Source organism: Anabrus simplex, chromosome 13, assembly GCF_040414725.1.
Source record: "Anabrus simplex isolate iqAnaSimp1 chromosome 13, ASM4041472v1, whole genome shotgun sequence".
Taxonomy (NCBI): Eukaryota; Metazoa; Arthropoda; class Insecta; order Orthoptera; family Tettigoniidae; genus Anabrus; species Anabrus simplex.
In genome coordinates, this window is record NC_090277.1 from 35,882,998 (window position 1) to 36,027,176 (window position 144,179).

Sequence of the window (144,179 nt, forward strand, 5' to 3'; positions counted from 1 at the left end):
GTAATAAATTCTTCAAATAACGCGATACTGTTGTAAATTTTGTTTAAAGAAAGGATTTCAACAGCATAGACAGTATTTCACTGGCGTATTAGTTAACAGGCGTAATTGTTATTGTTTATTGTCGCTCTTCGTATTCAAATATTGGCGTTGTTGGCTACAGTCGTGAACAAAGGGTGCAGTGTATCAAGAAAATATAAATAAAATCAGCTGATTCTTGTATTTCGATGATTTGTAGTTCTGAGTAGGCAGTTAAAGTATTCGTAATTTATACTTCGCACCCTCGACATTTCAGTATTTGAGTGGTTAGATTATAATCAAGTTCCTACCTTCCAATAATTGCAATTCGAGTCCCTTGCGTAGTTTAGACAGAAATACTTTTGAGAAATTATTGTATACAACCTCATATTTTTCAGCATTTAAGGACACTATTATTCTCCGTCCCGCAGAGTAGGGAAAATAATAGTAACCCACCATCTCTAATAATCACATAACCACATTTCAGTTGAGAATTGTAGTGTAGATACGGTATTTTAGATAGTATCTTGCCTATTATATTCGTGTGTATTTTTGTGCAAACGTAGGGTTTAATTTCTATTACAGCTTAGTAGGATAACGTAGTACTAATATTAATCTGTCTACGTGTTTAACTTTGTTGGTAATCTTTGAGTACCCACCGGTAGTTCTTGCGAATATATAATTTAGGCCTAATTTGAATTTTCGTTTCTATTTGTGGTTAGTAATAACCTAGGGTACGTCTGAACGTATTCTAAACATTATTTCAGTGTATTATAGTAACTTATTAGAAATTAGAGTGCCTATTCTATAATATTGAGTAGTTTTGCGAATTTCGAACTTTAAATGGTAATTTTCTTTTCTGTTTGTGCTTGGTAATAACCTGTTGTAATTATAATACGTCTGAACGTAGTTTAAAATTATTGTAGTGTATTGTAGTATCTGTACTTAGTCTGAACGTAGTTTAAAATTATTGTAGTGTATTATAGTATCTTATGTCCGACTCGTTGGCTGAACGGTCAGCGTACTGGCCTTCGGTTCAGAGGGTCCCGGGTTCGATTTCCGGCCGGGTCGGGGATTTTAACCTTAATGGGTTCATCCCTACGGCACGGAGGCTGGGTGTATGTGTTGTCTTCATCATCATTTCATCCTTATCACGACGCGCAGGTCGCCTACGGGAGTCAAATAGAAAGACCTGCACCTGGCGAGCCGAACCCGTCCTTGGATATCCCGGCACTAAAAGCCACACGACATTTCAGTTCATAGTATCTTATTAGAAATTAGTGTGTTTATTCTATTACTGTGAAATACTTGTGTAGTATAGTACCGTTTCTGTGGTATCTGTAGCAACTCTCTTACTAGAATTCTGTTGTTGTAATTAGGGTAGACTTAACTGCAGTTAAGAATTGTGTAATTCTTGTGTATTATTCTCTGTTTCCAGTAATTAATAGCAAATTTTCATCCTGTTAGCGTGTTGTAGGAATAAAAATCATACAATTAAGTAGTAGTGTAGTGTAGTAGTAGCTTATATAAATTAACTTATTGTCGGGTGATCTTTGTGAACTAACCTAGGCAATATTTCTTTCCTTTCATTTTTATTTTGCAGAGAATAAGTTATCTTATTTTTCCTTTTCTTTTCATTATTTAGAATGGCTAAGGAGTGCGAGTGTAGGAACTGTGGGTGTGGCCTGGCATTAAGGAGTATGAGGGAGGAGTTGGAGAGCTTGAAGGAGGTAATTAGGATTCTCCCAGAGGACAGGAAGGAAAGTAGGCCTCCCTTAAACAATGTACAGGAGACAGTAGGTGTAATAGAGGGATGGGAAGGAAAGGGGAATTGTAGAAGACAGGTGGTCTAATGTTTTAAGGGGAAGGAGACTTCAGGCTAAGGGCTCCATTCAGGATCAGAATTCAGGACATGTGTCTGTGAGAATTTGGTACGAGTCACTGCAGGTAGAACAATCAAGGGAAGGTGAGGAACAGGGAACTGCTGCCGAGAAGTGAGGAAGTAGGAAAAAGGGAAGAGGTAGGAAAGGGAAATGTGGGGCAGAGTGTAGGAAAAGACAGGTGGAAAAGGGTCATGGGGTGGAGAAAAGGGAGGAGGAAGTAACTTCTGCAGCTGTCAGGAAAGATAGGACTGACCAGGAGGGGAGGGGATCAAATGAGGTGAGTAAGTTTGAGGCTCTGGTCATGGGAGATTCTATCGTTAGACATGTCGGGAAAGTGTGTGGGACATGTTGGGAAAGTGTGTGGAGAAAGGGTACCAGGGTAGAGTGTTATCCAGGAATTAGGTTAAGGCAGATGTTGAGGAAAGTAGAAGAGAAGGGGGAGGGAAACGAGAAGGTGGTAGTGTTTCACGTTGGTACTAACAACGTAAGACAAGCAGGTATAAGTACCAACATAGTTCGGGATATGTGGGACCTGGTAAATGCAGTATGGGTGAACTTTAAGGAAGCGGAGATTGTTATCAGTGGAATACTGTGTAGGAGGAATACTGACCGGAAGGTGATTGGGGATTTAAAAAAATTTTTTTTTGCTAGTTGCTTAACGTCGCACCGACACAGATAGGTCTCATGGCGACGATGGGACAGGGAAGGGCTAGGAGTGGGAAGGAACCGGCCGTGGCCTTAATTAAGGTACAGCCCTAGCATTTGCCTGGTGTGAAAATGGGAAACCACGGAAAACCATTTTCAGGGCTGCCAACAGTGGGGTTCGAACCTACTATCTCCCGAATACTGGATACTGGCCGCACTTAAGCGACTGCAGCTATCGAGCTCGGTGATTGCGGATTTAAATGAGACTATGGAGTGGGTATGTAAGAAACTGGGAGTGAGATTTCTTGATCCTAATGGGTGAGTAGGAGATAGGGATCTGCTCTCAAATGGCGTTCACTTAAACGGCAGTGGTACATATAAGTTAGGAAATTTGTTTCGAAGTGTTATAGGGAGGTACATCCAGGAAAATGGGGTGGCCTAGGGAGCGGTGATAAGGGAACAGGGAACTGGAAGTCAAGTAGGGATGGCATAAAAATGTTAGTGCTGAACTGTAGAAGTATTGTAAGGAAAGGAATAGAATTAGTACTTTAATAGATATATACTTACCAGATATTGTAATAGGAGTTGAATCATGGCTGAGAAATGATATAATGGATGCAGAAATTTTCTCACGGAACTGGAGGGTGTATCATAGAGATAGGATAGGAACGGTAGGGCTGGGAGTATTCATTCTGGTGAAAGAAGAATTTGTAAGCTACGAAAAAGTTAAAGATGACAAACACGAAATTCTAGGGGTAAGGCTGATCTCTAAAGATAATAGGCAACTTGATAGCTTTGGAGTGTACAGACCAGGAAAGGGTAGCGCAAATGCTGATTCAGAATTATTTGATAAGACTATCAGCTGTGTGGGGAACGATAAGGAAAGGAACGAGATTGTAGAGGATGATCTCAATTTACCGAATATCAATTGGGAAGGTAATGCGAACGACAGAAAACATGACCAACAAATGGCAAATAAGTTAATATGGGAAGGGCACCTGATTCAGAAAGTGATGGAACCAACTAGAGGGAAGAATATTCTGGATGTGGTGCTGGTAAAACCTGATGAGCTCTATAGAGAAACCGAAGTAATAGATGGTCTTAGTGACCACGAAGCTGTTTTTTGTGGCAATTAACAATAAATGTGAAAGAAAGGAAGATATTAAAATTAGGACTATTAGGCAGTACCATATGGCTGATAAAACAGGCATGAGGGAGCTTTTAATAAGTAACTATGATCGGTGGGAAACGGTAAATAAAAATGTAAACAGACTCTGGAATGGGTTTTAAGCAATTATTGAGGAATGTTAAAATGGGTTTGTACCTTTCAAGGTGGTAAGGTATGTTAAAGATCCAGTAAAGAAGAAGTAAAGAGACTACGAAGGAGGTTGCAGGTTGGAGAGAAATAGGGCTGGAAATGGCTGTTGAAGTAAGGAGAAATTGAAGGAACTCCCTAGGAAATTGAATCTAGCAAAGAAGTCAGCTAAGGATAACATGATGGCAAGCATAATTGGCGGCCATACAAATTTTAGTGAAAAATGTAAGAGTAAGTATAGGTACTTTAAGGCAGAAACAGGTTCCAAGAAGAACATTCCAGGAATCATTAATAAACAAGGGGAGTGTGTATGTGAGGATCTTCAAAAGGCAGAAGTATTCAGTCAGCAGTATGTAAAGATTGTTGGTTACAAGGATAATGTCCAGATAGAGGAGGTGACTAATACTAAAGAAGTATTAAAATTTACCTATGACAGCAATGACATTTACAGTAAGATACAAAATTTGAAAACTAGAAAATCTGGTGGAATTGATAAGGTTTTGGGTGATATACTAAAGACAATGGGTTGGGATATAGTACTGTACAATATCTGAAGAACTTGTTTGATTATTGTTTGCATGAAGGAACTTTACCAAATGAATGTAGAGTTGCTATAGTAGCCCTTGTATATAAAGAAAGGGTGGTAGACATAAAGCTGAAAATTACAGGCCAGTCAGTTTGACATGCATTGTATGTAAGCTATGGGAAGGCATTCTTTCTGAATATATAAGACATGTTTGCAAATTAATAACTGGTTTGATAGAAGGCAGTTTGAGTTTAGGAAAGGTTATTCCACTGAAGCCCAACTTGTGGGATTCCAGCAAGATATAGCAGATATCCTGGATTCTGGAGGTCAATTGGACTGCATCGCGATTGACCTGTCTAAGGCATTTGATAGGGTAGATAATAGGAGACTAATGGCAAAAATGAGTGCAACTGGACTTGACAAAAGACTGACTGAATGGGCGGCACTGTTCCTAGAAAATAGAACTCAGAGAATTAGGGTAGGTAAAGCTTTATCTGTCCCTGTATTAAGAGGGGAATTCCTTAAGGCAGTGATATTGGACTTTTATGTTTTCTTATATAGGCTATATCAATGATATGTGTAAAGAAGTGGATTCAGAGATACGGCTTTCTGCAGAAGATGTTATTCTGTACAGGGTAATAAATAAGTTACAAGTTTGTGAGCAACTGCAGAATGACCTTGATAATGTTGTGAGATGGACAGTAGGCAATGGTATGATGGTAAACAGGGATAAAAGTCAGTTTGTCAGTTTCACAAATAGGAAAATTCCTCTGTTTTAATTACTGCGTTGATGGGGGTTAAAGTTCCCTTTGGGGATCATTGTAAATACATATCAAATCAAAAATCAAAATCTCTTTATTTGCAAATGAGGTGTCTACCTCAGTGGCAAATGGTACACTAAAATACATTATTGTCAAGCACTAAATATTAAATTAACAATAGAAGAAAATTTTCCTATAATACAATACAATTTACGCTAACAAATTTTTTCTATTAAACACACAGCTCATCCTTAATAAATTCATATTGCTTACAAAATTCTACTTATATCATCTCCTGTCCTACTTAAAAATATAGTCATCTGATATACAGTATGTGGAATTACTTCAAATGATACTATACAACTGGTATAAGATTAAACTTTACACTGCATTTATTTACTTTTTTCCTTTTTTTAACCCATTCTGGAACCTAAGTAGCATAACGACCTGCTGCGTCTTAACCAGAGCCCCTTTCGCCACCACTTTTCAGAGTTCCTGAAGGGCCTTCACAGCTACCGTAGCGGTCCCAGGGCCCTCGAAGTCCCCACTGTACTTCACCCCTACGGGCAGTTCTCTACTTTGGCTGTCCAACTCCTTAGACCAGGGGATGGAATTAATTTAATCACACACTTTTTTTTACAATAACCTGCACTGGTCGACTGCCCTCTAACACTTCATTTATTTTTTCTGTTGATGTTTATTCTCTTCTTGAATATCTGTACAGATTTTGGAAAAGGATCAAACACTACCCCTGGTAAACTGTTCCACTCCTTCACACCCTTCCCAATGAATGAAAATTTACCCCAATCACTTCTGCTAAAATTCCTTCTAATTTTATATTTGTCCTATAAGTCTAGTTTTCTCCCTTCTCTTACTTAAAGTTTCCCAACCTAGTTCCTTTAACATTTCTGATACACTACTCTTTCTCCTGAAATCACCTGTTACAAATCTTGCTGCTTTCCTCTGCACACTATCTATTTCTTTTATTAGGTATTCTTGGTGAGGATCCCAAACACTGTTTGCATATTCCTATAATGGACGAACCATACTTAAGTAACTTTTTTCTTTTAATTCCTTATTGCATCCTTTAAGTAGTCTCATTATGACATGTAACAATCTGTATGCTTTCCCAACGATGTCATCAACATGACCCTTCCAGTGCAAATGACTTTCAAATCTCACACCTAAGTATTTGCACTTACCATCTTTTGGGATAACTACCTTATCCAAAGTATATTCAAATTAAGTTTTAAAGCTCCTGTTTGTAAAAGTTGTAACAGTTGATTTGCCTCCATTAACCTTCATATTATTTTCTTCAACCCATTGTTGGATACATTCAAGGTCCCTTTGTAATTCTGAACAATCCTCCTCAATGTTATTTATTTCCCTATAAACAATTATGTCATCTGCATACAATCTTATTTTTGATGTTATATTGTTCCCTAAATCATTTACGTATATTAAGAAAAGTAACGGACCAATTATACTATCCTGTGCAACTCCCTTCCAAACTTTCTCTTCCTGTGATACATTATTTCCTACTTTGACTTTCTGATCCCTTGAATTTAGAAATGCTTTTATCCAACGTGTAACCCTTACGTCCAATCCTATTCCCTACAATTTCTTTAATAATATTCCACGTTCCACTCTATCAAAGGCTTTAGAAAGATCTATGGCTATGCAATCTAACTGACCTCCTGAATCCAATTGATCTGATATGTCCTGCTGATATCCCATCAGTTGTACCTCACAAGAAAATTTCTTTCTAAATCCATACTGGCTTCTCATGAACCAATTTTTATCATCACATATCACTCTGATGTACTTTGATATTAAACTCTCCAGTATTTTACAAACTATACTGGTCAGGCTGATTGGTCTGTAGTTCTCTGGTTTCCTTTTATCACCCTTTCCTTTATAAATTGGTATTATTATAGATTCCTTTGGTATTACACTATTATTTATGACATAGTCAAAGAGAAATTTTAAATAAGGCACTATGTACCACCCCATTGTCTTTAATACCTCTCCAGTAATTTGATCACTTCCTGCTGCTTTTCCTTGCTGAAGCAGTTGGATTTCTCTGAAAATATCTTCATTTGTGAATGAGAACCTCCTTGTTTCCCTCTGTGTCTCTCCCTCTCTATCTTCTGTTATGGTTTCCAACTCCTGACAATCATGTACTGAAACTCTGAATTCCATACTAAATAGGTTTGCTTTTTCAGTATCTGTTAAATAGTGTTCACCCCCTTCTCCCACCATTGTAGGAATTTGGATTCCTTTTCCTTTTTGATTCCTGATATACGAATACAGTTTTTTCCATTTCCCTTTGTGATCATTACCTTCTTGAAGTATGCCATCCATATAATTCTCTTTTGCTTCCTTTTTCACTCTATTCAGTTCCCTCATTAGCTGTTTTCTAGTTTCTCTACTCTCCCTACCCTCTTTGATTTTCATGTTTACTATTCTACATTTTCTTTTAAATTTTCTTATTTCCCTTGTATAATAAACAGGGTCTGAGGTCATTTTACCCTTTTTAACAGGCACAAATCTCTTCTCTCCTTCCCAAATGATTCCTTTAAATTTAGCCCAAAGTGTGTCCAAATTACTCCCTTCATCGTATTAATATAAGGAAAGATCTTCATTGGGGTAATCATATAAATATAATTGTAAATAAAGGGTACAGATCTCTGCACATGGTTATGAGGGTATTTAGGGTTTGTAGTAAGGATGTAAAGGAGAGAGCACATTTTCTCTGGTGAGAACCCAACAAGAGTATGGTACCAGTGTATGGGACTCTCACCAGGAATACTTGATTCAGGAACTCTAAAAATCCAAAGAAAGGCAGCTCGATTTGTTCTGGGCGATTTCCGACAAAAGAGTAGCGTTATAAAAACGTTGCAAAGTTTGGGCTGGGAAGACTTGGGAGAAAGGAGACGAGATGCTCGACTAAGTGGTATGTTCCGATCTGTCAGTGGAGAGATCGCATGGGAGGACATCAGTAGACGAATAAGTTTGAGTGGTGTCTTTAAAAGTAGGAAAGATCACAATATGAAGATAAAGTTGGAATTCAAGGGGACAAATTGGGGCAAATATTCGTTTATAGGAAGGGGAGTTACTGTATGGAATAACTTACTAAGGGAGATGTTGAATAAATTTCCAATTTCTTTGCAATCATTTAAGAAAAATGCTAGGAAAACAACAGATAGGGAAACTGCCACCTGGGCGACTGCCCTAAATGCAGATCAGTAATGATTGTTCGTGAAAATGAGAGACTGCTCTAAAAAAGTGCAGCTAGCCTTAAAAAGAGGATTCTGTGAGATTAGGCCCCATCCAAGACCGCGTCGGGAAGGGCATCTGGTTATAAAACTATGCCCTTGGCGTCAGGAAGGGCATCTGGCCACAAATGTGAGGTTAGGCCCCTCCAAGATAGTGTTGGGAACGACATCTAACAAGATGATGCCGGGAAGGGCATCTGCCCGTAAAATGAAGGATAGGCCCGGCGTTGGGAAGTGGTTCTAGCATGATGGTGTCGGGAAGGACTTATGTCCTAAAACAAGGTCGTGTGTAGTTAGGCCCTCCATGATTGAGTCTGTGAGGTTAGCCTTCCACTGTTGCGCGCCTCAGCACGTGCTGGTGTTGACAGCTATCAAGTAAGAGCACGTGGTGTGGAGTTAAGTCCCATCAAGGTGACGTTCGTAAGGTTAGCCTTGTCCAATTATTCATATTCCGCGCCCCACACATGTTTAAACTGAAAAGGCATGTGGTTAGGACCTGTCAAGATGACAGCTGTGAGGTTAGGGTCGTTCTCTTGTTCAAATTCCGCGCCTCTTACCTCTCAAAACAAAAAAGCACGTGATGTAAGGTTAGGACCTGTCATGGTGACAGCTGTGAGATTAGGGTCGTTCTTTTATTGAAATTCTGCGCCTTACACCTTTGAAAATAAGTGCACGAGGTCTTGTTTGTAATCCATAGCACGTGACCGTGACGTCATGAGCACGTGTTCATTACGTCATGTGATCAATTACTTTACCAGAGGTCAATGACCTCGTGGGAAAATGCTGACGAAGCTCCCATTGTGTTAGAACGTACTTTTCTATACTACTGTTCTCCTCTTTTTATACATAGCATGTGTAACCTAGGCCTCCTCATTGACTTAGTAGCGTACAACCTCACCCTCCTCATAGACCTGGCAGCGTATGACCTCCTCCTTATAAATTAAGTACCCATTTCGCTTTAAAAGTTGAGTAAACTCCAATATATCTCTCTTGTCTCTTAACAGACAATCGAATTTACATTTTTTTCAAGTAGACAGAATAGAATCGCTGTTAAATTTTATACATCTTCCATTCAGATTAGATGTAAACGTTGTCTTCCGCACCACCGTCAATAATCTTTCAGTTATGAGATAGAGATTTGAACCCCAAAAACTACTAACTTACTTGCATGAATAAAATTCACGCATTTCCCACGCGATAGCGTTTTATTACTAACATTGCGAGGATTATTATGTTGTATTCAAAGATATATCTCACTCCTCAGCAGAAGTCTAAGTTCACAATTATATCTGTTAATAACCTGTATGGAATAAACATGTTGAGATGAAAATGATTCCTCTTGTCTCGGTGCCTATACGTTTCGGATGTTGGCGAACATGATGGCCATTTTGTCTTGTTTTTGGCAGCGCGGAACAGTTCAGCTGATGACATATTGCAATAGACTCTAAGATTCTCAAGCCAAGATATTCGTTTTCTTCCAGGGCCTCTTTTGCTCTTGATTTTCCCATGAAATATTTTTTGGAGTACCAATAGGTGGTATCTATCTGTGTTACGCATGATATGTCCAGATAGTGCAGCTTTCGGCTATTCTGTACCTTAATCAACTGAGGTGTTGTGTTCATCCTTCTCATTACCTCCACGTTTATCATTCTCTGGGTCCAAGATATTCCCAAGATCCGCCTATAAAGCTATGTTTCAAAGGCCTCCAGCTTCTTCGCTGTGTTTTTGTTTAAGGTCCATCTCTCTACGTCATATAAAAGAACACAAAGTATATAACGGTGAAGAAGTCTGATTTTAGTTACTAAAGTTAGATTGTGGCTTTTGAACTCATTACTCATTTTCTGGAACACACTTCTTGCTTTTCCAGTGTGTACCTTGACTTCTTGTGAGCTAACCCAGTCTTCATTTATTATTGTTCCAATGTATGAATATTGTTTTATCCTTTCTATACACTTCTTATTTATAACTAGTTTAATCCGGCAATATTTTCCTTACTTATAACCATGAGTATTGTTTTTGCAGTGTTTATCTGAAGCCCGTATTGGCTGCTGACTCCTACAATTCTATTCATTAGTGAGTGTAGCGCTTGGCTAGTATCAGCTAAAACAATCGTATCATCAGCATATGGGATGTTGTTTAATCTCACTCCATTTATCAAAATTCCTCCTTCTATATCTCCCATGGCTTCTCTAAATATGTATTCTGAATACAAATTAAATAGTATAGGCGAGAAGATATATCCCTGCCTCACTCCTCTAAGGATTTTGACTGTTTTGGTGAGTTCTCCTTCAACATGCAAGTTCAGCGTCTTGATGATTCGCAGATCTCCTTCCTCCATTCCAATATTTCTCAAAATCTCCATCAATTTTTCATGTTTTACACGGTCAAAGGCTTTCTGGTAGTCTATTAAACAAGAAAATACATTCTTATTTATATCTATACATCTCTGAAACAGTACCTGCACACTGAATAAGGCTTCTCTCGTACCCACTGCCTTAACAAACCCAAATTGATAAGGGGCTATCTGATCTTCACACAGTCTGCATATTCTTCTGTGTATTACCCTCATGAACACGTTCAAGAGATGACTCATCAAGCTGATCGTGCGGTGATCTCCACATTGTTTTGCATTTGGCTCTTTTTGGCAAGGCGATGAACTCTGATTTGAGCCATTCCGATGGAATATTCTCGGATATATAAATTTGGTTGAAAATTTTGGTCAACCATTTTAGATGTTTTTCATCCACCAGTTTTAAGAACTCTGCTTCTACTTTATCTCGTCCCACTACCTTTCCGTCCTTCATTTCATTGATGACTGTTTGAACTATTTCTTCTAATATATCTATAACGTTTATTTCATTTGTATTTTGTGTAAAAGCACATCTAGTGTCATGAAATAAATATTCTATATATTTTTTTCAGGTCTTTTTCTTGTCTCCTAAGTCCACCATCAAGTTCCCGGCTTCATCTATTAACATTCCACCGGTGCCATTCCTCTATTTCCCTGTTACTTTTCATACTTTCCTGTGTATATTGGAGCTGTCATACCTACTTTGATATAACCCAATCTCCCCACATTGTTCCACTCTTTATTTTGCCTCTCTGATCTTTTTTCTGGTGTCCGCATTTATCTTTCTGTATTCTGCAGGTTTTCCTTTATTGACTCTTATTTTCTCCATTAGGTTCAATATTTCATCCTTCATCCATGACATTCTCTTTTTCCCCTCTGGTTTCATGTTTTTCTCTTTTATTTGCTGTACAGCGTTTGTAGTTTAGTCAATTCTAATTTGAAATTATTACTGGTGATGGTTTTCTCTATGATAATCTCCAAGCTAAGTTCTACTTGCATGTTCTGATTCATTACTGAGTCTTTCATTTTCCTCAAATTGCAGTTTTGCCTGTACTTCCTCTTCACTTTCTTCATTTTGGCTTTGAAAATTCCAACAAGTGGTGTGTGATATGAGTTGGCATCTGCACCCAGGTAGGTTTCCACTGCGGTGCAACTGACCCTGAAACGTTTATTTACCTACGTGAAATCAATCTAGTTTCTCACACATTTTCCAGGTTAGTCCATTGGTGACTTCCATGTATATAGTCTTCTAGCGGGAGTGTAAATCAAGTGTTCATAATCTATAAATCATTTGACATAACAAAATTTTCGAAATCATCTCCTCTGGAATTCCTATCACCTAGTCCAAACGGTTCTACCATGTCTGATGACCTACCTTCCCACACTTTTGCATTGAAAACTTCCATCACAATTGTCAGGTCATGTTTGTTAAAGTTTTTCCAAAATTCCATTCATGCTTTCATAGAATCCTTCTACCTCTTCATCTTTCTTGTCCACTGTAGGCGCATACACTTGTATTAAGGTAACTTAGGGAGATCCCGACATGAGGGAGAACTCGACACTTTTAAGCTTAGCGCCTCTGGTAACCACAGTACTGCACAGGTCGAATTTACAACTACATTTACTGTAGCCGTATGGTTTTGTGCTCATTGTCAACCTGTTAGCTGAAGATTATCACTATAAATACAAGGCATGTGAGTAGTTGAAGGTGAGTAAGTAAGTGAAATATGATTTAAAAGTAACTTGCTATAATATGATGAGTATATTGTGTAACGAAAAAGGTAGATATGCGATAATTTTAAGATAATGTTTTAGGTTAGGCGCACAAAGCAAGTTTCGGAGAAGCGGTCATTTCATTTCCAAATCGCCAAACCTTCAGCTTGGTAAGTGTTGCGACCTCTTGCCTGCCAATGAAACTTGGGGAGATCTAGACACGACAAGCTGGGAGATCTCGACAGTGTCGAGATCTCCCTGAATCTCCAAACCGGGATATATTTTTGGAGACAGGGTTTAATAGTGCGTTAATACTACAGTTTAGTAGGAGTAATAAATTATGACAATGTAGTGTATTCGGATATTTATAATATTTTTGCAATGCGATATTTTTATAATAATGTTAGTAGTGTTAAGTTAAACTCAAATTACGAAGGTTGGAGACTGATGAAAAAGCAAAAGTTTCGCATTAATAGGTTTGCATCCAAATGGTTACAGGTGGAGGATGCCACGGAAATATGTGTACAAAAGTCTGCTTGGACGATGGAATGCAGAAGATATGGCTGCTGCTATTCAGGATGTGAAAGAAAATGGAACTACTTTAGCAACAGCTGCGAAGTATTTCAGTATTCCAAGGAATACACTCACATCCAGTATACTATCTGGTATATCTATCCATAGAAAACTTGAAAAAAAGGAACAACAATTGACAAAGCTATGTAAGACCATTTTGTCACCATATTTTTCAACTCGATTCTAAGTGGTTTGGGCGAATAGTGACCGACTTACGAGAACTGGCTTTTAGGTTCACTCAGAGGAATGGTGTTAAGAAGCATATTTAAAGAAAACAAAAGGCAATGGTTGGATATGACTGGGTTTTCCAAGAGCCTGGTAATATTTTCAATACCAATGAAACTGGTGTTCAGTTCATATTTAAAGCAGGGAAGATTATCAGTGAAAAGGAAATAAAAACATGTTTCGCAGCACCACGGCAGAAAAGGGATCTACGGTAACACTAATGGTGTGTGGTAATGCTATTGGATGTGCTATTCCACCCTTTGTTATAATGAAAGGGGTAAGGCAAAGATACTCTCAAAAGGAATGCCCAGTGGATCAGTTGTTAAAATGTCCGAATCAGTGTATACGACCACTGAGGTATTTTCATTATTCCTTGATCACCGAAACCGTTACAAATCTCGGGGCAGGATTCGGTTGATAATCGACGGACATTCAAGGCACTGCAAAGATCCGGATGTGCTTGATAAAGCATCAGCTCTATGAATAGAGATGCGTTGCTTCCCCCCCCCCCTATCCGCTATGGTGACTTCACAGGATAATCGGGAAAATTTAAAGAATAGGAAACGCGAAAATGAAAAGAATCCTTCAAATCGAAGGACAACAACGAGAATTGGGCGTGCTCAACGGGGAAACTAGTTTCTCTAGCAGTCTTCTTTGCTCTGAGAATGACTGCGCAGTATGTGACGACAACCGTAATGAGACATGGGTCCAATGTAGTGGGGAATGCAGGAAATGGTTCCACGAGATATGTGTGGAAAACGGAAACGATGAACAGTTTATATGTACCCACTGTGTACAATAGTTGCGTAACTATTCGGAGGACCTACCTAGTGTCAGGTTCTCCCTAAGTGTGGGAGAAGTGGACATTACTGCATCCTTTATTTATTTGATAATTTAAGATGTTATGAAATGTTATTTCTTGCCGTAAATAACAGAAAATATAAACTAACTGTATACAAAATCACCAGGAAAATAATTGAAATATTTTACAAATAAAGCATGATCAAAATTACATGTTTTTGCTTAGCGTGTCGAGATATCCCTAAATTACTATATATAGTATTTTTCGATGAAAATACAAACGGTATTATGCGAGAATACAATTGGCGACTTCCTCCCAAAAATTGGCATTTGAGCTAGCATGTTTAAAATGCCATTTTGTACCCTTTGGTGCTTTATCCACTTTTGCCCTTTAGTGCAAGATTTGAAATGCTGTTACAGTTTCAACGTCACCTCCGTCTGTCATTCTTAGATCAGCCTTTTAAGCTGATGAACGTGCAATTTTTCAAGACTCAAATGGCTAACGCTGTGCTGCCTGAGATACCCAGACCAAGTTTATATATAGTTTTTATATATATATGTTTCAAAATCACCTCTGTCTGTCATGCTTATATCAACTCTTTGGGCTGATGACCTTGCAGTTTTCAACACCTAAAAGGGTCTGAGTTGCTTCACTCGTTGTAGCCACAACACTATGATTAAGTTTATGAATGGTTTGCAGATATTAGAGGTGAGCAGCTGCCTACCCTAGACTACTTCTTTGGCTTGTCCCCGTAAAGGCCGTCCAGATTTGCTACCAGACTTCGAACTGCAGCCGTAACTACACTCACATGACACTATCACAAGAATAACATGTTACACAACACTATATACTGTACATAAAAACATTTACCAATACAGTACACGCTAAGCGAGACGGGATTATAGGATCGCAACCAAAGAAAGGAAATGTGTATAAAACCGACATAAGAATTAGAGCGCGAAAACGGATGCAGATGTTGCAGCGAAACACTTGTGTCATCGCGTCTTCACACTGTGCACAGTACGGTGGCCAGACAACATGTGACCACCTCCACCACTCCTCCTTGATGACGCCCATCCTCTCTACGCGAGGAAGTGAGATTTGCGTAGGTTTTTTGATCGTTACAGGGTAATAATGAGCCTGCTCGTAGAGTCAATTTGTTCTTTTTCGTGAGAAGTACACACTGTCACGACCGATCTGCTTCATTCTCTCTCCGTAGTGTGTTAACGTGGTTTGAGCTGTTAACATACACTACTCCTGCGTTCAGTGGAACCTACAGACTTGATATACTGCTAAGTTTCAACATCGCCTCTGTCTAGTAACCGTGCAGTTTTCAAGAGGCTTACCCCTCAGATAGATCGCTTCCAAACTCGGAAGAGGATTGTGTTTTAAAAATATGTTTGATCTCCAAATGTGCAGCTCTCCTATACAGCACCAAATAAGATATTTGCTGTCGCAGTGCAAAATATTTTTCGGTTCTGAACACAAATTCCTTATGTCTAAGTGATGTAAACATTCCGGTAGTCAACTAGAAGTCTCTAGATTTGAAGTCTATAAGCTCGAAAAGTTTGTCAGAAAGTGTGTGTTCCAGACACCAAAAACTACAGGGCGTTACGCATCAGCATAGACGCTTGCGCAGTCGACTTCACGGTCACTCAGCTCCGAGTCCCGGTGGTCGATATCCAACTTTGTGCCCATATGAGTAATGCATACATATTAGGCCTTACACCACCTCTCTATTCCCATAAGAAGAATGTACAGTCGCCATTTTGTTCAAAATATAGTGGCTCAGCTGTGATGCTTTGAGGTAGCCCTCAAAAGTTATTCCTATTTAAGCAATGTATACGTATTATCCCTTACTCCACCTCCCTAGTCCCTTAAGAACAGTGTATATTCGCCATCGTATTCAAAATTGGTTGTTCCACTCCAAGGCCTGGGGTACTCCTGTACCATGTCTCGTAGCAAAACTATATAACCTCCATCTTCTTTAGTACTTTAATGTTGTAAGGTTAGTTCGCAATCTTCAGCATTGAACTCGGGTCTGTAAAGTTAGTGCCCTTGTAAGGTTAAGCTTGCGGTCGAACCCGGCCCTGTAAGTTTAAGCCAGCACACGTAGCCAGGATTAGATTAAGCATGAAATATATCAGCAGGGCGCATTTCAAATCGCCCGCGCTGTAACGTCACCCAGCGTAGAATGTCGCCTCTCATGCGGTGGTGGTGTCTTCAGAAACCGTGAAAAACCATTACTGACACGGTAAGTGTATTCTGAAATTGAGGCGACAAGTTTTCAAATGCTGAAGAATTGATTCGTATTTCTTCAGTTATTGCAGACATGATGAAGGATCTGTGCGGTGTGAAAATGATGCCCGAAATCTTACACCCTAATGATGAAACTAGATCCCTGTTTCTGAGTTTCGACTCCAACCACTCACTGAAGAAAGTACGCTCACATTTCCTCCACAGAAATTTCTATCACGTTAAAAAACCTTAGCAGCTTCATAAGACAGTTATACGGAATGCAGAAAGGGAGTACCACTACTCTGAAATTAGTTCGAATGACCCGAAAGGCCAACTTTCCGTCAAAGCTTGAGGAAATGAACGTACAGGAAGCAAAACTTTTCTTTTCGAATAACGTTAAATTTGCTTTCAGGACGTTACCCGTTGTTGCCCAGAGAATGTTTCACATCGTGAATGTGTTTTCACCGTGTAAGACGACGAAAGTCTGGAATGGTTAACAGAATGTGTTCTATCACACATGGAAATTAAACAGAAAGCAAAGTAAAAGTAAATAGAATCAGCAATAAAACATACCAATCTCTAGGTATAACGACGGACTCGACTGTGTAGGTTATAGAGTTTTTCTTTTAAGTTGATTTTCTGTACACCTAAAGTGGGATTCTTGAAGAGTGATGACACTGATATTCTCTCTAGCCACTTGCGAAGGAGGGTTTGTTTCAATGATACGACGGATGTGATATCATAATGCATGCATATGACATTAATGTAAATAAAGGCGTAATAAACCCTTCAGTCTCTACGAACATGGGAAGGCACACTCTATTGTCTGAATTCCCTCAGGCGACATTCAGTAAAAAGGATATCGGAAAAATAACCTGTATTCCACTACCAAATTAAGTTTTATTGAAGCAAGATGAGCCCCTGGAATGTAAGCTTCTTAATATTTAATACGTCGTGTTAATATAATTGTTAGTTGTCTTTGTGGATCACTGGTCGAGTGTCGGCCTCCTGATCTCAGGATAACGGATTCATACCCGGTAGAGTTAGTCGGTTACTTTTTTTGCAGGAAAAAAGTCCATCCCGTACGGCGTCAGCATATGCAAGATCTCTAGTGATATATTTTATTTCACCCCATGAAATTAATTAAAATTCAACTATAGATACCCAAGATATACTCGGCTTTCTCTCTGCCATCTATTTAGCCTAGTCTAAAATGAATCCCAGCCAGTTTGATATGCATTGTATGTAAGCTTTGGGAAAGCTTTCTTTCAGATTATATTAGACATGTTTGCGAAATTAATAACCGGTGTTATAGAAGGCAGTTTGGGTTTAGGAATGGTTATTCCACTGACGATCAAATTGTAGGATTCCAGCAAGATATAGCATGTATTCTGGATTCAGGAGGTCAAATGGGCTGTATCACGATTCATCTATCAAAGGCATTTGATAGGGTAGATCATGGGAGACTACTGGCAAAAATGAGTGCAACTGGACAAGAAAAAAGGGTGACTGAAAGCGTGGCTATATTCTAGAAAATACAACTCAGAGAATTAGAGTAGCGAAGCTTTAACTTTGCCTGTAGTAATTAACAGGGGAATTCCTCAAGGCAGTATTATTGGACCTTTATGTTTTCTTTTATACAGGCTGAACAAAAATGTCGTACGTGGAGGTTGGCATACGGTTCCTCGTCGAAATTCACGACAAAAGTTTATCTTGCAAAACCTAGTCCCACCAATAGGTCTAATAGAAATGCGAGTTAGGAAACGAGGCTCTGGCAACGCTGTAACGGCGTGCAGCGTGGTCAAACACAGGCCGCATGAACTCGACGCTCTGCCGCAGCTGTCTCATTAGCTCAGCAAAACGAGGTAATGCCGTAAATACCGGTTGTACAGACGCGCCGATGTTCGTCGCCAATTTTTTTCAGTTAATGTATCAAATTATATCCAGTGTACACCTCCACTGTGCAATACACTATGTTCTGTCTTACCGTTACAGTTACCTTTATTTAAACATTCAAACATAATATGAACTTCTTGCTGACGTAAACGACCACTTTGTTTCGTCCATGGCACAAATAAAGCCAAGAAGTAGAACATAATAGTGAATACTCTGCCCGTTTAAGCCACGACTAGCATTTGGAGGCACGCGACCCTCTCAGGGGTGCTCAGTAAGGGATTGACATGTTCCATGATAAAATGGTGTGGATCAAGGAGATGGGCAGATATTCGTAAATAATGAACCATCAAATCCAAATAAATGGTGGATGATTTATTCCAAAAGAAAATAATACCTTCCTCAAAAATGATGATTATGTGAAATGATCGCTAAAATTTAATTTTATATCAACTCTTGCTGTACATCCAAAAATTAAAACAAATGAGATGGTACAAGTTAATGAATTCTATTTAATTCTGACAAAATTGTTTCGTCCATGTCACACTGTTTTGTGAATATTGTTTTGAATATTATCTTTGATTTTCTAGAGAATGATGCTTGCACGCATGTCAATTCATGCCGGAAAATCTGGAACAAGATTTTAAATATTGAAGTTATGACTGAGCAAAATAAAAAAATAAAAATACAAAAGAATTTTAACGATTTACTTCTATCGCTTAATTTCACTTTTAATTTAATTACTTTCCAATTTAAATCGACTTTTCAATAATTATCTGCTCGTTGTAACATAACACACGTGATATTACGTGGCAAAGTAGGCAAGCAAATGAGAGAAAGAAAAAAAAAAATAAATTAAATCCTTAACCATGTGTCATAATCCTGACAACGCCGAAATTCGGAACAACGATGGTTACACATAAAAATCGATATTGCACGACAAAATTAAGTCACACAACCTGTGGAATAACAACATAAAATACACGCAATGATCTCCCATTACCATCATCCACCAAAGAAAAACAATTACAACCCACTACAACTAAGAGTAATATTTACAAATATACATCTGCCCGCACGTTGTCCATTCATCTCCTGGGAATAGCAGACTCCTGTAAATAATGATCTGTACCTGTATAAAATCCACCTGGTACAAACAATCTAGGTAATGATGACTGAAAAAAAAATTATTATATCGCCAATCTACGTTACCAACATTTAGCGTATATTGAGGAAGTGAATAATATTATACAACTTCGATTTAATACTATTGGTGATGACGCTCATCCAGTATGACAAATAATTATCTCATACACTCAATTTTATTTGAAAGGAAGACATGTGGTTTACTTCGTGATTCATTATTGAATGAAGACGCTATCGCCTACCGCTCACAAATAACAACTCGCACATGCGTCAAATGACGATAAATTATTCCAAAATCTCAGTTCATCAATGCATTCAACATCGCAAAAATATATTAAATGTGCCTCTATCCATAGAAACGTGAAGATTCGCCTTCAAATAGCACATAAAATCAGCATAATTCATGCCATAATTCACCACATGGCACAAGGTGAGAGGTAAAATAGCGAAAATAACTCGCAACATCCGTTCAAAATATTACAGGAACATTTACATAAATGACTTGAACCACATATAAATATAATAATAAGATACTATCCTTCCTTAAAAAAGTATGAAATAGGATTCAAAGAAAGCTATCCGTATCGTTAGCACAGCGTTAATATGTCAGATGAGCCGGTTGCCTCGTGTGAAATATAGCAAACACTTTAGGGCAAAATATAAGAGAAATATATTTCGAAGAATGAAAATATCACGTTTACACAATCCTCAATATCATAGTAACCGAATAGAAATGCAAAATTCCTTAAAGATTAGTAGATGGCTGATATTTAAATCAGATACATGTCCGATGACATTACTATTTGAAACCCGCATGGCCGATGATGTTGACACCCTGTCATCATCCACCTTAAAATCACGTAGTAAGTGAAACCGCAACTCCAACATCGAATAACGGCAGACACTAACATGGTAAAGATATCAAAAAGCTACTCAAACTACTGTACAATTAATAATCCCTTCAAGAAGAAAGTTAACTACATACTACAGCTACATAGAACAGATAATACCCAGTATAAATGAAATGTCGACTTAACTTGGATGTCTTGATGACCATGGTGTTCTTCTAGGCAGGATTCAAGGCATTAGGACGTCGTTGGCGTCGGTTCTGGGTTATTAGTGCTGCATCATGATCCAAGTGATGTCTCCAAGGCACACGAACTTCACACTGCAGGCTTCCATGTCCTTGGCCGGTATCGAACTCGTATTACTTGTAGTACGCTGAAACTTTCACAGAAATATTAACTCAAATGCATCGAACTCGTGGTTTCACAATTAGCAAAGGATGATACGTGCCTTCTTTCCTAACACTATTGACGTCTGTGAGGATGTTGAAATGAACTGTTAAAGCCGCACTGAAATAACACGGCTCCCCTCGTAGAGCGAACAACAGCTGTCCAGGCTTGTACGAGATCTTCTGTAGTAGCTTCCCGAGCAATCACCCAGCCAGCAGAGAACAGCAGCGAAACAGACTTGAGAGAATGACTGCGAATATTCCAGTACTAGCTTGCCACCGATGTTCCGAGCTCTGACGTCACACCTCGTGGTTCAACTGACATCCTGAATTCCTCGGCGTTGTAATTGAGATGTCCGTTAATTTCTTGTTAAATAATTATATAATTAATTTCCTAATTAACTTAATTTTCAATTATTACTATTCGTGCCTTCCTGAAGTATGGTATCACGGTTTTATGCATACTTGTTGGAGAGTGACTATTAGGATGTCGGATCTGACGTGTTAATCTGACGAAAGATTTTAAATGTAATACTTGTCGTCGGTGAAAGGTTCGGCTGTATTAAAATTTTTCTCGTCTTCTCTCGTGGTAATAACATGGTCTTTCACTCCTCAGCAGGTTACACCATTTATTTGGAAAAAAATCATCCCTTTGTGTTTCTCTGTCGGCACACCGCGCGAGACACCTGGGGTACAGTCCCGTCTTATAAAATTCACGGCCGATCACAGTAGACCAAAATGTCACATCCACCTCTTGGCTAGATTAAAATTTTATTCCCAATAAAATTTTACTTAATGATTCCAAATGTCTGATCATGTGGCATTTTGGTTTCAGATCCAGCAGGTAATTCATAGGCGAAGTTATTGAGTGAGTCCTTGCAATGACTGTGAAAATTGGAGATATGTTGCTAACACGATGACTGTGGTTACTAAGCGTACGGGGTTTGTGTGTCTCTTCTTTCTTCTATTCTCCCATGGCTCGCTCCGTAACGTGGACACGTGCTGGACTTTCGCCTTCGGATGGATAATACCGTTTTAAGTGAGCCGAGTTGAACATAAATTCATGTCTGCCGTCCAAACTTTGCACTTTATAGGCATTGTTGTTATAGGCTTTAATGGTCTTGTAAGGACCGATGTATAAATCTGCAAATTTCCCATATTTGCGTTCAGTAGGCTCAGATAGTATGGGTTTACGGATCAACACATAATCCTGTTCATGTAGTGGTTGGCGGAACTTCTTATTCGCTACCCTCTTCAGTCGCCGTTGTGCCTGTTTATGTAGGTGCTCGGCGGTCTGAATAATACACCTTTCGAGAGTTGGTCTTGGGTCTGGTAAACATGGTACTACATTTTCCCACGGTCTCGCTGGATACTGATTGAGATGAATGACTCTTGGAATTTGTCTCGTGGATTCGTGCACCGTGTTGTTTACACATTCCATGATGATGGGTAAGACACTAACCCATTTCCAATGTGCGTCCTTGCAATAGATGCGACAAAACTTGGCGATTTCCAACATTATACGTTCAGCCGGATTTCCAGATGGGTATCGCACGGAATTTAAAGTGTGCTTAATGTCCAGTCTTCTCATAGCCTCCTGGAACTCGAGCGACGTAAATTGGGAACCGTGGTCTGTCAGTAGGAACTCTGGTTTACCCATTAATGGAATAATATTCTGGGTGATTCGTCTCAGAACGGCATTGGTGTTACCCTTTTGAATGGGAAACAGGGACACAAATTTTGAGAAAACATCCACTGTAACTACCACATGACGGTTGCCTTTGACACCACGGGGCAAAGGTCCGAAGAGGTCTAATGCGAACAGTTCTTTGGGTTTGGTTGGCAGTATCGGGATGGGGTACTGCTTCTGTAGATGAGAGCTGTGCTTGACCCGCTGACACCTATCACATGTCCTAATTGTCATTCTGACACTTTCGCGTAACTTTGCCCATTGGAATGCCTCCTGGATGGTCGCGACTGTTCTATCTACTCCTCCGTGTCCAATCGTTCTGTGCGTAAGCCAGATAATTCCCTTTTGCAGTTTATTCGGTACGACAATTCTCAGTTTCGTGCGGTCTTGATCCACAAACTTGTAAAGTATGTCATTCCTTAAAGAGTATTGAGGAGCCATACGATGTACTTGTTCGTAATTTGCGTCCCCAGGTACCATTCGTTGTTCAAAGTAGTCAATGATCTTCCTGGTGAACTCATCTCTACGTTGCGATTGCCGTAAATACCTCAACTTACGGAGTACTTCTTGATCTTCGTCATTCAATGCCAAATAGTTTACCCTAAAGGTGCTGACGTCAGGGTTCCTGCTTAGGACGTCGGCAATGACATTATCTCTGCCATGGCAATGTTCTAGCTCAATTTGAAACTGTTGGACAAAAAGTGCCCAACGCGACACGCGTTCGCTTGACATTGTGGTTTTAAGCATGAAAATGAGTGCTTTATGATCAGTTCGTAAAATGACTGGGAAACCGAATATTATTTTTTTCCAGTGTTGCAAGGCACAAACAATTGACAACATTTCAAGTTCGGTGGTATTGTAAGAAACCTCGTGACTCCTCAATTTACGGCTGTAGAAGGCAAGATAAACTTTATGTTCTAGGTTAACCGGATCCTCTTGATACAAGACTGCTCCAATCCCTACGGTGGAAGCGTCTGTCTGGATAATAAATTTAGAATTGAAGTCCGGGTATCCTAATTTAATGTTGTCTGTCAGCATCTGTTTGGTTTTCATAAAAGCTTGACTGCACGTGTCATTCCAACACCAGCGATTGTTTTTCTTTAATAAATCCTGCAGAGGAGCGACGGTAGTAGTGTAGTTCGGGCAATGGTCAGAAAAGAACTGACACATTCCTAAAAATTGTCGGACATGTTTAATTTTGGATGGTTGTGGGAAGTTTTGAATAGCCTGGATTTTCACAGGATTAGGTCTTATGCCTGTGCCATCAATGATGTGTCCCAAGAACAATATCTTTTGCTGGCAAAAATTAGATTTTTGGAGATTAATTTTAAATCCGGTGACTCTTAAGTTTTCCAGCAGCTTTTCCAGATTAGTTAAATGTTCATCCATATCTTTCGAGGCCAGCAACACATCGTCTACATAGCGAATTGTAACCTCCTTAACTTCATCAAATTCTTATCTAATGCCCGGATGAGAGCTGATCCAGACGTCTTAATGCCAAAGGGCAAACGTTCAAAAACATAGGTCTGCTGGTCGAATAAGAAACCAGTTAGCAAACGGGATTTTTCCTCTAATAAAATGTGGTGATATGAAGATGTGAAATCTACCCCAGTGAATAAGGACATGCCTCGAAATCGTCTGATCACATCTTTAATAGATGGTACTTGATCGAACTCCGGAATAAGCCACTCATTGAGCTGTCTGGCGTCCAAACACACTCTTAAAGATCCATTAGGTTTTTGCACCACCGTCAGTGGGTTAACGAAAGATGTTACTGCCTTCGAAACAATGCCATTGGCCTCCATTTCATTAATTATTTTCTTGACCTCGGAGTGGTGTTTCTCTGGAATAGGGTACGGTCTCCGTTTGTAAGGTGCCCAACTATTTACTCGTAGAGCGTACCGATAGTTTGGGATTTTTCCTGGTTTATTGTCAAAAACCTCCTCATACCGTTTTAGAAGATGGAATAATTTCCGTCTTTCTTCGTTGGAACAGTCAGTCTCTTGAACCTTCTTTCTTAATTGGTCGTCGAAGTCTTCTTCTCCCCTTTCTTCCATTACTTTCTCTATTGCAGCGAGGATTTCTTCCGTGTCTTGATCGGCATTCTCCCTGTCCCACAGAAGTATTTCGTTTAAGGCCTGGGTATCAACGTATTCCGAATCCTTGCGTTCCATTTCAATGGCCTCCAGTACAAGAGGATTATCTATAGTAAAGGACATTCTTTCAGTACTGCCTGATCCACGGAACTTGATTTCATTATTGGGAACGTCAATAATAGCATTGTGCTCCTTTACAAAATCGAATCCTAAGATAATATTGAAATTAATTCTAGGCATGACCACAAATGGATGAGAGAATATAGTGTTGCCAATCATTAAGTCAAGGAAGGTCTGTTCTTTGCATGTAGCTGATCTATCATTAATTATCCCTTTAATTTTCACGTTGGATACGGGAATAACAGGAAGTGTCTCTCTTCTTTTCAATTCTTCAAACAGTGGTTTTGAAATTACACTAATGGTTGCTCCTGTGTCAACAAGACAATGGATTCTAAGTCCACCAGCTCTGGCTATTATAATAGGCAAACCCTGGGATGGTTTTGCATGAAATTGATGGGCGTCTTCGATTAAATCCTCGGATTTAATAAACCATGCGTCTACTTGGGCGATTGTCCATTCTTCCGGGTGGAAATTACTGTTTTCGGCGCGCTGGAAGTTTAGTGTGATGGGGACTTTTTTTTTTCGGAGCCTTCATCTGGCTCGTATGGAGGTGCAGATGGACTTAAGCTATTCGATCCAGATTGTTTTCTATATTCTTGGAATGCTATACTTTCTGCATTCTCACAATCCGGATTTACAGCCATATTTTGCATTGTCTTTTTCCACTTGTCCTCTTCATGATTTCTTCTCCGTAGCTCATCGATGTATCTCATACTTTCTCTATGTCGTTCTTCCATGGTATCTCGGAAGTTCCGCTGATTTTGACTAGTATTTTGTCGTGAGTGGTCGTAGGGTCGATTTCTTCTGTCCCTTCTAGATCCGTCTCGGTATCGATTGTATCGATACCCTTCCTGTCTCCTATCCTCTCTCCTATAATGCGGAGGTAATCTTCTGCACTCTTCTTCCCTATTCAAGCCCGATCTGCGTTGTGGATTAGGGTAAGAGTACTGTCGATTTGCTCCTCTTCTCCCTGTTACATTTCCCTTCTCTTCTGATCCAGAGATTTCTACGACATTAACTTGTGGATGGTGTGGTTTCGGAGGTCTTTGCGCCAGCTGAGCGTTAGTATTATCCAGCTGTCGCAGAATTGCATCAGCTTGAACTGCATTTTGAACATTGGCAGCTATCAAAATGCGTTGGACTTCTAGTGGAAATTGTTTCTCTAAGGCTCTAATTAAATCCGTTTCTGATAATGGAGCGTCCAACTCTTTCATCCGCCTAAGCTGTAAGGCAAAGTAGTCCGCATAGCGTGTAGGTCCATTAACATTGTATTTCCTGGAGTATAATTCTAATCTAAGATTTTGTTGATGGTCCGAACTCCAATACTTCTGCAGAAATGCCCCTTTGAAACCTTCAAAATTTTCAAAAGTATAGCGGAACGCATGGTACCAGTTTACAGCTCCTCCGTCTAAGAATTTCTCCGCAGTTCTAAGTTGTCGATCAGGTGGAATTTTGTTTTCTTTCATGTACTCCTCCAGCTCACGAATAAAGCCTTTGGGAGACTGTTCCTGAGTGCCGCTAAATTTCCTAGGTTTATCTTCTCCCGTCCGTATAATATTTATAATTTGCGGAGCATTCCCAATTGGTGAACTAGCTATTTCCGGATGGAAAAGATTTAAGTTAACAGGGTTTTGTTGACCCTCTGCGTTATCCCGCTCTGTCCGGATGTTTACATTGGCCTGTTCGTTGACCGTTTCTTCGATCTGGCTCTGGCGATCCAGGATGGAATTGATTAAGACTCTCGTACTTCTGTCTTGGAGTTTGAGAAAGCTGAGGTCCTTTTCCAGGTTTTTCACAACGTCGGCCATTTCCCCGACTCTGAGACAGTTTCCTCGAACATCCTCTGATAGAGTACTGACTTTATCCGTGATGTTAATTTTATCCTCGTCCATGATTTTCTTTAAGTCATCGACTTGGAGATTTAATTCTTCGATCTCAATCCGATTCACCTGGCAATTACTTTTGACCTCAGTGAGATCTTCACTGATATTTTTAAGATCATTCCTGATGTCGCCTATTTCCTTTGCCTGTTTCACCTTCGCATCCGATACCTCCTTTTGTATTGACTCAACTTCGTCCCTAATATTGTCCATACTGGCTTTAACAAGGGCTATATCACTTTGAAGTGAAGTGACCTTGCCAGTGAGAACTTTATTATCCTCTTGTAATTGTTGAGTTAACTGGGTAACCTTTTCTACCGTTTTATTCTGATTCTCTCGACACTCTAACGCGATGTTATCAATGCGACAATGTGTCTCGTCCAGTTTCGCAAGAAGTTCGTCCCGACCTTTCCGTGACTCTTCTTGGATTACCGCCCCCATAAGGTTCATCCGTTGTTCCACCTGTTCTATAGCTTTCCTATTCTCCTCACGAGCTACCCTATTTTCTTCTATCACTTTACTTAAAGTGTTCGTGGTTTCCTCACGAGCTTTTCTATTCTCCTCACGAGCTTTTCTATTTTCTTCGCAAGCTACCCGATTTTCTTCTATCACTTTACTTAAAGTGTTCGTGGTTACTTCACGAGCTACCCTATTTTCTTCTTGATGATCGTTCATACGCTGATTCAGCGCAGCCAACAACGCCCTAATCTCGTCCATTATGAATAAGGATCAGTTATACAATGCGAACCTAGCCAACAGACGTCAATAATGCCAAGAATCCCCCCAAACAGTATGGTCATCAAGCATAAGTGAAATTAAGTATTTACTGCGAGCATCATTCTTTCAAAACGCATGATCCTACTGCAATAAAATAAATGATAAGTAATTCGCGTAATTTGTCAGAATTCAAATATAACAGAACAAGATGGTTCAAAGAATGTAAATTTGATAAAGTATCGAATATTACGATTATGATCCACCATGTCAATCCATCAAGCCCCACGGTGAAAGAAGCCAATTAATATCTGCCCGTTTAAGCCACGACTAGCATTTGGAGGCACGCGACCCTCTCAGGGGTGCTCAGTAAGGGATTGACATGTTCCATGATAAAATGGTGTGGATCAAGGAGATGGGCAGATATTCGTAAATAATGAACCATCAAATCCAAATAAATGGTGGATGATTTATTCCAAAAGAAAATAATACCTTCCTCAAAAATGATGATTATGTGAAATGATCGCTAAAATTTAATTTTATATCAACTCTTGCTGTACATCCAAAAATTAAAACAAATGAGATGGTACAAGTTAATGAATTCTATTTAATTCTGACAAAATTGTTTCGTCCATGTCACATTGTTTTGTGAATATTGTTTTGAATATTATCTTTGATTTTCTAGAGAATGATGCTTGCACGCATGTCAATTCATGCCGGAAAATCTGGAACAAGATTTTAAATATTGAAGTTATGACTGAGCAAAATAAAAAAATAAAAATACAAAAGAATTTTAACGATTTACTTCTATCGCTTAATTTCACTTTTAATTTAATTACTTTCCAATTTAAATCGACTTTTCAATAATTATCTGCTCGTTGTAACATAACACACGTGATATTACGTGGCAAAGTAGGCAAGCAAATGAGAGAAAGAAAAAAAATTAAATTAAATCCTTAACCATGTGTCATAATCCTGACAACGCCGAAATTCGGAACAACGATGGTTACACATAAAAATCGATATTGCACGACAAAATTAAGTCACACAACCTGTGGAATAACAACATAAAATACACGCAATGATCTCCCATTACCATCATCCACCAAAGAAAAACAATTACAACCCACTACAACTAAGAGTAATATTTACAAATATACATTTGCCCGCACGTTGTCCATTCATCTCCTGGGAATAGCAGACTCCTGTAAATAATGATCTGTACCTGTATAAAATCCACCTGGTACAAACAATCTAGGTAATGATGACTGAAAAAAAATATTATTATATCGCCAATCTACGTTACCAACATTTAGCGTATATTGAGGAAGTGAATAATATTATACAACTTCGATTTAATACTATTGGTGATGACGCTCATCCAGTATGACAAATAATTATCTCATACGCTCAATTTTATTTGAAAGGAAGACATGTGGTTTACTTCGTGATTCATTATTGAATGAAGACGCTATCGCCTACCGCTCACAAATAACAACTCGCACATGCGTCAAATGACGATAAATTATTCCAAAATCTCAGTTCATCAATGCATTCAACATCGCAAAAATATATTAAATGTGCCTCTATCCATAGAAACGTGAAGATTCGCCTTCAAATAGCACATAAAATCAGCATAATTCATGCCATAATTCACCACATGGCACAAGGTGAGAGGTAAAATAGCGAAAATAACTCGCAACATCCGTTCAAAATATTACAGGAACATTTACATAAATGACTTGAACCACATATAAATATAATAATAAGATACTATCCTTCCTTAAAAAAGTATGAAATAGGATTCAAAGAAAGCTATCCGTATCGTTAGCACAGCGTTAATATGTCAGATGAGCCGGTTGCCTCGTGTGAAATATAGCAAACACTTTAGGGCAAAATATAAGAGAAATATATTTCGAAGAATGAAAATATCACGTTTACACAATCCTCAATATCATAGTAACCGAATAGAAATGTAAAATTCCTTAAAGATTAGTAGATGGCTGATATTTAAATCAGATACATGTCCGATGACATTACTATTTGAAACCCGCATGGCCGATGATGTTGACACCCTGTCATCATCCACCTTAAAATCACGTAGTAAGTGAAACCGCAACTCCAACATCGAATAACGGCAGACACTAACAGGGTAAAGATATCAAAAAGCTACTCAAACTACTGTACAATTGATAATCCCTTCAAGAAGAAAGTTAACTACATACTACAGCTACATAGAACAGATAATACCCAGTATAAATGAAATGTCGACTAAACTTGGATGTCTTGATGACCATGGTGTTCTTCTAGGCAGGATTCAAGGCATTAGGACGTCGTTGGCGTCGGTTCTGGGTTATTAGTGCTGCATCATGATCCAAGTGATGTCTCCAAGGCACACGAACTTCACACTGCAGGCTTCCATGTCCTTGGCCGGTATCGAACTCGTATTACTTGTAGTACGCTGAAACTTTCACAAAAATATTAACACAAATGCATCGAACTCGTGGTTTCACAATTAGCAAAGGATGATACGTGCCTTCTTTCCTAACACTATTGACGTCTGTGAGGATGTTGAAATGAACTGTTAAAGCCGCACTGAAATAACACGGCTCCCCTCGTAGAGCGAACAACAGCTGTCCAGGCTTGTACGAGATCTTCTGTAGTAGCTTCCCGAGCAATCACCCAGCCAGCAGAGAACAGCAGCGAAACAGACTTGAGAGAATGACTGCGAATATTCCAGTACTAGCTTGCCACCGATGTTCCGAGCTCTGACGTCACACCTCGTGGTTCAACTGACATCCTGAATTCCTCGGCGTTGTAATTGAGATGTCCGTTAATTTCTTGTTAAATAATTATATAATTAATTTCCTAATTAACTTAATTTTCAATTATTACTATTCGTGCCTTCCTGAAGTATGGTATCACGGTTTTATGCATACTTGTTGGAGAGTGACTATTAGGATGTCGGATCTGACGTGTTAATCTGACGAAAGATTTTAAATGTAATACTTGTCGTGGGTGAAAGGATCGGCTGTATTAAAATTTTTCTCGTCTTCTCTCGTGGTAATAACATGTTCTTTCACTCCTCAGCAGGTTACACCATTTATTTGGAAAAAAAATCATCCCTTTGTGTTTCTCTGTCGGCACACCGCGCGAGACACCTGGGGTACAGTCCGGTCTTATAAAATTCACGGCCGATCACAGTAGACCAAAATGTCACAATACAATAACATCGTCTCTATCCAATGCGGTACAAGGAAACACAATACAGTACAGTAGGTAGGCTACACTGGATTGCCCATTATGCTACGCACAATAATCCCATAGTGTACATGTAACGTCCAGTCTAATCTTCACAGAGACGGTACTTATACTTATGAACAACGTTCACTTCACAGCAGATGTTCAAAGCGACCATCTTGCATTCACAGACACTTAGCCACTCGCTGGAGCATACTTTACCGGACCCTACGCAGCACACCTGCATCCACCATTGCAGATGTAGCGTGCACGCGTGCTATTAAGTCTTGTACATCCATGGGTGGAGTATTATGAACGTCTTCCTTTAAGTGCCCCACAAATGAAACTCTAGTGGATTAAGGTCCGGGGAACGTGGGGGCCAGAACATTGGACCTCCACGACCAATGTATTTCCCTGGAAACGCTTCATCTAACAACTTAAGCAGTCATCAAATGTGTGGCGATGCACCATCATGCTGAAGTGCGACTCGTTGGCTGAACGGTCTGCATACTGGCTTTCGGTTCAGAGGGTCCCGGGTTCGACTCCCGGCTGGGTCGGGGATTTTAACCTTAATTGTTTAATTCCACTGGCACGGGGTCTGGGTGTATGTTTTGTCTTCATCATCATTTCATCCTCATCACGACGCTCAGGTCGCCTACTGGCGTCAAATAAAAAGACCTGCACCTGGCGAGCCGAACCCGTCCTGGGATATCCCGGCACTAAAAGCCATACGACATTTCATTATGCCGAAACCGTAGCTGTCGCCGAACACCAAGTGGAACGTTTTCTAAAGCGTCAGACAAGGTGTTGCCCAGAAACATACGATAGCGGGGCGCATTCAGCTGTTCCGGCAATAGGTAAGAGCCTGAAAGCATTCCTCCCACGTATCCATCCCACAGGTTTGTGCCAAAGCGTGCCTGAAATCCATGTTCACGGTGACATGTGGGTTGTGGTCACACCAATAAAGGCTGTTGTGATGGTTGAAAATACCTTCCCCAGTAAAGCTACATTCATCACTCCATATCACATTCTTTATAAAATGTTAGGTATCTTCAACTCGTTGCAAAAGCCATTGATAGAACTGTACTCGTTGAATGCGGTCTTCTGGCAGCTGGTGTTGAGTTAACCTGTAATGATATTGATGGAGTGTTTCGTCGTGCAAAACGTCAACAACCAGTGTTTGAGATACCTGGAACTGCCTTGCAATATCACAGGTACTTCGCCGAGGTTATTGGTAATAATAATAATCGTATGGCCTCAGCGACCGTGTGCAGACATTTCAATTCGACGCCATCAATTTTGACGTTCCGTTTTACTCTAGGCCCACTAGATAGCAGACCGAATAAACCGAAACTCTCCTGGGCGTCTGTGGCTGAGAATAGTGAATTTTGTCGGGTAAACACCAAATGTGTCACCAGAAATCTTTTACATGCCGACATCGTACGACATGGAGTGTCGAATGGACCTTTTTCCGCCCTTCAAAAATCCGACCACCTCTGCCGGGTTTGAACCCGCTATCTTGGGTTCCGGAGGCCGACACTCTACCACTGATCCACAGAGGCTTCAAGAATATCGTCCTCTGTTTGTGGAGTACGTCTAGTCCTTGGACGACCTGTGTCCACTACTTGTGGACTAAGATTACCGGTTTCCCGCATGCGTTGCTCAAGGCGACGAAAAACATTCTTATCGGGATGGCGCCTTTGAGGGTACTGTGCTACATACTCACGAGCAGCAGCAGAAGCTTGGTTATCGGATCAACCCATCACTAAAAGCATATCGACGTATTCGCCGTTTGTGTACTCCATCAGGAAGCCGCCCTACATGCTTATGGTTACGCACTGTGTGGTTAATCGACTCATGCATTCAGTTGAATGGATCACACTGTCATGTGTTCGAATAGTGTCATGTGACAACAGGATGTCATGGTTACAAACACAGTTACACGACGGAAACTAGGGACCTGACGTCACACACACAAAAGAGGAAAAGGAACAACCTGACATAGATTCGAGCCGTAGCTCTAAGGTGCATGTGGGTTTGATAACCCAGCAGTCTACTTAGCAGGGGGTGACACTTCATAGGGAGCGTCCGAAGCAGTTCCGAGATGAGCCACTCAATGTCCGACAACTAATGAGAACAAAAATTCTCTTTTAGAGGGTTAATTTAGAAGGCATAGGTTGGCATTACACATTCAGTTGTGTGGTACAGCAAATTCAAAACACAACACCGTTATCGTTGCGCGCGAAGGGACCTTGGTCGTACGGTATGTAATTGCAACCTTACCAAAAGAACACTAAACATCAAAATAAAAACAGCACAAACAACAAGAAAAAAACAAGCACAATACTTACCGTAAGGGCAGCAGCACAAAATATGAAGCGTGGAGGGCAAAGGCATGAATAAAAAGGGCAGGATCTTATCATTAACGTTGATAGGTTCCCAGGTAAATATTGTTAACTACCAAATGAGAGATCAGATTAAATTTTAAAATAAGGAAAATTTACTTGGTAAATAAAATTTGAAAATCGGTATAATATATGGACAGTTAAAAATAGATATATTCCCTTTTCTTAGAAAAATTAAAACACAATTAAACTAAAAGAGATAAACAGGATATTAAAAAAACATGGAAATCAAGGTGAAATGAAGCTCACATAAACATAGGCTTCCACCAAAATTAAGGTTTGAAAATTCATAACTAACTTGTTACCTGACGTACAGAAATATTAAAAATTTATTTAAAATTTGGTTGCAACCTATATGCGGGCCAGCGATATAAATTCTGCTTAAAATTAAAATTTGCTACACTACAAACAGGTAAGAGGATACACGCACAAGAAAAACACACACAATAGCGAACAATTAAAAATCAGTGGCACAAACCGCGAATAAAAAACTACATAATTAAAGGAAACCAGATTAAATAATAATAAAACAAAGTGGGTTACTATCCCAACCAAATTAGAAAATATCAATGGAAAAGAAACATAATCCGTTCCCACATAGAACTCGGAGCACACCCCAGGACAGACATTTACAGACGCCAAGCCAACATCTCATCATACGGTGACCATCATGCAATAATAACAATGGCAAGAAGCCGCAAACAAGGAGTAGAATGAGAAAGGCAAACGTAAGGAGTTTGGCGCATTTAAAGTTCAATATCGAGCAGCAAATTTCAATCTTTTACATACTCAATCTTATTAAAATCATAATAATAATTTTTGTATTACTCCCATGGGTTACAATACGAAATCACATTTACTTTTGCTAAACAGTACGCCAACTGTCTAAATAATTTAGAATGGAGGGGGCTTTGGATCACGCCAGGATGCATATATGAGGTGTCATTTAATTTAAGTCCCAACAATGCAAATAACGATCACATCTAAATAATAACCAAGTTGAGGCAATAGTAACAGGTAGAAGGTAAATACGAACAACGTAGAAAATTAGGCAGGTAAATTAAATTAAATGAACAGAATAATAATAATAAAATAATAATAATGTCGACAATAATAATGATAATAAACACCACCAAGAATAAGTAGGCAAACACGATACGTACCACCACAGTAAGTTTAAACAACACCCACGAACTACAGCCTCATACACGCATACCTAGCGATTCCAAGTTCCCGTAAAATTTTGTTACATACTTTTACAAATTTAAATCCTACCCGTTACAGTAAATTTTGTTACCAGACGTTTACAGCTTTTGATTAACCAACAGACATTTCGAAGATGTGCTCCTTGGCTGTACAAGATCACTTGAATAAACAATGCTTTCCAGTACTTACTTGGTTAGAGTTAAGATATCCAACTTACAACACATCTGCACTTCGCATCTGGTTAACGGTAAACACTAACACTAAGTTTTCTACTTACAGTAATGAAATACAATGGTTGAAGCTCACGTGGATATAAAAACAAATAAAGGACATAGCCCTAATAGCGTCGTACTTATCCTGGCGATTCACTCTCCATTATTAGCAATTTCTGGCAACATGAAGTTGTCTTTATACGAGCGCGTCTAATCAGCGCCATGTTGAAAGCTCGAACACAGCGGACCGACTGCCCACTAGGCGCTCTCCTTGAGCACGCCGGAAGTCCACACTGCTCCCAGCGTTCCAAGTCGCACACTGTGCGCATGGCCGTACGGCCCTCGATCAAAATCTAGCCACTCAGATTAATCCAGGAAATACGTAATAATAAGAAAAATAGTTTGAATCAAGTGTGCATGGAAAATTCCAACTAAATGACAGTCTCAAACAATGAGCGATAGATAACGTCTCGTTTCACAAGTACACGTGCCAGAAATATAAATTAATTCTCGTAGATATTTCCAAGTTGTAATTCCATGATGCCAAATAAATATTAGTTCCCATTTTCACGTTACAGTAATAGTGCTTGTTAGACGGACATTTGTTTAGATTCGAATTAGTATTATGATCATGAACGTACTTCACATTGAACTACCTAGCTGTTGCGAGTAAACGTCTGTGTGATTGTGCTTCTTACCTGCTGTTTGGAATAAATAAATTCAAAATATAAACTGTGTGCATTATGCTGTGTTTTACTTCTTCCTTTCCTTCTCGTGTTTTCCATTCCCATACATGAAAATGTTGGGAAGGGTTCAACGAACGAAAGAATGAGGTTATGTTAGATCGTTATTTAGGCAAGTATGGGCGTTTTGGGGTTTTCAGTAATCAATGTTGCATTTATTATTTAATAGATGTAAATTTACATTAAAATGCGAACGGTGAAACAACGATATAACAGTATCGCCAACATACAAATACGGTAATTGCAATATACTTTTCAAGTAAGTACACGAGAGAAGCTTTAGATACAACTTTCCTACCGAAATGCAATCATTATATCTTTATTAAAATTTTAACAAAGTAACAACTGTCATTATCAAGTTTATCACGAGGTACTTATTTCCTTACGTTGGTGGAGATACAGACGCCACTATAGCTTCCATGACCTGTTTTCTCAGTTGAATTTATTATACAGGATTGGCGGATCTATTTCTCTTATATGATCCTTGCTACTTAGTGAGCTGCGACGGAGGGTGCGGTAGGACGGGATGATGCACGTTTTTCTATTACATTCCAATGCGCTGCAGGATGTGACAGTGTTACCAGCTTCTCGTTTTCGACTTGTTTTCCAACAGCACCATATCCAATTTGGCTATAGAAACTTTTGTTTTGAAATGGGATAAGGAATCGCACGCCGACCTCCAGTGCGGCATTTTTTGTTCACCCTGCATATATCAATGATGTGTGTAATCAGATATAAGGCTTTTGCAGATGATGTTATTCTGTGCAGAGTAATAAATAATTTACGAAATTGTGAGCAACAGCAAAATGACCTCGATAATGTTGTGAGATGGTCAGTAGGCAATGGTATGATGATAAACGGGGTTAAAAGTCCGGTTGTGAGTTTTACAAATAGGAAAATCCTCTCAGTTTTAAGTACTGCGTTGACGTGTTGAAAGTTCCTAGGTGTTAGTATAAGGAATGATCATCATTGGGTAAGCACATAAATATGATTGCAAATAATGGGTACAGATCTCTGCACATGGTTATGAGGGTATTTGAGGGTTGTAGTAAGAATGTTCAGGAGAGGGCATATAAGTCTCTGGTAAGACCCCAACTAGAGTATGAGTTCAGTGTATGGGACCCTCACCAGGATTACTTGATTCAAGAACTGGAAATAATCCAAAGAAAAGCAGCTCGATTTGTTGTGGGTGATTTCCGACAAAAGAGTACTGTTACAAAAATACTGCCAAGTTTGGGCTGGGTAAACATGGAAGAAAGGAGGCAAGCTGCCGAGCTGTCAGCAGAGAGATGGCGGTGAATGGTATCAGTAGATGAATAAGTTTGAGCGGTGTCTTTAAACGTAAGAAGGATCACAATATTGAGAAAAGCTGGAATTCGAGGGGAAAAATTGTGGCAAATATTCGTTTATAGGAAGGGGAATTAGGGATTGTAATGACTTAGCAAGGGAGATGTTCAATAAATTTCCAATTTCCTTGAAATCATTTAAGAAAAGGCTAGAAAAACAACAGATAGGGAATCTGCCACCCGGGCGACTGCCCTAAATGGAGATCAGTATTGATTGATTGATTGATTGATTGATTGATTGATTGATTGATTGATTGATTGATTGATTATATTTAACACCGAAACATTCCAAATTCCAAAGAGAAAATATGCCTGATGAATGCTGCCATCTAATGGAAATATTCACAACTTCTTCTATCTGTATTTACTGGTAAAGTAGACGTTACTTATCGTATGCGGCGGTTGAGATAGGCGAGCACCTGCCGATCTGTCGTCAGCTACCGGTTCGAGGATTTAAAGGGGCCTAAAATCTACGTAATCGGCCCCTAATGGTACGAAATGAGACGAAATGTAATTACAATTTGAAAGTCCAAAATCCTCCACTGACCAGAATTCTAAACATGAGGACGAAGAATGAATGGACGGATATGAATTTAAAACAATCAGTGGCTGAGACCTTGTCGTAATAATAATAATAATAATAATAATAATAATAATAATAATAATAATAATAATAATAATAATAATAATAATAATAATAATAATAAATGGCATCTGTATAGGCTTGATGGTGACCTAATGCGGATAAAATAACTGGCGAAGACGTCATAAATACCCAGTCCCCAAGCCAGGGGAATTAACAGTATGAGGGGGTTGATTCTGAACATTGAACCGGGGCCATCGGACCAAAGGCAAGCATTCTATCCATTTACTCATACAGCTGGACTTCAATTAGGATACCACCTCCACTGATCCAGGGATTGAACATTGGCAGTAGCTTGTGAAGCAGCCTTGACAACACAGCAGACTACTTGCGGTGCCTAGTGGTTGCAGCTCAAAACGCTGAAGACATAAGAAAAAAATAATAATCTTTCTCAGTCAGGTAAAACATTTTCAGAATTCAACATAATTTGTGCTAAATCTGTTTGGTAGATTTTCAGTAACTGCACCCTAAGTTTTATAACATTATAATGGATGTGAAATAATACAAATATTATGTTGAGTACTTTGTAAAGGAGATATATTTTCACTGTCTTGGACCCAGTCCCTAGAAGTACATTTTAATTTTATAACCTAAGTCACCGTACGGGTTGAAAGAGTTCTCCCACCTGTGTTGTTACTTATCTTGATTCCAGCATACGCCCCTGGAAGTTAATACCAAATACTTTAATACACCAATACCGGACAGCTCTATCTCAACGGCATTGAGCGGAGTGCGAACAGCGACGGTGGTGACATCTAGCGTGCAGGTGTGACAAGCCCAGGAACTGCATACTTATCTATGCTACAGTTGAGAGGAATGCATCTACACACATTGGAAATATTTTTGTTAAAATAACTGAACAATCATAATAATTAAGAATTAAAATTTAAAATATGAAATGCCTCCTTCATAAACTCCAAACGAGCACTGTGTTAGCCGTGCGTTTCGCTATGTCTTAAAAATTAAAATCAGAATTTCTTTGAGTATCTGCCTAGCCTCTGGGAGGAATATTCACCTACTACTCTCTTCTCTTCTTTCTAGACTTTTCCCATTTACCTTGGGCAGCACTTTGTGTAGACTTAGCCTAATTTTCCGGCCGGATGCCTTTCCTAACACCAACCCTATGTGGAAGGATATATGTATTTACTATTGCGTGTTTCTGTGGTTGTTTTTAGTGTGATATGTTGTATATATTTGAAGAGGCGTATGAATACGAATACAAACCCGTAGGCCCCGATCTACACGAATTAACAGAGGAGATTTAAATTTCCGACTCAGCCGGGAATCGTACCAGGGCCCTTTGAACCGAAGGCCAGTGCGCTGACCATTCCGTGGTGGTGATTATTATTTTAAGAGGAAGTATAACTGGCCAAACATCCTCTCAGAAGGGAAATGGAAGAGGACCAAAACTCCGAAGAATGAAGGTATCATCAAAAGAAAGAGAAGGGCCACGAAGCGCTAACCATTCGACCAAAGCGCCAGAGGAGGCAGATACCTTAACACTATCCATGGTTTATGAAGATTTCGGGAAAGAGAAGGTGTAATTAAGGAACAGGAGTTTTGGTCCATTGTTTCTTCTTCTTTCCCTTTTCATTCTCCCTCTTCTTCGGTACCCGGCCAATCTTCCCGAACTCTACAGAACAACTCACCACAAGCTGCTGTTTCACCTTTGCCGGACTTTGAATGTTCTGTTTCACCTCTGAAGACAGAAATACTAATCTGTATATATATAATAGCCTACATATTGGGGTTACGTGACTGACCTACGATGTGCCTGACATTTAAGAAGTGTTCATAATTTCCTAAAGTCTCTTTCACATATTTATGCATGAAGAATTACCCTACATGCGTATTAAATTAGTTGGACTGGTGCTCAAGCCTAGGAAAATAATACACTGAAATAATTTTCTTACGCCGGGGTGAGTGGCTCATACGGGTGAGGCGCTGGCCTTCTGATCCGAATTTGGCAGGTTCGATCCGGGCTCAGTCCGCTGGTATTTGTAGGTGCTCAAATACTCCAGCCTCGTGCAGACAGATTAACTGCCACGTAAAAAGATTTTTGTGGGATGGAATTCCGGTACGTCGGCGTATCCCAAAAAGTAGTTAGTGGGGCGTAAAGAAAATTATTATTATTATTATTATTATTATTATTATTATTATTATTTTCTTACAGTAAAAAGAGCCGAGTGGATTCGAAACTCATGGCTTTCAATTTCAAGACTACCACGATAACCACTACGCTACAGGCCCACAAGTTTTTAACTGTGAAATTTATGGTAGCCTACTATTTAACAATGTGGACCCTCAAGTTTGAGTGTACTAGAGTTCCATATTTGTAAATGTTATTGGTTTTACGTCCCACCAATATTTCAGTAGAGTATCTGATTGATTTCTTAATGTAAGGGGCATAGAACGTAACGTCAATATAGATGCGAGGTCATTACTTTTTCTAATACTTGCGGTCCTGATCAGTTCCCATACCATTATCTTGTTCGTGAATTTGTTCAGCGCATAACGCTTTTCTTGGAATATAAGCTTAACTGCAATGTAAGATTATTTAGTGACAAACACTGATACATTATAAACAACACGCCAAAACGCCAAGAATCATACAGATGGCAATATGTTACTGAAGAGTTAGTCACACCAAGCCATGTAGGTAGCAGCACTATCGACTTTCTCGCTGAAAACTGCAAGCTGTCCGGTATTATCATATTAAAGTATTTGTTAATACTCTTAATCATGGGCGCCCATGCCCGGGGGCAAGGTTGGAACACCCCCTCTAGCTCTCAGAGAACGGAAACACCTAATATACCGTTAGTCAGGTGTCTTTCTTTCAAGAAAATGGTTTAAAAATCGGTATTACGTAGAAGTGGTAGGGGATACCTTGTGTGGTATTCTATCGTGGAAAACAAGTCAACATTCATCTTCCAAAATATTAAAAATACTACAACCCCCCCAAGTCAACCCCCCCCCCCCTTCCCTACAAACTATTCTATGGGCGCCCATGCTTTTAATGAATTTTTAAACATTTCTTATTCGAACTTGTTGCAATGAGCGGGTGAGGAAGCTCAGTAAAGAGAACTCTTTGTTGGCGGTAGTTGAAAGTATCTCGATTCTGAGTCTATAGTGCTGTATTTCCTGGTCTTTATTTCACGCAGACAACGACTATACAAATATTGTATTCAGTGTTCTTTTCAAGAAGTTTACGAACACTCCGGAGGGGATCCGTGGTTCCACATTCTGGCTGATAGGAGCGAAGTTCGTTCGTTAAGCGATTAATGTAAGTTTTAGCAGGGTGTAATTTACGTGTACTAACCTGCATCACCACATCCGTTTTGCTTTCGAAGTGGTAGGCATGTCTTAGTTAATGTTAATATGCAATTGTTTATCCTCATACGTTGTACATTTTTATTCCGTCTCCAACATTTTCTTCATTAAAGAATTGTGATTTCTATCATTTTACACTGTGTCTACAACTTCTAAAAAATTTTGGGTAACATTGAAGTCTCAATCATTTACTTTTGCCAATCTTCTCTTCATTTCTTAGAAATAAGAAATAAATAATAATCTTTCTCAATCAGGTAAAACATTTTCAAAATTCAACATAATTTGTGCTAAATCTGTTCGGTAGATTTTCAGTAACTGCACCCTAAGTTTTATAACATTATGATGGATTTGAAATATTACAAATCTTATGTGGAGTACTTTGTAGAGGAGAGATATTTTCACTCTCTTGGACCCAGTCCCTAGAAGTAGCCTACATTTTATTTTTATAACCTAAGTCATCGTACAGGTTGAAAGAGTTCTCCCTCCTGTGTTGTTACTTTGATATTAATCCACCTACTTAATGCAGTCCTCTCTGTTAAGTAAATAGTGATAGCCGAAGCATATGTAAAACAACTGTAATTACTATTTCTTTTTCAGACCTTTGACATTAATTCACCAATATAATTATCTATGTATTGTTCCTCTCAATAGAGCCCTTGCTCTCTGGAATCTTGTTGTTGTTGTATCTTATTGCTAGCCCTGATTCCAATCCATCAGCTTTCCTGCGTTCCAGTATAGTTGAGTGAAATTTCCTGAAGTTCTGGCTGTCACATCCTATTTATCAATAAATCAATCAAACAGTAATGTTATTTAATACCTGCCATTCTTCATTCCCGAAGCACACATTTTCTTCATTAAGGAATTGCGATTTCTATCATTTTACACTGTGTCTACAGCCTCTAAAAAATTGTGGGTAACATTCAAGTCTCAATCATTTACTTTTGCCAATCTTGTCTGTCTTAATAGAGAACTTCATATCGTAGAAATAAGAAACATATAATCTTTCTCAATCAGGTAAAATATTTTTGGAATTCCACGTAATTTGTGTTAGCTATATTTGGTAGAAATTCAGTAACTGGCTGTGACACAAGCTGATATGATGTTATTCCCAGCAATCAAGTCAGATGCTTTCTATTACCAACCTGCATCTAATAAAATTACAGCAAATGTATTTGCCACCAGCTGGACCTAACCAATCCACACCAATTGTTTTGTGACTAGCCCAAATGAAAATTTGATTCAGCTTCTTGTCACTGTCCTACATTGACTAATATTAATATTAAGTGGAAGGACTATGTGACCAACATGGCAGTGCTTGACAAAGCACAGCTAAATAGCATTGAGGCAACAATCATCACTCATTAGCTGAGATGGTTAGGTCATGTTCACTGCATGGGTGATACCAGGCTTCCCTGCCAAATTCTTTATGGTGAACTTTGCTCCAGCAGTAGACCTTATGGAGCCCCTGAAACACATCATGAAGACAACTGGTATACATATACAAATGTGGGAAGAATGTGCTGTGGACCGTTAACCGTGACAGAACACGACATCCACTGCTGCCCACTTGTTTGAAAGAGAAGGCCGCAGACATCAAGAGGCCAAGCGGCAAGCAAGAAAACCCTGTCACTTATAACCCTGCCCTCCTCCATCCAGTCAGTGCGATTTGTGTGGGCGTATGTTTTATGCCAGGATTGGACTGTTTAGTCTCGTAAACACATCCATAAACTGAGTTGAACTGGGCAATGTATGCAGGAAGAAGTTATGTATACTCGGATCGAGTTACAGCCGATGACAACATAGACTATGCTGCTGTTGCCTTATAGAATGCTGGAGGCCTAACTTGGGGGGTGGGTTTATGCCACCAGACCCCCTTGGCTTGATCACAGTCCAATGGTTTTTGCAATATCCACACCTAACCAATCCAGACCAATTGTTTTGTCATTAGCCAGTCCTAATCAATCCCTACCAATGGTTTTGTCACCAGCTGGATCTAACCAATCCACACCACTAGCCTTATCACTAGTCCTAATGATAAATTAACGTTCAAGAGTTGGCAGCCTTGTGCACAGCACTATCATATCAACTGCAAGAATCAGCAGAAGCAAAAGGACAATGCAGTCATGCCTAGATGTCTCCATTGTAAAAATGCCCTCAATACTTTTTGTTAATTTTTAAGAATTCATCATTAGTCCAGCGCGTGGACCGCTATTCACAGACGCGTAACGACTGTCATTTGTTTTCTCGCACGCGGCCTTGTTGGAAAGGATGTTCTGCAGCTGTGCTCAGTGCTGCCAACCTCTGTACTTAGGAACTATGCTTCGAATTGTTCCCCGTCATTGCCGTCCGCAAAGCGGACGTAGTTCCGTATACGGTTAGGATAGGACCTAGGCAAGACCATTGGTCTGGATGGTTAGGATTCTTGCTGTGGACAAGACCATTGGTCTGGACGTTTAGAAGCTGCGAAGCGGTGTTAGGCCCCTAGTTTCGTATACGGTTAGGCTAGGATGTAGGCAAGACCATTGGTCTGGACGGTTAGGATTCTTACTGTGTACAAGACCATTGGTCAGGATGGTTAGATACCGTGAAGTGGCGTTAGGCCCCTAGTTTCGTATACGGGTAGGATATGTTCTAGAAAAGATGATTTTATTGTGCTGCGGTTGGTAACGGATTATCATCAACATACTTGACGGGAAGGAGATCACGTGCCACTTTACATTGGCCAATAAGAATACAAGTGCCTACTTCAGAAATGAACATGGCATGTAATAATCTCTATTAGGTTATAAAAGTAAATGTGCTTCTTGGGGCGGGATGGTGGGTTCCTGGACATCATAAAGAACATATCTCTCCTCTGAAACGCTCCCCACGTATAATTTCACTAATTCCACTCACTTGTAACATTACAAATTGCGCCGGTCTACGGGCTGTACAAATACCAAAAATTCATACAAATATAACTACATTTACTATTGAAAATTCCTGACTTTTGGATATTATGTTTTAATGTATATCTGAGTTTCAGATGCATCAGTTATCTAAATTCAACAGTATGGATAATTTCCTGAAGTGCTACATAGATGAACACAGCTAATGTATTTGTCACTAGCTGGACCTAATCAGTCCAGACCAATTGCTTTGTTACTAGTCCGAATTAGAATATAAGAATACAAGAGTATTTAATTATTTCCAGCATTTAAACAAAAACATTAACACTGGTTCCATATGGCGACAACTTAGGTCACTGGGTATTGGCAAACCACTTGCGAAGCATACTGATCCTGAGGTGTCCCTTGATGAGTTAAATACATATTTCTCCACGGAACGTCTCACTCCTGACACAGCGGCAGTACAAAACACCATTGACAATATATTAAGGCAACAATCCCCAGTCCGTCCTGAATTTGAATTTGATACCGTTACAGAACATGAAGTAAGAAGGGAAGTTAATTCAATAAAATCTCACGCAACAGGAGCTGATGAAATTCCCATTTCATTTGTGACTTACATAATCGATATAATACTGCCCATTTTTACAGATTTACTTAATATCAGTCTTACTTCATTCAAAAACCCAAAAATCTCTCTTACAAGCAATACATCTGACTACCGACCTGTCTGCATCCTCACAGCACTTTCTAAGGTTCTGGAGAAGATAATGCATAAACAAATTTTACTTGGAAAAACATTCTGTACTTGATTTCTTACAGTCTGGTTTTAAAAAAGGACACAGTACTGCAACTACACTAATCAAAATCACGGATGACATTAGACGGGCTATGGACAAACGAAAACTGACTATACTTATCCTTCTCGAATTCAGCATTGCGTTTGACACTGTAAATATAAACATAAATATAACAGCTAAGTTACAAAAACTTCACATGGCTCATTCTGCTATTGAGCTCTTGGGCTCATACCTCAAAAACAGACGACAGCGAGTTGTATCAAACATGAAGACTACAGAATGGAGGACTAAGCTATCTGGCATTCCCCAAGGGTCTGTTCTTGGACCTTTCTTATTCTTAATCTATATTAATGACATTTCTTCTCATCTGAACAACTGCAACTATCATATTTATGCCAACGATCTTCAGATATACTCACACTTTAAGGTCCCCGACATTGACAAAGCAATCCACCACATGAACTCGACTTTAAATTCAATTAGCTCGTATGCTAAAGAAAACTGCCTATTAATTAACCCAAAGAAAATGCAGGCAATCATAATAGGACAATCTAGACTTTTAAATACGCTAATCATCATACAACAGCTTAACTTCATGCTCTGTGGTGAAGCTATAGCCTACCTTTTCAGAAGTCTGTAAAAAACCTAGGCGTTGTCATGAATGACACATTAAACTGGAATGACCATATAACAAGTGTCTGCAGAAAAGTATATCAATCTCTTCACCCCCTAAAAATGAAACAATCCATTCTTCCACACAGCATGAAAATAAAACTTATTCAAACCCCCATTTTTCCAATAATTTATTACTGTGATGTCGTATTAACCGATGCAACTGCAGAACAAACTATGAAACTTCAAAGGGCAATAAACTCTTGCATACAATTTATATTTTCTTTGAACTTTAGAACACATATTTCCCCTTATTATGAGAAGCTATCGTGGCTGAAAATTGATCAACTAAGGAATTTACATACTGCGACACTAATTTTTTGACTTCTGAACAAATCTACACCTGAATACCTATCCTCACATTTTAACTTCCTCTCATCTTTCCATGGACATAATACCAGATTGACTTCTACTCTTATGATACCAGTTAATCATTCATCTGTATACAGCCACTCTTTCCAAGTGTCTGGGGCAAGGCTATTTAACACACTCCCTGTCAGTATACGTAATAGCACTTCAACAGTCTCATTTAAACGGTCTTGTCAAGATTTCTACTTAAATACGTGACCAGCTTGTATGAATGTTAGTGTGTATGAGTGCAAGCGTGATTTAGAACTATTGTTAGGTGATGTAGATGTGGATAGGCTAGATAATATTAATCATTAAAAATAACAGTTATAATCTGTTATAATATTACTCCATAAATTTAGGTAGCTCCTAGGGTCTGCTAATGTTATTTTACCAAAGTATGTAATTATGTACTGTACGTAGTAGGTAAGTGTAAGAGAGGGCCGTGAGCCCTAACTTCGCCACATACAAAGGCATAAAATAAATAAATAAATAATATAATTCATCTTTTCGTCCGTGTCCTTAATTGAATATGCTGCTATTACCCTATAGAATTCTAGAGACCTAACAGTTGTTTTGCGGCCCTTACCAGGTGGCTTAAGCCCCCCAGATCCCCTTTGCTTGATCACAGTTCAGTCTTGTCACTAATCGTCATAAAAGGAAAGAAAACTTCCACCTGATCAATACATTTATTTTCTAGTAAAATATTACAATCTAGGACCGGTTTCGACCCTTCATAGGTCATCCTCAGCTATATCAGAATCACAATAGCATTTCTATCTTATACCTCTTAAAGACCTTCATGATATACTATTTCATAATTTCCAGTGAAAACTTATCTTAAAAACTTACAGATTTACAATCGTTGTGATAAAAATTAAAATTACAAAACTTTGTCTGTTATATACATGCATTTAGGCTGACAGAATGCGTCTTTGGGTTGATTAAGCATCTGTTATAGGTATTTTTTTGCTTATTCTGTGAAATCGATTCTCATTCTATTATTATTTACAATCGTGAATAGACTATTGGTAAAATGTGATAAATAAAACTTGCGTGATAACTACAATAAAATATCATGTTACATCTTTACACCATGTTGCTGGAATGATACTACTTTAAGTAACATATAAATGCGTGTTGACCTCTATAAAATATTTTTACATAAACACACTAGGATATTTTAAAGTATAATTCTTGTACTTTAGAGTCTAAAATACTTATTGTATTGGATTTTGCGTTGTTATATGGTAAAATACTGTAACAATTTGTCTTTGTATAACATCAGATATTTGATAATATTTAAATTTATTTATTGTGTGAAACATAAATGTCTATTAACTCGAATGCTTATCATTTACTACAGTTTTTTTAAAACACTTAGATGTCTAGTAATATAGTCAATGTATTAGTGACATTGAAACGTGTTGGCCTTGATTCTTGCGTTGTATTTTTGCAGTAGTTGCCTTTTTTTTAATAAGTCAAATATTGGTCTTTATAGGTTCCATTTGCAACCAACAGCACTTTCCTATAATTATGAAATGAATCAATACAGGCTTGATATGTGTTAAATTATGCACTATATGTGTGATGCAATCCTTTGTTTACTTATCGAACGTGTTCTGGCCTAGTTTCTGGAATTTTCTGATATCAAATGCCGTAAAAAATGTGGTGGTTCCTTTCCCTTTTTGAGCCTGGTAAAATCTGTACTAGTATGACGATTGGTAAATATCAATACGGAAAATGAAACTCATAAATCAAGATTGTTGTCACTAACCAGACGTAACAAATCCAGACCAATTGAGGATGGTAATTTGGAAAGAAATATATTTTACTGTAAAAATTTAATTACTGTATTGTCATGTTAATCAACTTATCCATGGGTGTGAATTAAAAGGGACATGCTGAATATTTATTTGTTCTGAATTTTTGTAGGCTACTAAACTTGTTAGTAGTAATGTTCGAGGTCTAAAGACCTGGATGTTAGACCAATTTAAACAACAATCAACAATCTATGTTAACGTATTCCATTTCTCACTGCAAGCAACAAGCAAGCAAGCATGAGTAATATTCCACATTATATATATATTGAGAGTTGTTCTGGTTATGTTATCTATAAGATTATTTGTAATTCTGTAATATTTATTGGTAAATCCATGTTATTTAGGAGATTCTTCTGTATCTCTATGAATACCTTCGACGATAGCATAGCCAGGATCGACCGATGGGGGAGGTGTTTATAGTTTAACAATGTTAACAGAACATAATGAAGATGCTTGTGCATGTGTGGTGCACACATGCATGAGTAACATAAGGGCACTGACATGAGTAAATGATGTTTATATTCGATTTCAATACTAGTACAATACCATATATTACATTATACTACAGAATAAAAATAATATGACCAAAGGTTTTTGGCAAAAGCTATGTTTAGATTGCAATATAAAATCCAACTTTTGAGGCTAGTTTGGAAAGAGATTCGAGAGATCTGTTTGTTTTACAATTTTGTCTCTGTGAATATTCAAAGGAGCCAATCCTTGGAGTTGACTTTCACTAGTTTATTGTCAGATGCTGCTCACTTTCTTTTTTTAAAAATTCCATGAGAATGTTCTAACTCCCAGTAACCCCCCCCCCCCCCCTCCCAGCTTTGACTATGCCCCTGCCTCCACAACAGGTATATCCAGTTGATAGCTAATACTCACTCCTCATGAAAGTAATCTCTCTCTTTCATAACTCAGACATGCCAACTCTCCTGATTTAAGCGGGAGACTCCAGATTTTTCATTGTTCTTCCCAATTTCCCAATTGCTGGGACCGATCCCATGATTTTCAGAGCAATTTCAGTAATTTTCATATTATTTTAAACTACCATGCGTTTCTTCGTTCTGTTGATATATGGCTGAATATGGCGGGTCAATAGGAGTTCTAATAATTACGACCAGATGGCGTATGGTGCACGGTGACCAGTCCTGTGCTCCTCCTTGGTGTAAAATACTGTCAAATACTCAAATAACTTAAGTCGCAAGCGAGTAACCTAACCTGAGAAGTAGCACGTCATAGATGTCTACCCGGGACAGGACCTGCATAAGTGCTCATAGTAAATTGTGCCGACTGTGCGGGGCCTCTATCAAGAGTCATATAAAATGGAGATCCTTGACTATGATCCTGCTATGATTTGTAGAAGACTTGAGGTCCTGTAACTGTGATCACAATATGAATTCTCATATAAAACTTGGGGTCCTTTTGCTGTAACCACAGTATCAACAGTCGCGTGAAATAGGATGTGGTATACGAGTAGCTATGAACACGACATCAACAATCATGTAAAACATGAGGCCCTATAGCTATGATAATGATATCAACAGCTAAGTAAACCTACAAGCTTGTTGCTTAGTCTATAGATTATGACCTAGACAGTAACAACAACAATAATAATAATAAAACTTCTGTTTCATATTTTAGTGCAAGATCATTGGAAGCAAATTCAAATCTAAACACCTTCAAACTACGTCATCTGGAGGGTGAAATGGATCTGGAAATAAAGATTAAACAGGAATCAGTCTTGCTTGAAGGAACAGCAACTACTTCACTTGTAAGTGTCATTCCAGGTAACTTTAAGGTGATTACATTTTAACCCTTAGTAGTCGGATAAGCTTGGCACATCTCATTGAAATCACTCTTATGATTGAAGGGATTCAGTGAAATGTTTTGCAGAAGTAAGAATTGTTAATGAACTTTTTTTGCTCTGTCCATTGCTCAGTCATTGCCATCCATTGTACATACCAGCCAACTTTTATGATTTATACATAAAATTTATGCAAATTGCAGCATTTTATGGTTTTACGGATGGACAGTGTCATTTTACAAATTCGCATACAAAAATTTGAAACATTGAAATTTTTAATCACCCCACTTCTGTATAGCTGATTGTTTGTGTGGGTCGAAGGCAAGTCCACAATAGTCGATAACTCATGTTTAGATGTGATTGGTACTTCAAACCGCATCTTCTGCAGGGTGAAATGGATCTTTAAGTAAAGATCAAACGGGAATCAGTCTTGCTTGAAGGAACAGCAACTACTTCACTTGTAAGTGTCATTCCAGGTAACTTTAAGGTGATTACATTTTAACCCTTAGTAGTCAGATAAGCTTGGCACATCTCATAGGAAACACTCTTATGAGCGAACAGATTCATTGGAAGGTGATGATGTTTGTGTGATGTTTGTGTCATCATTGGAATTGAATTTAAAGCCACAATAACAGTTCATCCGTGTGAATCATAGGTGTTGACAGATTCTGCTCCACAAATTCTTAGTTTAGCTCTGTTTGCTTGTTGTGATTTAACCCATATTCTTTGACAACATGAGAGTTTTTTTTTTGTTCACAAAGTTGGTGTTCCTTGAATGTTTTCGCCTTTTAAAATTATGACATATTTTAATGAAGTGTTTGAGTTTTCATGTTATAACTTCATGCTTTGCAGTTTCCTGTATTCCTTGGACTAATTACATTCGTTCCACATGTGTGTGTTTTTACCATGTGCATACTCTTTGTTCACGAGGTTGGCAAAGTATTCATTTAATTGCTTAAGTCTTTGTGTGCTTTGACATGTTTTAATTAAGTATTTGACTGCCTTGAGTGTTTGTTATAATTTTATTTGACGTTCAGCGATCCAGGTTCCTTTAGATACTTCTTAGGTATCAAGGCATTTGTTCTCGGACATTTTCATACGCTATGTTCCTATTGTAGGTTTCATGAATAAATAACAGTATTTCCAGACCTTTAAAGAATCATATTCTGTTGAATTTTTGTGCATACTAAAATCAAGAGAGGAAGAAAAATTTGCCCTTTTCACGGTATGTGTGTGTGATAATAATATTGCACAAGGTGGAAGAATCAATTTAAGTAATTGTGCGAAAGTGCAGTAAACACATAAGTTATGTTATATAGAAGAAAGTTTAGAAGAAAGTCAACACCTTTTTTGCCAAGTCTGGAAACGTTGACAGTGACTTACTTACGGCCTAATGTCTGTTTACTTCCGTTTTGGTGGAACACAGTGTGCCCCTCAGGCATCACTCTGGAGATAAAAATCAAATTTTTGGTCATTTTGGTGAAAGTTCTTTTATGACTGAAATTGAAGGGATTGGGTTTCTTTTTTCCTTGTCATGAAGTTATTCTGCTGAATTCAAACAATTTATCACTGTAATAATGCTTTGTTTTGCACAAGTCAGCAATTCACACTCCACTGAATATGGATGTGTTAATGGAAATTGTGCCTGTGTACAGGAGACTGGCATCGGAATCCATTTCAGCCCAGTGCAGTTCTGTGAAGCCACAAAATGCTAATGAAAATCTCTGCAGTGTTATCTGGCCAAAATGCCCAAAATAAATCTCTATTTCTATAAAGAAAATTGCAGTGGCTATGGCGGAAGCAATTTCATTGGTCAATCAAGGACAGTATAGCACTGAAGTTGCCAAAACTCCAGATAGGAGCCTGATGTGCGAAGTATAGGAACTCCTGAGTTAACAGAGGGATTGTCATAGAGTGAAACAATATGTCCACTGTTCTTTAGAGAAGGAGAATAAGAAGGGACAAGCTTCCAGATTTGCTAATATTCGTGCAGAAGCTGCCAAGAAAGAAAAGGAAGAAAAAACATACAGTTCTGGTGACGTTTAGGTAATGGATTCAGGAAGAAAATATCACTAGAGCTTTGCTTTAATTTTCTGCCAATTGTAATTTTACATTTAAATCCTATTTTTCTCTTATAGTATTCAGCCAATTGTAACAAAATTTGCATTGTATGTTTATCACAGCTATATGAAGAAACCTGTATATGGAATTGTTGATTGCAGAATTTTTTAAAGTAGTAGGGAGTTTTAAGTCCAAAATTTTAGAACATAAAAATTACACAAACATTAGTATGATTTATCTCCTTATCTAAACTATGTACAGAAAAATTGATATGCATTGCTTTTGAAAAAAGTTTTATCTACATAATTACAAATTTTCTTTAACAACTTTATTAAATTTCATGAAAAATGAAATGAAATATTTCAAAAAATATTTTAAATGTATTTTGGGGGAGCTGTTAAGTGTATATCACCAAAAATGAGTGCCAGATTAATTCCTGGGGGCAAAGGTGGCCGGGCGTAGAGCTAACTACTCTACCCCCATCGTGTGCTGAGGTTAACAATAGTGGAATCCTTTATACGGAGGTGACTTTGCTTTGCTTTGTTAATTGTATATGGAAAAAATGTTCGTGATATCTTTACTTTTATGTAGGTGACATTCCTATAAAGTTTTGTGAAAATCCATGCATTAGGTAAAAATATATTTTTATCTCCAGAGTGTCACCTTTAGTGTGGTTGATCATTCTGGTGCTTTATTTAAAAAGATGTTTCCCATATTGGAAGTTGCAAAGAAATATAGCTATATTCACATGAAAACAACATGCATTTTAAATAAAATGGCAAAAAATGCATCAACTGAAGTTGTTAAATGCCTCCAGAATGGACCCTCTTCTTTTGCAATGGATGGAGGCATTGATACAAATGCCAAGTTGTATCCTATTATTGTTACACTCTATGATGATATTCTGTGGGAAGAAGTAGTGAGCGCTGTGCTATTTATACCAGCATTAGATGGAAGATTACCACTTAAACTGGATGAGATCCTTGTTGACATATTGTATTTCTCAGAAAAGAGTGTCATAGGAAAAGAATGCCTTCAGTAATTTCAGAACTTGCACAATTTAGAGGTAGGGGAAATTCTGAAGCCTGTATGTACTAGGTGGTTAATTTAGGCAGATGTTTGCATAAACTACTGGACCAGTCGGATCCTTTTTTTTTCTTTATTCAAGGAGGAAGTAATATTATGCACTCAAAATATTTCCGCAAGCTTGACATCTTTCAGAATACCTAGTGCTGAACAAAGTTGATCCAAAAAGTATCAGAAGAAAAGAAATATTGATTCTGCTAATACACATGTCCATAAAAGATTGACATATTCTTCCACATGTGACAAACCCATCCTACAAAGTAAGACTTCGGCTACAGCATGTGTGGAAAAATTATTTATGTTCCTGTCCTCAAACTTTAACAAGGCCTTTTGCATTTTCCTTCAGGAGGCATAACAATAATGAATATTCATCCTGGCGATCCGTAGAGGTTGGTGTTCCACAGGGGTCTGTCCTAGGACCGCTTCTATTTTCTGTCTACATCAATGATATTACGTCGTCGGTAAACAGCTGCAGACACCACATATATGCTGATGTTACACAATTATACTTGCACTGTAAACCAGAAAGACTAACTGATGAAATTAAAAATTTCAAAACAGACTTACAAGAAATCTGTAATTGGACTGACATGCATGGACTTAGATTAAATAATGTAAAATCTCAAGCTATAATAATTTCACATCCTCGGCTTTGTTCGAAAACCATAAGCAACTTTACTTTACCAAAACTGTACCTACAAAATTTACCCATTGATTTCAGTGAATCTGTCAAAGATCTTGGCGTTATGACAGAAAAACAGCTTTCCTGGAAGCAGCAGGTTACCAGCATCTCCAGGAAAGTATTTGCGACATTTAACTCACATAGAAGATTCCGCAACATATTTTCTCAAGTATTAAAAGCACGCCTCATTTGCACTCTGGTATTACCTCATTTCGATTACTATGACGTTGTGCAACGACCTGACTGCTACTCTTAATGATAAACTACAATGCGCACAAAACGCCTGTGTTCGTTATATACAGGGTGTCCCACCCAACAATGCGACCCCAAATATCTCCTAAATGAAACAAAATATGAAAATTCCAATTGGCCAGGAACATACCCATGTCAGGGGCTCACACAATGAGACTGTATGCACAATCCATAAAGGTGAACAAGTAGCACTTCTAATGTCAAGTTGCATTTTTTTTAAATGAGACATGTGTGCTTGTTCTAGCAAAATGAGAACTAGAGCTGCAATTGGTGATACACACTTGGTTTCACGTTTCTAAACCTCATACATTCTGAAATACATGGCTGTTAGAGGATGGCAATGGTGCCACCGTTTCTGACGTAATGCAATGCATATACTTCTGTGCTCTGAGCAGGGGTTGCTTGCACTGGCCTGTGGCCTGCTGTAAACAAACCGAGATCAGCTCGGCATGTTCTAGCTTCAGTGTACTAGTGTCTCCTGATCTGGTCTACTGTCATACTGTACCGTAATTCACATACGTTTCGGATATTGCTTTCCATATTGACACATTAAACCGTGTTTTCTTGCGGCGTGTAACAATTGCCGTAATCTAGTCGATGGCCCGGCATTCAATAACAAAGAATACCTGGATATTATTTTAATTTATGGTGAATGTCACAGAAATGCTACTGCAGCTGTGGCATTGTACGCTGAACGCTACCCAGATCGACGGTGTCCTTCGCCTTGTACCATTGCCAACATCTGCATGAGACTCAGGGAAACAGGAAGCTGGGCTCCCACAAAACGACAACGTATAAAGACAGCGGCTGGCACTGAAAACAAAATTGCTGTTCTGGCTGCTTTAGTGCACAATCCTCAGGCGAGTGTCTGACAGATTGCACGAGGTTCTGGAATAAGCCCCAGTAGTGTGGCAGAATTTTGTAAAGGCATCGATTTCATCCATTCCAAATCTCACTGCACCAGGAACTGTATGGGACGGACTTTGAATCCCGCATTGTATTCTGTCGTTTTGCACTTCAGCAGCTGCAAGGTAATCCAGCATTCCTATGTAATACATTGTTTACGGATGAGACTTCATTTACAAATCATGGTCATGTGAATCTGCGGAACATGCTTTACTGGTCCGAGCAAAATCCCCACTGGATTCGCCAAATTGCTCATCAACGACAGTGGAGTGTCAATGTTTGGTGCGGTATCATTGGTAACCGTATTTTAGGTCCCTATTTTTATCAGGGAACATTAAACGGATAGCGATATTCATCATTTCTGCAACACACCATACCCCTCCTCATGGAGGATGTGGGATTGGAAATGCAGCTATCAATGTGGTTCCAGAATGAACATTCTGCTCGAGTTTCCAGAGATGTTGTGGATGCGATATTTTCAAATAGGTGGATAGGACAGGGAGGTCCTGTGTGATGGCCACCTCAGTCCCGAGACTTGACACCATTAGGCTTCTTTCTCTGGGGCACAGTGAAAGATAGAGTATATCAAGAACTGCCAACGACAGTAGAGGATATGCAACATCATATTACTGTGGCATGTGCGGCAATATCTGTAGAAACACTGCAATCCGTGCAACACTCTCTTGTTACAAGATTCCAAAAGTGTACTGATGCAAACAGAGGGCACTTCGAACATCTGTTGAAGTGACACGGTTTCATTTGACAAGACCTTACTGGTGATTTGTGGGTGCATTTTCCATGCCAGATGTACTGCACAACAATGAAGTTTCTGAGGGCTATGGCCACTAGTAAATGTGTTTAGAAAAGCAGAACCAAGTGTGTTATCACTAGTTGTAGCTCTAGTTGTCATTTTGCTAGAATAAACATACATGTTCCATTTAAAAAAAAGCGCAACTTGGTGTTGGAGGTGTTATTTGTTTGCCTTTGTGGATTGCGCGTGCCTTCTCATTGTGTGAGCCCCTGACATGGGTATGTTCCTGGCCAATTGGAATTTTCATATTTTGTTTCATTTCGGAGATATTTGGGGTCACAGAGTTGGGTAGGACATTCTGCATGTGACCTACGTTACTTTGATCATGTTTCAACTGCCTATGATGAACTTGGTTGGCTAAAACTCAAACAGTGCCATAATCTTCATGCTTTATGCCTTCTTCATCGAATACTCTTCTCACGCTCACCTCCCTACTTGTACAGTCAATTTTACCACCTCTCATCCAATCACAGTTTCGGAACATGGTCAAAATCTAATACACTCTTACCTATTCCACCTCACCGCACCACACGATACACGAACTCACTTCTTATTTCTTCAGCACAACAATGGAATACACTACCCGTCTCTGTCAGAGGAGCCTCACCTGCTAGTTTTAGGCAGCTTTGTCACCGCTACCTACTAAGTAATGTTATGGAAATATTGTAGATTTAGCCTTACTCAAACTATAGACTTTATATAATCCCACTGTTATTAGCAAGGTTAATAAAAAATAGCTAATCATGTCATAATTGTCTAAATAATCATCTTCATCATCATCATCTTATTTTTCCTATTTTTATTTTTAATTTTTATCATAATTTTGTATTGTTTAGTAGTAGCAAGATGTTTCAATTGTAAGTATATTTATTTCAATTTTGCACATGTAGATACTGTATTTTCTGGTTAGATGGAAGAGAGGGCCTAATGGCCTTGATCTTGCCAGGCAAAATTAATCCATTGTAGTGTATTGTATTGTATTGTATTGTAATGGATTTGCTAAAGCAGTTGTTCACCAAATTTGTTCAGCCTTAAATAGTCAAAAGCTCCTCATTGCCTGAAGTTGAGTACAGCTTGATTCAAAATCAAGGAAGTGATCTTGAGTTAGTTATTGGCATTCAGACTTGAAACATAGTGAATGATCTCCAGGATACAGATAAATCCCTTTTCTTTTCATCAATGAGAAACTACTTTTGTACAGCCTGTTAACACATCATCAACAAGTTTCAATTGAAAGATGATATGTTAAAGCATACCGTCATTGCTGGGAACAAACCTCCTATGTGCAAAATAACAAATTTTCCAGGAGAGACAAAAAACTATTTCATATAATAATACTTAACTTCATGATAATTGAAGTAATCTAGTTCCCTTCTGTACCTGTCTTTTTATAACCCTTTATGGTTTAACTGCAGTAATATCAATTATTTGACCAGATATTTAATTTTTGTTAATTACGTTGACACATAGGAGTTTCTGGTTTCCACCAAATTATACATAGGAGATTTTGCTTTAAGAATGAAGCTTTTATTATATTGAAGTTTTACTCAAACACATGAATCATTACAGTTTATTCAGCTGAATTTTATTACATCAATGCTTTCTAATTGTATTTTATTAAAAGTATACTGTGCAAATTGATCACTGTCCTCTTCTGGGAACTTTTTACTTGTCCGGCTTTGCAGAGAGATTATCATAGAAAGAGTGGTGGTCATGCTCAATTACCTGCTTCAGTTCCTGCAAATGAGTGAACTTAGATATTGTGATTGGCAATTGTGCAGTGTGCAAACTGCGTGGATCACCAATCAGAGAACTCATTCTCCTCCTCTGTGGAAGTTCCTCCCACTCTGCTGTGTGCTCCAGTTTGTAATTTATTCTTCCATCAGATAAGTACTGCAGTTGGCGGATATCTGTCACTACAGGGTCGCCAGATTTTCTTCCAGGCCATAAAGATGGGAGGTTTGATTTATGCTCAAAATCCTTAAAGAAACTGAAACCGACAGTTTTCACATTGTATGGTTTCGTGGGTCTGGCTTGCCCCATTCTCGCTATATAATCCATGGGTGAATTAATTGGTGGAGAGAAGTAGCGCTCTAGAGTGGCATGAACACTATCACATTCCATCAGAGTGTGCCCCTTTTCCAGGTATAGTTGTTCCACAGTGATGTTCTTAGATCTAGCGGCATTACTTAAGGCGCTGGCTAAAACCTTGTTCCTATTCTGATAATTACAGCCATCAGAAATTAAGGTAACCTTATTGGTTGGAGGTGGCAAATTTTCAATAAAATTAACTACGCATGAGGTAAATTCATTTTCACTTTCACCACCATTGCCCTTGTGCCATACATAAAGTGTAACATCACCGTTTCTTAGATCATAAATTGTAAAATTATGTACTTGAAGTTTCTGTCTGTAGTATGTCTTGGATGCTAGCAACTTAGGGCACAAAAGAACACTTTGAAAATCCATTGTTACCACAACATGATAATCAGTACTGGCCTCCTTAGCTTTATTCTTCGCTTCCCGAGCCTCGTCTTTCCATAGGAGGTGTTTTTGATATTCTTCTTCTTCTACTTGACCAACTTTATATGCACAGCAAATATCGCACTGGTCTTTTTTAGGCAGATGAATATCAATTTTGTCTTCTTCCAACGTACCCATGAAAAGGGTTCTAAAGCTCGGAGATTTATTGTTTTCGTCACACCATTCCTTGTAGACTGAAAACATATGTAATTTTGATCAAAAAGTTGGTTCAGTGTATACCTTTTTCATGGACTTTCGACAATAATGGCTGGAAACTTTAGGTAAAACTCCAAGCCAATCATGAATCTTGTCTTCAATTTTCGTTTTCTTGATGGACATAGGTACATCCTGCTTGTCTAGGGCACGTTTCTTCAATGGACTGCCTTGGGCATCGGTGTTTGAATTATCTGCTCCCTTGCCAGTAGAAGTTGAAATATGTTCGATGTCGTTTACATGTGTCCATCTCTTGTAACTGTCCTCACCAATTCCCAAAGTGTTTATGAAAAATGTTCGGCAAACACGCACACTTTCTCCGTCAGGTTTAGTTAAATGTATATCATGACCTACGTACTTTCTTTTGATGTCGCCTGCAGTTTCTTTTCATCTCCTGAGAACATTCCTAGCGGTGTATGCCTTCTTTTCAGCTCAGGATGGAATCTTTCAGAAATCTTTGAACAATTGACATTGGTGCTCCTCGTTGATTGTATCACAAAGGAATGTCTTCTGTGTCTTCTTTATAAGTTCTTTATGTCTGCATCTGTTACCTAATTTTCTTGCCTGTTTTGTGATTATTTTAGCCTTTTGCTGTAAGCCTAAGTAAGGCTTGCCAAAGATTCTATTTGAACGGGATTTTTCTTTCGCCTTGCGGTTGAGTCTCTTTTCTGCGCTTACATTTCGTATATCAGGATTACCAACAGACATTTTGGAATGATTCAGCACCTCACTCACAGTTTTCGTACCTTTGTTAGACATATCTTCAGTCTCTGGTGTCCCTCGTTTTTATGAGAGTTCAATATATCTTGGAGATCATCTTCTACATTCCACTTAATGGAAGACATGTCATGTAGATCTTCTAAATCTGAAATAAATGATTTAATATTAGAACATAGTTTTTATCCCTCATGTGGCTTCATTTGTCAACGTCATAGATTTTACACTAATTGCTTTGTACTCATATTAGTCACACCTTTTAAGTTTAAGCAGAATGCTTGTAAAACTTCAAACATACCTATTATAGGGCAGGCGATTTCCATTGCCTCCACATTTCTTGCTGTGTTGGTAAAGTCATTATCAGTCATCGTCGCTATGGATGCAGAAAGTTCTTCTAGATGAAAGGGAAATGAGGATTATTTTGTTGATAAATTTTAGAGGCCACATGGCTATTTGTTTACCAGTAATGTAAAATTCATATTGAACATGGTTTCTGTGATGTCCAGGTGTTTCAAGTTGGTAGTGTAATTCATACGTACCTGCTGCAGAACTTGTAACATCCATTACGTTGTCCAGAATTTCTTCCACGGTAGGGGTGTAGTTATTTCCATAGTGATTTGTCTCTGTTGTGGGTTTTACAAATGCACGTGCGGTATATTAAAGAAAATGAAACGATCATACTACTGTCATCTTACAATCCATAGTACTTGTTATTTAAATGTGCATACAGTTGCGATAGCCCTTGTATGTTTGGTATTTTAAGATTTGCAATGCATCATGCATTCATTACTGTTTATTAATTGACTTACCTTTGTCTGATTGATAATCTTTTGTAGCTATCTCCAATGCCATTTGTAGAATCTTCTGTCCACGGCTGAACATTTCCCTTCACAATAAAGTTCCTGCAGCAATAATAGTAGAATTGGCAGAAAAAGACCTGACGTCTACTTGTTCAATATGGCGCCATACTGAGTAAACAAACCCTATAGAGTTGTCATTGTCGAGCAGAAGGCGGGAAAGTATAACACTAACGTGTTCAACTCAACACATAGGAGATACATCCCGGTAGCGTGAACAGTGTGGACCAAGGTATAATACTCCTATGTGTCCTTCAAGCACATAGGAGATTTTTCCCATCAATAAAAGTGCTGAGCCACATAGGAGGTACAATATTTTGTGGAATTTAACTCATTTAATATTTTCTTATACATTGGAGGTTATGCCACTTCGTAGGGGCAGCCATTCTGAATCCCTTGGTGCTAAAATATCATTTTCACAAATTCTGACACATAGGAGGTTTGTTCCCGGCAACGACGATACTCAAGTTGCTAGGTTAGATGAAATTGAAGGTGCACAGTTTTCTTCCATTCATTTTTTCATGGAAAAGTTTCCTAATATGTTATGCAAGGAAGAGAATGGAACTACATATGAGATGATAAATGAGCTTCAGAGGCATTTCACAGCTCTTCAGGTAGATGACACTTTGGCAGCAAATCAAGATGCTGAAAGTTATTCTAGTTCGGCAAAAATATCAAGAATTCATGGAGCCGATGGACTTCTTAAGTACAACCAAATTTCTAGAGTATGCTCTGTATTCTTACTATACCCCACAGCAATGCAGAATATAAATGTGTTTTCAGCCTTGTGAAGAAAAATAGAACAGCTTTCAGATCATCTATGTCCAATGAATCTCTGGTGTCTATTTCTATTTTGAAGACCAGGAGTTCTGGTCCCTGTTATTACAAAACATTTTCTCAAGACTTTTGCAGGAATATAAAAAGGCCAAAACTATGATTTTAAAGTTGAACTAGCATGTGATTTGCAGTGTGTATTATATTATTACTTGCCTGCATTATTTTAAACAAGTTATATTGTGTAAAGCCTTTTTCAGTAATCACGTATCTGCTTAATTTATCAAGGAAGTCCTCTTATGTATGCTCCAAATCAATATTCACCATTGTTACTGCCGTTTAACATGGATTTCTTCTTGATTGTTATGTTCATATACAAATCTTTGGCGTATGATGCAAGTAGATATGATTTCATTGAAGTATCCTGTTTAAAGCATGTATTTTTTATTTTGTAGCCCAGATGTATAATGATTTCATCAAGCTGGGGTATAATACCAATATAAATGGTCCGTTATTGGACATTATAAATTTTCCAACTAACTCATTCATGGTTGCCAGCGTTTCGCCCAAGTGTGCTAAGTTGGGCTCATCAGGTGATAAATAGTACACCTACCAAGACGGATGGCTAGTGCATACCGTGGAGATCACTGCGTAGGCACTACAAAAGACTTTGTCTCATTACCTAAAATTGATGTCTGCCTGGCCATGAGATGATATAGATGTGTATTCCCATAGGGAACTTGAAATATTTGTCCCGAATGAGCAAATTTATAATACCAATATAAATGGTCTGTTATTGGGCATTATAAATTTTCCAGCTAACTCATTCATGGTTGCCAGCATTTTTCCCGAGTATGCTGAGTTGGGCTCATCAGGTGGTAAATAACACATCTAACGAGACGCATGGCTGGTGCATATAGTGGAGGCCACTGCGTACACTATTTGGAGCCACTGGTAGTGCCAATGGACTACGAGAGACTTTGCCTCATTACATAAAATTGATGCCTACCTTGCCATCCGATGATATAGATGTTGATTCCTATAGGGAACTTGAAATATTTATCCCGAATAATGGACCATTTATATTGGTATTATAAATTTACTCATTCGGGACAAATATTTCAAGTTCCCTATGTGAATCAACATCTATATTATCTGATGGCCAGGCAGGCATCTATCTTAGGTAATGAGACATTCTCTCCTAGCGCATTGGCACTACTGGTGGCGCCAAATAGCCCACGCAGTGGCCTGCACAGTATGCACTAGTCATGCGTTTCTGTAGGTGTGGTATTCACCAACTGATGAGCCCAACTTAGCACACTTTCCCAAAATGCTGGCAACCATGAATGATTTAGCTGGAAAATTTATAATGTCCAATAATGGACCATTTTTATTGGTATTATAAATTTACTCAATTGAGACAAATATATATATATCTTCTTCACAGAAAAATTTTGAACTTTTATCAGAAATGATATCTCTGAAACAAGAAACCAAATCATAGTTAACAGAGCCATGTTCAACACAGAAAAACACTTTTGAGGTAATGTATTATGTATAATGTGTTATGTAGTTAGGTATTTATGTATTTAGTTATGCCATTGTCTGATAAAGGAAATAGTGGGGAAAATGGCTGAACTGACTTCAACAAGTGACACTTCATGAGTAGACACAACTTTGAAGGAAATGAGGGAATTCCTTTTTTTTTTTTCTTCCCGCTTGTGGATGGGTCTTTTCCAATTGCCATCCTTTGCATGTTACTAGAGTAATAAGACTGTGTTGTATAAGAGCATTGGGACGTTAACTATTGTGTGTGACCCCATATGGCAGTGCATGTATATGCACAATTCGTGATGACCAATATGACCCTGTTCATTGCCGCACTATTTGGCCAAATATATACAACAATAGTTTAACCTTATATATATTCTCAATTCAGTGATCACTTTATTGGTTAAGCCTATGAATGTTTTACCACGTGGGAGTAACTTGGCACTAGGCGGTAATCCTAGGAATTTTGGTCTGGCACTCGTGTTAAATCTTTGCAGCCACACGTTTGAGCACTGAAATATCAATCTCATCTGTAGCGCCATTAATTTCCATTCCCCTTAATTGATCGAACAAGTCAAAACCAGTGGATTGATTCCACTTCGAAATTGGAGTATTTTAGCTCATCAACTGATCACGTCTTTTTGTTATTTGCATCCTACATTTCTTGAGCATCTGTGCTCTCAGGATTTCATGAAAGTATTGAAAGTGTGGACACTGGAATTCCAAATTGTGTAGATAATTTAGATTTTTTTTTTTTTAAATCTTGTACTTTCTCGCTCATTGTCTTGGAAGAATACTGATACTAAGCCACGCTGCACCATAAAAAACAAACATGTATACCTTAAACTAAAGTACCACAACCAACAATAAACTAAAATACATTGTGAATAAAATATAATAAATCTGAACTGCATAACTAAACACTAATACTGACATAAAAAATAAAAACTGCAAGAATACTAAAAAACTACAATTTTCCTTTATCTCAGCCACTCTGAAGCACGCTATTGACACACAAAAGTTACAGTGCAGAAAGCTGCATGTTCTGGAAAGTGTATTGTGTTGCAAAGCAATTAAATTTAGAAATAAAACTTCCCTGTAAAATACTATTGGAAATGAGACCATTTTGAATAAAGTGTCGGAATTTTGGTGATGGGACCAACATTGTTCTTTAAATTACAAATTAAACAATTTATATAACATTGGGCAGCATTTTTTATTAACTGATTTTGCATTATCAAGCTTTTGCTGTGTTCTAATATCCTGATCTGAAAGCTTGTTTGAAATTCATTCAGCTTATGTGAGAGCAATACAGGACTATCTGACACAGAGATAGGGGCTCTGCTTTAAAAAGTGAAGTTAATTGGACAGGACATTGAAATAGCATCACCTTTTAATCTGCAGACATCAGGCTGAACAGTAGTTGCTTGGTAGGCAAAGGCCAACCATGTTTGTAGCACCATGTAATATTTTTGTTTGATGAAGATTTCTGGTAGTAATGTTTAGGTCACTGTTTTTGACTAGTAAGGTTGTTTGGTATATTGATTTCAGTGAGAGCAAGCAAATTGGCTACATGGTTTGGCTCACATAGCTGTCAGCTTGTATTTCAGATATAGTGGCTTTAAAACCTTCTGTTGGCAGCCCTGAAGTTGCTTTCCTGTAACTTCCCATATCTGTACCTTATTAAGGCTACAGTTGCTTTTATCGTATTCCATCATTGCCACAATGCATATCCATGTTGGTGTGATGTAAAACAAGTAAAAGCTTAGCCGGGCTGAGCGGCTCACATGGTTGAGGTGCTAGCCTTCTTACGTCAACTTGGCAGGTTCGATCCTGGATCACTCCGGTGGTATTTGAAGGTGCTGCTCAGATATGTCAGCCTCAGGTTGGTATATTTACTGGCATGTAAAAGATCTCCAGCAGGACTAAATTCCGGCCCCCCGGCATCTCTGAAACCCGTGAAAGTAGTTAGTGGGATGTAAAGCCAATAACATTATTAAATAGTAAAAGAATATTTGTGATGTTGGCAAACTAATGTGTAATAGCACTGCCTGGCCAGGAAAGGAAAGTAATGGGACACAAACTCACTTTTAAATTCTTTAGTATGTCTTCTTGTTGATACATAGGTTATCTATAGCAGTTGATTGTACATCTGTTTAGAACCCAACTAGTCTTATATCTGTGGACTTAACATGCAATAGGTGAGATAAAAGAAGTATATTTAATGTATAATATAATGATTGATCGTTTGAATTTTTATGAATTATTTTATTGAGATGAATAGAATTATTGCTGGGGAGCCTTCATGGCTCTGATGGCAGCGTGTCGGCCTCTCTCCGCTGGATACTGTGGTTCAAATCCCGGTCACTCTATGTGAGATTTGTGCTGGACAAAGCAGAGGTGGGACAGGTTTTTCTCTGGGTACTCCAGTTTTCCCTGTCAGCTTTCATTCCAGCAACACTCTCCGTTCTCATTTCATATCATCAATCAGTCGTCAATAAATCACTTTGGGAGTGGCAACCCCATCATACTAATAGCCTATATATGATTCATTCATTACATCCCTGACCCGGTCAATGACTGGAAAACAGGTTGTAGCATTTTCAGAATTATCACTTTTTTTGTTCTATTTTCTGATGTTACAGTTATGTTTTAAAGGCTTATATGTGTTACATAAATAGTCCACATAAAAATGTATCCGAGCATTCAAGTAGCGTACTTTTCCTCCTTTGGTTTAAAGGATCCTGTACGTGTAGGGATTTTCCCTATATAATAAAGTCTGAAATGCACTCAATTACTGACAGATAATGAAGTATCATGTTCATTTGTTGGTGACTATATTTGCGAAAATCGTGCCTAATATATATATATTTTTTCCACAGGTAAATGTTGACCTTTTATCGGAAATGAAACCTCTGAAACAAGAAATCAAATCGGAGGTAACAGAGACAGGTTCTACACAAGGAAATGCATTTGAGGTAATATATAACTCTTGGTAAGCCATTGTCTGATATTGGATATACTGGGGAAAATGCTGAACAGATTTCAATAGTGACCCTTCATGGTTGGACAACACATCGGACAAAATGAGGAAATCCTTGGTTTACACTTTTGGATGGGTCTTGTCCAATTCCCGTCCTTTGTATGTTAATGGAGTGATAACAATGTTTCCTCTTTGATCACCCGGACATGAACTATTGTATAAATGTGACCCCATATAGGAGCACATGTACGAGTACAGCACATATTGACCGATATGACTCCATTCGGAGTCAAGCGATTTGACAAAATATAGATCATATTTTAACCTAATATATCATAAATTTATCGTTTCAGTGATATTTTGATTGGTTAAGTGTGTGAACATTATGGAACCACGGGACATTCGTCGCTGTTAGGTCGTGGTAAAGGTGGCAATCCTAGGAATGTTTGGTCTAGCACTCAATGTGCTAAAGAGTTTAAGCCACCTGTTTGAACACTGAAACACCAATCCCATCTTTACCGCCCATTCATTTGCATTCCCCTTGATAACCTCGCCCATCAATGGGGATATTATTCAGTTGGACGTTTCTATGCCAATCGAACAAATTCACTTCTAAATTGGTATGTTTGCGCTCCTTGAATGCGCATATGCCTTGTGGTATTTGCACTCTGAATTCCTTGAGCGCCTGTGCTCTCAGGATTTTTAAAGGTATTGAAAGCGTGGACATAGGATTTAAAATTCTGTATCTATTTCAGTTCTTGTTCTGTATCCTGTTTTCTTTTTACCTTTTACTTTCTCATTCATTGTCCCGGAATAATATTGACTCTATACCACGCTGCAGCACAAATATGAACATGTATGCCTTAAACTATAATACCATAAGTAACAATAAACTAAATTGCAGTATAATTAAAATATTATAAGTATGAACTACATAATTATACACATTCACTAACTTTTTTTTTTCCCCTTAGGTAAGAATACAGCTATTTAATGTCCTATGAACCACATCCTATTTCAACACGGTGAAAGTAAGACTGACAAGAACTAATTGTGCATGTATGGTAACTATTTACAAATTAAGAAAAAGACAATCCTGCTGAAACCTAAATTCCAAGAAGAATCAGTACCCACGTAATTGCATTGCAGGTAGACAAAGCCATGGCCGGATGTAGAGCTGGTTTTGCTAACTTTAAACATAATTCCGACCTGTCAAATAGCCTACCTAATATAACCAGCACAGTTTAACATTTCAGTTAAGTCGAATGCATGTCAAATTTTCCAATAGTGTCCTGCAGAAGTTGTCTGCATGCAAGACAAAATATACTTTGGAATATGCCCTAACTGGATTAAAACCCCAAAATATCTACTGTGAATCCATTAACAGGGAAGCACATGAAGTAGTAACTCTGTTCTGTTGGGGACTAATGTTTGTAACTTGAAAAGTATTCAAATAAATTCAAGAAGCCCTCCAAATTTTGAGATACTTGTTAATAAAATTTTATATATATCCTAATATATAGAAATTGATTTTACACCTGTTTGTTAATATCTGCAGGTGTTTTAGTTTTGGAGCAAAATATATCTAAGACTCGTACTGACTTCTCAGAATATCTTTATTTTAATATTAATTTCAGGAAAATTATGAAACATGTTCACTGGAAATACACATTATTATAAACTAACATACAAATTTGTGAAGTAAGTACTGCAGTTGAGAAAAATACATTTCATGCAGGGTTTACAATCTCAGTAAAAAGTTGAGAGGAAGTACTTGCAATTGTAGCCTGGTTCTAATCATCTTCTCACAGTAATTACTTCTTTTTCACAGTGAATTTACACATCAGGGCTGATTTCACTAATTATATTATTTACACTATTCATACAGTTTGCATCTCACACACTGTTTTTACACTTCTTGCATGTGATAAGCATGAAAACACAGAGCTGCACAGAGAGCGACATTGCAGTCGCTACAGCTATAGATTGCTTCACCAGACACACCTTTTTTCCAATGGTGGATTCACATCAGGATAATGCCTACCTCTCACTCTTTCTGTTGGAGCAGCAGGAAGCTGTCTAAATGAAAGGACAGGCATAGCTTCAGTGGGGTTGATCCTGGGTACTTTTCCAGTATTTTATTAATAAAGTTAATTCTTGTGGGAGGTGCACGTGATTGAATTTTCTTCCATATTGTCAGAAAATGATGAATAAATTGAATACCATGAGATACAGAAGATGCCGGAATATTTCTTCATCCGTTTCCATGCTCTGGAGTATGTAATGACATACTGAACGGAAAGATCAATTCCCCGCACCATATAATTGTTATAGTCAGTTCAAACTACAGGTTTCACTTTAGTTTCATCCTTTGCTCTGGTTATGGCAGTCACATTTCTGCATCATGGATACTACTGAGCATGAAAATGTCTCTTCTTGTCGTTCCATTTTAGAACCATGAGTTTCCTTAGATAAGCAGCTGTTACTACTTCTTTTATCAGCTTCTTTTCATAAGTTCCTTAGGGAAATTTTTTCACTTGCTTCTTACTGTATCCACTGCATCAGTATCGAGGTAATTTAGCAGGTCCTATAATTCAGGGCTGTTCTAGTTGTCCATCCTATCAGGTATCCTTGTTTCAGTAGATTATCTGTCAGAATACACACAGTTCTTGTCGGCTTGGGAGACTGTGATACATCAGTGTCATGGACTTCATTGTTGAGTTCTGTTGATTTTCCAGTGTACCACAATATATTTCACACATTACCTGTTTTCGCTTTACTAACTTTGTAAGATTCCATTCTGAACTGGGACCTTTTCCTTGGAATGAATAACTTCCAACCAAGCCGACCTTTCCATAGAAGAAGGCTTGATAGCTAGTCATCCAGGATGTAAGCCTCTTATAACATTTTCACAATGTGTTCGAAGACTGGCTTCACCTTGTATAGGAAGGAAACTTCTTTTCCATCATGATCTCGTAAAATATGGTCATGGTCAGCAACTTGTTACGAGGGAAGTAATGGCTCATCGTAGGTTTGTGGATATTCCCTTGAAGAAGCAAAAGTCAGAATAAAAGTTTTATTTCCTACTTATGTGTAGTAATCTAGTCTTTTACCTACTCCTCCGTTTCATTATGCTCATCGTTATTTTCCCATGAATTTTCTGTTGAGCATACATATTACTTTCTTTAGCAATGTACTGACAGCGTCGTCCACAAACAGATTCACAATTAAGTATTTATTATTTTCCACCTAGTCGATACAATGATTGCTTAAGGCAATTTAATGGTTAAAAGTGGTACATGTTTCGTATTTTATCAACATCTTCAGCCACATAACACTGTTTAGATGAAAAATACATAAAATTGACTAAGTAATGCTTAAGAGGAATTGTTCTTAAAATTAACATAAGATTGACAACATTAAAACAAACAAAAACTCAAGAGAAAATATATAAATTATTACTACAATTGAAAGCAGTTGTCAAGGAAACACTTGTACAATATTCCATAGAGAATATGTCCTAAATGAATATTCTTTTCTTAATAATTGATGAAAAAAGGTCAAATTATATATTATACAGTTTATAAGTAATTGTCGAAATGAAGAAAACCAGATATCACAATGTGGTTCTTATTATTAATGCAGATGAAAATATAACTAATTCCTAGTTGTCAATTCTTATTAAGCCTGCTTTCTTTTGGAACAGTAACTCCTGTCATTCTTTAACAGTCTTGATATCTGGTTTTCTTCATTTCGACAATTACTTATAAACTGTATAATTTATAATTTGACCTTTTTTCATGAATTATTAAGAAAAGAATATTCATTTAGGACATATTCTCTATGGAATATTGTACAAGTGTTTCCTTGACAACTGCTTTCAATTGTGGTAATAATTTATATATCTTCTCTTGAGTTTTTGTTTTAATGTTGTCAATCTTATGTTAATTTTAAGGACACTTCCTCTTAAGCATTACTTTGTCAATTTTATATATTTTTCATCTAAACAACATTATGTGGCTGAAGATGTGGATAAAATACGAAACATGTACCACTTTTAACCATTAAATTGCCTTAAGCAATCATTGTATCGACTAGGTGGAAAATAATAAATACTTAATTGTGAATCTATTGAAGTGCGATACAGAGCATGAAACTGATTTTATGTAGTCCACAAACAGTTCGTAAATATCGTCTGGACCCTTTACTTCCAAGAATTGTCCTTTTACTCCAGGAATTAATTTTGCTGGAAATCTATTCCTTCTCTGTCCTTCTTCTACCCACATGTTAGGCCCTGACATATCACTGCTGTTTGAGTGCACCTGTGTCTCTCAGTCGTCACTGTCATCACCTGAGATGTCACTTTCAAACCCGCGACCATTTGCTGTGATTGCACCAGAATGATGTCCTGTACAATTTGTGCCTGTTTCTTCTCCAGAGAATGATTTATCTTCACATCTGAATGGAAGTCACTGAAGTCATTGTCCTCGTAGCTGAACTCCAACATATCATGTACAAGTAAGCGCAAGCTGTCATCACGTAATTCTTCAACTCTATGTTGTTTAGAAGACATTATTGCGACTGAAATGTACTCTCATGAAATAACAGAAATGCAATGCATCTATATTTTCACATTGATATCCTATACAATTGCCAGTCTCATAATGCACTAAAGCATTCCAGTAAGCGCATAGCAAGAGCACACCTGATTACTTTCTGTGTGAGGCGAACACATAACGCACTTTTGCATGGAAGCAATTTTTTGTTGAATGACATACAGCTCTGTCTGCTTTGTTTCTATCAAGCAGAAGTACTTACTAAAAAAAACCACTTGATGATAGGGGCATGCAAATAACAAGGACTGAATTTCATAACTCCAGCTAGGCTTAGAGGCAAGGACAAAAATAAAACAGCAGCATACGACTGAAGTCGCTCTCCCCACCTGGCTGGTTATTTTCTCGAGTGACTTAATTCGCGCTCTCCAGTAAACTGGTTAAGATAAAAACAGTTCCTAATATGCAATTGCATACTCAATGTGCAAATGCATAATAATCCAAAGCCTGCTAATGTGTAATAGCACTGCCTGGCCAGGAAAGGAAAGTAGTGGGACACAGACTGCCTCCTAAATTCATTAGTGTGTCTCTGTGGTGTCATATAGGCTGTCTATGGCAGTTGATTGTAGATCTGCTGAGTATCCATCTGGTCTTATATCTGGTGACTGAACATACAACAGGTGAGGTAAAGAAGATATTTCTCATGCTGAGCTATACTTGCTGGTGTAAAGTAAGGGTTGATGGCATGATCTTTAAGAATTATTTTATTTAGATGAATGGAACAATTATCACTATTTTTGTAATTTGTTCTGATGTTAGGGTTATCTCTTAAATCTCTTAAATAATTGTATGTGTTACATAATTACTCTACATTAGAAAGTATACCTGAGCATTCAAATAATATGCCTTTCTTCTGAACAATACCCTTTGGTTTTAAAGATCCTATACATATTTAAATTTTCCCTATATAATAATGTAAGTCTGAAATTAACTAAATTTTTGACTCATAATGAATTATCATATTCATTGTTGGTGATGATTTGCAGATGTATGCGAAGAGCAAGCCCGATATATATTCTTTTCCACTAGAAAATATTGAACTTTTATCAGAAATGATACCTCTGAAACAAGAAACCAAATTAATCTGAGTTAATAGAGCCAGGTTTACCACAGAAAACCCATTTGAGGTAATTTACTTAATTTGATAAGCCGTTGTCTGATAATGAAAATATTGAGAAAAGGGCTGAACAGATTTCAGTAGGTGACCTTTCATTTCAGTGCATATGATTTTGAGATCCTATGAAAAAATTAATATTTATATGATTCACAGTTCCCTTAAAAATTTTAATATTTGAATGAAGTCATTCCGAAATTTCACACAACATATCAAAGCAGAATGCATAGTTCTTCTTACGATCTCCACTGTATATCATGTGGGAGCTGGTATTATTGCTTCTAATAATGTTGGCTGATCTCCGTCCAGAAGACCAGTTTTTATGCTCCCAATGTATGTAAACTGATTTATTTGTTGAAAATTTTGTTTGTTTAATGAAATAGGGGCACTGTCATCCTTACTTCCACTAAATACCACAACCTTGGTGCTTATGGTATTGATGATTAGACTGTATTTTAATCCACTGCAATGAAATCTATTAAGCAGACCTCGAAGTCCTTCAATGTCGGTGTATAATTATGGTGTCATTTGAATATGTAATATTGTTCTTTGAATATGTGATCAGCATTGCGGTTGTTTGCAACCGGTGAAAGTATGCAACCTTACTGTACTCTACTTATCTCTGAAGTTGTAGTTCATCCAATCTTGACTTTGGCCTGCTGCTTCCAGTAAAGATAATGAATGATGTGGATATCTCGTATGTCTAACTGCTTCTGCTGGAAATTCTCACTGTCTTTCATGTATGACTCAGCTGAATGCCTTCTCGTAGTCAATGGAACTTGCAAATTCATCTTTGCATTTTTCCTTGCCTCTTCAAAAGAGGACATTGACACTGAACATTACCTCTCTTTTCTAAAGCCATTTCTGAACCTCATTTGGTTTACGATAAGCATGATTGTCTTCAGCATGTGCTCATTAGACTTATAAAACAGTAAGGCCGATATTAACCGTGGGCGACTAGTGGCACAACTAGTTGCTCTGGCGAGTCACAAACCATTGGATCAAATGGAGCCTATTAGCTGTGGGCGACTAGTGGCGCAACTAGTCGCCCGATATACATCCCCGCGCATACGGAAACGTCACTGAAGCTCGTGTTCTCACACCAGCTTGACGTAATGTGGACAATTGAACGCAATTGAGTCAGCGATCCACCTAACCATTATCTTTCTTCATTACCTTGTTTGGTCTCGCGCTGTGGTAGAGTGAATATTTTACTTATTGTGGCAGTTTATTTACTGAACATGGAGACATCAAATAAACTACAACAGCAAATGAAGGAGATGGCAAAATTATTTGAAAGTCAAATAAATACTTAAGACCATTTTTGAGGTAGAATGAAAACTGGTCACTTGGGATTCCAGAACTGAAGCTTACACTGACAAAATAGAAACACTGAATTCTTGGAACAGCATTTTAAAGAACTTTAATCCAGAATTCGAAGCAAAACCCGTAGGCGAGAAGAATACTCTAGGCAAGTATAATATTTTTCTTTGCTAGTGGTTTTATGTCGCACCGACACGGATAAGTCTTATGGCGACGATGGGATAGGAAAGGGCCAGGAGTTGGAAGGAAGCTGCCTTGGCCTTAATTAAGGTACAGCCCCAGAATTTGCCCGGTGTAAAAATGGGAAACCACAGAAAACCTTCTTCAGGTCTGCCAACCGTGGGGTTCAAACCCATTATCTCCCGGATGCAAGCTCACAGCTGCGCGCTCCTAACCGCATGGCCAACTCACCCGGTATGTATTATACAATGTTTACTACTCTTATATGGAAATATGTAATACCTACAAAAATTCTATAATCGTTTACATTTACAAGTACCATTGATCCATTATATGGCTATATTAGTGAATTACAGCTCAACTGGGAAACACTTGTTTAGTCCTGTGTTGTTTCCCGTTATTACTGCTTTTGTGTGGCCAAGCAATTCGTAAAATGGCGACTTTGACATGCGTAGGTAATTGAGAAATTTACTGTCATCCTGATTTAGATCATCAAACAATGTATAATATAATCCTCTAGTCAGTCGAGAAACAAAATAATATAGGATGTTTCAGCACTTTCGTACCCTTCGGTTTTTCTGTTTTAATAGAAGAGCAAGATGAAGAAGTTCTTCGTAGGATGCTATTGTCTCAACTGACTATTTCCCGGTATGAACTGAGCAATTATTCACAAATTCTGCCACTCATCGCCCGGTACTTAAATCCTCTGACAACTAGTGGCGCAACTAGTTGGTATGGAAATATACTGTCACATGGAATTTCTCCCGTACTCTATATAGTTTGATGAACTTGGTGATCTGATGAACATTGTTGTCTATTTTCAGTTTTAAAACTTCAGCTGTGATCTGATCTGGTCCTGCTACTTTATTATTAGGAGATAAAGCTAGAGCATAGAGCAGTTTGTCCTACGTTATTTCTGGGCCATCAACAGTACTGAATTTTCTATTCTCACTGCTATCATCCCTGAGCTGTTGATTTATTAATTTCTCTCAACTGTGTGTGATTACCTGTTCATCCTGAATGGGTGTGTTGGAATTGTGAAGAAGAGTTGTTAATTTTGGCTCTTTGTGTTATGCTGCTATCTCCTTAATGTCCTTCTGGAGTTTGAAGTTACCATTTGTTTTCACATACCTTAGTTCCTAGCACATTTATGCCATCCATTTTCTTTAGTTATTTCACTATTTCTTATATCATCTCTTTGTATCTGCCAATAACATAGCATTTTTATAGTCTGCTTTGTTTCATAAGCTTCATCATCTCATTGGTCATCCATTTCTCTTTCTTCTGTATGTCTGTTGTCCTTAGATGTTGTCTCCAGACACTGTTCATTGTATTTATAATTTTTTCCCAATTATTTTGTTCTTATCAACACTTATGAGTAACCCATTCTTGATTTTAGTGTTAAACTCTTCTTCAGTTGATTCTCTCATTGTAGTATCCTGTAGTTTGGTAGTGTCCATTGTGTTGGAAGCCTGTTTCGGTTTAACCATTTTTAATTTCAACTGTACATTCGCTAATGCTGGATATAATTGGAGGCAATGTCTGAATGAGGATGTGCTGTTACTCTTTTGATCATACTCTTAAATGGCATTTTAATTAGAATATAATCAGTCTTGTTCCTTGAATTTTTACATTGAAATATTAATTATGCCTTAACTGTCCCAATGTGAATTTTATTATGCAGCAGTTTCCTGTATACATGTCATTGTTCTGCCACTCTTTATTCTTTTTCCTTAATTTGCTTTGCTTATTTCTTACTTACAGCCTCCTGCAGAAATTAAAGAGGAAATATTCATAGAACAACATCCAGTTCAACAACTGGTACCATTCATCAAAGAGGAAAACAAGTATGTACACCACAATCCCTGCAGAATTAAATATATTGTTTTCCTATTTACGGTCATCCTTAGAAGTGTTTTATTTCTTTGAAGTGGTCATTTTCTCATATTTCATCCTTTTTTTCAAGGTTATATTTAATCTCTAAAAAGTAAACTAGTGGCTAGAATTATGTAAAATTTTGAGAAACTTCAAGATCATCTTTAATATGTTTCTTGATGTAAATTTATTGAATATGTACTTGCAAGAGATATCTGTGATTGATCGAGGTACTTCTAAAGTGAGATTGTTGGTAATACTTTTAAGTAACTGTGAAACATTTTTTAATCCTTTCACTGTTACTGCATCATTTGCAATTGCAATTTTGTCACTAGTAATGTCATATGCAACTATTTGCTCCTAAGCACACTCAATTTACTCAGATATATTATATCCTTTGTACAACCAGTAACACTCAGAGGAAGCCGTGTTTAAAGAGATTTCCTACTAAATCTGCAAATTCAAAATTGTTCGGTTTTAGAATACATGGAAAACAGTGTCATTATTCCAAACTTTTGTAATTAAGCACAGAAATATATATATAAAAAGCTTCATTGATAAATACACTCATCTTCATAAATAAAAAAATAGTAGACCTTGAAAGACTAGAGATAGGAAGTTCATATTCACAGGGCATATTCATTAGTATGTTCTGCAGAAATAATTGGCATTTCAGTCACTTAGGTTCAGTATGTGTCCTGTTGCCTAGTAGGCTCTTGGTCCTCCACGGGCACTGATAACTGGTTCCATGCATGATGGCATCGACTTGTATAAGATGCAAAATGCGTCCTGGGGTATAGCCATCCATGCTGCATTCAGCTGGTTCAACAGTTCATCTGTGGTGTTTGGCACTGAGTCACAGCGCCACACCCGTCATTACACCAAATTCTTTATACGTATTTTCGATTGGCTAAAAGTCCAGTGATTAGGCGGGCCAAGACAGCACCCTGACATACTCTGACAACAGGCAAAGGACATATTCTTGCAGCAACATGTGGCTGTGCATTGTCCTGTTCATGTATGGCTTCTGGAGTCTCACTGCAGAAAGGGTATGTCTACAGGTAGCAGGATATCATTCACGTAGACCACACTGATCATGGTACCCTGGACATGCACCAACTGTGATCTGTGGTTGTTCCCAATAGCAACCTACACCGTAAGGCCTTCAGTTGGCCAAGTATGTCTTGTGCGAATACAGTCAGTGTGATTCCTCTCCCCCTGTCTGCCATGAACCAAAATGCAGACAACATGAAATAAAAGAACAGAACCTGGATTCATCCGAAAATACTATCTGCTCTTATTCCTGTCCACAGTGATGTCATTCCACACACCATTGCTGTTCCTGGACATTAGTCCAAGGTAGGCGGAGACGTGGACGACACGCCGGTAACCCAGACTATAATAAACGGCAACAGACTTAGTGTGCAATGTGTTACACCGTTCGACCAGAGCTGAGTAGGATGCAGATCTGTCCATTAATGCCATTCTAATGAGGTGCCGATATCAGGGGGTGGTCTGGGTGGTGCGACCAGACCCATCTTGCCATGTTCTACGGCCTTCAGTGAACCATTTTGTACACACCGATTGCATTGCTGACACACTTTGCCCCACACGAGCATCATTTTCCAGGATGTATGCATCACATTCTCTTATGCAAATAATGTGCCCTCTTTGAAACTCACTCTATTGATGGAATGGATCTCATATAAGTCTAGGAGGATCTTGCATGTCTACTCAAGTCACACTGATCCATTACCTTTGGTTTATAGTGACATTGACAGTTGAAGGCACATTTTACCAGTCGGTGGTGGTGGTGGTGCACCAATATATCAATGTAGACCTTGAACCTGGAGGCCGACATGGTTCAAATGCTAATCATTCCTTCAGAACATACTAATGCATATGTCTTGTGAATGTGAACCTCTTATCTCTAGTCTTTCATGGTGTTCTGGTTTTTATGAACATCAGTGTATATTAGAATTTTTTATTTTTTATTTATTATGTCTTCTTTCAAGAGTCAAAATTAAGGCGGCCAGCCCTCTGTTATCTGCAGATATGTTAATTTATCTAACAGAGTTCAGTGATGCTAATACACTCTCTCCCACAAAATATGAATATCAAGTAACTTGCTCACACACACACACGCGCGCGCGCGCCTTCTTCATCATTGGCCATCTCTCGCGAGCAGGTATGATAGTCTTCCTGGTCTTCCAACTGATGAGTCTTCATTTGGCTGTATGGCTCAATCCTTCAGTAACATACCCTACCACAATGGCTACACACACAGTAATTATATATATTCAACTACTATCAGTGAGGTCTACATATACATAGAAAAACACTTGCAATCCTAAGTTATTCATGCATTCAGCTGTACAACGCATGCATCAGTTGAAGGATTCAACACGTAATCTCAGCATAATCTTTTGAATTTTGGTAATAAATCACTGCCCCGCGATATTGGTAAGGAAGTCCAAAGTCTGGAACCAGCTACGGTAAGACAGTTCTAATGCTTAGGGTAACCCGCATTTTTCGCATTTGAGATAACACAGACCTTTTAAGAGTATTGTCTAAAATTCTTGCAGAGCAGTTACCTGTACATAATGTTGTTGATAATTGGAAAATTAGATTTATTTTGCGAAATAAAATCAAATAAGACACTAACTCGAGTATGTCATGTTACATATCGTACTTTTGTTTACTGTTCCATTTTTATATTTTGTGTTGTCATATATTTCAGTGTTGGCAAGGTGTCAAGCTTCAAGTTTTTTGCACCCGCTGTTCTACCGTTTCTGTTAGAACGTCATCTTGGCATCATTATCAGAATAAGCCTAAAATTATGTGTAAATAATGTTATCTTCAATAAGTGTATGGCCTGCCCCATGGTGTAGAGTTAGCATGTCTGCCTCCTACCCGGAGGCCCTGGGTTCGATTGTCGTCCAGGTCAGGGTCTTTTACCTGTACCTGACGGCTGGTTCAAGGTCCACTCAGCCTGCGTGATTACAATTGAGGAGCTATCTGATGGTGAGATAGCGGCCCTGGTCTAGAAAACCAAGAATAACAGCCGAGAGGATCTGTCCTGCTGACCACACTACATCTTGTAAACTGCAGGCCTTCGGGCTGAGCAGCGGTTGCTTGGTAGGCCAAGGCCCTTCAAGGGCTATAGAGTCATGGGATTTGGTTTGATTTTAAATAAGTGTGTTTATTATAAAATATAGTCCATCTCTCAAGATTAAAATATTCTCTTCTATGAGCCATGCCTTTTGGTAGTTTTTTTATATAGTCCATTTTAAATGCATCATAAAATTTGGTCCGACCGCTCCGAATTTGCCTTACAATAATCATTACATCCAATGGTTATTATGTGTGTGCAGGTATATATTATGTTTCTTTATGAATGGGAAAGCGTAACCTACAACAGGTTGAACTTCGTCAGTGGGATTTTTATTATTATTATTATTATTATTATTATTAACAAATACATTGCAAATGGGGAATATCCCGGTGCCAATGGTCACGTACAGTAGTGTAATAATAAAGTTGACATACTTACCCAACAACAAACAAGCAAACAGCAAGAGTACAACAAGCAAATGTATTGAAAGAAAATATTACAAGAATTACTACTAGTTTAACATTCTAAGTTTAGCATCATCATATACAAGTTCACACACAACTTAAGTATTTTACAGTGCTTAACACTATGGCTACAGTACAATAGGTTGACCTTTCTACTAGCTTAATATTATAAGTGGTAATGAAGTTAAACCGTAATTAAACAGCAACAACAACAACAACAGTACAACAAGCAAGAAATACTACTCGTTTAACTTTCTAAATCCACCGCCATTAAATACAAATTCGCCCACTACTTACGCATTTCCAGTACTTAACACCATGGATTGTCACTGTTGTTTGAGTCATCAGTCCATAGACTGGTTTGATGCAGCCCTCCATGCTACCCTTATCCTGTGCTAACCTTTTTATTTCTACATAACTATTGCATCCTACATCTGCTCTAATCTGCTTGTCATATTCATACCTTTGTCTACTCGTGCCATTCTTACCAACTCTACTTCCTTCAAGAACCAACTGCACAAGTCCTGGGTGTCTTAAGATGCGTCCTGTCTCTTCTTCATGTCAAATTTAGCCAAATCGATCACCTCTCACCAATTCGATTCAGTATCTCTTCATTCATCATTCGATCTATCCATCTCGCCTTCAGCATTATTCTGTAACATCACATTTCAAAGGCTTCTACTCTCTGTCTTTCTGAGCTAGTTATCGTCCATATTTCATTTCCATGCTCTAGATGAATGTCTTCAAAAACATCTTTCTAATTCCTATATCAATGTTTGAAGTGAGCAAATTTCTTTTCTTAAGAGAGCTTTTCCTTGCTTGTGCTAGTCTGCATTTTATGTCCTCCCTACTTTTGCCATCGTTAGTTATTTTACTACCCAAGTAACAATATTCATCTACTTCCTTTAAGACTTCATTTCCTAATCTGATAATTCCTGCATCACCTGCCTTAGTTTGACTGTACTCCATTACTTTTGTTTTCGACTTATGTATTTTCATCTTGTACTCCTTACCCAGGTCTTCGTCCATACCACTCAGCAGCTTTTCGAGGTCTCTGCAATCTCAGATATAATAACAATATCATCGGCAAATCTCAAGGTTTTGATTTCCTCTCCTTGGATTGTGATTCCCTTTCCAATTACCTCTTTGATTTCCTTTACTGCCTGTTGTATGTAACATTGAAAAGGAGGGTGATAAACTGCAGCCTTGCCTCACTCCTTTCTGGAATACTGCTTCTTTTTTTTTTTTTTTTTTACCCAAAGCCCTCCATTCCTATCACTGCAGACTGATTTTTATACAGATTGTAGATAATTATTCGTTCTCGGTATCTGATCCCAATCACCTTCAGAATTGTAAATCAACATTATCAAATTCCTTTTCTAGATCTACAAATGCCATGTACATGGGCTTGTCCTCCTTGATTCGATCCTCTAAGATCAGATGTAAAGTCAGGATTGCTTCACGTGTTCTTACATTTCTTCTGAAGCCGAATTGATCTTCTCCCAACTCAGCTTCAACTTGTTTTTCCATTCTTCTGTAAATAATACATGTTCAAATTTTGCGGGCATGAGATACTAAACTAATGCTGCAATAGTTTTCACACCTGTCAGCGCCAGCTTTCTTGGAAATAGGTATAACAACATTCTGCTGAAAATCGGATGGGATTTCTCCTGTCTCAAACATCTTACACATTAAATGGAATAACCTAGCCATGCTGGTTTCTCCTAAGGCAGTCAGTAATTCAGAGGGAATGTCATCAATATCAGGTGCCTTGTTCCTCTTTAGGTCGCTCACAGCTCTGTCAAACTCTGACCTCAAAATTGGGCCTCCCATTTCATCAGCATCAACAGCCTCTTCCTGTTCCAGAACCAAATTATCTACATCTTTACCTCAATACAACTGTTGGTATTTTCATCGTTCATCAATCAGTTCTACTATCTCCTGAGTTATCCACTGATTCTTAGTTGATCTTTTCTTCTTTCGTAATATCTCTTCAGCAGCCCTACTGACTTCATTTTTCATGATTATCCACTCTTCCTCTGTTGTGTTTCCTTCAGCCTTTTCATTTAGTTCTTGTGCAACATGTTCCTTGAAACAATCCCTCACACTCTTTTCTTTCAACTTGTCTAGATCCCATCTTTTTGCATTCCTTCCTTTCTTCAGTTTTTTCAACTTCAGATGGCATTTCATGACCAACAAGTTGTGGTCAGAATTCACGTCTGCTCCTGGGAAAGTTTTGCAATCCAACACCTGGTTTCTGAATCTCTGCCTAATGATAATGACGTCTATTTGATACCTTCCAGTGTCTCCAGGTCTCGTCCATGTATATAGCCATCGTTTATGGTGTTTGAACCAAGTATTGGCAAGTACTAAATTATGATCAGTGCAGAATGAACCAAGTATTGGCAAGTACTAAATTATGATCAGTGCAGAATTCAACCAGCCAAGTTCATCTTTCATTCCTTTGTCCCAATCCGAATTCTCCTATTGTTTTACCTTCTCTTCCTTGGCCTACCACTGCATTCCAGTCTCCCATCACAATTAGATTCTCGTCACCTTTCACATATTTTATTAAATCTTCTATCTCTTCATATATTCTCTGGATTTCCTCATCATCCGCTGAACTAGTAGGCATATAGACCTGCACTATTGTGGTGGGCATTGGTTTGGTGTATGCTGGTCGTAGTAGCTTATCTGCTGCCCTATTTTCTTATTCGTTATTAAACCAACTCCTGCATTTCCTCTGCTTGATTTCTTGTTGATAATTCAGTAGTTGCCTGACCAAAAATCGTGTTCTTCCTGCCAACGTACTTCACTTATACCAACTACATCTAACTTTAGTCTATCCATCTCCCTTTTCAGATTCTCTAACCTACCACAACGATTCAAACTACTAACATTCCACGCTCTGACTCACAGAATGTCAGTATCCACCTTCCTGATGATTGCCCCCTCTCGTGTAGTCCCCACCCGGAAATCCGAATGGGAGACTAGTTTATCTCCAGAATATTTTACCCGGGAGGAAGCCGTCATCAGTATATCATTCATACAGAGAGAGCTGCATGTCCTTGGGAATTAGTTACAGCAGTAGTTTCCCGTTGCTTTCAGCTGTGTAGCAGTATCAACACAGCTAAGCCATGTTGAGTATTATTACAAGGCTATATCAGTCAATCATCTATACTGCCGCCCTTGCAACTTCTGAAAGGCTGCTACCCCCCTCCCCTTTCAGTGAGCCATTCCTTAGTCTGGTCTCTCAACAGATACCCATCCGATATGGTTACACCTGTGGCCTGGCTATCTGCTTCATTGGGACACGCAAGCCTCCCCACCGATGCAAGGTCACATGGTTCACAGGGGAGTCACTACGGATTACAATACTGTATATTGAACTTACTACTAGCTTAACACTACAAGTGATAATAAAGTTAAAAACATACTACCCAACAACTGCAACAACTAGAGTACGAAAAGCAATTCCATGGAAAAATAATATAACAAGAAATACTACTTGTTTAGCATTCTAAATCCAGCATCATATAGTTTCATACACAAATTAATTATTTCCAATACGTAACACTATGGGTTACAAAACTATATATTGAGCTTATTACTAGCTTAACATTACAAAATAAAGTAATGTTAAAACATAATTACCCAACAACAACAACTACAACCACAAGAGTACAACAAGCAATTCCTTGGAAAGCAAATGTTAAAAGAAATAATACTAGTTTAATTTTGTAAATCCAGCATTATCATACATGAATTCACAAACAACTTAAGTATTTCCAGTACTTAACACTACAGCTGAAAATACTATAGGTTGAGCTTACTATTAGCTTAACACTACAAGTAAAGTACAATTAAACTACCCAACAACATCAACTGGAGTACAACTAGCAATTCCACAGAAAAATAAATACTAGATATACTACTAGTTTAACATTCTAGATACAGCGTTATCATATAAAATTTAATACACAACTTAATTATTTCCAATGCTTAACACTACAGTTTACAGTACTATAAGTTGAGCTTATTACTAGCTTAACATTACAATGTTAATAAAGTAATGTTAAAAACATAATTGCCCTACAAGAACAACAACATTACAACAAGCAAATCTCTGGAAAGAAAATATTATAAGAAATATTACTAGATTAAGTTTAAAATTCTAAATTCATCATCATCATATATAAATTCACACAAAACTTAAGTATTTCCCAATGCTTAACACTACAGCTTACAATACTATAGGCTGAACTTACTACTAGCGTAACATTACAAGTGATAATAAAGTAAAGTCAGAAACATTGGTCATTAATCAATAATAACAGCATTAGTACAACAAGCAATTCCCTGGAAAGGAAATACCACAAGAAAAAACCTCTTAGTTTCACAATCTAAATCAAGCAGAAAATCACAAATTTAGTGTCATCAATTTACAACTATTACTTTTCACTGTATACAAGCAATAATTGTCTTCTTAAATGACTTGATACCAGAAGGGAATCTATCAAATACTGCTGCAGGTAATTTATTCCAATCCCTTATGGTCCTGTTAACAAAGGGTAACTGGCCCACATCTGTATGCTGGTTTCTGGCCCTAATTTTATGCTTATGATAATTTCTCGATAAGTACGAGGGAGGTTCCCACCTGTTCTTAATACTACTCCAAACAGCTTTTCCCATATAGCTCTTATAAGGACCACACAGGTGAGCTCTAGTTCTTCTAGATTCAAGACTTTGCCAATTAATGGTATTCCTCTTATTCCCGGTAACGAAACGCATCACTCTTCTTTGAACTTTTTCTAGGGAATGTATTAGACCCACCCTCTATGGATCCCAGCATGCAGATCCATATTCAAGAATCAGCCTTACCAAGCATTTATAAGCTTTACTTTTGGCACCAGAATTAGCTTCCTTGAGATTTCACATAATGAAATGTAACGACCTTCAGGATTTCTTAACTACATTTTCCACTTGTTCTGACCAGTTTAAGTCTTTTCTAATAATAACACCTAAGTATTTACAACTATCAACTTCAACAACACTTTCTCCTCCAGTTTTAGAATCCCTCTCCTGTCATTTTCTGTTTTCTGATTCACAATGTCTTGCTTTTTCCTCTGTGGATTTTCATTTGATTTTCACACACCCATTTTTCAATTGTATCTAAATCCTGCTGAAGCAATAGTTCATTCTCCTCTCTCTTTATCTACCAATTTATGACAGAATCATCTGCAAAGAGGAGCCCTTCCAATTTTATTGAACCAGGCATATCATTCATGAAAATTATGATAAGAATTGGCCCAATAACGCTACCCTGAGCCACACCAGATGTAACACTTATTGGATAAGATAGCGTTTCTCCCACGCCCACTCTCTGAGTTCTTCCATTGAGGAGTTCTCCTATCCATTTCACAACTCTGATGTCAATGCCCATATGCTCTAACTTGTTAAGGAGGATATCATGTGGCACAAGATTGAATGCCTTAGCAAAATCAGTTACTAATGTATCAATCCTTGACCCACTGTCGAGCTTATCTGGTATGCCTTGGCATACGGAATACAGCTGACTTTCACAGGAGAAGCCTTCCCTAAAACGTTGGTGCCCCTTAAAGATCATTCCAGAAGAGTCCCATTTTAACCTCAAGTAATCTACTATTAATTGCTCCGTTTGTTAGCATAAGATTGACGTCAAACTTACTGGTCTGTGGTTATTTAAGTCGCTCTTGTCATCCACTTTGTGAATAGGAACTACAATGGCTGATTTCCAATCTTCTTGAACCTTCCTATTGTTCAGTGATATAATAAAGATTCTTATTAAATATGGTAGGATTGCTTCACCCCCAAGTTTAATTGCCACTCCAGAAATAGAATCTGGCCCACAAAATTTACTTCTTCTAAGTTTAGAAAGATTGTTACACAGTAATGAAGCTTTAATTTGGAAATCATATTAGTTTTTGGAAAAAAAGTCCCTGAGTAACTGTGCTGTCTGTTGTCGCCAATAAACCGCCTACTATACAAAGAGAAGGAACTGACTTGTTCTCCCCCTTCAGTCTTCATGTATATTTTTAAAAAAGGGTTTCAGGAATTACAATTTTCATTTATGATATTATCAAGAATTTTCTTTTCAGTCACTTTCTTTTTTGTTAGCAAAAGCTTCACCAAACATCTATACTCCACTTTGCACGCATCATTATTATTTCTTCTGTTGAACTCTCTCCTAGTCTTACATTTAACCTTCCTAATAGTCGTGGTATAGTACGGCAGATCTGAATTTTCCGTAATTACCTTTCTGGGAACGAATTTATTCAGTCCAGTATTTAAAATGGTTTTGAAGATCTCTCAAATGTCGTCCATCCCCTTGCTCTCCTTTAACCAATTAGTATAGCACAACATGAGATAGTTTTGTAAACCTATGGATTCTCCCCTCACATAGCACCAAATAATCTTAGAAATTCCCACAAGCCTCATATTACAAGTTTCCCAAGAGAGATCGAGTACCACTGCACTGTGGTCACTAATCCCCTGAATTACATCACAAGAGATAACTATGTCATCCAGTCTGACTAGGAAAACATCTAAGAGTGCTCATTTACGTATGTTCTTTGCAATGACTTGGGAAAAGCCATTATTCCACTCTAACAAGTTAACTGCTTCCTGTGATAGGCCCCCAGTGGTTGACCCAGCCCAGTTTACTGACTGTAGATTTAGATCTGCAATTATAGTTCTTTTCCCGTAGCTTATATTTGCACCTGTCAATTCTGAATGATGAGTGATCATGTTTAAACCTGATTTTGGCACATGATAAGCTCCATTAATGACTATATTTTGTTTATTGTATGCATTATTTACCTCCACCCCAACTATTTTGCAGTCATCGAGTACACATTTTAACATACTGCTTACCTCTGACCTAATACAAATGAAAATTCCCCTCCTTTAGACCCTGTATCCTGTTTACACGTTACAAATTTTTACCTGAATATTTCTGAATTATATATATTATCTGCTAACCAACTTTCCATTTCAACAATTATCACTGGCATCAACTAAGTTTTTGAATTTTGTGATCTTATTACCAATGCTTCCGCAGTTTACCTGCAACAATCTGAGAAACTTACCCAATCCGGTATCACTGCCTCTCACAATGTCTGGTTGGTGGCCCCGATATCGTCGGAATTGCATCGAATCTGGTCCTGTCCCGAATCGTCATTCGGCTGCCGGTTCTGCGCCATCATCTGTTTGTGTGGAACAGGGCTCGGCTTCGTCATTGTTGCACATGTACATCAACACAGCATATCTGAAAAAGAGTCCAGTTAATCCCTTCCATTTCCACTCTTTTCAGTTCATACAGCAGTTATGGATAAAGAAAGAAACAGGTTGTTAACCCGTCAGTGCCAACCTCTATACATGGTATAGACCCTCTTTTCTTCCATAGCCGCTGACCTCTGTATGCGGTATAGACCCATACATGGTTTCACATTTACGGCTATAGCACGAAAAGTTTTGGAGTTATTGATATGCAAATTGTTTTGTTTCCAAGAAGACATTTCCGGGTTTATCATTGTTGTAGATAAGAATTGAAAATCATTATAATGTAGTTCTTTTTGCAAGGATAATTATTTGTCAAATAAGTCTGAGCACTAATTTCTTGCTTTTTTAAAAGTCTGTTTGCTTCATTCTTTCCCACAGAATAAAATAAAGAAACGATGATTTGAGAAGTTTGTCTTTTCGCGTGATGTTCTTTGCTCTATTTGTACATTAAGAGTGTGGTTTATTTATTATATTTGTCTTTATTTCTCAGCTCGTAATATTTTCATGACTCTCCACGAGCGCTCTGTGTGGGCATCAGTAAATGCTGCTTTCTGTCACACGATACGAGAGCCAGTTGTTCATGGTATATAACTCGCTTGAAAGATGATGTCTCGACCTCTCATCTGAAATATGTGTCGAGTTGGTTTTTTATTCCTCTCATTCAGTTTCGTCCTGCTGCTTTCGGTCTCGCTGCAGTTTCATCAGTCCGTGTGACGCGTCGCGCTCAGCCGTGGTTTGACTGACAGTAACGTGCTTGAAATACTGTATAATTCAGAAGAAAGTTTAGTCGGAAGTAGTAGCGACAGTATGAGCAGCAGTGATAATGAAATAGGTGATGTAGCATTGGTAAATAATGAGAGTGGCGATGAGGAGGGCACAGTACTTGGAAATTTTGTGTAGGAGACTATAGATAATTATACAGGTCAAAGGGAAGTTTTCAACAGTGAATTCTGATTCTAAAATCTCTAATAATAGTCACACAGGTCACAGAGACAAATATTGAGCTATTACCTTATCGGGTTCAGCTGGTGAAAGGTTTGTTTACAAAATACGCTCGCTCGGGCGGGCAACGAAATATTCAAGGCCGGCACGCATCAGGTAATACAGTTCCAAGGTTACAGGAAAGACATTTTATCAGGAAATTAGCTCCCAATAGTGAGAAATCCAAATCTCAGGGACGTTGTATCATGTATTCAAAACACGGCGAAAAGAAGACGTCAGTGTACTGCTGCCAGGAATGTGACTTCAGTCTCTGTCTTGAAGAATGCTTCGAATTCTATCACATGGAACTAAATTAGTAAGGAAATGTGAAACAATTATATAATTATCTGCATGTAAATAGTTCTGTTATAAGGAATTCCAAATTTCTTGAATATCGGGCTACTCTTATACTTGTAGTAGTGCTTTAAGTGAATCAATGTATTTCAGTCGCGCATAGTTGAAATCTCATCCGGCCACGGGTTAGGAAGCTCTTTAAATGGCTGCAATGCCGAGTGGTTAATGAAACAGAGAAGATTGTGTAAGTCTAGTCTTACTCACATGCAGGCTTTCATAGATAATTACAACCCTTCTCAGAATGAATTGTTGCAAGCAGGGAGTAGATTTGAGGATTTACTAAACATTTGTGATATGTATTCAAAATTTCACGATGCATTGGAAATAGAAGATGACGATAAAGATCACTCCCTTGATAGGGATATTTTGAGGGTGAATTCAGTAATGTTAAGGTGAAGTACATGGCTATCTTGGATGAAACAGAGTGTCAGACCTCATATGAGCATAGATCAAATAGTAGTTCCCATAATTCCAGTCAAGCTCGCATTAAATTGCCAGTTATATCATTACCTAAATTCAGGAGTAATTTTGATGGATGGGTGCATTTCAGAGACATAACTGAAGCTTTGATATTTCACAACAATCAGCTCTTTGAAGTTTAAAAGCATCATTAACTACTGTCTGCCCTTCATGGACAGGCACAAATGCTCACGAACAGTGTGGCTGTAAGTAATGTTAATTTTTATGTAGCATAGGATATGGTTATGCACTGGTACGACAATACTAAGCTAATTACTATAACTCATGCAAAGTAATTTTTAAGCCTATCAGCAATGATTAAGTATGGTTTTGAGTCCTTGCAGTCATTCATTATTCATGTTCAAAGTCATTTAAATGCCTTACAAGCATTGAACATTTAATTATTAAGTAGGAGACATGAAATGTTGTAGATTCAGAAACCAAAGAAAGAGTATGAATTATCATATCCTTCTAATTTTCCTCTTTTGGAAAGGCTATTTCATTTTTTATAAAATAAATGCAAGATCCTAGAGGTAATTCAGGGTCCTCATGATAAGTCAGCTATCAAGTCAATCAATGAATCAGTCAAACAAACCAGTCAGGGGAGTGAAAATTCCTGGTCATATCATTCTTATGTAACAGTGAGTTCCCACTATTGTTCATGTTGTAAGGAAATATATCCATTGTTCCGATGTCGCAGCTTTCTTGTGAGGAATGTAAGGCAATAGTTTTGTCATGTGAAGCAAGGGAAATTATGTTGTAATTGCTGCATGGAGTACAATAAGTACCATGAGTGTTAAGACTCAAATTGTAAGGTTTTCTACAAGATATATCATATATTATTGCACAAAATTCAGAAGGATAGTCAGGGAGATAGGTACAACAACCGAAATTCCTCGATAATGTGAAGTTCCCTTCCCATAACATACATCAGGAGATGAATCTGTAGTTAAATAGTCTTACTGTACAAACAAAAGTAAAAACATTACCAAAATAATTGTATCTACTGCCTTAGTTATGGTGCTAAACAAGTATGGGCAATTAGTTCATTTTAGGGCATTACTCGATTCAGCAGCGTAGTGCCATTTTATTACAGAACAACTAGTTCAACAACGTCAACTTCCTTTCAGGGAATTTCTAATGAATTCTCAGAGATGACTTATGTTGGTCTTCTTAGCAGATGTAGCTCTAGTGAAGAAGTGTCTCGGCTCCAACAAGATCTAACATCACTACTTACCCAAACAGGGTTTGCTCATTAAAAATGATCTTCTAATTGTCAAGAGTTCTTGTCCAGAATTCCCACTTGTCTTCTGGAGACCCAAGAGTCCTAAGATGATCATTTTAGCATAATTAATTTAGGTTTGTTATAGCATCCAAGTACTGATCAGTTTCAGGTTAAAATTACAAAAACCGGGCAAGTTAGCCATGCTGTTAGGGGCGCACAGCTGTGAGCTCGCATCTGGGAGATAGTGGGTTCGAACCCCCTTGTCGGCAGCTCTGAAGATGGTATTCCGTGGTTTCCCATTTTCACACCAGACAAATGCTGGGTCTGTACCTTAATTAAGGCCATGGCCGCATCTTCTCATTACTAGGCATTTCCTGTCCCACTGTCGCCATGAGACCTATCTGCGTCGTGCGACATAAAGCAATTAGCAAAAAAAAGGTAATGCAGAAATTGCTAGTAATGAGGGTCAGGACACTTACAAAATGAAAGGGTATTGTCATAAACAGAATCAGTATTTGTTTTCTTAGAATTAATGGTTATGAATTTCATGTTTTTGGTCCGTATTGAACTGAGAATAATATATAAGTAATAATAATAATAATAATAATAATAATAATAATAATAATAATAATAATAATAATTATAACAACTAGAAACGTTTACATTGTTATTATTATTACTTATATATTATTCTTAGAATTGCTCATTCACATAATTGTTACCTTTAACCATTTTCATCAGCAATTATGGTAACACTGACTAGAATGGGATGAATGTGACACCACTGCTTTGAAATCATTGGAAGAGGTTAACCAACTCACTTCATATCTTATCCAGTATTAAACTCAGTCATAACTTTCTGTGTAGCAATGCATCAAACGGTCAGCTTCATGGTTTCTGTGATGGTAGTGAAAGGACGCATGTAGCATGCATTTATCTTCCTTCAAGAGACAGAATGAAAGACTGTGCCTTGTTGTGTTCAAAAATATGAGTTGCATCAGTTAAACACACTACTCTTCCTCCCATGGAACTGTGTGGGGCTGTTCTACTAGCAACATGGAAAACTTTTTTTCTCTTTAACTCTTCATGAGTGGAAGCATATATATATGCTCTATATTTCTTTTTCTGTGGGTGGAAACATATACAGGGTGGCGCACGAATAGTTGACACATTTGAAAAGCAAATATAAAATGCAATTTATGTACTATGTTGTTAAAATTTCGTTTACACCTTCCCTGTTTCATGGAAATATCTGTACAGGTGACACTGCTGCTTAGTCTCCAAATGCCTGCATTCCAGTTAGCTTTCTGCCATGGCCGACCACGGCCCACTCTCCGTTCAGCAGCGCGTCAAAATAGTTATTTTTTATTGCGAATAAAAAATGTTACGGCGACACAAAGGAAATTTCGAGCTCTATTTCAAATTATGTGGGCGCCAGCAAGGAACACCATCCTTCGCGTATACAGAAACATTGAAAAACAAGGCAGTGTGAAGGAAGAAAAGCGACCACGTGCACTAGCAGTTCGGTTTCCTGTGGGTCGCCATGCAGCGTAGCCCATACAAGTCAACATGGGGAGCTTCAAGAGGAAGTGAAATATCGCGCCATTCAGTTCAAAGAATGTTACACGGTGAACTTCAGTTGTACCTATGCAAAATGACTGTACTACACAAGCTCACAGATCTTTACAGGCAGAAGAGATTGCAGTGCGCCTTATGGACTCAAGATAAAGATGAAGTGCTGTTTAACACTTGGTTCTCTGATGAAGCCTATTTTCATCTAAACAGCGCAGTTAATAAACAAAATGTGCGGTTTTGGGCTACAGAAAAACCAGACATTATTCATGAAAAAAAAGGAAAAACACGTATGGAGAACAAGTGAGTCTGTGGGTAGCTCTGTTAAGTCATGGGTTAATTGGACCATTTTTCTTCAGTCAGACAGTTAATGCACAGCGATACAAGGACATGCTGCGGAATGAATTCATGCCTCAAATTCTCGCTATCCCTATTCACACGCAGTGGTTTATGCAAGATGTTGCAACACCTCACACAGCTAACGATGTTTTTGAGGCGAGTATTTCGTGATCGTGTAATGTCTCTTCGTTACCCACAGTACAACAATAATTGCGGATTCTCATGGCCTCCTTAAAGCCCTGATTTAAATCCTTGTGATTTATTTTTATGGGGCTATTTGAAAGAAAAACTCTTCGCTTCAAGACCTCAAAGTCCCATGGAAATGCGTGCTCGGATTGTGCAGCCCTGCAGTGAAGTTCATGAAGACCTTTGCCGCAAAGTCGTCAGAAACATGCGTACTCGTCTCGAAGAGGTTATCCGCCACAGTGGAGTCCACGTTGAACCTATGATATAGTGAAATTATTTCCAGGGTCCAAGCTGCCTGTGTCTAAAATTTCATTACTCTTCTATGAAAAATAAAGTTGTTATTCTAAAATTAAATGTGTCAACTATTCGTGCGCCACCCTGTATGAAGACTACAGGGGAAAAGGAAGGTAAGTTTTAAATGGGGTAAAATTAGTTAAGAATATAACCATATTTTGTATGGGCAAAATTGCAGAGTAATGCTAGTCAGTGAGAAAATTCATATTGAAAACTTTACCTACAGGGGTAGAGGGAGGTAGGTAAGTAGTAAACAGAGAAAGAGGGAAGTAAAGGTCCACATGGGTCAATGCCCTGAACAAATAACATAAAGAAAGGAAAGTCATATTATTGCATCTACTAGAATGCAGCTCAACAGAGTATGGAGTATGGCAAAACTGCTGGAATGCAAGAAGACAAGGAAGGAGAAGATCTAATATGGCATACTGCTTTTAGCCTCTTCTAACAGTATATTTATATTATTGGTTATTTCATTTACATTCTGACTAGGGTTTTGTTTTTCATCAATCTCAGTATAAATGTTTTCTAAAATATTCATCAATTTACCCATATTTAAAGTTTGCACCTTCCAATGCATATTTGTTTTTTATTGCTAGTCTTTGTATTTATATAACATAATCCAGCTTACGATCTAACTACAATATTTAAAAAGTACATGTTTCATTCTTAATGTGGAACATCTTCAGCAAAAAAATTGGCATAAATAAAGAAAAAAACACTTATGATGATAATGATAATATAAGATAAAATATTCCTGCATATTTTGTTAAAATCTAAACAAATCAGTGTTCAAGTTTGAGATAAAATCTGACGTAAGGGATCATCTTTCTTCAAAGGCTCTGAAGCTTGAGGATAGACCTAAAATGTAAAATTTTAAAATACAGTGTTTGGGGGAAACTCCTAATGAATAACCGAAGTTGAAGTTGATTTTTTGTTTTAAAATTTTAAGATGTTGAAGGGAGTCTGTAAAGAAAGAAATGAAAATTTGTTTTAAAGAAAGGAAATAAAGAAAAAACCTTGTAAACATGCAGTGGTGTAGTGTCTAAGAAACAATGAAAATGCTTGCCTCCCAGTCGGTCCCGCTATGTTTATTCCTTCCTTTATACCATCAACTGACGGAGTATGGGCTGTGAGAGGAGCATGAGGCGAAAGAAGGGAAACGGAGGGGAAAGTAGGTGAAATATCGTGGGGAGTGAAGCAGATGTTTCTCTGGATCCTTCTTGATGGCCTTCATACATAAATCTAGGTTGAAAGCCTCTTCTAACAGTATATTTATATTATTGGTTATTTCATTTACATTCTCACTAGGGTTTTGTTTTTGATCAATCTCAGTATAAATGTTTCCTAAAATATTCATCAATTTACCCTTGTTTAGAGTTCACAAAATGGTTGTCTCCTTCTATTGCAGTAAAGCTATGATTATTTTTCGATCATGTGTAAGCTCATGGCCAAATATCTCTTGTATTTTTTGGCATTTACATGTTGCTGGTATCTCACTAGGAATCCTGTTTTCCCACTGTAAGAAATGGCATAGTCTACACACTTGAGTCTATACATCTCCAAATTTATAGAATCTATTATTACTCACAACACTTGGGTGATTAAATATTAGATGTTGGTTATTATTACTGGTACGAAATGCTACATTAAAATGAACCTTTAATTAGTTGCTCACAGAGATTTCCTCCGGGACGATTACATCTTGCATGGTGCTGAACTTCCCAGTTAAACTGTGGGTCCCCCATCCCTATACCTTTCTCCTTGTTCATTTGGACTCGTCCTGTCAGCATTTCGGCAAGATTGTGATTGTGCATCCTATGTGCGAGTGTGGGATCATTGTTGTGACTAGTGACATCACCTGGACATTTCCTCCTTGTGCGATTAAGTAAATTATATTTTAGTGCATAATTTTTATCTTGGTGCTGATGACCTTGTTGTTTTGTTCTTCTAAACTTATTTTAGAAAAATATTATTTCGATGTGATCATCATAGATCATGGCGAGTCTCGCAAATTTAATATCATAATATCATTCGACATAGTTAAGGTCTACAATATTCTGCTTTTAGATCAAACAAACTGTGTAAAAATGACCGTTTCTTTTTCTTTTAATTATACCAAAGAATACTGTAAATTAACATGGCAAAACAACATCTCAAAGGATGAATACAATGCACATTTTTAACCCCAGAAGTTACCTCCATGTGTGACTAGTAACATAATAATTTTTGTGTGTCTAGACAAGGATCAAGTTCTTGAAGATTTTGGTGATCTGATAAATATTTCTATTATTATAGGTGAAGTTTTTTATACTCTCTTTTCAGCTCCATTTGAGGTTTATTTTTTATTTTGTTTATTAATCTCTCAGTGTAGTGTTTATTTATAACCCTTACTTATCGCTATTTTGTAAATAAGGCTAATTTTGTTTTCAAAATCATTCTTTGACAAGGGGATATTAAATGCTGTATACAACGTGCTTAGAAAAGAACTTCTGTTATGTGCTTGAGGTTCAGGTGAGTCTTTCCGTATACTATTTATGGTTTGTGTTGGCTTTCTGAAATTCAAAAAGGATACTTTGTCTTTTCTTTCGATAATCATATCCAGAAAATTTGGTTTATTATTATTCTCAGTTTGTAATGTAAATTTTATAAAAGAGCCCAAACTGTTGATTTGATATATTAAATTGGCACTACTAATGATTTGTTTATCCACAACTACAAGGTGTCATCAACAAACCTTAACCAGAATGCAATGCCTTTTCTCATCGTTAAAAATTTTGTGTTTCTCAAAAAAATCCATGGAAATTTCAGTTAAGATGCCTGATACCGGGGCTCCTATTGGGAGACCCCTTTGTTGGTATACTGTGTCACTGAAAGAAAAATAATTGTTGTTGAATATAAATTCTAAAAGTAGCATGAATTCTTCAATTTCATACATTCAATACATCCAATTTTAAAAAAATGAGAATGATTTAGTGATCACAAAATGGAACATTCAACTTCAAGTGCAAACCAATGAAGTAGTGAAGTGAAATGGAAAAATAAAGATTGTGGAAGATGGTTAGTTTGCTTGATAATCATCTTGAGTTTAGTGGCAGAGCTCTCCAGTCTGCGAGTTATCCATGTGCTAATGTCCACTGTAAATGTTTCTTTTCTTGCTCTTCAGGAGTTTTGAGCAACTTGTGTTGCAACATGAAGGAAGAAAATGCAAACATTATAGTAATGTTCTCCTCTGACAGTTACAAAACTCAATATAATGTACTTATCTTTTATGGTATTATCCTCATTTCGTTGAGACGTAACATTCAGCCATGTGCTAATGTTGACTGAAATTTCCTTTTCTGTCCACTGAGGAGTTCTGAGCAACTTGCATTGCAACAGGAAGTAGACAATTTTCTACTTTTACCATTATACAAAAGTATATTATGTATTTTTATTTCATGTTATGCCTTTTTCATTTTTAATTGAATGATAAGAAAGAAGATAATAACAGCATTAAAAATTATATTTCCACTTTATGATGTTTTTAATTCTAGACATGATATTGAAATAGTCTTTTGAAATTGTAACCTGACTGTATTACCGATCTGAATGGTCACGCTCATTGGTTGATGAATGATTTATTTCTTTAACCCTTCAAGCCGGTGTTAAAAGTTAGCCAAGTTTTACCCTACAGCGGTAATAAATTTTAGAAAAATATAACAATTTTGCATGCTGCCACAAACATTGCTATAACTTCTAAACAACTTGTCTGATTTTGTTCAAAATAAGTGGATGTGTAGTTCATATCGTGCATATGTATGCACATATGGAAAGGTGGCATACAAAGTAATGGAATGCCTAATTACCTTGTTGTTGGAATAAAATTTGAATCAACGGGTGTCCATGACCACTCGGGTGAGCAATCACTTATTTTACTATCATTATGTACATCACACGTAACTTCCTGCTGTGAATAACCATCATCACTAACACTTTCATTATCACTTGGATTATTTTCATTACTACTTTCACCTAATATGTGTTCGAGAGCTGCATTAGCTTAATACAGACCATGCGAGGATGCCACCATGTATTTACAATGATCGATGTTGGTGAAACAAATTCCTTTTATGCCAGCACATTGCCACATTACAGTAGGAGATCTCCCCTGTGCTATCAGACATGCTCAGAGTTCACATTGACAACAGCTGACATGCAGATGTACGTCTAAAGCATTGCTAGCCTAGTCTGTATGGGTATACATCAAACCGCTCCTGGCTTATATTTTGTAGGTCTGTATATGTACACGTCGAACCAGCTTCAGCGTTTAATTAATCTCTGTCCTTAAGATCCCATATTTTTCTGTGGTAATTGTTTTACTTGAAGAAGTACCTTTAAAATCCCAAAATATAATAATAAAATGATTAAATATAATGGAAAATCATCCAAAATAACACCGATCTCCAACAATAAAACAAAAGAAAGCAGCTCCCTTGTAATATGTAAATGAATGGTGAAGAATAATGGCAAGTTTTGAGGTTGTGCCTGTGATTAGATAATAAGAGGGGCAAATGCTCTGCAGGTATTCGTGAATTCATGAAAGTACTTCTTTTATCAGGTTTTTGCCAGTGTATTTCTTGGTAGAAAGGATTTATATGGACATCATAGCTCAAGTTAACCCATGAGAGGTCGCGTCCAATTGTTCCAACCATTTCTGTTTATTTTGATCAGTCCTTCTGTGAACATTTCCTACCCCTCAGTACCTTTGAATGGACTTGTCCACACTTGTGTCACACCATTGTTATCCCTCTCCACTCCTCCAGTTAGTGACGAGCTGACTATCCGTTTGTATCGTTTGATTGTTACTCCTCACATTACCTGTCTCTTTTCTATGCAACCGTACACGACTTATGGTGTAGACTTATTTATAATGCAGAATTTGTACTGTTATCATTCATTGTTGAGTATAAGGAGAAGGAGCATTGTATAGATGTGTGTTAAATGAAATTGAACATCATTTTAAAAGTATTTTCCCTAAGCAGAACTTGAGTTTCTTTTAAATTTCATCAGCAAAAGGCAATGTCATTATCATTATGTTAAGAAGTGTTTGTCTGTGATCAAATATTATTATCATATGTTATTGTAACAATAAGTAGCATATTATGTAAGCGTTTGGTGTTTAATTGGTTTCCGGTGAAAACGACCCGTCCGTGACTCCTGTTATTACACTAGGCACGCCATCCCTTGCAGGTTAATGACTCTGAAGCAACATTTCAAAACTTGCTGCAGTTGTATAATGTATTCCTTAGTTCCATCAACTAAGTAGTCAAAGATAGGAAGGATTCTAGACTGGACTAGCCTGCCGCATGTATTGTGGTAAACCATCTTTGTATCTTTTCAATGGATGAAGGAGTGTAAGGAGCTTCTAACATACATTTTCAGTATTTTGCATCCAATTTAGAGATTGTCTTAGTCATAGCAGTGTTCCTCATTGTTGTATTCTAAGGTATGTTTTCATTCGTTTTTCTTGAATGATTTACAGTAAGTGCATTTCTCATTACGCATAGGAACTTCCGGGAGCTGACAATGAATGTTTGCATTTATGTGTGGGTTTTTAATCATGTGTACTCACTTAGCTGTCTCAAGTCTGCATTTAGATTTTTCACTGAATATATTGCTATATATTTGACGGCCATCTACAAAATATGCTAACTATGAGATTTTAATGTGTTTGAGATCAGATTCAGTTACAACAACAAAATTTGGGGGTTCCCATAACTTATCTGGGGCGTCTATTTTCCTAGGTTGTCATTCTGAAGTACTGTCATTTCTATTTTTACTCTCTGCCAACAATCATTCAAATAAAGTATAAGAAACAAGAGTATTAAATTATCCAGGGGTAATAAACCATTTTCCTTACCTATTACTTTAAGGCAATTATACTGCTACTGGTCATTGTTCCATAACAAACCATATATCTTCTGTCACTCTCAGGAGAGCAGTTGTCAGGCATGTCCCTTCATAAACGCAGATTTTCAGGAATCATTCTTTCAGTTGCTATACATGTTTGCACATGAGTCGTTCCAGAGTTTGAGAAAGCACAAAGTGAATGCAGATATTGAAGTATTCAGAGCTAGTTAAGGATCAGGTCTCTTGGGAATCAGAATAACATTTGCATGTTTCCTCAGAGATGGAAAAATACAACATTTTAGAGAGTAGTTGAGTATTTGTGTGACTTTAATGTGGATGAAAATTTATAGGAATGCATGTGCAAGTCCTAAGAACCAAGTGGGTGTTTTGGTGATGGGATGAATGTTTGATATATATTTATGCCTGGTTGGTTAATTGGATTAGGCTGTATTCTGAAGAAATATCCATTAACCTTGTCAAGGGGAACAATTGGTTCTGGGTGCTTCTGTTGAAATTTAACAATATCCAGTGAATAATGTTAGCTCATTGTATTGTGTTTAGTTTGCCTCTGTATTTCCTAAAATTTTCTTTACTCTGTTCCTAAATACACTAGTCTCCAAATCACATTATTTGCAAGTTCGCTTGTATCACCGGAAACATGCGCCATGGCTAGCCATTATATTTTCAGTTTCGTTATTTAACCATCGGCAGCAAGTTTGTACAAGTGGTGGGCATCTCTGCTTTACGACCTTCTGTGGACTTTCAGTTATGTTCAGTTTGATTATTTGTATATATGTGATTAGTAGTTTTTAAAGGAATGGCTAGGTTGCAATTAGGTACATATAGGGTGCTTTTTCAGTCTGGCCTGATTTGTTCAGTACATTAATTTTTACCTACAATTATTACATGTTCATTCTTTCTTGTGATTGGATTTGCATCACACTAACAGAGATAGGTCTTAAGCCAGCAATGGGATAGGAAAAAGCTAGGAGTCAGAATGAAGCAGCCATGGCCTTAATTAAGGTACAGCCCAGCATTTGCCTGCTATGAAAATTGGAATCCATAGAAGACCATCTTCAGGGCTGCCAGAATTGCACTCTAAACCCACTATCGCCACAATGCAGGCGCGCAAATGAGCGCCTGTAATCATATGGCCAAATTGCATGGTAGGGAGTTGAATATAGAGCAGCTGGAGCATTCTCAAATGCTGTTCTTAATTTATTTCATGATTTTAGACTAGATGTACAGAAATGGATTGGCATCCGTGAAACCATTTTAATACATGCTGTGAAAAATGTCAGTTACCATACATTAGGTACTAGGGACCAAATGTATACCTACCTACCTACCTGTTGTTATGAACTGTAAAAAATGTAAATTTAGTCCTAGGCTCAATTTTTAGATTTGTTTGCTGAACTGTAAGCTTTGAATCATTGCATTTCCTGAATGGAACAGCCCCACTTCAATCTGAGTGACTTTTATAAAATTGGCTTTTATAACCCAACGATGCATACAGCTCTTATAGCGAGGGTGGGATACAAAAAGGCTTGGAGTGGAAAGGAAGTGAGAGTGGCATTAATTAAGCCAAACTCCCAGCATTTACCTTTTGTCAAAATGGGAAACAAATGAATACCATCTACAGAGCTGCCGACAGTGAGGTTTCAGTCAATTATCTCCCACATTTATGCCAACAGCCATGTAACCCTAAAGCATTGCTGCTTCCCCAGTTTTCTGGATAAGTTTTCTCTCTTGTAATGAATTGGCCTAATTCTTAATATTTTTGTTCCATAATTATGTGATTTTAATGTTGTGGTGAATTATACAGTCGGCCTTGGGTACAAGCTTCACCATGACAGAAGGCTATCAGTATTTCCACCTATCTCTCTATCCATTCTATTGATATTTACATTAAGGAGTGAGTGGCTGCACAGTTTGAATCATATAGCTGTCAGAATACATTCGGTAGATGAAGGCTTCACACTCGCATTGTTGTCAGCCCTGATGATGTTTTTCTAAGGTTTCCCATTATTACATCAGGCAAATGTTGGGATGTACCCTAAGGTTATTGCAGCTTCCTTACACTCCTAGGCCTTTACAATATAATTGTCATCACTGGAAATATGTGTGTTACTATAACTTAAAGCAATTTGAAACACGATAAGTATGCATGGATATGTGTAAGGGAATCCAACCTGTATTATGTTCAATTGCCGTTTCAATTCTTTTTTCTTTTGTTAAAGGGTCAAGAATCATGAAGGATCACTTGACTTTCCGTGTTCAATTTGTGGAAAGTGTTTTAAAAACAAGAAATTGCTTAAATTACACATGGCTAGACATAATGATAAGTTAGTTTCCTGTGCAATTTGTGGAATGACATTTAAGACAGCCACCATACTTGGAAGACACAGCATTCGGCATAATATTGATGGTCCTTACTCTTGTTCAACTTGTAGAAGGACTTTTCCATGTAAAAGTGACTTACAACGACACAATATTTCACACAATGTTGACGCGCTCTTTTCATGTAGTATATGTCAAAAGATATTTCGCAAAAAGTCAATACTTAAAAGGCATGTCAATCTCCACAACAGTGATCGACCTTTTTCTTGTACACTTTGTGGAAAGGCTTTCAGAACTAATAGTGATCTTCGTTTTCACGCCATAATGCATAATGAGGATAGGCCAATTTCTTGTACAGTTTGCGGAAGAACTTTCAGAAGTCGTCAATGCGTTCTGAAGCACATGGTCAGACATGATGAAAATCCTTCGTACAAATGTTTAATTTGTGAAAAGTCCTTTGTAACTAAAGTGGAACTTAAAACACATAGTAGTAAACATACTAATGAACGCCCTTTCAGTTGTGAAACTTGCGGGAGGAAGTTCAAAACCTTAAGGCATTTGAGAGTACATGAAAATATTCATACTGGAAAAAAACGTTTTTCTTGTTCAATCTGTGGGAAGGCGTTTATTACAGCGCATGAACTTAATCGTCACAGTACTGTACATAGTGAAGTTCGACCATTCTTATGTTCAGTTTGTGGGATGGCTTTCAAGGCATCGCCTGATTTAAAGCGTCACTATATTAAACATTCTAAAGACCGCCCTTTCCCTTGTTCAAGTTGTAATAGCAAGTTTAAAACCAAGTCTGATCTGAAGAAACACGGTCGTACTCACAGCATACAAATTAATGCAGAGCTAATGATTTAAATGGTATGCCCCTCCAAAAGACAACCTTCATCAACACACTGTGCGGCGACTTTTGATTAACATGGTCGACTGAATTACACTGAGCGGCCAGAACTCGCGAGGTGAGTGTCCAGTAGTAAATGTGTATGACCCATGAGCTTGTGGTGTAGTGGACGAGTCTGTCACGACACCAGCGTCGTGAAGGTGGCTACGCATCACGAGTTAACCGACTTAAAACGTGGGATGATCATCAGCGCACGGTGCATGGGTCGTATAATTGCATAAATTACACGCGCATTTGGTATATCGAGGTACACAGTGTCGAGGATGGATGCCCAATAACTCAGAGAGATTACCACCCGCACAGACCGCCGCACGGGAGAACATTGGTGTTTATCGAATGGACATCACGTTGCTTCCGGAGGACCATGCTGGGCGCTCGACGGACTACTGTGATTCAGATCATCGTGCAGTTGAATGTTGGGACTCAGGAAACCATTTCTAGCAGGTCTGTAAGGAGGCAGCTGAATCACAAGGGCTTCACCAGCCGACGGCCAACTCAGGTCCCTTTGCTGACACCTTCACTCAGAGCTCAACAACCTGCATGTTTCTGCGAACATCGGTAATTTGCCATGGAACTATGGTGTGTGGTATGGTCCAATGAATCTTGGTTCCAGTTGTATTGAACTAATGGGTGCATGAGCGTGTGGCGTATGCCCCGCGATGTTATCGATCCTGGGTGATGTTTTCATTCTCGCAGTTATGCCCCATTGTCCATCAGCAGGGAGCGATGGCTGGTGCCCATTATATTGGCATTCTCCCAGACCATCGTTATCCCTTTCTGGTCCTAGAGTACCCTGATAGAGATGCCATGTTTTAGCAGGACAATGCACCCTTTTACTGCTCTGTCGTGGCATGCAGGTAGGTGGAGGAGCACTCCATTGAAGTTACAACCATGGAGGGTCCCTTACCGGGCGAGTTGGCGGTGCAGTTAGGGGTGCACAGCTGTGAGCTTGCATCGGGAGGATAGCGGGTACGAACCCCACTATCGGCAGCCCTAAAAGTGGTTTTCCGTGGTTTCCCATTTTCACACAGGCAAATGCTGGGGCTGTAATTTAAGGCAACAGTTGCTTCCTTCGCATTCCTCTGCCTTTCCTATCCCATCAACGCCATAGGATCTATCGGTGTCGGTGGGATGTAAGGCAGTTTTCAAAAAGGAAGGTCTCTTCAGATCCTCAATCTTAATCCAGTCGAGCACTTATGAAATGCTGTTGATGCTGATGTACACTCCATGAACCCCACATCAACTTCACAAGACCAATTATTGGCAGCAATGCAAGACGCCAGGGTACAGATCCCTCCACAGTTATTCCAACACCTTGTAGAGTTGATGCCCTTCTGTACCGCTGCCGTCTTTTAGGGCTTGCAAAGCAGCAACTTGTTATTAACTACATATTCAGTGTCTTTTCCTTACTTCTGGCCACTCAGTTTATAATTAATATTAAATAATGATTGTGATTCCACCTATTCAATAAAAGAAAACTTATTAATGCAAGGTTACATTATCAGTGAATCACATTGGGACATGTTTTGACCTCCAGTCAGCGTCATCATCAGCCTGTCATTCAGATGGTGCAAGGTAAGATTGGCCTAGTATACATAAAGGTAACGATATCACCACCCTAGCAGAAGTTGAGAAGAATATCTCTAAACTCCCTTTGAAATTGCAAAACGATACTAGATACGAAGTAAAAAAGAATCTACCAACATTAACTGAGGGATTAAATAAAAATGCCAATCTCAACCATACTAAATTAATTAAAAACATGAAAAACAAAATAAAAGTGAACAATATAATAACTAAAACTGACAAGGGGTATACTACAGTTTTATTAAATAAAAAGGATTATACTAAACTGAAGACTTTTTTCACAAACGAGACTTACAAAATAGTTAATAAAGATCCCACAATAAGAATCCAACGAAATTTAAAAACATTATTAAAGAACTCTAAATCTTTCTAAATTAACAAGAACAGCAAAAACTAATCCTTATGAACCTTAATACTCCAACAGCAAGAGCTTTACTTAAATTACATAAGAAAGATATACCCATACGTCCAATCATCAATTGCAGAAATAGTCCAACATATAAAACCTCAAAATATATCCACAACTTTCTCAAAAAAACATTACATTTTTAACAATAAATCCCCAATAAAATTTCATTAGATTTTTGTAATATTTTAAATGAATTCACCTTATTACCCAACCACACTATGTGTTCTATCGTCATTACTGACATGTATTTAACATACCAGTCAACGAAACTGTTAATATCTAAAACTACCTCACTAAACACAGTAAACTTAGCTAAATCGAATTAGAAGAATTCTTTAGACTCCCAATTTGTTCTAGAAAACAACTATTTTACCTTTAATGGTAAAATCTACCATCAAAATAGCCTAGCCATGGGAGGTCCCTTATCCGGCATCTTAGCCGACATCTATTTATATTCTTTAGAAAATAATACAATTTCTACTAATATAAGAGGCCTTAACTTGTGGCTTCGATATGTAGATGACACATTCGTAATCATTAATAAAGAACTCAATAACAGTACTGTTATTTAAATTTTTTAAAACAACTTGGACTAAAATATAAAATTTACTAAAGAAGATGTAGTCAACGTTTCCTTAAATTTCCTAGACATCACAGTAACACATAATAATGATAACTTTGACTTCCAAATTTACAGGAATCCTACTCACTCCTCAACAACAATAAAAAATACTTAATTTCATCCAAAATACCATGAACTAGCTACCTTTCACAGCTTAATTTACAGAGACTTAAAAATCCCTATATCACCTGAAAACCTAAAAACAAAACTCAATTATATAAAAAACTTAGCAAAAAATAATGGGTATAACCTAGAAACAATTAAACATTTAATCAACGAAATCAAACTCAAACTAACAACAAAACTCATCCCTGACAAACCCAAAAAGAACAAGTTTATTACTTTCACATACAACAATCCAGATATTTACCAGGTTTCAAACCCCATAAAAAACCAAAACACTTGCATAGCCTTTAGAACAACCAACACTAACCAGAAATTATTTTTCAATCACAACACAATCAATTCAAACAACAACATTTACACAAGTTCAGGCTTATACAGACTTGCATGCACACAATGTGGCGCCTCATGCATTGGTCAAACAGGCCGAAGCTTTCAAACTAGGTACTTGGAACATTTTAATGCCATCAAACACAACAAATTTTCAGCTATGAGTTCCCATTGAAAGAAACACTACATAATTTCCCCACTATAGTTCAAGACCTCACAATTATTAAAAAAGTAAGTAAAGGGAAATTGATGAATGAATTAGAACACATCTATATATTTTTAGACCAATACTATAACATAAATCTAAACCTCAATGATATAGTTGAAGTAAAAAACCCATTATACGAAATATTACCAAAATTACTGCAATCACTAAATTTAAATCAATACAACATTCTAAATAATCTTAAATTATCATCTTCCAGGACCCCTTCTATTTTAAAGAACACAACTCCTACCCTGTCCGTGCCTACAACACCACCACTACCAACATCTCTTAAACTTAACACCCGCCTAATCCCCCACCTCCACCACATCCATCTCCCATAATCTCACACCGTTATAACACCAGAAGCACAAGTATCAAGTATCAAACTACTGATTAACACCATAACAGTCAAAAAAGGAATATTTTTACCTCTCCTTTAATTTCATACACTTAATACATAATTCTCTTATTGCAGAATTCGAACCACCTTTTCTTCTTCAACTCTCTATATAAAAAGCCACAGTCACACCTCTCAGAAAATATTAACACAGCTACTTACCATCGAGCACCGTCCCTCACTTGTACATGCTTTGAAAGGACTAGACATATTTTCACATGAGATCGGCAACAAACTAGCAACTTTAAATGTTATTTTAAACCCCATTTGGAGAAATCAGAAGATCCTTCCTTTATCATTGTTCTAAGGTTCATGCCGCTTAAGCTCTAGTTTGATTTCTAACGCCCTAAATCCTTTGCAGTACACCTTTTAGTAGAATTGACTGCATTCCCATAGAACTGTATTGTTGTGGCTACTTATAAACACAACTACTTGCTTTCGAGTACCCTTCCTCTTTTATACGTACTTTAAGATTACAGAATTATCCCATTTCACGAGATTTAATAAAAAAATATTTTTAAACCCCACTTGGAATGATCAAAAAATTTTTCTTCGTCATACTATTAAAGCTGTAATTTGATTTCTTACACCCTCGGCCCTTTACAGGACGCCTTTTAGCGGAATTTCCTGAGTTTTTGTAGAACTGTATAATTGTGGCTGCTTACTGTCAGGTTTTTCCCTCAGTCCTGCAACGTACATTACGAGGGCGGCAGAATTATCTCCTCACAAAGGATTGACTACAAACTGGCTCTAATATTTATTTGAACTCCACATGAAGCTGTCGGTAGCGTTTCTCTTTGTTTTTCTTCTGAGAATTGAACTCACTTATCGCTACCCGCCGCGGCCAATAGCATATAAACTTGACACCCCGCTTAGACCCTCTCCTGCTTTAATCTCACATCGTTGTAACACCAGTAATACAAGTATCAGTCATTTCAGCGCTACCATAGCAACTATTTAACACTATTACAATCGAAAATAAATGAAATTACACACAACGTTTTCTCTCCAACACAACTTTACGTTAACCAATTTAACATTAATAAAGAGGTAAGTGAAATTACACACATCGGTTTTTCTTTGAACTCTCCTTTCCTTCAAACTCATTCCTTAATACGTAAATCTCCTATTGTTACAGATTTTAACCCAAATTTCCCTTTCGACTCTATGTAAGAAGCTACAGTCGCTCCTTCCACCTAATATTTAACACAGCTGCTTATTCTTTGAACACTCGTCTTCACTCGTGCTTTAAGAAGACTGCAGATTTATTTCTTCACACGAGATTTACAACAATCTAACCACTTTATATATTATTATAAACCCAACTTCAAGTATTCAGAAATACTCTTCTTCGTCATGTCTGTAAAGATCAAACTGGTTAAAATGTATTTAAACTCCACTTGGAGTAATCAGCAACATTCTTCATCATTATTCTGACGTTTGAACTGTTTGTGATCCAAACTTTTCTCTAACGCCCTCAACCAACTCAGGGCGCCGCTTTACAAGATTCAACGTAACAATTTGCGTTTTTATAGAACTGCCAATATGCAACTTGTTACCACATTTCTAGACAAGGACCTTCAAGAAAGTGTATGAATTACGACTATTTATTTGTAAGACTTTATTTTTAAGAATATCTTAACTACTGTCAACCATGTCACTCACCTTTTGAAGCATATTTCCTACATCATCCTCACATTCATTTGTAATGCATTTTTTTAAATCGACCATAATTAAGAACAATCAGGATCGTGATTTTTTATCTTTCAGATTGAGGTTAAGACTGAAGATGCCCTTAAATAACGGGTGAAACATGTACCTATAATTTTATTCACAGATTTTAATACTTAATTAAAATCACTTTTTATGTATTGAGTAGGTGGAATAAATAAACATTAATATTTATTTGAGTTTATTGAATCACAAAAGTACATAAAAAGAATAAACTTTTCAAGTAATGAAAGTTCAATATCATAAGAAATATGTACTAGGTATTCAAATGTCTTTTAAAATTTTCCAAAGGTGCAATGTAAACATTCACTAGCAAATAAAAGAAAGAAAATAATCGCTATTTCATATGACAAAAGCTCATTATCACATTAAAAATTCACTGGGTATTCAGCATTCTTATAAATGTTGATGTGGAGGTAATTACCTCCATGTTGGATCTTGTAACCATATGTTTATAGATTAAGAATTAAATCGCTGGTTGTTATTGTTTTAACATAGAAAATTTGAAGTCAAGCACCAGTGAGAAACGAATGCTGAATTGGAAACAATTGAGTATCACAGAGGACGACTGATTATATCATTAAATGATTGTCCAAAGGGTTCATATGGCGCCGAAGTGGTCATTCTGAAGGTCAAATCGTTCTGAACCTTATTTGAGAATAATTCTCAGTTCAATGCGGAAATCAAGACATTTATAGAAAGTAAAACAGTTATGAGGTGGATAGGATTGAGAAAACGTAATATAAAGCTTCATATTGTATGGAGTGAAGTGTTTATGACATGCAGTGAGAGATGATATTTGGAAATGAGTAAGAAAAGGAAGGAGGAAAAGAAGATAGTAGGTTTGGAAGAGAGGAAAAAAAGGAAGTAAGGGGAGTGGATGTAAGTTGGGTCAAGTGGTCAAGGTAATTGGAGCAAAAGACATGGATAGGAACTAAGTAAAACATTGAAAATTGTATTTGGGTTTAAAGAAAAATATTTTTAAAATGAAAATAAGAAAGTTAAATAGAATATTTGGTTTTTCCGAAATGTTATTTCAATTGAAATTGAGATTGAAGTATTGATCGAGATGGATAAAACAAATTTTGGTTGTGGAAAGAAGAGAGCCTTTATTTATTACTTCAGTTAGTTGTATGTCTTGTTTCATGTTAGTGAAAGTGTGTTTAAAATCATGTATATGATGTCCTATGGCAGAAAATCTATTATGTCTTAAAGTGTTAACATGTTCTAAATATCTAATATTGAAGTTACATCCAGTTTGGCCAACATACGAGGAATTGCAGTTGTTGCATTTAAATCAGTAAACTCCTGATTTACAAAAAAAAACACTAGATTTGTTGACCGAGGTAGATTTATGTAAGAGGTCAATATTCCTGTTGTTGGTTTTGAAAGATATTTTAACATAATATTTTTGAAGATGTTGGTAACTTTATAAACATCTTTGTTAAAAGTAAAGGTGGAAAACGCCAAGGCGTTAAGTTTTTCTTTTGCTAAGGTTGTCTTGGGACGGTGTTTGTATTTATTAATTATTCGAACTATGAAGAAATTGTTCTAGCCGTTAGATATAGTAGTAGCACGGATAGTATTCAATTCACTTCTTAAATCATTCTTAGACATTGCTATATTAAAAGCACAAAAAATTAAGCTATTGTAAGATGAAAGTTTATGTGCTTGTGGGTGCGTAGAATCTTGTCACATAGTAGTTGCTGTTTGTGTTGGATAAAGAGGAAGGACATCTGTTGACAGTTAAATCTAAAGAAAAAATTATAGCTTTGTTAGTTTTGGATTCAAGAGTAATTTTAATATGAGAGTCAATGTTGTTGAAGTGTAAAAGTTGCAGGGTTAATTTCTTCGTTCATAATAACGAGTGTATCACCAACATATCTGGCCCAAAAGAGGATATTGGCGAAATTATTATTATTATTATTATTATTATTATTATTATTATTATTATTATTATTATTATTATTATATTTCATATTATCATTATCAATTTTTGTGTATTCCAAGGAGTGTAGGTAGATATCTGGCAAGATGCCTGAGGCCGCTGAGCCCATTTCTAAGCCATCTGGCGTCTCCGAAGACCTTAAAAGTGTAGTTAGTGGGACGTAAAACATATTACATTATTATTATTCTTATTCTAAGCCATCTTGTTTATACAGAGTGTTGTCAAACGTGACAAAAATATTAATAACCAATTTTAAAATAGGTATGAAGTCTATAATTTCTAGTTTACTTAGTTGACTGTATTTATTTAAGTTATTTTCATTGATGGAGAATAATTTTGAAGTTTGAACACTGGGGTACATATTGATGATTTCAAAGGAATGTAGAGAATAATTTGGTTGGATTCTGAAATTCTTTGGTTTTTCTAAAAAATTCTGTGGTGCTTTTGATTGATTTGTTAGATACAAATTTGTAGTTTTTCTTAAAATCTTTGGATGAATTTGGATATATTATACAAAGGACTGGGTCTGTAATTTATTATAGGGTGAATGGGAATGTGTTTTATGAAGTTTGGGGAGTTCTTTGGTCGTGGGCAGACCTGGGTTCATGTTTAAAAGATCTGTTTTTTCTTGATCGGTGAAGAGATACATATATTTTAAAGTTAGTTTAAGTAAACGTTGAATTCTCTGTGTGGGGTCTATTTTAATTATTGAAAAAGTATTATTGTTAAAGAAGTCTTTTGTTTTTGTGACATATTCAGATCTGTCTATTATGACAGTTGTGTTACTTTTGTCAGATTTGTTAATGATAAAGTCGTTAGCATTAATTTTCTTTTTAAATTCCAAGATATGTTCATGATCAGTAATTAGGTCCTTTTTGTTATTATTATTGGAAGGGATGTTTTTATTAGCGAAAATCTTGTCGAGTTTTCTTTTTACGTCAATCCTTAGTTCGTATTGTTGTTCTGACGGCATTTTATTGATGGCTACTTCAGATTCGATTATTAAGTTGGTGACAACTTCAAGCGTGTTGAGGTTAGGCCAGTTATGCTTAAGGCCTTTGGCTAGAATTGAGTTTTCGTCATCGTTTAGGCTGTTTTACACAAGTTAATAATTGGAGGGTGGAGTTGTTCTTTTTTGTTATGCGGTTATTTTAATCTCTTTGACCAGATTTTTGCGTAGTGAGGAATTATTTTTTAGGTTGTTAAGTTTTTTCCAAAATTAGTTTTTTTGATAACTCATTGAATAATCTGTTGTCAATTTGGGTTTGGGAAAGGTTCCATTGGGTGCTTGGGAGTAAGTTGGCTATTTCAAGGTGAGATTTGTATAATCTATCATTTAGAAAGGAATTTGTCTTGTACAAAAACTGGTTTTCATTTCTTAACCAGATCTTGTTTGTTATTTTTTCGATGATAAGAGAATGAGGGAAGAGTTCTGTCTTATGACACTGCTTTTGAGAAATTTGGGAGTTAGGTTATGTGTGATGCATTGTTTTAGAAAGTTTATGCCCTTGCACTATTTGGCGATCTTATTTCTTAAGCCCATATAATAGTTGGCTTTACAACGTACATCTTATATGATTTTTAACCTTTGTCAGTTGAAAACGTTTGTTTTCTATTTGCTCTTGTTATTCGCCAGTGAATTTTTCCCTTGCACCTTTTGAACGACATTCTGAAAATGACCCTGACTAGATGTCAGAACCGGTCCCAAAGTGATTGTAACCTTGCATTAATAAGTTTTATTTTATTTAATAGGTGGGACCACAATATATTTTTATTTTAATTGTAATCTTGGTTTAATACAGACCAAATGAAATTCTTGTCATTCAACTCAGTTTATATGTATATAATGCAAATCCTTTTAGCATGGTGTGTATATTTGTGTTCAGTATGGATTTGATAATGAAAGCTTACCTTGGAGCGCATATGGGTTAGATATTGTGTGTTCTACTTGTTAAATATTTCTAATTTTACTTGTCCATAGTGACAGTTTTTCTGTCCCTTCAAACATGCAGAATGATGCCTCTAGACGTAAGAATTGTGTTCAGAAAACATTGGGAATATCTGCTGACAGGAATCCTTATTCCTGAACAGCTTGTTTTTTAGTATTCAACTTAAAGAATACTTTGTGTTACCATGTTTTGAACCACAAAATTAGAGTTTTTCCTTGTAACACTTGTGTTAAGATTTTACAATGGAAAAGGTTTATATTACGTGGGTGTGTCTCATGGATACACAAATGCCTTTGAATTAATCAAAATCCACTTAGCTTTATTTATTTACTTATCATTATCTTATTTAGTATGGTGTATCTCAGGCTATAAAGCCTGCTATAATGCCAACCATAATAGACTTCTTAATTTACATGAAATTCTGCAACATATTTAGTTTGTGTAACTGATAGGCTAACTGGAAAAGCTAATCGTCTAGTTTATACTGTTAATATTTACATGGAAGAAGTAAATTATTTTAGGATATCTGCTGTAGAATATGTTCTTATATATATATTTGATATTTGCAGCACCTTCTTTTGAACTGTTCTGCACTAACAATGCCTTTACTTTCAGCCGGCAAAGTATCCACAGGGGAGAGTAGCGGAGATGAATTAATCACTGTAACTAGTAGTGTGATGAGTACGGAAACTTAGCAGGGTTTTAATTAATGACCTTGCTTTGTGATTATTTCTGGATGATAGGTACTTAAGGTCACCTTTCGAGTAGACCGGTGTTTTGTTATGTAAAACACTAACTGACACAGAGTTTAGAATTTGTCTTTCCACTAACAAGTTAAGAGATTGAATTAAGGGGAGATACGGCAATGTCTTGGATTATTAAAAATAAATTGGATGCGTGTGTTGTAATTTGGTGCTGTGTGTGCTGTTTAAACTGTTGTATAAAACATGTCCATAGACAAAAATGTAGAATTAGACTTTGTATTAGTAATTTCTTTGTTGTAAATGGGAGAAGATCTCTTAGCCTTTTAAATGAGTGTAGTGTGTAGAAGGGATTTTTTGCATATATTTGTTGCATGTTCATACCAAGCTGCATTTCTACCAGTGATTAGGCCCAGATTCTTCATGGAGTCTTTTAACTGTGATTTCTCTTCTCTGGAACATAATGGAGGAGGGTTTCTCTCTCCATTTTGTTATGTTTTTATCATACTATGATGGCTTGTGATTTTTGGGGTTGACTTTAAGGGAATTATTAACATTTCAGTTTGTGTTCTTATTATTTATGGCCAGGTGAATGTAGTTTGCGTCTGTGTATATGTATAACTGTATGTCATCTTCATATAAATGGTATTTACACCTTTTTAAATTTTTTGGTATGTCATTTAAGTAGCCTACATGGAGAAGAGGAAATTTGCAAGGGCACTGCCTTGAATTATTCCTGCATCTGTTTGTAACCAGTTTCAGGTATTAACATTATTTTCACTCCAAAAGAACAACTGCAGAGTCCCTTGAACTCATATTTACAGGAAGTAAGAAAAATCTGTCTTTTGACTAACATGTATATATGCAAATGAGTACTTTCCTATGAATTTGGTACCAGGGCTTAATATAAAGTTTAAGTGATTATGACAATATGAGTGTACATTCAGATTTTTTCATTACTTTTGTATCGAACATGATATTTTATATAGTATGCTAGCCTGCCTTTCTCCCAAGATGTGGTGAGATGCTACCTTTACATCAGGGATGTTTTGTAGCACATTATTTCTTTATACATGTACTTACTGAGTATACTTGTGATAGTTGGGTGCACAATATTTCTTTATACATGTACTTATTGAGTATACTTAGGTATATTGGTTATTTAGTTTTATGCTACTGTATATTTTTACATTGAATAAAGGTAATTTAATACTTGGCACAATATTTATTTACACAATTAGGCCCAACGGACTGCACGCTGTTACACGTCTCCTCCTTCATTGTATTCAATTGCGATTCATCTATTCATATTTGCTGACTGTTCCTGGTCCTCATCGAGGCCATCACTCCACCTCTTCATTGGCCTACTCAGGGGTTTTCTTACTATGGGCATGTCCTCCTTTCTAGCTAAATGTCCAGCCCACTGCAGTCAGGCATACAGGCTCGAAGTTCACAAAAAGCCTCTTTTACCCCATGTAGATGTAAGATACTGTAAGGACCCCAACTTACTTGTAAAACGTTTACAACTGCTAAGAGCCTATCAAGATGCTGGTTATACAGAGTATAGAGCAGATATTTTTTGAAACAGAGCAAGAATTGCGTCGTGCAGGTGTTATTGAGTAATAGCTCTTCAAAGTAAAGATCTTATCCCTCTCTTGACAGTACAACAGCCTAAACACCTTCCTACATTACCAGCCCTCACCCTCACCTAAGTCATCCTTCTGTAGCATATAGTGGATTGAGTAGCTATATTGGTACAGACTATTTTCAAACATTCTTCCTTCCTTAGGGTGTTAACTCCACCTCAAAGTGTAGAGCCGGTCTTAAGCCCCGGATAAAGAGAGGAGACGCACCCTAAATACTACAAAAATGTAAGCCCTTTAGCCAGTTAGCCATAGGAGGAGGAGGAGGAGGAGGAGGGCGCGATTAGGAGGACTCCTTTTGCCTTTCTGATAAGACGTGGCCCCTGGTCTCCGTTCCCTATCATGTGTGTAACACGAAATTTTTTTCAGTTCAGCATTTTGCAATCCTACACTGAATGAACTTTATCACTTCTAACAGGATTACAAACATTCTATGTTTATATACATGTCATTATTCTGATTATACTTTTAGCTTTGGATGACTGTCCATTCTCGAGAGCACTTGTGAATTCGTGTGTGTGCGTGTAATTTTATTTTCTAAGTTTTTACGATGCAGTGTGATTGTCGGCAGTCCTGAAGATAGGTTTCCGTGGTTTCTCCTTTTTCATCAAGCAAATGCTTGGGGCTGTACCATAATTAACATCATGGTCGCTTCCACTCCGCGGTTTGGGACACGTAGCTATTAGCCTGTAGCTGGGTCGAATCCTATTGTCGGCAGCCCTGAAGATAGGTTATCGTGGTTTCTCATTTTCACACCAGGTAAATGCTGAGGGATGTACCGTAGCGTAGCTGTAGAGTAATAATTATATTTTTATAATTTAAAATTGAAGTAGCATTATGTGTTAATGTCACTGCAGCAAAGGTATACCGAGCGAATTGGTTACGTGGTGAAGGTTGCATATGTGTTGGGTAATATAGTGCATCGGGGGGTTAGCGATAATAGATATTCACATTAACACCAGTAACGAAATTCCGCAACGCCAGTCAAATGCTGGGGCTGTATCTTAATTACGACCACGGTGGCCTCTATTGCGCAGAGCTATCAGCTGGCATTCGAAGATTCCGGATCGAACTCCACTGTTGTAATCGCTAAACTACAGACTCAGCTATGTCGTCGTCGTCAACTGCATGTTTTAGGGCGTTGTGGGTTGGTAAAAATAACAAACAGATAAAATATTTTCCCGAAGACCTGTAACAACTACACAGGGCCATGTTTCACGGGCAGATAACCTTCTCGTCACTATTTTGTTTTACAGCAGGCAAATGCTGGGGCTGTATCCTAATTAAGACCACTGTCGCTTCTACTGCGCGTAGCTATCAGCTTGTAGCGGGTTCGAACCTCACTCTTTTAGTCGCTAACCTACAGACTAGGCTATATGTCCTGTAGTCGTCAACGACATACCATTACGGTGCTAAGGGTGTCAGTTTAGTTAATCCCGGGTTTGAGCAGCGGTTGCTCGGTAGGCCAAGGCCCTTTAGAGGTGTATGCCATGAAATTAAAGTAATTTTTCAATCCCTACATGTGCGATAAATATTTTATTATAATTATGCATAGATGTATAAAAGTGCTTTGTATGCTAAGTCACATCCGGTTTTGTTGCCAACGTGCAGCCAAAAACCGTGCTGTATAGCAAAAATGCTGACAGATATTGAACTTTATTCGACACGTGCAGTGTCACATCCGGTGCTGTAACATACAGTCCTAGCATTTGCTTAGTATTCACTACGGGCTATTAAATTGGCTGTGTGGTTAGGGATGTGTCGGGCCTGAGCAGCGGTCGCATGGTAGGGCAAGGCATTTCATGGCTGATTCTAAGACCCCACTCGGGCTGTACAGTCAAACATTCTATGTTCTAAACACGTGCATGTGTTAATGTTACTGTAACACACCTATATTAAGCGAATTGGTTACGCGGTTAGGGATGTGTCGAGGCTGAGCAGCGGTCGCTTGGTAGGGCAAGGCACATTGGCAACGCGGTTAGGGATGTGTTGAGGCTGAGCAGCGGTCGCTTGGTAGTTCAAGGCACTTCGTGGCTGTTTCTAAGTGCCCAGTCGGGCTGTACACTCAAACACTCTGTGTCCAAAACATATGTGTATGTGTTAATGTTACTGCAACACACATATACTATGCGTAATAGCTACGCAGTTAGGGGTGTGTCGAGGCTGAGCAGCGGTCGCTTGGTAGGTCAAGACATTTTGTAGCTGTTTCTATGGCCACAGTCGGGCTGTACAATCAATTATTCAGTGTTCTATACACCTGTGCGTGTGTTAATGTACTAAGCGAATTGGCTACGCGGTTAGGTATGTGTCGAGGCTGAGCAGCGGTCACTTGGTAGGGTGCAGTAGCCAAACAGGTAACTTATTCGGCACAATCTAGTAAATTGATGTCTATCCTCATGCCTGTCATTAATTAGCATTAGTAAAAAAATAATCATATTTCTTGGCATATAGCTTGTGCGCGCTAATTACGTCAGTGGTAGTAGTTGTTGTATTAATAGCAAGTACATCTACCCTCTATTAATACTGCAGGTCTATCGTTCCGCTGACCACGTGTTTACCTCTTAAGACTTGGAGTTGCCCTCTTGTCAATGATTACAGCGTTGTGGTTGCGCAACTAAGTAAGATAGTATTCACGTGTTCGATTTCCGGGATTAGAATATTAGTTAGAGGATGGTAAGTATAGGCTGTTGTGTCATATTGTGATGATGTTATATTCTAATATGAATATCTACAGAAGATACAGTCGCAGACTAAAGCATAATATCGTACTGTCATGCGTTAGAAGAAAGTATCATCATCTAGATGACCAGCGCCGTTCAACTTATTCAGCGTAAGTATATATCCTGTGTGAAAAGTCCCCTCCGCAGCGAGAGGACTCGGTTATTTGTTTGTCGGATGGGGACATAAAGCCTTAAGCTAACGTCACAATGCTATTCAAAAGAAGTATCTCAGATAATCAAAATGTGTGTGTTTGTGTGTAGTGATGTGTGTAAGGGGCAACCTCACAGCATTTGCTTGTCCCACAATAATTAATGAAGTAGTGCATTTGTTATAGACTGTTGTTATCTTACATGTCAGAGAGTTTCAATGTTCTATTCCTATTGTGTAGACAGGATAAAAGTAAGAAGTGAGGTATTTTTATTCTTGTATTAATCCAGTGAGATTCTATTTTTATAGACCTTATAATGCTTTGATTCCCGTCAGGCAAACGCCGAGATCGAACCAAGAGCATTGTAGTGACCAATACGTCCACCCAAGTGGGTGTATCTGGCACATAGCTTACCTTGCAATGCATATCCACAACTTCAGAAGCTCAGGAGAACATAACTCAGGGGATCAGGGTATAAACAAGGACTAAGTTAGATAAAATAAGAGGATACGAAAAAGTGCAAGGTGAGAGTAAATCCTACAAAAATAACAGAAAAGTTCGCTGCATTCAAAGTGTCACATAAGGGATTTATTACAGAAAAATCAAAATTTATGAAATACAAATATAAGAGCTGTCCAAATAATTCAGGGATAAATGAAATATGGAGCCGTCGACAACCAGTTGAACCCATTCACGAAGCTTCATGGCTGTAACAAGCATGAAATATTAGGGTAAGTAATCGAGTATAAAAACGGATATCTGTACAAATACTAGTCTAACAGCATCCTCCTGCTCCTTTCTATTTTATGCCACAGTACTCAGAACCCTCTATCTGAATAATATAAATATACACTACACTGAGCTCTGGTAGAGCATCGATCCTTGGGCCATCTAAGAGCAAGGCACCTAACATAAATATAACATAACAGGAACTCAACTACGTCGTCCCATGACCAACACACAAAAGGGCTAGACGTATAAAGTTACAAAAACAAACGGAAATGCAATAACTACTAGTACCGTAACAACAAGATCAATGTCTCCATAAAAACACCTGACAGCATTATGCTTTTACTGCCGCATTCTTGGGCCGTGACGTCAGATACCCTCATCCCCTCACCCGCTCTTAACGTGACATGAACCGGCCATACTTTATCTTCTATGAATGGCTTTCAGCTGACTGCCAGGGAACCGACTGCGGGGGAGAATCTTGCTTTCACAGTCTCTCTCGGAAACTGGCCCATATAGCGCTCTCATAATTATGCATGGGCTACATGCCATCGTATCTATTTCATGATCAATACAACATAATCTCTCTAGTGACTCTATTGGGTTTATCCATAACTATACAAGGGCGCAATCCACTGCGCTGTCATTACCTGGCCATAACAAGTCCTATCAAACTCATATAACACGTTATTCATCTGCGCTAAGGCTTTCTCTACATCAATTTGCATAGCCAGCTAATTGCATAATGCTCATATATCTCAAACATGATGACACGACCCCCTGACACGTTAGCCTGAGTGAGTTTAAGGATAAGTCACGATCTCCAATAAATTACATAACACCTCAAAGAAATATACCTGACGTTGCACTATGAACCATATCTGCTTGCCTTGCACCGCTGTTATGATCATGATGTCCCGACATGAGAAATGGAGACAACAAGTACACAAACATAATAATACCACAAGTAAAAGTTATCATACAAACAAGGAATAAACGACAAGCAACCTAAAATTAAATAAACCGAGTTCGAGTCCTGGGCATAGCTATATGCAACGATCTACCCTAATATAATTTACATGTTGGCTGACGGCCAAACTTGTTCCTATCCTGTGAAGTTTAACATTGCATGCTTCTTACAAATTGGAAAGCTCTGGCCTGAAATTTATCGGTGGACATGTCATGAAAGGATGTACTGCTAATAATTAGACTGTTTGACTAGTAGCTTCATAGTACTTGAGGTTCTTTTGTAACAAACATACAGATGAAGTTACTGCATTATGACAGGCTTCGACGCTGGTGGCAGATCCGGGCTGGTGACTGGTGACATGCTGGCTGGCGAGAACGTTCCCGGCAGCTTCTCAGGTGGTTGGATGATATCCCCTATGGTGTCGTGATGAGTAGGTGCGCCCGAGGTTCCTGGTTCGACTCCCGGTATCGAGTTGACTCATTGTCTTCTTCTGCTCCCGTTACTGCTCCCTCAATATAAATGGGCAGTACCTCGTACTGGGTTGATGGAGGGTAAACTGTAAAGAAATGTCTATTACACACAGTCCGTATTCGATGCCTGTTTTCACTACCACTATATATTATGCGGTCGTTTGGCCAAGTCACTTTCAGATTATAGGCTTGATACATGAATGTTCTCTTTACAAGTTGTGATAACAGTTTCATGTTAGACTTGCACACTGACCGAACTTCCAGACACAATAGATAACCTGAGCCTACACTAATCCGTGTATTACGTTTGTTACAAATGAACCTCAAGTACTATGAAGCTACTAGTCAAACAGTCTAATTATTAGCAGTACATCTTTTCATGACAGCAGTTCAGCGCCTGTAATATCAAGAATTTAGCTTAATTGTCCATGTTGATTACTTACTTTTCCCCAGATTCAATAGTACTAGGCGTAGGGAGCTCGAAGATAAAGACGCTCTTCTGTATGCCGGCTCGCAGCGTGACGACCTCGTTCTAGAAGCAGTACAGTCAATGAATGAATCTGACGCGCTCGGCGGTCATGTATTTATAATCAGGCTGGTGGTGGCGTTACCACGCTTGTGTTCGGGCGGTCTGTATAACCCGCGCCCGTGACTGGAAGCTTCTCCCGCACAAGGAGTGACAAGTACATCACATAACGTATGCACTTATAATTATAGCCGTGTCGCATATCAAAATTTACAGGAAATTATGCAGGTTGCAATTCTCCTATCAAATCCAGTGCATCTCTTCTGTAGCCGGAGATATTAAATTAATTTCTTTTTCCCTCCAAAGCATAGTCAGCCCGCGAGATCCTTGAAGTCGTGCGCGTCCAACAGTATTAATAACGAGGCTTCGCTTGGATAATAAATTCCTTTTATGAGTCTCTGGGATTTTCGTAATGATACTGCTGCTATGTTCCCACGAAAAATGCTCCATCTGTATTCTCTTATATAATAAACTGCTATATAATGACATTCATGGTGGTCTCATTCAATGCCAATATCCAAGGCTAATATCCAGACTATTTGAACATGAACTGAATGGTTCAATATCCTGTGTGGAAAGTCCCCTCCGCAGCGAAAGGACTCGGTTATTTGTTTGTCGGATGGGGACATAAAGCCTTATGCCAACGTCACAATGCTATTCAAAAGAAGTATCTCAGATAATCAAAATGTGTGTGTTTGTGTGTAGTGATGTGTGTAAGGGGCAACCTCACAGCATTTGCTTGTCCCACAATAATTAACGAAGTAGTGCACTTGTTATATACTGTTGTTATCTTACATATCAAAGACTTTCAATGTTCTATTCCTATTGTGTAGACAGGATAAAAAATAAGGGGTGAGGTATTTTCATTCTTTTAGTAATCCAGTGATATTCTATTATTAGAGACCTTTTTACTTTGACGTAAAACTCAGTAAACAGGGTTCGAAATTATTGTGATGCATATATTATTCTAATGCTAATCGAATCAATTACAGTAATAGAATGAGATTATTTTTATAGTAGTTATGTGTTGGTATTTATACTGTACTATTAATCAGAGTGAGAAAATTTCGATTCCATAACAGAGAGAACGGGGGTTCGAATCCAATTTTTCTAGAGATTTTCTTTTTTAATCTGACATTCATCAGAGTGATTGGTGTTCAAATCCATTACAGTAGTAGAAAGAGATTCAGTTTACAGTGGTTATGTGTTTGTATTTTTATCAATTTCTCTTCGCGTCTTCCTCCTATCACATATTGTCATCATGTTCTGTCTTGTCGGAAGATGACGATAAAATAAAGGTATATTTTCCTTTCAGAACATGATGCTGTCTATTCAGATCTTTACTGTAAGATAACGACTGTCCTCTCTAACAGGATTGAACCTGTCAGTCTTGTCGGATGGAGACATACAACATTTGCTTGGCCTAAAATCAGTTCTATACTTTTTGCGTGTGTGCGTTTGTTATCATGTATAGTCTGTAAATTGAAGAGGGAAAAGTATTACCTTCTCTTTACCACATCCTCTTCTTCCTACTGCTCTTTCTCAACCGAAAAGTGTCAAAAGGGTAAGTAAAATCACATGCGACGAGGTGAAAGGAACAAGAGGACAAATCTACACCACGCTTCCCAGTCTACTGTAACAGGATTGAACCTGTACATGTTCTGTCATGTCAGCGGTGACGTAAAGCTTTAGCGAGGGTGTAGGGGAGGAAGGGCATCTCCCTGTAAAACTGTGAGGAGGAGGAGGAACGTACCTGACCTGTAAGGAGGTATGCCTCCTCATTTAATTTTATTAACAGATACTCCTTCCCTCCTCCTTATAGGTACTTTAAGGCAGAAACAGGTTTCAATTCGAGAAAGGCATCTTGCTCTAAAACTATAGTCCTTAGACCCCTTGAAGGTAGTGTCATGTCGAAAAAGGCAGCTTGCTTAAAACTATAGCCCGCTCTAAAATAGTATCGAGAAGGGCAGCTTGCCTTAAAACTATGCCGGGAAGGTTGTTGTCCAAAAGGGCAGCTTGCCTTAGAACTACGCGAGGAAGGATCTTGTCGAGAAGTGCAGCTCCATTAAAACTATGTCGGAAAGGCACCATGTCGGGATGGGCAGCTTGCCTAAAACTATGTCCTCTAAGATGGTAGTATGTCGAGAAGGGCAGCTTGCCTTAAAACTATGTCGGGAAGGTTGTTGTCCAAAAGGGCAGCTTGCCTTAGAACTACGCGAGGAAGGATCTTGTCGAAAAGTGAAGCTCCATTAAAACTATGTCGGAAAGGCACCATGTCGGGATGGGCAGCTTGCCTAAAACTATGCCCTCTAAGATGGTAGTATGTCGAGAAGGTCAGCTTGCGTTAAAATTATGTCCTCGAAGATATTGGTATATCGAGAAGGGCAGCTTGCTTTATAAACTATAATCCTCTCTCCAAAATGGTGTCGGGAAAGGGCTTTTAACAGTTCCGCAGCATGGCTAAGTGTCTGTCAAGATGATTTAATTTCCGTGCTCCTACGTGGTTAAGTTGGCAGCAGTGACGACAGGGTCTCTTAAGATGGCAGCAGTGAGGTTAGCTGCGTTCACTGATTCAAGAAATGCACATGGTTAGGACCTGTCAGCTGTCAAAAAGCTCGTGGATTTTGAATTCCGCGCCCCTACATCGTTAAGATGGCAGCAGTGAGGTTAGGCCTTGTTAAGATGGTAGCACTGAGGTTAGCCACGTTCAACTGATAAAATTCGGTGCCCATGTGGTTAGGACCTGTCAAGATGACAGCTGTCAAAAGGGCGTGGACTTCAAATTCCGCGCACCCGCGTGCATAAGGTGGCAACAATGAGGTTAGGCACCGTCAAGATGGCAGTACTGAAGTTAGCTGCGCCCATGTGCTTAAAAGCGTGAGGTTATCGTCCGTCAAGATGGCAGCTGTCAAAAAGCACGTGGCTTTGTTTACAAACAATATGACGTCACGGTCACGTGTTCATGACGTCATGGGATCAAGGTCAATGACCTCGGGTGGTGAATCAGCAGAAAAGATCTTGACTAAGGATCTAGAACTGTTATAGCTCCCCAACTGTAAAGGTATTTGTAAGGTACCTGTGCTTTCTGGAAATTTCCTGGCTTTTTGAAGCTTTCTCTCCCCGGACTGGAAGTCTTATTATGCCTGGGCTCTACCTACGTAAAATTGATAATTTGTACGTCACTAATGTAGATTACAGTAGTATGTATGTATGTATGTTCAGTCCGTCAGCGATGCCGCTGGTGGGATCCTCAACAGCTCTGCCATCAGCTGCCATAGATGGCCTAGGCATCACTGAAGAGGCGTACTAGGGAAATGAGGAGTGAGGTAGTTTCCCGTTGCTTTCCTCTCTGAGCCAGAGTTGCTATTACATATCATTCTGCCAAGCCCACTGAAATGCATACACCAACCAACCCTATGAGCAACATTTTCACACCATTCATAGCAGTGACTGGCTGCATAAGGATTGGCATTACTAGTATCGCTCATACCTCAGTCACTTGCATATTGTCAAAGCCAAGGATAAGACAGAGACAGATCTATGAAAGTAACAAAATTGCTCTAGCCTATACCAGAAGACACAGTGCACTGTAAACACTAGGTCCTGCCAGCAAATAGGCCAGTAGGATTTTGTGATTCGATGGGTATGATGGTATTTCAATAATTGAAATTAAGAGGGTTCACCTGATTCAATACAAAGATATTTATTAACGTGAATGAATCACAGCAATCGTAAACATTGTCGAAAATTGTTTCATTCATTGCGATCAATATTTCAACCCTAAATATAATTGAAATGAAATTTCCGAGAAATCTAGTATTCTTTACGATCTCTTAATTAAATGGTTAAAAGATATTAGACCGGCTAAAAACAATTCGATCTTCCAAACAATACGCAGTATATCCACATCATTTACTCGCACTAACACATCCTTCCGCTCCACCTTAGCTCCTTGACATTTGCTCTGCCTCTACCCCCTCTCCTCCCCTCCACCTCGCCCTTTAATCTCATGATCGCATCCATTAGTCCAGCTCCGTCCGCCGATCACTCAGGCTGCTCTAGGTTGGTCCGTTTCTAGTCGTCCCTCGTCTTTTCTAGACTTTTCTTTTTAGTCTCTCCTTTCCATCTTTTGCCTAATTTGACTTTTAATTTCTTCTCCAGGTTCCAAAACCCATATTGAAGTGGGAATTAATTCTTTGGATCTAACTAAGTCCATCATATGCGTGTTATTTTTCGGAACCAAACTACAGAACACACATAGGGTTAACTTCATATGACATCAAACTCCGCAGCATAATTTTAACGGATTAAAAACCTGAAGACATATACAAGATGGACAAACCGCCATGGGTATACAACAAAGGAGTCATCGTCATTTAAATGGATTTTAAACCGAAATGCAATATCATCGTGTACCATATTTTATTTCATATTCATCTGTGCCGGTGTTATACTTCGTAGTGTGTTTTAAAGTTGTTTTAAAGTTTTATTGTGTTTTTCGATTTGGCTAATTGGATGATGATGGCACAAGTTTAGTGCCGAAACCAGTACCTCATGTGAACGATGTGTGATTCATTCACGTTAATAAATGTCTTTGTATTGAATAGGAGGAACCCTCTTAATTTCAATTATTGTAATCCCATTTCAATACGGATCATGAAATTTCTAAATATCAATGTTGGTATTTCTCCGGCACTGTATGATACTCGCCCCATGACCCAAATGTTGGAGATCTCTCTCCGTGAACTAGTTAGAAGTTTAACTCTTTGACCGCCAACGTCCGATTGATCGGACGTTCCGGAAAAAGTACTTTCCAAGTTATTTATTGATTTTAATAATGTATAATACATGTTTTGGACTAGTTTTGGATTAAATAAGACTATATACAACAAGTTTAGTTGAGGAACTTGCTGCCGAGTGGCTTGGTGGCCAAGCGGCAATTCAGCTCCCGCGGGCGGGTAACGACCCCCTTACTATTTTACCGAAAAAAAAAAAGGAACGTAACTGTTCCGTATTCAGAAAGAGTAGTACTAGTCAAGGTGGTAAATGGAATAAAGACCAGATACATTTGTAGTCAGTGTAAGAAGAGTGTACACCCTTTGAGCCTCCCTAAGCACATTTGGTAGAGCACGTCATAAACATGTGTAAATATTAGTAAATAATTTCTTATATCATATTTTTAAGGCAAAAAGTTAATTTTTGAGCGTTACGTATGTATGAAATATACATTAGTAGTAATTTTTTACTTAAAACGAACCAGGAACTGCAGCATTTTCATATAATGTAAGACTAGAAAATTTCACGTTAATGTAATAATAATAATAATAAAAACAGTATTGTAACTGTAATATTGTACATATGTCTGTATAATTTTATATACAGCATAGGAAACACCACCTCTCTAAAATAATGCAGCTTTTGATAGTAAAATTATTTTTTTCTTATAGGTTTTTGATCATGAAATAATTTTTTTCAAAGAAAGGAAATATTTATTTGAATTATCACTTCATAAAATAAAAGTTTTAAAAATAAAGGTGCATTAATTTACATCAATAAACTGCTCGAAGCATTACCTTCGAAACAAAAATGCCCATCCAATTTACATGAATTGAACAGAAGTTATTACGAATAATTTACTGCAAGGTAAAAAATGCTCGTTAGGCCTTGGCGGTATAGGACATGGACACCACGTATGAGGCTGGCGGTCAAATGGTTAAAAAGCTTCATTTTATGAGGGCTGGTTCCCCAAATGGATGTTATGTGTTCAGTGCTCAAATCCCTCTCCTTACATTGCTGTGTAACATATTAGAATTAACGTTTCTAGTCATAAAAGGGAAAATAACCGAAGCAAAGCAAATTAGCAGAAGTATCTATATAAATAAAATTGTTTCTGTTTGTCTGTTTGTCTGTCTGTTTGTCTGTTCCACCATCACGTCGAAACGGCTAGATAGATCTCAACCAAACTTCATATTTAGAGTATACTGACCCCGGGGAAGGTTTCGATATGCATATCATTTTAAAATCTTTGAAAAGACGGGGGTTTTATAGGAAAAACGGTTTTCCTCCATTTTCTCTTATACTATTATAGGCAAAATATCGAATTTGTCGTATAAGGACGAGACAAAGCTCAATTTAATCCTCTTGACGCAAAGAACAAAACTCGGTAAGTCCTACGGGCCCGAAAACCATGTTTTAAGGCCCTAAAACCAACCGTTACGGAGATATTGGCACCACACTACCCCTGCTCTAGGAATCGGATAAAGAAATGAACTGCCGTAACCATGGCAACGTCAGCTCCAGGATTCTAGAGCAGTGAGATTATGCATGTACGTTTGGGCATAGCTGTCAACCAAAATAGGTACAAATAAGACTTAATATCTGGGAAAAAAATATACTGTTGTGTAAGGCACTCATAGGACTCCTTTGGGCGGGGATGGAAAGGGGGTGAAGAACGAGTGTAAAAATCTATATAAATAAAATTGTTTCTGTTTGTCTGTCTGTTTGTCTGTTCCACCATCACGTCGAAACGGCTGGATAGATCTCAACCAAACTTCATATTTAGGGTATACTCATCCCGGAGAAGGTTTTGATATGCATATCATTTTAAAATCCTTGAATAGACAGGGGGTTTATAGGAAAACCAGAATGGTTTTTCCACCATCACGTCGAAACGGCTGGATAGATCTCAACCAAACTTCATATTTAGAGGATACTCATCGCGGGGAAGTTTTCCATATGCATATCATTTTAAAATATTTGAATATATGGGGGGTTTATAGGAAAATCAGAATGGTTTTTCCACCATCACGTCGAAACGGCTGGATGGATCTCAACCAAACATTGTATTTAGAGTATACTAATCCCGGGGAAGGTTTAGATATGCATATCATTTTAAAATCCTTGAATAGACGGGGGGTTTATAGGAAAACCAGAGTGGTTTTCCCACCATCACGTCGAAACGGCTGGATAGATCTCAGCCAAACTTCATATTTAGAGTATACTCATCCCAGGAAAGGTTCCGATATGCATATAATTTTAAAATCTTTGAATAGACGGGGTGTTTATAGGAAAACCACAGTGGTTTTCCTCTATTTTCTCTTATACTATTGATTTTCTGTAAACTTCGTTTACCGTACGTGAAACGTCTCTTCATTATAAACAACTTTCGTTATGTTCATAATTTACCTTACTCTTCACATGACGGAGAAATTTACAATTTTCTGCTGGTATCATGCTCTGCATTTAGTGACCGACAGACCGACAACGAACCTACAGGTTACCATGGCAACGTCTCTGACTGCATGCCAGTAGGGAAGTAACGTATTGCCATTTTCCTCATCATGCTTTTAAATTCGTGGTTGTTCCTTGGGTAGATGGCAAGAGAGGCATCAATCGGCTCATCTGCGGGATATTGGCGGAATATCGTTGGAGGTTATAACCGCCCTCGAATAGATTAAGTAATAACACCATTAGTCATCTTCATATTTGTTTACCTAAGAATCACTGAACCTAAATTTCTCCTCTGTTAGCGCTTTATTATATCCATAACTCACGGCATTTATTTATTTGTCGTTATCCGGCTGTCCTCAGTTATAATCCATTTTCTATTAGTTTCAACATTCTTAACTGTATTATTTTCTTCCTTAATTACGCCGTATGTACGTGAATGCTAGAAACTACTGGATGCATTTCCACCAAGATTCGTATTTAGAATACACCTGTCCTTGATAGGTTTCAGGGCAAATATTGTTTCTAAATCCCTGAACTAACTGGGGGTTTATACGAAACCGAAACAGTGATTTTGCACTTCCAAAAAATATACACAACAAAAGTTTATGGAAGTCTACCTACCTTGGTAGAAATTAATGTCTAAACCTTTTTTTCTCATGTGCATCATTTCGATACGAGGATCAATAAGGGAGATATCATTAAAGGACCGTTTTTCTGTACAAGTCCCATCGGACTTAACTCACGAGCGGGTGCGTGTAAAGCTTATTCCTTACAACTTGAAAACTACTGAAGACATTCGAAACAAAATTTATATTTAGCATCCACCTGTCCAAAGGTAGGTTTTAAACGTAAATAACATTTCATGTTCCGGAATGGACTGGCGGTTTATAAGGAACCGAAATGGTGATTTTACTCTTCCACAATATATACAGAACAAGACCAACCTGACTGGAAATCGACCAAACCTGATGGAATTCCACCTCTAAACCTTTTTTTTCGTGTGCATTTTTTCGTCAGGAGGATTAATAAGGGAGATATCATGAATGGTCACTTTTGCAGGTTAAGTCCAGAGGACATAGCCCAAAAGGTGTTTTACATGGAGCAGATTCCTTATCTATATAAATCAAATTGTAACGACTGTGTACCTCTACACTGACTATTTTGGCGAAATTTTCGTACAGCTTTCCGTTTAAGGGGTAATAATAACAATCTCCATAATTTTTGATTTCCTGAAAGTCCTAATTTTTACCCGCCTCGCCCAAAATCCACATTGTGGCATAATCTGCCAGAAGAATAAGAAGATAATTGAAATTTGACAAAATTATACGTTTTAGCCTGTAACGAATGAAAAATCCTATATCATTAAATTTTTCATTTTTTATCCCCGAAGAATATCGAAATATGCAGGCAATTTTAATGATGGTGCAGACCTTCGGAAATTCCTATCACGTAACGGATTGCACAATCTCCGTTCAATTTGGAATGATCTACAACCTTGGTCTTATGACTTTATGCCGTATCTGTATCCCTTTTACGTTTGATTTTTCTCTATTAATCGATGTTAAGTCAATTTGGAATTTTCACATGCATTATTCATACTTTCAATTACTTATATGAAATACAGAATCATCAAACTCTTCACGAAAATTGGCCCACTCAGTAGCCATATGTGAGCCAAATGCTACGTATGTAGCTGTCACATTATTATCCGAAAAGTAATGTAATGTGAGATGATCTTACAAAACCTTTACCCTGTTCCACGTTTCTAAATCTGACCCAAGAATAGATGACATATCATTGGACCAGCCATTTAGGCCACTAAATCCGGCGTGTCTTATGGTATAATCCTTTGTCGATATGACGTACGTTTAGTAGCAGTTAATCTGTAAATGAAGGTCTTCAATATTGTAAACACGCATATACTTTCGTATGTCGATCTATATATATTCACTGATGTCGATTTAGCGATCGAGAAAGGGTCGGTCTGCTATTGTAATCAGTACTCCCCACACCGACTTTGACTGGCAGTAGGAAAGGGTTCCTTCTCCAACTCCTGTGTAACTGTCATTAGTAAGGAAGGCCTACAATTGTAATGAATAGTTCCCTTCTCGATTTGACTTGCAGAAGGTAAGTGAGCATGCAGTTTTGTTTAAAACTCCCCTACCCGATTGTGTTTGGCAGTAGGCAAGGGTGCCCGCCATTATAAAGAAATGTACTCATCTAAAACGTGACTGGCATTAGGCATAGTGGCCTGCTATTTTAATGGAAACTCACCAACTTGGTGTGACTGGCAGTACGCTGGCTGGCAGTAGGAAAAGGGGCCTGTCATTATAATGATAACTGCACAACTCAATTTCGAGTGATAGTAGGGTAATTGCCTGCCATTATAATAAAAACTGTAATCTGTCTGGAGGTAGGAAAGGGGGGGCTGCCATTTTAACGAAAACTCCCCAAATCGATTCTGTCCGCATAGTAGGCAATGGGGCCTGCAATTATAATGTAAACTTCCCAACCTGATTGTGAATGCCAGTAGGCAAGTGAGCCTGCCGTTATATCACAAATCCGTAACAAACACTTTACATTGGAAACGTACGGGGACCTCCCCATGCTCTTTCTCGGATAACGCTAAGAGACATGCAATTTTAAAACTATCTTATTTACTGCATGTACACTATTTACTTCGATATTCGAATACAATGTAGAATACCGTACCATGGCAACGTCAGCTCCAGGATTCTACAGCAGCGAAATTATCTATATAAATAAAATTGTAGGGGGTCCGCTGTCTGTAATTTCTTTTGTTTTGCCAATTTTTCAGATATTTATCCGTTTTAGGTCAACTCAAGACCGAATCGGTGGTTTTTACGTTTCGTGTCTGTTTGTTTGTTTGTCTGTTTGTCTGTTTGTCTGTTTGTCTGTCTGTTTGTCTGTTCAACCAAACTTCATATTTACAGTATACTTATCCCGGGGAAGGTTTCGATATGCATATCATTTTAAAATCTTTCAATACACGGGGTGTTTATACGAAAGCCATCACGTCGAAACGGCTAAATAGATCTCAACCAAACTTCATATTTAGAGTATGCTCATCCCGGGGAAGGTTTCTATGTGCATATCATTTTAAAATATTACAATAGATGGGGGGTTTATAGGAAAACCAGAATGGTTTTCCTCCTTTTTCTCTTATACTATTGATTTTCTGTAAACTTCGTTTACCGTACGTGAAACGTCTCTTCATTATAAACAACTTTCGTTATGTTCATAATTTACCTTACTCTTCACATGACGGAGAAATTTACAATTTTCTGCTGGTACCATGCTCTGCATTGAGTGACCGACAGACCGACAACGTCCCCCTGTGGGTGGGGGCGGTAGAATAACAAGAGAGGTGTCAATCGGCCATTCTGCGGGATAATGGCGGAATATCGTTGGAGGTTAGGCCTATAACCGTTCTCGAACAGCTTCAGTAATAACACCATTAGTCATCTTATATGTTTACCTAAGAATCCCTGCGCCTAATTTGCTCCTCTGTTACGGCTTTCTTATATCCATAACTCACACCAGCATAATTTATTGAGGGGCATAAGTAAGAGCAATACATTCACTTGGTATTTACATATTTGTCGTCATCCGGCTCTCCTCAGTTATTATAATCTATTTTCCATTAATGTCAGATTTCTTAACTATTATTTTCTTCCTTAATTACTCCGTATGTATGTTGATTGATTGATTGATTGATTGATTGATTGATTGATTGATTGATTGATCGATTGATTGATTGAATCCCAGCAGAAAGGCGTAATTGTTCAATACAATCCTCCACATTCGGTTGGCCTCAGGAACGGCATACGATCTTAAAATTGGGCCAACTCCCGAGATCTCTCAAACATAAGAACACAAGTCGGATGAGAGAAGAGAGTGGTGATGGTGCTGATTTTTGTTTCAAGAGGAACTACAACTGGGCAACCATCCTATATTAACAGTAATCAGTGACAAAAATGGAGGAATCCGACTCTTCCGAAATTAAGTTATCCGCGAAGGGCGTGGAAATGAGGCCTCGAATGTTCTTATGCCGTCGGAGTCTGCAAAGAACAAGAATAGACCACGGAAGTTCGGATAATATAGCTAAAGTGAGGAGCGTGGCATAAGTAAGTGCACCTAAAAGGGTCCGTGGTCGCGAGCCCACCCTGCCAAGTTAAGGACCCCTGGGGCGATTTCAGTCACCTGTTACGACAGGCAGGGAAAAACCCGGATGTATTCCTCCCCCCCCCCTCCCACCTTCACCACGCAACAGGCGGTTCACAGAAACGAACTACGATGCACACGCTACGCAAAATACAGTAGGTCACTATATACACCAACAGCAATATAAGGAAAGAAATTACGTACAGATGTTACATGGAAATCTTTCCTTTATAAGAGAGACAGCTATAAACAAAGAAATAAGATACACGTGCGGTTGTGTGCTACACAGTCACGGTGCTCCTGTGGGGAAAACCAACATCTACTGTCGTTCTCTATATGCGATTTTCTATTTTACGCAATAAAAATATCACACGAGAACACTTTTACGTATTCTAAAAGCAACTTTATTATCGCTACGAACTTATCCTGTCAGATAGAAGAAAACATTCAGTGCCTCTCTCGGAATACAAAAAAGAAAACAATCGCTCTCTAAAACAATCTACATAGAATTTATACATGTTTTACATCAGAGATCTAATGGTGCTGTTCCTTGACGCCATATTGGAAATCTGTGTGCCGTACGTCCGCACGTTATACGTCCATGGACACGAAACATAAATATAATAACATAATAATTTCGGCTCATCATAAACCTTCAAAATACCAGTATTGAAGGTTTTATCCTAATTAGGATACCTGTCCTACGACACTACTGCGCAACCAATCTGGGCCACCCGTGAGTCACAGGCAACAGCTACTTCGGTCAGCTTCAGCAGTCTATATCATCCATGTCGATAAGCGTAACCGAAATCAATATTGCTCTGAGCAAAAGGAACTTGACTGCTTAATGGTATTCACACTGGTGGCGCTTAGTTCTTCTCTGTATTACATTGTTACTTTCTAACTGAGATTGTTAACATATCTATGTGAGTGTTCATGTCAGTTATTGCGTTTAAAAATATCTGAAATATTGTTTCCTGTTTCAGAAGTGTTGCGACGGTACGTTAATTTATTTCCACTTTAGAAATTTTCGGATACTCTAATTTCATTGGGAACCACTGCATCTGAAATTCTTTTCTGGGCGGGGTTTGTGGTTGTTATTTGGAAGCATTTTGCGGCCTTTCCCTTTCTTTTGCCGATATCTTCATTCTTCGAAGTATCGGATCTCTTTCAATTTCGTTCTGATTAGTGATAAGGCAGGATTGTTGAGGAGTTGTCCTTCCTTTTGAAACAATCACCAATACGGCCATTTCAATTCTGTTGCTGATTGCGATTTTTAACCCCTTTGTGGACTTTATCTTCCTTTTCCGATATCTTCATTCTTCGAAGTATCGCATCTCTTCATATTTCGTTCTGATTAGTGTTAACAGAAGATTGTTGCGCATTTGTACTACCTCTCGAAACAATAATCACAACTACCTCTATTTTGTTGACTATTACCCCTTAGTACTTCCTGCCTTCCCAGTTTCTGCTCTGGGAGGGGTTTCTGTTTTTGATATTTTCGAGCTCATTGCGGCCCTTCCCTTTATTTTGCCGATAACTTCATTCTTCGAAGTATCGGATCTCTTTCAGTTTTCTTCTGATTAGTGTTAATAGAGGATAGTTGCCCCGTTGTACGTCCTGTTAAAACAATAATCACCAACACCACCGTCACCAACAGAAAATAATCACCACCACATGCACTTTGCTGCCCATTACAGAGTTACTGATTGGGTTTCGACACTTTTGTGACTGTTCCTTTGACCATGCCTGCTAGGAAGCGAATTAACATTGGACGGTCCATATCAAAAGCTAAAAAAGTTAAGATATTGAGGGCTTCCGAGACTGCTTCAGACCGCGAGGCCAGACTCAATGCAGACAGACTGAGGAAGAGCACTCACCGTGATTCGGAGAGTGCTTCTGAGCGCGAGGCCAGGCTTAGCTCACAGAGAGCACGCCAGTCCACATCTAGGGCGTCTGAGACTGCTTCAGACCGCGAGGCCAGACTCAGTGCAGACAGACTGAGGAAGAGCACTCACCGTGATTCGGAGAGTGCTTCTGAGCGCGAGGCCAGACTCAATGCAGACAGACTGAGGAAGATCACTCACCGTGATTCGGAGACTGCTTCTGAGCGCGAGGCCAGGCTTAGCTCACAGAGAACACGCCAGTCCACATCTAGGGCGTCTGAGAGTGCTTCAGACCGCGAGGCCAGACTCAGTGCAGACAGACTGAGGAAGAGCACTCACCGTGATTCGGAGAGTGCTTCTGAGCGCGAGGCCAGGCTTAGCTCACAGAGAACACGCCAGTCCACATCTAGGGCGTCTGAGAGTGCTTCAGACCGCGAGGCCAGACTCAGTGCAGACAGACTGAGGAAGAGCACTCACCGTGATTCGGAGAGTGCTTCTGAGCGCGAGGCCAGGCTTAGCTCACAGAGAACACGCCAGTCCACATCTAGGGCGTCTGAGAGTGCTTCAGACCGCGAGGCCAGACTCAGTGCAGACAGACTGAGGAAGAGCACTCACCGTGATTCGGAGAGTGCTTCTGAGCGCGAGGCCAGGCTTAGCTCACAGAGAACACGCCAATCCACATCTAGGGCGTCTGAGACTGCTTCAGACCGCGAAGCCAGACTCAATGCAGACAGACTGAGGAAGAGCACTGACCGTGATTCGGAGACTGCTTCTGAGCGCGAGGCCAGGCTTCGCTCACAGAGAGCACGCCAGTCCACATCTAGGGCTTCTGAGACTGCTTCAGACCGCGAGGCAATACTCAGATCGCAAAGATTTAGACAGATGCGTTTAAGAGAAACAGAATCAGAGGATCAGCGGATGGCTCGAATGGAGCATGACAGAGAGCACCATTCCCTCACACGCGAAAACCTAGCTGCGGAGGAATATTCTCAGGCGTTAACACAACGACGAAGTACCTACGCATCGTTAAACGAAATGCAAAATGTCCAGCAGGAAGAGAAAAGACAACGTGCAGCAGAAAGACGTTCATCAGAGACCACTGATGAATATCTCAGACGATTAGATGAAGATAGAGTGAGACATGCCAATGTTAGAGAATTACATTCAACGTCAATTGAATCTAGGTGTCCTAATATGATTCCATGGCATGAAAAGCAGCGAAGTGCATTTGCTTATAACCCTCTTATCGACTACCATCCAAGAGCCCATATAGGGTCTTTGAGTAAAGTGTGCCCTTTCTGTAGGGCTCTCAAATGGAAGCAAGAGCCAGAGGGAATGTGCTGCTCTTCCGGAAAAATTAAATTAAATCATCTAACTCCTCTACCGGAACTTCTTATTTCTCTGTTAAATGGGACGCATACTGACTCTCGCCATTTTCTTCAATTTGTGCGAGCCTACAACAGCGCATTCCAAATGACAAGCTTCGGAGCTACTAAAGTAGTGGAAGGAAATTTTATGCCAACATTCAAAATTCAAGGACAAGTATACCACTTAATAGGTTCACTTCTCCCTGCAAACAATGAAAATTCTAAATATCTTCAAATATATTTCATTGCAGACCACAAAGCACAGGTAGATCAAAGAACAGCAATAATACCAAATTTAAAAACCCATTTAGTTAATGATTTGCAGGGCATGTTACATGATGTGAACCCATATGTCAAGGAACTGAAGACAACTCTAGAGACAATGCCGGACGGTGACACCCACAAGATTGTGATCCACGCCGACCGAGTTCCTGCTGGTGAGCACAGAGGCTGTTATAATCAGCCGACAACAAACGAGATAGCTGTCATATTGGTTGGACACGAATGTGATAAGCGAGACATCGTGCTTCGGACAAGAGACCAGGGCCTGAGACGAATATCTGAAACCCACCGATCATACGACGCTCTTCAATATCCCCTGATGTTCCCTCGTGGAGATGATGGCTACCACTTCCTACTGTACCACGTAGACCCACGAACCGGAGAACTAAAGACCCCTCTCAAGAAAACATCTTCTCTTCAGTTTTATTCTTATCGTATAATGATAAGACAAGGCGAGGTAAACTACTTACATTGTTACCGTCAACTGTCCAATCAGTTCTGGGTAGACATGTATGCTAAAATAGAGACTGAAAGGTTAGTCTATATCAGAACACACCAAAGGGAATTAAGGGCTGAGAGCTACATTCACCTTAAAGACGCCCTGAGGAAGGACGAGGGTAACATGGCAGATTTGGGACGGTTAGTCATTTTACCGTCCACTTTCACTGGAGGACCCCGATATATGCACGAGCGATCTCAAGATGCACTCTGTTATGTGCGAAAATACTCATGTCCAGATCTTTTTATTACAGCTACAACTAATCCAAAATGGGAAGAAATTGGTAATGCCGTATATAATGGTCAGTCAGCGAATGATCGTCACGACATTATTACACGTGTATTTCACATGAAATTAAAATCTCTCATGGACTTACTAACCAGAGAACAAATATTTGGGCCAACTCTTTGTTTTATGTACTCTGTTGAATGGCAAAAGCGTGGCTTGCCTCACGCCCACATATTATTATGGCTTGAGGACAAGATACGACCCGTCGATATTGATAAGGTTATTAGTGCTGAATTTCCAGATCCTGATAAAGATCCACAGCTTTTTAACATAGTTAAATGTCACATGGTCCATGGACCATGCGGATCTTTCAACGTAGGCTCACCATGTATGAAAGGTGGACGATGCTCCAAACGATACCCACGAGCATTCGTCAATGAAACTGTCACAGGGAACGATGGGTACCCATCCTACAAGCGCAGGATTCCTTCTATGGGTGGCTTCACTGCACGCCTTATGATAAATGGACAGGATATGGAAGTGGATAATAGATGGATAGTGCCATACTGTCCTGTTTTGTCTAGGGTATTCAAAACACACATCAATGTTGAATACTGTAGCAGTGTTAAGTCCATCAAATACATCTGTAAGTACATCAAAAAAGGAAGCGATCAGGCAGTCTTAGGTTTGCAAGACAAAAATGATGAAGTGTGCCAGTATCAGAGCGGAAGGTACATATCCAGCTCAGAAGCAGTTTGGCGAATTCTTTCATTTCCTATCCATGAAAGGTATCCTCCAGTAATGCATTTAGATGTTCATCTACAAAATTTTCAAAGAATTGTCTTTACTGCAGAAACGGCTCATGACATAGTAGAAAATCCACGTAACACCACCTTAATGGCATTCTTTAACTTATGTCAGACAGATGATTTTGCTAAGACACTGTTGTATGAAGACGTTCCCTCTTACTATACGTATAACAAACAGCAAGGTACATTTGTAAGAAGAAAGAAAGGAGTACCTGTGGTAGCATTTTCGGGCGTTAGAAAGCAGCACGTAATTAGCCGAGTGTATGCAGTCCATCCTAATAATTCCGAGTGCTTCTATTTACGCATGCTTCTGTTCACTGTCAGGGGACCAACATCCTTCACTGACCTTCGCACTGTCAATGGCATACTTCACCCTACATATCGGAGTGCATGCAAAGCCCATGGATTACTCCTGGATGACTCTCAATGGGAAGAGACACTGAAGGAGGCGATAGTTTCACAAAGCCCAGCAAAACTTCGCCGGCTTTTTGGCATATTGTTAGTCTTTTGCAGTCTCTCTGATCCGTTGGATCTGTGGAACAAATATAAGGAGAGCCTAGCAGAAGATTTCTTACGACAACTTTCCCCCTGTAACGACGGTACTGCTCATGAAATGATCGCCCATGTGGAAGACAGATGTCTTCAAGACCTCGAAGAATACGTTCTATCGATTGGCGGTCAGCCTTTGAACATTTACGGCCTTCCTTCCCCTCAGATCTTACAAACGTTAAATGCTGACTATCTCAGGGAAACAAATTACAATAAAGAAGCGTTAAGGTCTTTTGTTCTATTAAATGAACCAAAACTTACAGATGAACAGACTGTAGTATATCGGGAAATATTAAACTGTGTTAGAAATAAGGAAAGTAGAATGTTTTTCTTAGACGCTCCGGGCGGAACTGGAAAAACATTCCTGATTAACTTACTGTTGTCTAAGATCAGACAGGATAGTAAGATTGCTGTAGCAGTAGCCTCTTCGGGGATCGCAGCCACTCTTTTACCCGGTGGCAAAACTGCTCACTCGATGTTTAAAGTGCCTATAGATCTTGACTGCACAGAGTCACCAATATGTAACATCACAAAACAAAGTAACATATCCAAGGTTCTGCAAGACTGCAGTCTTATAATTTGGGATGAATGCACTATGGCTCACAGAAAGGCGATTGAAGCAGTTGACCGAACGCTGCGGGACATCCGAAACAGTGATAACTTCTTTGGAGGTGTCCCTATCCTCTTTTCTGGTGATTTTCGTCAAACGTTACCGGTTGTTCCAAGAGGGAGCAGAGCAGATGAAGTGAACGCTTCATTAAGGAGATCATCACTTTGGCCAAATATCAAAAAACTGTCTCTGACACAGAATATGAGGGTACATCTAGGTGGTGATGAAAACATACATACATTCACTGAAATATTGTTGTCGATTGGGAACGGCTCACTGGGAGACAGTAACGGGATCATTACTCTTTCTGATGAATTTTGTTTGTCGCTTTCTAACCTTGAAGCTCTCATTTCATCGGTGTACCCGGACGTAGAAAATATTAGGAGCAAACCCATCTCATGGCTCTGCTGCAGAGCGATCTTAACTCCAACTAATGAACAAGCGGCGTACATTAATTCGACTATCCTCACAATGTTCCACGGCGAGGAGACAGTTTATACGTCTGTCAATGAAGTAATCAACTCTGACGACGCAGTTCACTATCCTCCTGAGTTCCTGAATTCTATAACGGCTCCGGGGCTTCCATCGCACAAAATTACCTTAAAGATCGGCGCACCAATCATACTCATGCGCAATCTCAGCCCACCTAATTTGTGCAATGGGACAAGACTTCAGGTAAACGCCCTCCACAAACATGTGATAGAGGCAACTATCATGACTGGATGCGGTGAAGGAGAGTCAGTTCTTATCCCGCGGATACCACTAATCCCAACCAACTACCCGTTTGAGTTCAAGCGTCTGCAGTTTCCAGTCAGCCTCTGCTTTGCGATGACTATTAATAAATCCCAGGGCCAGACGTTGAGTATTGCTGGACTTGACCTCAGATCACCCTGCTTTTCCCACGGGCAACTGTACGTCGCATGTTCCCGAGTCAGCAGCAGCAAGTCCCTGTTTATATGTGCACCAGAAAATAAAACACGAAACATTGTTTATCAAGAGGTTCTTCAATGACTCTGTTCTTCCTTCGCTTCAGTACGTGTACTGGTGACAAATTAAATGAAATTGATCCCATAAACGAATAGACTCCTAATTATGGGAAGATCATCAGTGTTACTTAATTTTTCCAAGCACACTGTTGATTATCTGGAAGTAGAAATGGGGGCATGCCAACATAATGAAAACTGGCCAAATCGACACTGACTGGGAATAGGGAAGAAGACCTACGTTAAAATGGGAATTCTCCGAATTGACTGCGATTGGCCCTAGGTAAGGGGGTCTGCCCTTAAAATGAAAACTCTCGAGCTTGATTGACACTGGTGGTAGGCAAGGGGGAGTGCTATTATAATTAAAACTCCTCAACTCGATTGTGAATTGCAGTAGGTAAGGGGCTTGCTATTATAAAAATCCTTCCCAATTCGACTATGACTGGAAATAGGAAAGGAGATCGGCCGTTATAATAGCAACTTCAAACTCGACTGTGACTAGCACTGGTAAACTCTACCAGCATTGATGATGAAAACTCCCCATTTTGAATGTGACTGGTAGTAGGCAAGGGGAACTGCTACTATAATTAAAACTCCTCAACTCGATTCTGACTCGCAGTAGGCAAGCGGGACTACCATTATAACCAAACCTCGCCAATTACACTATGACTGAATATAGGAAAGAGGGCTGTGGCTATCGATAGGCAAGTGGGCCGGCCATTATAATGAAACCTGCGCAAGTCCATTGTGACAGGCAATAAGAGAAAGTATGCCTGACATCATACCTAAAGGGTGTATTCTGCCCGAAGGCAGGTCCGAACCTCCGTAGAGGTGTGCCTGAGCCGGAGTTTACGTACGGTAGAGTGGCCAGTCCTTTTCCGCTCCTCCATTCCCTTAACCCCACCCAACAGCGCGTGGCAACCCATCCAAATCTTGACCACGTCCAGTGTTGCTTAACTTCGGAGATCTCACAGGATCCGGTGCTTCAACACGGCTACGGCCGTTGGCTGTCATCATAACCAAAGCTGCTCAAATCTACTGTCTGTAGCGGTAGGGAACCTTCCACCTCGACTGTGACTGGCAATAGGCAAGAGGATCTGCCACTGTAATGAAAATACCCCACGTCGGTTGTGACTGGCAGAAGGTAAGGGGGCCTGCCAATATAATTTTAACTCCTCAACTCAATGTTTTTCGCAGTAGACAAACTGGAATAATATTACAATGAAAACTGTCCAACTTCGTTGTGACTGCCAATACGCAAGGGGGCCTGGCAATATAATCAAAACACGATAACCGGAAATAGGAAAGAAGATCTGCCGTTATCATGGGAACCCCCAAATTGACTGGGTTTGGCAGTAGCAAGGGGACCTACTTTTATAACCCACACGCCCGAACACATTTTTGATTGGTAATAGGCAAGAAGGCTTGACATTGTCATGAAAAGTCGCCAACTTGATACTAACTGGCCATAGGCAAGCGGAAATGCCATTTCAATGAAAACTTCGCAAATCAACAGTGACTGGGGATAGCAAAGACGACCTATAATGATAATGGGAACCTTGAAATTCGATTGTGACCGCCTGCCCACCAGTGGGCCTGCCATTATATTGAAGAACCCTAAATACATTTCGCTAACAGTAGACAAATGGGCCTTCTTTTCTAACCGAAACTTTCCAACTCATCTGACTGGGAATAGCAAAAATGATCTACCGTAATAACGGAAACCCTCCACCTCGACTGTGACCGGCACTAAGTAAGCAACCGAGCTCGATAGCTGCAGTCGCTTAGGTGCGGCCAGTATCCAGTAATCGGGGGATAGTGGGTTCGAGCCTCACTGTCGGCAGCCCTGAAGATGGTTTTCCGTGGTTTCCCATTTTCACACCAGGCAAAAGCCGGGGCTGTACCTTAATTAAGGCCACGGCCGCTTCCTTTCACTTCCTAGGCCTTTCCTATCCCTTCATCGCCATAAGACATATCTGTGTCGGTGCGACCTAAAGCAAATAGCAAAAAAAATAAGTAAGCAGAACTGTCATTATAATTAAAACTCCCAACTCGACTCTGACTTCTACTCGAACTCCCCAATTGGACTAATACTGTCGGTAGACAAGTCCGCTTGCCATTATAGTTAAAACTCCCCAACTGATTATCATTGGAAAAAGGAAACAAGATATCCCATTGTAATGGGAACTCTCCAACTCGACAGCGACTGGAAGTACACACGGTGGCCTGGCATTAAAACGGAAAAACTCCATCACGTTTTTGATTGCTAACACCCAAGGCCACCTGCGATTTCATGATACTTCCCCAACTACACTATGACTGGAAATAGGGAAGGTATTTTCATTATAATGGCACGTTCCCTTTACTACTGTCAGTCGCAGTCGAATTCGAGTGCTATCATGATGCCGTGTCATAAGAGGCGACTACAAGCAACCTCAGGGGCTGTTAAGTAGGGAGTATGGGTTGGCGATCGCGGGGCCTTAGCTGAGTCCTGACATTGCTTCTGTTTCCTTGTGCTAGGCTTCTCACTTTCATCTATCCTTTTCGACCTCCCTTGGTCAACTTTCGTTCTATTTCAACTCGCACGGTATTACGTGTGGAGGCCTTTCATTTTCACGCCCTTTGTGGCGAGGGGGGGAGTGATATATACAAATAATCGAAAATAGTGTCGAATCCATAGATTTCGGGGTCGCTGACATGAATACTGACACTTCGGATTTTTTAAAGTTCAACTTCAGCCCCCTTTGCGGTGGGGGCGTACAAATATAACCTACTATGTGGAAAAAGTACTGTGGGAGCAAGACGCCCCTAGAACCCCTCGGTAGGGGGGTGAAATATAATATATATATTAATAAATTGAAGTCGCTTTGGAGACTCACCTAAGGGTCCGTGGTCGCGAGCCCACCCTGCCAAGTTACGGGCCTACTCACTGCCTTTACAGTAATTTACGGAGGAATCCGTATACAATGTAGAGTACCGTAGCGAAGCACGGGTACATTTGCTAGTTTGAAATAAATGTGTGTGAAAACTTTTAACCTGCTGCAATTATGTTCTGATCCTGGCTCTCACTTTCTCCCGACTGCTATCCACAAAAATCCCACTACAACTGTTATCATTACCTTGTTATTTTTCTACCTTTCTTCCCACAACTGTTGGGTTGTGGGCGGGAACTGTGTCACGCATGTGGATTTGACCCTGTTTATCTGCCGAATGCCCTTCCTGACGCTAATCCTGTATGGAGGGATGTAATCTCTATTGCGTGTTTCTATGGTGATTTGTAGTGTGGTATGTTGTCTGTGTATGAGGAGGACAGCGTTGGGACAAACGCAAGCACCCAGTCCCTAAGCCCGAGCTATTCAAATACTCTACCCGGCGGGGAGTTGAACCCAGGACACTCTGAACCGAAGGACAGTACACCGACCTTTAGCCACGGGGTCGGACTATTATTGTTATCATTATAATTTATGGGAAAACACAGCTTTATGCTAGGGTGCACTTATAATCACGTCTTTTATGAGATTAGTAGCCATAAAAGTTTGAATTCGAGAATACGTCAATCATAACATCATAATAGGTGTGGGTCCCATACCAGAAAGGCAACATACACCATCTCGAGAGGGTACAGATAAAGTTCATGAAGTGGATTAGTTTTGGATTCCTGGGCATCCTATTCTCTTCAAGCAGGCATGAAGAATTTGTAAAAATTCTTGGAATGAATACGCTGGCAACGTGCCGAAAATGTGTGCATGCAATGTTAGCAACTAAATGCTTGAAGAGTGAAGTGGACTGTTCGGCTATACTAGGGTAGGTTCCACTTTCTTGTTAAAGAAACGGATAGGAAAAAAACAGATAGGGAATCTGCCACCTGGGCAACTGCCCTAAATGCAGATCAGTAGTGATTGACTGATACGGTGAAAATGAATGTGACTTACAGTAAATGATCGGGAGTAAACTTTCCTGTACTTTTTTTTCTTTGTAAAGGTTTCAGATAAAACAGATATTTTCAGAAATCAGGTTCACTCCGCCATCCAGTAGGCCTAGAATGAAATGAAACGTCCAAATTGACAAGCAGGCAGTAGGATGGGGCCAAATTAAAGTGTCTGTACACGGTAATTGAGACCATACTACTATTCTTCTTCTTATTGTTAATAAATAATGCTATTTGCTTTATGACCCACTAACTAATTTTACGGTTTCCGGAGACGCCTAGGTGCCAGGATTTAGTCCCGCAAGAGTTCTTGTACGCGACAGTAATTCTACCGATACGAAGTTGACGTGTCTGAGCACCTTCAAATATCACCGGCCTGAGCCACAATCGAACCTGGCACATTCGTGTCACAAGGCCAGCGCCTCAATCGTCTGAGCCCACTCATCCTGGCATTTATTATTATTGAAATGAAAATCCACAGCCTGTTTCCAGTCTTTCAACGGGGCCAGAAAATGAATCAAAGCCCCATATTATTATTATTATTGTTAGTATTATTATTATTATTATTATTATTATTATTATTATTATTATTATTATTATTATTATTATTATTATTATTATATCCTTAGAAAATGGTTGATCGAAACATACCTAGACATGTAATATCCTCATACATTCAGAACTACTCACTGCCATGGAATTTGTCTCCTTGGTAATAGCTGTATGAGTGACAGAGGAGCATACACACTGTGAAACCTGCTGTAATAACTACAATCAGCCACAAGTGGTAGTCCCAGTAGCGGTGACTAGGAGGAGGGGGCGTGGCGGGGTCACTCGCCCCCCACTGTTTGGAGAAAATATTACATATGTAGGCTTATGACATTTTAGCCGGCTGAAACTAGGAATTATTATTAATATAGCAATTTTTACAAGCCCTGCTGTTTTATCAGCTACGTATTTCCTTTCTTTTCTGTAGTTATTAATAAAATTATTAGCTGAAATTCGCACAAAATGTCGTTTGTCGCGGGTAAGCGATTTGTAGCCTATAGCGCCACAGCAAGTGGCATGTGTTATGAAAAAAGGGTAGCAGTGTATATTGTTGCCAAGGTCTGGCAGTCTGTTAGTTTCTTAGAGTGTAGTCAACTACTAAATTATTTTAAATTGTATAATCACACCGGACTTTTGTTTAATTATAATACATGTGTGATATTGTTCCATTGGTGATCGTTTTATTGCATAGTATTGAATCAAAAAATGAAAAAAAAACTATTCATACCGCACATAATTTGGTAAGCTGTCAAACTTTACCCCTGTCTGTAGAGTGTCGAAATTTGCTCAGAAAGCATAAAAAAACTTACAATTTTGTAGCATCTTTTTACAGTTTTGATGCATATAAACAGCCCCACTCCACCTCCCGCTTTATCCCATAAACGCGGGTACTATTCGTTGTCTCTACACTTTTTTGCACCCCTCCCCCCACTTCTAATTCCCATTCGCTGCTACTGTGTAGTCACCTAACGCATCTAATTAGGATGCAACATCGGGCTGTCTTGCCGTATCCACCAAGAAAGCTTGTGTATTTCCTAAGGAACATTTTTAAGTTAACGTGCCCTGCTTTGCGTTACTTGGGAAGTAAAAACCTCGTAGAGAAGCTAATTGTCTACGGTATGTTGTCCTAAGTTCCTGCAACACTTTCACTTTTTGGTTACTATGACCACGAAAGACCAAGTAACGAACAGAGTATCTAAAGCCGATTCGGGACAGTCTCGCCAAGGAAATTTCCTATCACGAAGATGGGTTCAAGAATTTCAGAACGAAATCCTTGAAGGGCAAACTGCTGTAATTGTGATACCGTAACTTCCTGCAACTCAGGAAATCTTATCTTATATACCGGTACGTCATAAAATATAGGCAGTATTGGTATGAAATGAAATGAAGTGGCCCTTGTGATAATTAATTTTGCTGACATATTTGTCTTAATTTATCTCAAATTTATCGTGAATATTCACTACTTATTTCGTTTTGGCATAATGTAAGAAATACGTTTTAGAAATTAAGACATACAATTGTTGCTCGTGACCTGTTTTTAAAATCTCAGAATTGTTTGGTGTCTTCTGAAGGCACTACTCAATGAATTTTTATAAGTTAAGCATAATCAGTAAACGAGGCTATACTGCCTGATAGAAATGTCAGATGGATTGCTCAACAAACGGAAGCTGAATAATACCCCATATGTCACACAACTTGTCCAAAAAAAAAGGGGGTTAGAAAGGTTCTGATACCTAAGGTACTCTTTTGATAACAACTAACAAAACTTGGCAATGTCTTCCACAATAAAAATGCTGTTAATAGTGTGTATGGTTACCCCTAACGCCCACACATGCTGCTCAGCGACATGGCATGCTCTCTATCAGATGGTCCAAGAGCTCTTGTGGCAGTCGATCCCATTCCTCCGAAAAGGCAATGCGAAGGTCTTGGAGGGTCCTTGGTGGAGGCTAACGGGATACAGTTCGCCTCTCCAATGCATCCCCGGCAAGTTTAATAGGATTCAGATTCGCAGGCCTCGCTGGCCAGTCCATGCGATGAATGTCTTCCCCAGCCAGAAATTCATCCACCAGAGCAACGCGGTGTGGTCGGACATTATCGTCCATTAAGAGGAAGTCTGGACCAACCACACCTCTGAAGAGGCGATCATGTGGTCTCAGTACCTCATCCCTATATCTCCGACCGTTAACAGTGTTCCTCGGACCACCCGTGAAAATGCGCAGGTCCATGCTGCCATTCAACATGATGCCGCCCCACATCGTGTCACCACCACGACCATACTGATCCCGTTCCACGATGTTGCTGTGGTTGTATAGGCTACCCGGTTATCTCCAGATTAATGTGCGACGGGAATCATTCAACAAACTGAAGCGGGATTTATCTGTAAAGAGCACATGCCTCCATTCATTCAGGGTCCAGTTTGAATGTTGACGGCTCCACAGTAAACGGGCCCGTCTCTGTGCTGGAGTGAGCTGGACACACACCGCTGGGCGTCGGGCAAACAGCCCTGCTGTTCTGAGCCTCCGGTACACAGTTTGCCGGGAAACGGCAACCTCTGAAACGACTACAAGCTCCGCCGACAATTGCTTCGCAGGTGCACTCCGATTTCCACGGGCGGTTAAGGCCAGATATCGGTCCTGTTGTGGGGTGGTTCCCCTTGGTACACCAGGTACTGGCCAACAACTAACATCTCCTGTGTCTTGAAATCGTCTCCATAGCCTGGAAATGACACATTGAGGCACATTCAAGGATACGGCGACTTCGACCTGTGTCTGGCCTGCTTCCAGGCGGCCGAGTATTCCACCCTGCAAAACGGAGTCCACATGGCGTCGTTGTGCCGTTATGTTGTCACGTTCACCACGATGCTGCACTCCGCACACTATGACAGGGCAAACACGTCTGAGGGAACATGGGGCGCAGGCAAATACTTTAATACACCAATACCAGACAACTTGCTGTTTTCAGGAGAAAGTCGATAGTGCTGCTACCTACATGGCTTGGTGTGACCAACTCTTCAATAACATATTGCCGTCCGTATGATTCTTGGCGCACTGGCATGTTGTTTATGATGTGTAAGTATTTGTCACTAATTAATCATACCGTGCGGTTATATTCCAAGAAAAGTGTTATGCCCTGAACAAATTACCCAGCAACATAATGGCATGGGAACCGATAAGAATTACAAGTATTTAAAAAAGTAATGGCGTCGCGAGGCTACGTTGTGTGCCCCTTATATAAAGAAATCAAGCAAACACTCTACTGAAATGTTAGTCGGAATTAAAACCAATGCCATTAACAAATATGAAACTCTTGTTCACTCAAACTTGAGGGTCCACATTGTTAAATAGTACCATAAATATAACAGCTGAAAACTCGTGGGCCTGTACCGTAATGGTTATCGCGGTAGTCCTGAAACTGAAAATTGAAAGGCATGAGTTTCGAATCCGGTTACCTTTTTTATTGTAAGAAAATAACGATAATAATAATGTTAATAACTTTCTTTACCTTCACTGACTACTTTTACGGTTTTTGGAGACGCCGAGGTGCCGGAATGTATTCCCGCAGGGATTGTTTTACATGCCAGTAAATCTACCTACACGTGGCTGACGTATTTGAGCACCTTCAAATACCACCGGACTGAGCCTGCCAAATTGGGATCAGAAGTCCGGCGCCTCAAACGTCTGAGCCACTCAGCCCGGCGTAAATAATTATTTCACTGTATTATTGGCATAGACTTGAGCGCCACTCCAACTAATTTAATACGCATGTATGTTAATTCTTCATGCATACATTTCTAAAAGAGATTTCAGGAAATTCTGAACACATCTTCCTTGTCAGAAATATCGTCGTTCACTCACGTAACTCCAATATATATCATGTATTGCTGTCTTCAGAGGTAAAACAGAAAATTTAAAGTATAGCAAAAGCGAGATAGCAGCGTGAGCTGAGTTCTCCTCCAGAGTTCGGGAAGATCGTCCGTGCTTAAGAGGAAGAAGTAGTCAAAATAATGGACCAGAACTCATGTTCTTTAATTGCAGCTTCGCTTTCCCAAAATCTTAATAATTCATCGATGTTGTTAAGTTATCTGCCTTCTCTGGCACTTTGGCTGAATAGTTAGCGCTTCTTTGCCCTTCTGTTTCTTTTGATGATACCTTCATTCTTCGGAGTGTTGGACCTCTTCCATTTCACTCCTGATTAGTGTTAATAGAGGATGGTTGGCCAGTTGTACTTGTTGTACTTCCTCTTAAATCAGTGATCACCACCACGGAATGGTCAACGTACGGCCTTCGGTTCAGGAAGCCCTGGTATGGTTTTCCGAGTGAGTCGGAAGATTTTATTCGCGTCTGTTAATTTCTGTAGATCGGGGGCTACGGGTTTATGTTAGTATTCATACGCATCTTCAAATATATACAACACATCACACGAGAAATAACCACAGAGGCACGCAATAGTGAATATATATCCCTCCACATAGGGTTAGTGTTAGGAAAGGCAACCGGCCGCAAAACTAGGCTAAGTCCATACAAAGTGCTGCTCCAGGTAATTGGGAAAAGGCTAGAAGGAAGGGAGAGTAGTTGTTAAATATTCCTCCCAGAGGCTCTTACAAATTCTGGTTTTAATTTTTAAGACATAGCAAGAGGCACGGAGGTTTATGAGGAAGGCATTTCTCATTTTAAAATTCCATCCTTAATTATTATGATTGTTCAAATTTTAAACAAAAATATTTCCAATGAGTGTAGATGCATTCCTCTCAACTGTATTCGCACTCCACTCAATGCTGTCCAGTATTGGTGTATTAATGTATTTAGCGCAGGCACTGGCTGTGTTTTCCTTGTGGTTACGCCCAGTATCGACGATTTGGAATTAGAAGTGGGGGCAAAAAACATATACAGACAACATAAAGTAGCCGGATTGATGGATATAGCAGCCGGGATGGGGGGGGGGGGGGGGCGAACGTGATAACCACTACCGTTGCCTACGAGATACATAAGGCCGGGAAATACAGCACACTAAACTCGTCCTCGAGATACTTCCGACAAGCGCCGCTAGAATTCTCTTTACTTATCTGTCCCGCCCGCTCATTGCAGCACGTTCCAGTACGAAAACCTACAAAAATTCATTAAAACTAGCAATTTCAAAAGACACCAAACAGATGTGAGATTTTAAAATAGACCAAGAGCAGTTGTATGACTTACTTTCTACAATGTATTTCTTACACTTTGCTTAAACGAAATAAGTAATTCACGAAATAAGCAGAGAAGTCTATTTTTGAGTTTGTCACTTCTTCCCGTTTTCTCTAATTCTGCCTCAGTGTTTCCGATAAACTGATTGAGATTGCG

At 38.6% G+C, this 144,179-nt stretch overlaps 1 protein-coding gene across 1 annotated transcript; it reads left to right on the top strand.

The window, feature by feature from the left end:
* Positions 1-40,440: 40,440 nt before the first annotated feature.
* On the top strand, positions 40,441-107,968 carry LOC137502869 (uncharacterized). The gene is made up of 6 exons (XM_068230027.1): positions 40,441-40,476; positions 48,395-48,524; positions 63,873-63,968; positions 72,968-73,050; positions 97,517-97,621; positions 107,863-107,968. Exons 2-6 carry the CDS (start codon positions 48,459-48,461, stop codon positions 107,966-107,968), a joined length of 456 nt encoding a protein of 151 aa, XP_068086128.1. The 5' UTR covers positions 40,441-40,476; positions 48,395-48,458.
* Positions 107,969-144,179: the final 36,211 nt, after the last annotated feature.

What these genes read in the sequence shown, in the direction of transcription:
- LOC137502869 (XM_068230027.1), top strand. Translation starts at nt 48,459, where the DNA reads ATGGATCTGGAAATAAAGATTAAACAGGAATCAGTCTTGCTTGAAGGA. An exon ending in GAACAGCAACTACTTCACTT is followed by an intron (nt 48,525 to 63,872) that starts GTAAGTGTCATT and finishes TTTTTTCCACAG; the next exon opens with GTAAATGTTGACCTTTTATC. An exon ending in CACAAGGAAATGCATTTGAG is followed by an intron (nt 63,969 to 72,967) that starts GTAATATATAAC and finishes TCTTACTTACAG; the next exon opens with CCTCCTGCAGAAATTAAAGA.